Raw genomic sequence first — 144179 nt, forward strand, 5'->3', positions numbered from 1 at the left:
CGGTATCTAAAGGGTCCTAATAGCTGCTCCACTACGAATTGGGTCTTTCCGCAGCCGGTGGGTCCTACTATCAGAGCATTGCAGGGAATATGGTTCGGATCCATTATATATACGATGGACCCAGTGGACGCAGTAAGAAGGATTGCCGCCGACGCAAAAGATAAAAGAGACACCATAGAAATGCAAAGGGAGGAGATCGATCGGCTGCGGGAGCGCGTGCAGGAATTGTACGATGAAATGTGCGGTCTGAAGCGCGCGGAAAGGTTTGGTGCCTTGTTGACGATGGCCGGTTGGGCAAAAGAAAGCATTAAGGACTTTATGCGGTATCCCATATAAGGCTTAAATAACACTTAGTTATAATGAAGTGTAAGCAATGTGAAAGGGAGTTCAGCAGCAAGCAAAGATTGCAATATCACGTCGAAAGACGGGTATGCAGTAAGAAGGTAAACAACGTTACCGTTTGCGAAGACTGTGATAAGCAGTTTAGCAGCGCGCAGGCGTTGGAGTACCATCGTAATAAAAGGGTTTGTTTAAAGAATGTATGCGTGCGCTGCGACGAGAACGTTACCGACGCCTGGCACCGACATAGATGCTACGGTAATTACGATCTGCTGGGCGTAGCATGTGAGGAGCACGGTGACGTTGCCGCCCGATGTTGTCCGCAGGAAACCCAAAGGAAGTTAACGCAAAGGAAGAAAGAAATAGACGAAACGTTTATGGAGTTTGACCGCGTAGAAGGCGTAAGGTGGGAGGATAGGGAATATTGGGAGGCCAACTGTGAGCGCTGCGGCTGTCAAAGAAGTGACCAACATATTTGGCAGTGCCTCTACGACGGCCAAGGCGGCTTTAAAGAGTACTTAGATCGCTTTGATGCTTGGCATGCCAGTAACGAGGTGGCAAGGAAAGCCCGTAGAAGTTAGAAAGGGACCTAAAATAGTAAGATAGGGTTTGTGCAAAGAGTCTCAAATCCTGATCTTATTTTTTATGTTGTTTTGTTAGGGATCAACAATACCTCAACAAATCAACAAGAATAATAGGAACCCCTTTTAAAGGAGGTTGCAGGATAATGAATAAGAACCCTTTTAAAAGAAGAGCGGATCGTCACTACTTTTTTTTTCGTCAAGAGATGTAGTAAAGTACGACTCGTGCAAAGAGTCTCAAAATACGACTTTATTTTTTATGTTGTTTTGTTAGGGATCAACAACGTTTAACAAAACAACAAGAATAATAGGAACCCCTTTTAAAGGAGGTTGCGCACTAAGAACAAAAGAGGTCTATGCCTCTTTTCGTGTCCCAAAAGACGTCGATTCATATTCCTAGGTAGTAAAGTACGACTTGCGCAAAGAGTCTCAAATCCCATTCTTATTTTTCTTGTGTTTGTTAAGTATCATCAACAAAACAACAAGAAAAAATAAGGACCCCCTTCAAAGGCCTTGCAATATATGCTAGCCTACGCAGCAGCCTTCTTAGGAGGATTCCTAATCACCCTTTCAATATATGGACTGTATTACGTGCGAACTACCAGCCGACTGCATTACGCCCACTCCTCCACCGCGTAAAAAATACACTTGCCTTCATTGCGGCAAGGTATTCCTGGAAGGATCCTTTGTGGGGCATTGGTGCTCCGCGGAGCAGCGGACTTTAGCAGACGTCCTTATGAATGCAGAGGACTCTCAGGCTCCCAATTAACCACGTCAAATACCCACCTGCCATTCTTTTTACCATGACTCATAACATGGGTAACATCCTGCCCTTCGATGGCGTACCTTATCCTATCGGGCGCCCAAAGGGTGTATATTCTTTTTTTATCCTTTAAGACCAAGCGCAGGCGGTCTAAATCCTCGAAGACCACGTAATTCTTTATCTCGTAGATTTCCCCCACCTGCAAATCCCTCCAGTGCGTTTGTATAAACTTTAACTCGTTAAATTTATCCTTGTCCATATATTCTATGAAATATCTTTAAGTGTGTTGCCAAAGTCTCCGAGGTTTTAAAGACCTTACAACACCACCTGCAGGGAATTCGTAGGTGTTCAGCATACGCAGTGATCTCCCTGCAAATGACATCGTAGTCGCTGCTTATGAGCACCTTATAGCCGTTTTCTTCATACCTCTGTAAGAGTAGTTGCTGATCCTCAGATAACCTGCCGTTGCCTTTTGGGGTCTTTAGCTCTATGCAGAATCCACAGTAATGTGTATGCGCGTTCAAGATCATTAAGTCGGGTTGACCGCGTTGATATCCTTTCTGCCAGCACTTTATACGTTTGCCGTCTGAATCCTGCAGTTCACCTAGACCGGGTGCTATGAGCATTTGGGGGTAAAACGTGCGGATGTAATCAACGACTTTCTTATGTAGGTCGAATTCATTTTCTATTTTGAATACCAACTTGTTTGGACCGTCAAACCGCCTTTCATACTTACCTGTTTTCCTTAGCGCGGGTAGGACTTCTTCGAAGACCCAATCGCGAAACTTAACGGCTTGGGGTAACTTAGAGCTAAATATCAGTTCATACAAACCTGGCTCAGATATGAACACAGAATGTGGGTGCATAGAAGCGCCCTGTTTTAGGGCCCTTCCTAACTCACTCGACCTTTTCTGGTACTTTTCAGAAACGTGCTCCCTGATTGCGTTTCTCGTTTTTTCATATCCTAATGCAGCTGCCACCTCTTTTCCCTTAAAGTACAAAGTTTCGCCTTGCACTATGCATTGCAGTTTGGTGTCGTTGTTTTCGAATACGCGAAGCATTGTATATCTAAGGAATATTTTAACCTTAATATGCAACACTCTTAAGTTGATTCATTTCTACGCTCAGTTGCGCGTCAGACACGACGAAGACGTAGCAGTTTATCTTATCGCCGTCGCCCGCGGAAGCATTCTTGGTGCGCTTGATCTCCAATGTTATGCCATCCTGCGTATTTACTAGACGTAAACCCTGACCATGTAGGTCTTCGTCGTTGATGGTGCGCATGTCAATCCACAGCGCATATTTGTCCTTAAAGAATTCCTCGGGGCTAATTTGGTCGCCAAACTTGCGCATTGCCTCCCTGTACACGTCTGCGGGCTTTATTCCCTGCGAGTAGACCTTGTTTGGAACGCCGTTGATATTCACGCCGACGTTAGTAATGTTGGGGTTGTGAAAGGCCTCGGAGTCGCGCTTGCCGGCCTCGTAGGGTTTGGCAAACACCAACATCAACCCCGTGAGACTTCTTCGGGGGAGGTTAATGCTTTGGTTGATAACCTCATCCGTCTTATCCAAGAAGCTGAACGTCTTATACATCACTACGTGGTCGTAAAGGAATGCCTTGCGGGAGCTGTATTCCATGCCAGCGCTACGTGCCAGCTCTTCGCTGTACACGGTTTCGTACTGTAATTCTAGATTAGTGATAGAATAAGGATCCACGGCTCCACTGATTGCGCTGTCCATGCCTCCAATGACGTTCGTAGTGTCCGCCAAGGTTACTTCAAACTGTAACTCGGATAACTGTCTGGGGTAATACACGCCATGGTTCGTAATTACTTCAAAGTCCAAAGGGATAACGTATTTGGTACCGTACGCAGTTACTACCCTTGTTGCGTCTGCTACTGCGGTTGCTCCGCTGGAGTCAGTAGGCGCCGGGTTAGTATCGCTGCGAAGCTTACGAAGAATAACGCTTCCAATTCCCTGCTCTATCTTTCGTGCACGGTCAAAGGCCGTCAACCACAGATCCTTATACGTGGTGTACAGGTCGTACCTATTCAAATCCAAGAGGGATTCCCCGGCAAACTTGATTCTCATCTTAGAGACGAGGTTCCTACCCACGTTATTGACGGTATAGCGCTTGTCCTTGGTGCTTGGTTGTATTGCTAGGTCAAACCTTAACGCCAGGGTGCCAGGAACCAATACTAGGTTATCCGTTAGGCGGGGAACGCCCACATACAGGGTTTCTCCAGGCTTTGCGCTGCTTGGCGTAAAGGTGACCCGATGAAAGGTGCGTTCTGCCTTCAGTCCGCCAACCTGCTTAGGTAATGCGTTGGGATTTAACTTTGAGCTTATCATATATAATGGAAGTAGAAGGAACGGATTTTGACCCCCTTACCGAAGAAGGCCAAGTAGACATTAACGACGAAGAATACGAGTCTTTACTTCCTAATGACAACGTAGACGGACGAGGTCTCTTTGAGAAATTGCTGAGCAAGTATGGCGTCAGGGCCCGCGATGCTATGCGTTCCTTGAGAGATAAATTTAGGTCTAAGAACCCCCACACGCCCATTCCAGAATACTTACAAATGGAATCCCTTGGCGTGCGGTCGGACTTAATAGCGAACATCATCGAGGACCTAAGGGAGCGATACCCAAACATAAACCTGGCTCTCTTAGACTTCCAAATAGGAGACAAAGGGCAGGTTCAAGTTAGAGAATCGGGTAGGGAAAAATGGCACAACCTGTATCAAAGGAAGAATTCCCACCTGCTTAACAACCAACTTCCAAAAGGAGTCACAAATGCGCTGGGAACGCCCAACTTGACCATGCAGCGAGGCTCGACTAGGGAGGAAATGCGACTGGATTTCAATAAGATCTTTAAGGCGGCAGCTAGATTACCGGCCTTTGCAGGCGGCCATGGAACATACGAAGAATTAAGGGCGCAAGTAGGAACGCTAAGTGAGTCACTCCAAACCAAGACAGAGGAAGTTGCTACGCTGAACTCTCAAAAACAGGAATTGGAGGCCAAGATAAATAAAATACGGACCTTACCAGCACGCCTTGCCGAGCAAGCCTCTTCTGCGTATGATTTAGCGGAAGCGCATCGAGAATTGGCCGAGATTGCTACCCGAACTGAGGCAGCTAATAACGACTTAGAACGAATCGCCAGGGAGCGCGAGGACCTCTTAAGGGCAAGTGAGGATTTGGCGGCTCTTAAGGTGTCTTTCCAGAATCTAGAGCTGGAAAACGACGTCCTCGAAGAAAGTTTTAAGGAAATGGAAGACGAATTCATGAGGGGAAACAAAGCTACTCTTGAAAGTCATGCCGCCGAAGTTGCCGACTTTCGGCAGCGGATATCTAAGTTGTTAGATGAAAAGACCACTGCCGTGAAGGACTTTCAGAATGCCTTTAGCCGCTTGGCTGGTAAGGATGAGCAGCTAGTACGCATAGGAAATGAATTAGTGGAGAGTAACGCCAGGGAAAGGCGTATTATAGCACAAATGGCCGAAAAGGATCTGGAAATAAGACAACTTCAGGAGACCATCGAAGACCTGCAGGGTCGAATAGAGCGGCAGCAGGAAGTAGCTGTGGACCAAACTCGCTCCGAAGAGGAAAGGGAGGCTGCTAGGAAGGAAGTAGATACGCTTGAAATACGCCTTGCGGAATTACGGGCGCAAAAGGAGAAGTTGGAAAAAGAGCTGGGGCTTACCACCAAGGAAAAGGTAAAAAGAGCTCTGGTGAAGTATGGTATTCCGCTGGCATTTGCGGTTGCTATTTCGAGCGTAGTAGGCGTGATCTTGTCCGCGCTTAAGGCTACAGGCGCGGGCGTAAAGAAATTAGGCAATGGGCTGACGGACTTGGGAAAAAAGATGGCAGCCGGTCTTCCTGGGCTGCTGGGTAGCGTCCTTGGCCTGGCGCTTAGGGCCGGCGGAGAACTGCTAAAGTTTGTGGGGAATAACATTTGGATATTAGTCGTAGCTATTGGAGTGGTACTCCTGAAGAAGATGAAGGGTTAATCTTATCCTTGTGTATTACTGGTGGCTTATCGTCGTCGGGCGCCCGAGGCGTCCTCGACTGGGGATAAGTAAAGATAGTATTCGCGCCGCCTTGATAATGCGGAACTAGCGGCAGCACGCTCATGGTGCTAATGGGCTTATGATTCCAAGTGGCATCCGTCGGGGAATTTCTTGACGGGGCGGCATTTATCCGAAGGTAGGCAACGTCGTTGGGGAGAACTTGTAACTTCGCATATTGGCAATTGGCTATCATGTGAAAAGTTACCGGCGTTAAGTCTTCTCCGCTTCTTGGAGGGGGTTCCGACGAGAAATGAGCTGGGTTCCTATTATTATCTTTTTTTCTGTAGGGTAGTAATGGGTGGTTATCCTCATCGACAATCCTAAACCCAACATTACACGAATACCCCGTCGAAATGCTAATGGTACACATGATCAATCCCAGGCCCCCAACCTTCACCCACAGCCCGGTGTCATGCCAATGCTGTTCTAAGTAGTCCTTCTCCTCCAAAAAATGTAGAAACCAATCTTCCTTTGCGTGTGGGTTCATATATTTCAGCAAACATAGTTTGCTTCTAGAGACTAAGCACCGTAAGAGTGCTGATGGTTGCGTGGTTATAGATAGTATCTCTCTGATTTTCTATACTATTTATGCAAACGCTCCCGGTGTCATCTACGCGCATTTGCAGCTTTACCTTCCCATGGCAATCGGCGACCATGTGGAAAGTCCAAACCGATAGATTTTCGGCGCTGCCGGGGTTGGGCTCTACGGAGAAATGCGCAGGCTCCCTGTTGTTTGTCTTATTTCTCATAGGCTGCAGTACGCCATTGTCATCGCAGAAACGAAATCCTACGTTAGCATGGCTGCTCGTGCCAATGCAAATACTACAAAGGATCAATTTCTTTCCTGAGTAATTCAAATTCACGGACATACCCGTGACATCAACCCAAGATGCCTGGTTGTATTTTTTCTCGCCTGTGTAAGTCGTATAAACACAATCTACTCCAGCTACGTAGGGGTTGTTCATCGCCATATATAATAGCTCAGACCAACACCCGCGGTGGCTAAGCCGGCTTTTAGTAAGTTATGGTCGTATTCCTCGGTAACCTTCTTTACTGGTTTCTTTGGTGGCTTTTCTACATGCGCCTTCTTTGATGGTTTTTCTACGTGCTCCTTCTTTGGCTTCTCCACGAAATGGGGAATGTTCCTAAGAGTGTCAGAGTTCACGTCATTCACCCCAAACTTCATATCCTTAGTAGCTCGTTGAAGTTTGTTGTTGTAACCCACGACGGAATCGGCGTTGATGACCAAATTACTTGGCATTAACCAACAACCAGGACTCAAGGCATAATCCAGTCTAACCTTTGATTGCTGCACCGCAAGTTGATATCTTTGAACTGACTTAGAAATCTCATTCTCGATAACAGCGCTTTCGAAGAGAACGAGGAATACTTGTTGGGTTTCCTGTGACGCACCGGAGGCACTCACGATAGGGCTGCGGGTGCTAACTTGGGCGCCAAGGACGCAATAGACGAAGGCTTCAATACTTCGGTTAATCCTTGCTTGGTTCTTCAGGCCAATACCTTTCGCGGCAAAGAAAGGCGCCCATGGATATTTCTCTTTGCTTTCTATGAAGTAAATCAAGTCACCTTTTGACGCTTTACCCCCTAAGTCGGAGAATTCCCATCTGCTAGGATACCCCATACCCGGCGTTTCTATGCTGGCGCCAACATACGAAGCATAGGTGTAAGTCTCTCCTAAACCATGGGCGGCACCCTCTTTGTTGCGAAAATCAGGGTTGGTAAGCTTAAACTCATTCCTTAATCGCTCCCATGCGACTTTGTCATATTTGTTATCCTTCGGCTTAAAGATAGTGTCACTAGGAAGCGGTGCTCCTAACTCAAACAATATCCTACGAATAGTAAAAGCAACATGAAATCGCAGGAAAGGAATATGGAACATGTCCGCGGCTATACCGCATCCTTTAGTAGCAGCCCAGACAGCAAAGTTTAACTGCTGCGGCCAATACCGCATGTTGGGACCTGATAACCATTCTCTGGATTCTTTCCCTGAGGTATGTTTCATGGCAGTTTCTCTAAAGATGTCTCTGACTTTTATTTTGAAAGTCGTAGGGCCCACGGGGATTTCTAAGGAGGTAACCATCTTAGCAAAGTCATTTGCGCCACCTTTGTTATCGTAAAATGGGTAATCCTCCGTTGCCGGTAATAAATTCTCTGGAAAATTAGGCTGCCTTTCTTTATGCTCGGGTTTTGGGTTCTTTGGCTCCAAGTCCGCATTGCTGTACATTCTGGAGCCTTCATAGTAAATCCCATCAGGTCTTCTTTCAAACTTACTAGGGTCTGCATGCGGAAACATCTTCCTAAAGGCTCTCCAATTCCAGTAATCCCGGTTGTCATGATGTGGCTGCTCCTCAATATCATCCCCAAAAGCGTCGTACATTAGTATATAATGGATGTTATACCTTCAGCACCTCAGTTGTACCCAGATGTTCCCAATTATCACGCTACCACCAAGGATACAGGTCCTAACGAATTAAACGCTGAAAACTTTAGGCTCAACAAAGCAAACTTAATCCTGGCTTACTTGGAAGGGCAAGCGAAACACTACGAAGAGGTCAGGAAAAAGTATGCTAGAGCCCGAAGCATACTACATAAAATCGCGATAACTTCCGGCTCCATGTCCGTGGCGTTAACAGGCACTGGCGTTGCTACTTCGCTTACCGGGCCTGGAATAGTCGTTGGCGTTCCTTTGGCAAGCGTTGGAGCTGTCTGCGGCATTGTTTCCGCTGTTACGACAGGTATTATGAAGCAATTGTCCGGTAAGATATCCAAGCACGACACTCATATAGCCCTAGCAAGAGCAAAGGCTAACACCATCGCCGACTTGGTCTCCAAGGCTCTGCGGGACCGCCGCATAGACGACACGGAGTTTTCTTTGATCCTCGCGGAGGAAAAGAAATACGGTGAATTAAAGTCGGGTAATAAAAAAACCATCGTGAAAGATCTTTCCGAGGAATCTCGCAAAAAGATCTACCAGGAGGCAAAAGAGGAGCTCCAAAGAAAACTCGCTCAGTAGACATCTGCTTTGAAAAGAACGTAGGGGGATTTCGGCTGCACATTTCATCTTCTCGGAATCCATTCTAACAGCGGGTGGTTGGGGTCAATTTCGTGAAATATTTCGTAAATTACGTCGGGGTAATAAGGAATATCCTTATCCAGCTGACAAAACATCCACTCGGCCCTTTGTATATCTGGGACATGAGGAATACGCCTACCGGTAATTTCAGACAAAAGATAGGGAATAGCTTTGTAATATTTCCCTAGCTTTAATTTTTTCAATGTCTTTCGTAGACTTTGCGGCGAGGGCTCTTCCAAATTGTCCACGATCTCCCGCGTGTCTAAATACACCGGATGCAACCCCTGGATATAATTCATCCAGTCCCTGAAGTATTTCAACCTCTTATATGGCGTTTTCGTGCGACCTCCATTGGCGTAATACTGTTCTTTGGTAACATTTGGCACCGCATTACGAATATTCTTACCACACTCATAACACTGTGCTGACGTGTCCTCCTCTATCTGTATTTTTTTACCACAACACCAAAAAGATTCTGGCTTCGGTATGACAACTTTAGGCGTTAAACAAATCACACAGAAGTCGTTAACGAACTTCTTACACTCATGCATCGTATATCTAAAGAATATTTTACCCTCCGTTTGCGACCCCAACAGAGCAGCAGTTAGGAACCTTTCGCGCTGTCGGCCGATCGCGCAAGACCCCCTGTAGGGCGGTTAACCGACCTCCAAAACCCCACCCCCCCCTGGTGTTTTTCGACTTTCGATTTTTGGCTTTGTCGGCGCTTCGCGACTCCGCCTAACTGCTGCTTAAGGAGTCCATTAAGGACTTCATTCAATATCCCCCCTAGAATGTTAACAATTAGGTTAGATCTTTGTTAAGACACCCGGAAGCTATTTCAAAGAGTGTCTTAGAATGTTAACAATTAGGTTAGATCTTTGTTAAGGAATAACATACCTCGAAATAAAGATGTCTTAGAATGTTAACAATTAGGTTAGATCTTTGTTAAGATGTTATATAGTGGTTATTGTACTGTTATGTATAGATGGACTGCGCGGCGTGTAAAAAGAAGTTTAGCTCCAAGCAAAGACTACAATACCATGTCCGTAATGGTGTTTGCACAAAGAAATTGAGTAAAGTTTGTAAGGATTGTGGTAAGGAATTCAGTACTGTTCAAAAGATGCGACAACATCAGGACAAGCGTATTTGCATACTTTGCAAGGGCTGCAATAAGGAATTCCCTTTGGGAATGCAGCAACACTTAAAGAGAGGAGTTTGTGATCAGACCAGGCAGTGTGGTTTCTGCAATAAGATACTTAGTAGTCGACAACGTCTTCAAACGCACCGGAAAACGCATGAACTAAGTTATAAGTTCCACTTTAGGAGCTACGACTTAGAAGGCGTGGATTGCTACCAATGTGCGGATTTGATGAGTCGCTGCCCGCATAAAGAGGATTACTTAAGGAATCGCATAGATTACCATAAGAAGATAGTCCGTACTTTCCCCTCTTTTGAACGCGCCGAAGGCGTTCCGTGGACTAAAAGGGAGTATTGGAGGCAGGAGTGTGATCGCTGTGGTTGTGTCAGAGAAGAAGAACATATCTTCAACTGCTTAACAATTACTTAACCTAATTGTTAACATTCTAAGACACTCTTTGAAATAGCTTCCGGGTGTCTTAACAAAGATTTAACCTAGATGTCAACGTTATCAGACATCTTTTTCCTTTTTTTTTTTTTTGAGGTATGTTATTCCTTAACAAAGATCTAACCTAATTGTTAACATTATTGGGTGTCTTTTTTTTTGAGGTATGTTATTCCTTAACAAAGATCTAACCTAATTGTTAACATTATTGGGTGTCTTTATTTCGAGGTTCCCAGTGTCTTAACAAAGATTTAACCTAGATGTCAACGTTATCAGACATCTTTTTTTTTTGAGGTATGTTATATGCTAGCCTACGCAGCTGCCTTTCTGGGAGGCATTCTAATTACCCTTTCAATATATGGACTGTATTACTTGCGAACTACCTGCCGACTGCATTACGACTCCCAAAACACGTAAAAAATACACCTGCCTTCATTGCGACAGGGTATTCTCCGAAGGATCCTTTGTGGGGCATTGGTGCTCTGCGGAGCAGCGGACTTTAGCAGACGTCCTTACGAATGCAGAGGACTCTCAGGCTCATACTTGACTACGTCAAATACCCACCTGCCATCCTTTTTACCATGACTCATAACATGGGTAACGTCCTGCCCTTCGATGGCGTACCTTATCCTATCGGGCGCCCAAAGGGTGTATGTTCTTTTTTTATTCTTTAAGACCAAGCGCAGGCGGTCCAAGTCTTCGAAGACCACATAATTCTTTATCTCGTAGATTTCCCCTATTCCTAAATCCTTCCAGTGTGTTTGGATGAACTTTAACTCGTTAAATTTATCCTTGTCCATATATTCTATGAAATATCTTTAAGTGTGTTGCCAAAGTCTCCGAGGTTTTAAAGACCTTACAACACCACCTGCAGGGAATTCGTAGGTGTTCAGCATACGCAGTGATCTCCCTGCAGATTTCGTCGTAGTCGCTGCCTACGAGCACCTTATAGCCGTTTTCTTCATACCTCTGTAAGAGTAGTTGCTGATCTTCAGATAACCTGCCGTTGCCTTTCGGGGTCTTTAGCTCTATGCAGAAACCGCGGTAATGGGTGTGCGCATTCAAAATGAGCAGGTCGGGTTGACCGCGTTGGTAGCCCTTCTGCCAGCACTTTATGCGCTTTCCATCCGAGTCCTGCAGTTCGCCTAGACCAGGGGTTACGAGCATTTGGGGGTAAAACCTGCGGATGTAGTCCACCACCTTTTTATGTAAGTCGAACTCATTTTCTATTTTGAATACCAACTTGTTTGGACCGTCGAAGCGCTTGTCTATTGCATATTTACCCGTCTTACGCAGCGCGGGTAGGACTTCCTCAAAGACCCAATCACGAAACTCCACAGCTTTGGGTAGTTTGGAGCTAAATATCAGTTCGTACAAACCAGGTTCGGATATAAACACGGAATGTGGCTGTGCGTTAGCAAGGGAGCGGTGATTTGGAGCCCCCCTTAGCTCATCCAACCTTTTCTTGTATTTATCAGAGACGTGATCCTTAATTGCATCTCTGGGGCGCTCATAGCCCAACGCAGCTGCCACCTCCTTTGCTTTGAAGTACAAAGTTTCGCCTTGCACTATGCATTGCAGTTTGGTGTCGTTGTTTTCGAATACGCGAAGCATTGTATATCTAAGAAATATTTTAACCTTAATATGCAACGCTCTTTAGCTGATTCATTTCTACGCTCAGTTGCGCGTCAGACACCACAAAGACGTAGCAGTTTATCTTGTCGCCGTCGCCCGCGGAGGCATTTTTGGTGCGCTTGATCTCCAATGTTATGCCATCCTGGGTGTTTACCAGCCGCAAACCCTGGCCATGTAGGTCTTCGTCGTTAATGGTGCGCATGTCAATCCACAGCGCATACTTGTCCTTAAAGAATTCCTCAGGGCTAATTTGGTTGCCAAACTTACGCTTTGCCTCCCTGTACACGTCTGCGGGCTTTATCCCCTGGGAGTAAACTTTGTTGGGAACGCCGTTTATGTTGACCCCCACATTAGTAATGTTGGGGTTGTGAAAGGCTTCGGAGTCGCGCTTACCAGCCTCGTAGGGTTTGGCAAACACCAACATCAACCCCGTGAGACTTCTTCGGGGGAGGTTAATACTTTGGTTAATAACCTCATCCGTCTTATCCAGGAAGCTGAACGTCTTATACATCACTACGTGGTCGTAAAGGAATGCCTTCCCGGAGCTGTATTCCATGCCAGCGCTACGTGCCAGATCTTCGCTGTACACGGTCTCGTACTGCAGCTCTAAGTTGGTGATAGAATAAGGATCGACAGCCCCGCTAATCGCGCTGTCCATGCCTCCAATAACGTTTGTAGTGTCTGCCAAGGTTACTTCAAACTGTAACTCGGATAACTGCCTGGGGTAGTACGCGCCATGACTCGTAATCACTTCGAAATCCAAAGGGATAACGTACTTGCTACCATAGGCGGTCTTTACCCTCGTCGCGTCTGCTACTGCGGTTGCTCCGCCGGAGTCCGTAGGCGCGGGGTTGGTTTCACTGCGAAGCTTACGAATAATAACGCTTCCAATTCCCTGCTCTATCTTTTGTGCACGGTCAAAGGCTGTTAGCCACAGATCCTTATACGTGGTGTACAAATCGTACCTATTCAAATCCAAGAGGGATTCCCCTGCGAACTTGATTCTCATCTTAGAAACGAGGTTCCTACCCACGTTATTGACGGTATAGCGCTTGTCCTTGGTGCTTGGTTGTATTGCTAGGTCAAACCTTAGCGCCAGGGTGCCAGGAACCAACACTAGGTTATCCGTTAGGCGGGGTACGCCTACATACAGCGTCTCCCCGGGCTTGGCGCTAGAAGGTGTGAATGTAACCCGGTGAAAGGTGCGTTCTGCTTTCAGTCCGCCAACCTGCTTAGGTAATACGTTGGGATTTAACTTTGAGCTTATCATATATAATGGAAGTAGAAGGAACGGATTTTGATCCCCTTACCGAAGAAGGCCAAGTCGATATTAACGATGAAGAATATGAAACCCTGCTTCCTGATGACAATGTAGACCCCCGAGGCCTTTTTAATAAATTGCTGAACAAGTATGGCGTCGGGGCCCGCGATGCTATGCGTGCTTTGAGAGATAAATTTAGGTCTAAGAACCCCCACAAACCCATTCCAGAATACTTACAAATGGAATCCCTTAGCGTGCGGTCGGACTTAACGTCGGAACTCATCAATGACCTAAGAGAGCGATACCCAAGCCTAAACCTGGCTCTTTTGGACATCCAAATAGGAGACAAGGGGCAGGTTCAAGTTAGAGAATCGGGTAGGGAAAAATGGCACAACCTGTATCAAAGGAAGAATTCCCGCCTGCTTAACAACCAGCTTCCAAAAGGAGTCACAAATGCGCTGGGAGCACCCAACTTAACGATGCTAGGAACTTTGACAGAAAAGGAAACGAAAATTGCTCGAGATGCCTTTGTCAAAGGCATTTCGAAGCCTGGCTACAAAGATGCCCTCAGATCCGCAATTAAAGTACAAGAAGAGCAGCGGGTAAGACTCGAACAATTAGAGACCGTCGAAGAGGAAAAAAGCAAACAACTTAAAGAACTTCCAAAAGATAGCGACGCGACTGGAGGCTTAATGAGATACTTAGAGAAAATAAGGGCTGAAAGGGAAGCACTTAAGAATGAAATACAGGAAAATAATATAACCATCGATGACCTTACGCGACAACTCGATATGCTAACCAAAGATGAGGGTGGCATCACTAAGCTCCTTGATGATTTTAAGGAGGATAACATAGCATTACAAAATAGAATAGAAGAATTGGAAGACGAATTCATGAAACAAAGTAGGTTAACCACTGAGAGTCATGCCGCTGAAATTGCAGACTTTAGAGCTAGGTTGACTAAGCTGTTGGATGAAAAAAGCGGTGTGGTAAAAAGGTTACAGACTGCGGTAAACGAAGCGGCGGGGAAAGACGTAGAACTACAGCGCTTAGGACAAGAATTAATGGAGTCTGTTAACAGAGAAAGACAAGTAATGGTGGACAAGGCAGTGGCGGAGGAACAAATACGGCAACTTCAACAGGCCGTCGAAGACTTGGAGTACGAAATAGATCGACAGCGAGTAATAATCGAAGATCAAACGCGCCCTGAAGAAGAAAGGGAGGCAGCCCAAAAGGAAATAGAAACCCTTCAGGAAAGAGTCGCGGAATTACATGCGCAAAAGGAAAACCTGGAAAGAGAATTGGGGCTTACCACCAAGGAAAAGGTAAAAAGAGCCCTTTTGAAGTATGGTATTCCACTGGCATTCGCGGTCGCTATTTCGAGCGTAGTAGGTGTGATCTTTTCTGCGCTTAAGGCTACAGGCGCAGGCGTAAAAAAATTAGGTAATGGACTAACGGCCTTAGGAAAAAAGATGGCAGCCGGTTTGCCTGGGCTGCTGGGTTCGGTCGTTTCCTTGGCACTTAGGGCCGGCGGAGAACTATTGAAGTTCGTGGGGAATAACGTTTGGATCTTGGTAGTAGCTATTGGGGTGGTACTCTTGAAGAAGATGAAGGTTTGATCTTATCTGGGTACGTTACTGGTGGCTTATCGTCGTCGGGAATCCGAGGTGTTCTCGACTGGGGATAAGTAAAGATAGTATTCGCGCCGCCTTGATAATGCGAAACTAAAGGTATGAAAGTCATAGTACTAATGGTCTTATGACTCCAGGTAGCATCCACCGGGGAGCCAGCTGCCGGATAGGTGGTATTTATCCCAACAATACCCGAATGGGTTCTCCTTGTGTCGCTTGGACGAATTTGAAGCCTCGCATGTTGACAATTAGCTATTATGTGAAAAGTCACCGGTGTTAGGTTCTCCAAGCTCGTGGTCGTGGGCTCAAAAGTGAAGTGGGTTAAATGCCTCTTATTATTTTTTTTCCTGTAGGGTAGTAGTGGGTGGTCATTCTCATCAAGGATTCTAAACCCAACATTGCAATCATTCCATGCACTAATGTTAATAGTGCATATGATAATACCAAGACCTCCAACCTTCACCTGCAGGTTGGTATCATGCCAGCTATCGTCAGAGTACTCCTCCTCCTCTAAATAATGAAAAAACGAATCTTCCTTTACATGTGGGTTATTCATATATTTAAAGGCTAACTACCGTAAGGGCGCTAATAGTTTTGTGATTATAAACGTAATCTCTTTTATCATCTATGCTATTTATCGTAACCCTCCCCGTATCGTCTACTCTTATCTGCAGCTTTACCTTCCCATGACAATCGGCGACCATATGAAAAGTCCAAACCGATAGATTTTCAAGGCTGCTGGGGTTGGGCTCTACGGAGAAATGCGTAGGCTCCCTGTTATCATCTTTTACGCGCATAGGCTGTAATACTCCATTGTCGTCGCAGAAACGAAATCCTACGTTGGCATGACTACTTGCGCCAATGCAAATACTACAAAGGATTAACTTCTTTCCTGAGTAGTTCAAATTCACAGACATCCCCGTAACATCAACCCAAGAGCTCTGGGTGTATCTTTTCTCACCTTTGTAAGTCGTATAAACACAATCTACTCCAGCCATGTAGGGGTTGTTCATCGCCATATATAATAACTCAGACCAATGCTTGCAGCTGCTAGACCGGCTTTTAGTAAGTTATGGTCATATTCCTCAGGTATCGCAGGTAGGACCTTCTTTGATGGTTTCTTAACTGTGGGTAGCTTCGTTTCGTGTGACTTTTTTGGCTTCTCTACGAAGTGAGGAATGTTCCTAAGAGTGTCAGAGTTCACGTCGTTCACCCCAAACTTCATATCCTTAGTAGCTCGCTGCAGTTTGTTGTTGTATCCTACTACAGAACCAGTATTTATAGATAAATTACTAGGCATTAACCAACAACCCGGGGCTACTGCATAGTCCAACCTTGCCTTAGAATTTTGTATAGCTAGTTGGTAACGCTGTACGCCCTTGCTAATGTCGCCCTCCAAGATTGAACTTTCAAATAAGATCAAGGCTTCGGCTCGCGTCTCTTCTGCGGCGCCCGTATTTCCGATTATGCTGGATCGGGTGTTTACCTGAGCTCCAAGGATAGAATACACGTAAGCTTCTATGCTGCGGTTTAAACGGGCAAGGCCGGCTTTGGTTAGTCCTTTACCTTCTGGGGGTATGAAATTAAGATATTGCTTTGTTTGCTCGTCGTTGGTAATTTTGATAATCAGTGGATTAGCCCCTGCATACTTACCGCCCTCGTCTTTGAACAAAGGTCCGTCTCTAACTTCCTTAGTGGTCTTAGCGTTTGGTTCAAAGAAGGTGCTACTGTCGTGAGTTTCTTTGTGATACCCAGTGTTCCATCGTAGATTCAACGCATGAACTTCCTTATCACTTAGCTCGTGTCCACCAATCCCCCAATAAGCCCAAATATACCCCAGACCATTGTTAGCGCCGGCAGTGCATCGGAAATCCTTCCCTACAACGTCAAACTCCTTACAAAGTCTGTCATAAGCCGGCACGCTGTATTTATTATCTTTTGGATAAAACGTGGCATCTCCCGGCAGCGCAATAACACCCATTTCATGCAGTATTCTTCTAACCGTGAAGTGAAAATGAAACATAAATATTGAATTCTTCATCAAGCTTGCGCTTACACCACAGCCGCTAGTGGCACACCAAACTGCAAAGTTTAGTTGCTGCGGCCAATAACGCATGTTAGGACCACTTAACCATTCATGAGATTCCTTAGCGGTGGTATGAATAATGGGTACGTCTTTGAAGATATCCCGCACCTTTAACGGAAAGGAATGCTTGTTAGAAATCCGCATGTTCAGCGTTAGGTCCAAGCTTGGGTGTTTATCAAATGAAACTGCGGGTATCGGATAAGTACTGGTACCAAGCAATAATTCCTTTGACCAACTGGGTTCAACATGCGTTGGCGCTGGCGTTGGCTTATGCATTGGCGAATGCTTCAGTTGATCGTCTATTTGATTAACCAGCGTAGGCTTCAAATCCTCGTTGCTGTACATCCTAGAGCCGTTATAGTAAATACCATCGGGTCTTCTTTCGAACTTACTGGGGTCTGCATGTGGAAACATCTTCCTAAATGCTCTCCAATTCCAGTAATCCCGGTTGTCGTGATGTGGCTGCTCCTCAATATCATTCCCAAAAGCGTCGTACATTAGTATATATAATGGATGTTATACCATCAGCGCCTCCACTTTATCCTGAACTTCCTAAGGAACCTAACGAATTAAACGCTGAAAACTTTCGTCTGAATAAAGCGAACTTAATCCTGGCTTACTTGGAAGGGCAGACAAAACACTATGAAAAAGTTAGAAAAAAGTACGTCAGAGCCCGGAGTACGCTACATAAGATTTCGATAACTTCAGGGTCCATATCTGTTGTGTTAACGGGCTCCGGCGTTGCTACTTCGCTTACTGGACCGGGAATAATTGTTGGAGTTCCTTTGGCCAGCGTTGGGGCAGCCTGTGGTATTATTTCAGCTGTTGCTACGGGCATTATGAAACAGTTGTCAAGCAAAATATCAAAACACGACACGACAATAGCTCTGTCAAGGGCTAAAGTAAATACGATCACTGACCTTGTCTCAAAGGCTTTGCGTGATAGAAAGATAGACGACGTAGAATTCTCGCTTATTCTGGCCGAAGAGGAAAAGTACGAGAAATTAAAGTCGGACATAAGAAATAAAAAAACAGTCGTAAAAGATCTTTCCGAGGAATCTCGCAAAAAGATCTACCAAGAAGCGAAAGAAGAGCTTCAAAGAAAGCTTGCTCAGTAAACATCTGCTTCGAAAAGAGCGTGACGGGATTCTATTTACATATCGAACGTCAGTCTAGAAAATATGCAAATTAGAGTGTAAGACATAAATATAATAATTTTCACATACATAAGCGTCCAGATGTGTCTGGCGTTCGCTTGTGATCGTGGACTTTGGGGCTGGGGAGGCCTAAAGTCCCGAGTTCGAGCCTCGCTGTAGACGCATTTGGACCGGTTGCTGTGAGTGAAAAAAAGCCTCCCCCACTCACAGCAACCGTGGGGGGAGGGGTAGAAAGTGCGATTCAACCCCGCGATGGGGGGTTTCGCGATTGGAAAAGTTGGAAAAGTCAGGGGGTGTCTCGGGACGCTGTCCGGAGTTCACCCTCTGGTGGGTCGTAAGAAAGATATATGTGTATGTACTAGAGGGCCTCTGGCGCGGGATGAAATAAGCCCCGTAAGCCCAAAATGCAAAAAACCCCACTGGGGATAGCTTGGTGTTCTGCGCGATGCATTCCCCAGTGGGGTTTCTGGCAAAATAAACGCCAGTTTTGCATTTTTATTTTCTCGGAATCCATCCTAACAGGGGGTGGTTGGGGTCTATTTTGTAAAATATTTCGTAGATTACGTCAGGGTAATAAGGAATATCCTTATCCAGCCGACAAAACATCCACTCGGCTTTTGTCATATCAGAAACCTCAGGAATAGACTTACCGGTAATTTCAGACAAAAGATAGGGGATACTTTTATAATATTTCCCTAGCTTTAATTTTTTCAATGTTTTCCGTAGACTTTGCGGGGTTGGCTCTTCTAAATGGTCTATGATTTTCTTCTTTACTTCGTTGTCTAAATATGCCGGTCGTAAACCTTGGATATGACTCATCCAGTCCCTAAAGTATTTTATTCTTTTGTATGGGGTCTTCTTACGACCTCCATTGGCGTAATACTGCTCTCTGGTAGCACAAGGTACGGCATTACGAATATTCTTACCACATTCGTAACACTGTGCTGACGTGTCGTCTTCTATTTGCATTTTCTTGTCACAACACCAGAAACCCTTGGGCTTAGGTATGTTAACTTTAGGTGCTAAGCAAACTATGCAGAAGTTGTTTACGAACTCTTTACATTCATGCATCGTATATCCAACAGAATACCTTATACTTCGTTTGCAGTACCCAACAGAGCAGCAGTAAGGGACTTTTCGCGGAATTTCCGTAAATCTGCTGTACCCGCGTTCGTAATTTCCCGGGTAAAACCCGCAAATATACGGCATCAATCGCGAGTCCCCCTTACTGCTGCTTACTTTAATTGCCCCTTCGCGCGCGACTGTTTTGAGTTCACTTTTTGGAGTGACATCCATGATCAACGGTCTAAACATTTAACCCAAAATTTAGCCAACATTTGGTTGGGATTGTTTGTCATGGTTGGCTCAAAATATTTGTAGAAACGTTGGCTAAATAATTAGTCCAAAGTTGGGCCGTTTGTCAGGGCCTTCGAATCTGTATGAACTCTTGTTTAGTCTTCGCTAATTTGCGCGACCGTTTTCAGTTTACTTCTTGGAGCAAAACAATACGGATCGTTTCTTTGATAAGTTATGCGCATAAATATTTCAGTTTGAATAAGTGTTTTTAAAACTTAGAATAAAACAACTGCCCGAGGGAATAACACGTGACTAAAATGAACAGCGCCCAAAGTAATCAAATATATGACGTCACTTTTGTGTGATTATGATTGAAACCCGTGCAATGTTTGTTATTGGTACGGAGAGAAAAGAAACCAAAAGAGGTGCCACGGGTTCCTAAAAATCTAGCACTTTGAAAATATGTTGTTTTAGATTTTAAGTGTATTCATTCACGCGGTGTTATGTTTTCGTCAGGTCGTTCCCTCGAGAGTCACTCAGTCTTTTCATATAAACAACATTCTTTCTTTTGAAACACAAAGAGGCAAGCCTCAAAGAATCTAACACCTTAATATGCAAATGCTCTTATTGAGCTTCCCGCTTTTTTTATCAAGTTATTCTCTTGAGTAATACTTCTTTGTTTCTTGTTGACGGTCAGGGTGTTAAAGGAACATTGTACAGCCACTCGGCGTTTCTCGGAAGAATGTGTGATATTTCTTTTGTTTTTGGTGCACGTGTATATGAATGAGTGTGTGGAGGGAGGGGCGTGGGGTAACGGAAAGATACACTAAATAATGAACTACAACTTTTTGTCTTAAAACATCTTTATTTCATAATAAAAATTCACTTTTTAAAACTGTTTATTTTCAAATTATACCACAATTATCTTTTCAGTATTTCTTGAATATACATCAACAGCACTAAGCAGTTTTCTGTCCTTTCACAATTTCATCTTCTCGTTTACCTCTTTTCCTCACTTCTTCTTTTTTTCCAGTCCACTTTTCCCATTTCTATTCGTAGTTTAATCCTTCAATTTCTTTCTCTGTTACGTGTTGTATTGTCATTTTCTTCGTTTCTTTCATCCTCCTTCACAATTCATTTATCATATTACGAATTGTGTTCCGTCAAGCGAATTTTTCTCGGAAATAAATTCCGAGCCTAACGAGATTTGCTGAACGAAACACAAGTTACACATTTTTCCCCCTCACTTCTTCCTTGTCGTTTCACTAGTTTCACACTCTTTCCTTGAATTATTTTTCCTGCTTTTCTTTTTTCACTTTTCCCATTTCTATTCTTGTTTTAATTCTTCTGAGTTATGTTTCGTATTACCATAATTCTTCGGTTTCTTTCATCCTCCCTTCACGTTTTCATTTATCATATTACTTAACGAGTAATCAAATACTTAAAGATGTGAAATGTTTCGTCAAGCAACTTTTTCTCGGAAAAAAGATCGAGCTCAACGAAATTTACTTGAAGAAACACAATTTACATCTTTAACATTTATCCAAGCAACGAAAAACACCTTAATATTCAAATACTTGATTTTTTTTTCATTCGTTACTTTCTTTCATTTTATTCTCTTTCTTTTATTAGTTAAGTATAATTACTTATCTTAATTAATATTTCGTTCTTCTCCTATCTTTACCCTACTTTTTCCTTTGTTTCTCCCTTTCTCCTCATTCCATATTTCCTATCTTCTCCAATCATTTTGTTTTTTTTCCAGTGCCATCTTCATTTTTTCATTTATTTCAGTATGATCTACCCTTTTCCATCTTTCTATTTTCACTAACATTTACTTTTTTCACATTTAAAAATTTAATCGTTTACTTTGTCAGTGCACCATCTCTTTTTTTAATAATCTTTTTGTCGTCTCGTTCCTTCTTCCTCCTTCTACTGCCTCAGGTTTATTCTCTTTTCTTGATTATTCTGCTATTCATCAGGTCGACCACCTACAGGAATCAACAAAGAAAAAAATAACTAAAGAAAAAAAAATAAAGAAAAAATTAACTTATCTTACCAGGAATTCTAAAATTCATGAATATTTTCACAAGAACTGAACAAAAGTAAATGAAAGTAATTTGCATATGTTTTCTTAACTAACAGAGTTTGGTCAGCTTTTGCTTCAAGTTCCTCCCTAAAAATATCAGCTGTTTGAGAAAATATATCAAGCAAGTGAAAGCATGGAAGCAAGCATGCAAGCAAGCAGGGAAGTAAGCAAACAAGCAAGAAAGAAGGAAGGAAGCAAGGAAGGAAGCAGGTAAAATAGGAAGGAAGAAAGGAAGAAAAAAGAAAGGAAAGGAGGCCGTCTAATAATAATTTCTATCCTTTTTCTTCCTATTTTTCTAAGATAGATTTCTAATTCAAAGGTTCCATGCTCCTGTCAAACTCTTTGGTTGAAAGAAAATCATTGCTTGTAACATTTAAACGAACCATTGAAAGTGTTTGAACTTAACGCATTGATTCTATACTGGATGCTTAAATAAAAAAACTCTTGAAAGTACTGTAATCAATTGCAACAAACCTCTCCTGGTTTTCGACTCATTGACGTGCTTTGGACAGCTTAGTACGATATTGTCATGTAGTTACTTTCTGAAATAAAATAAGAATAATGGGGAAAATAATCTGGTTACCATGATTGATGGTTGGGTTGGTCGGTTGGTTGGTTGGTGGGTGGGTTGGTTGGTTGCTGGATGAGTGGGCGGGTTGGTTGGTAGGTTGGTTGGTAGGTTCCTAGTTAGGTCTCCCGGTGTTTTACCTTCAATGCGCTACGAGTGAAGATGCTTGTCGTGACCAACTTCTAGTCTTCAATTTTATCGACACCTGAAACAACACCTGCAAGAACTGATCTAAGTCATGGCACAACTAACTCACACATCGAATTGGAAATTAGCTTGTTAGCTTTTGCGGAGGGAGGAAAATCTGAGAAAAAAAACCCTTGAATCAAGAGCAGAGACATCTAACGAACCCTACTCACACGAGATGCCGAATTCATACTATCACTAGCTATATATTCTTTCTTCCTTTCATGCACTGGTATCAAATAAGTTAACTTAAGACGCGGTTACACGGAGAAAATTTTCTTCGCTGCAAATTGTGTCGCAAATTGCATGTAGCATTGCAGCGTGTAACCTACAACGCAATTTGAGGAATATGTTGCGAGACAAGTTGCAGCGATCGTTGCAAAAAGTAAAATTTGTTTATAGTTTTGACAACGATTGCGTTTTCGTCGCGCCGTCTAAACACTCTTGCATCTTCAGTCGCAACGCTTTTGAGAGAATGACAAGTTGCAGAGAAAATTGTTTCGTGTAATCGCTCCTTTAAAAGAGCGTTCTCTAGAAAAGCAGTCAAAGAAATTTAGAATAGAAAGATTTACTATTTTACCGGTTAAGTCATACTTCTCCCCTTCGTAATTTTAATTAAAGGCATTCTATCGAAATTGTACGATCGTCGTTTGATGAGAGAAATTTTCATTTTCAGTTGACATAGAAGCATGGCGCACCTACGGTCGTATCCGCTGCATGACTGTTTGCAAGATAGCCTAATATACTACAACTACCACAATTCTTTGCACACTTTCTTTTATCAGTTTATTACCACCAGTCGTCTTACTTTATGTAAACTCATGATCGGCACGGCTAGTGAAATTTAGAAAACTAAGGGAAAGGTTACCGGAGCTTTCGTCCTTGAATAAGGACTTCATTAGCAGTTGATACACGTGCGTGTAGACACACGTGACTCGAGGGGTTCCTCCTATACACGTGGTAGATGAGGCTGTCCAGCGTCTCCAGTATTGCGATCGGGTCCAAGCCTCCTGATACAAATGGCTTCTTTGAAGAGTTCTTACACCTCTGAAGTATTCAAACACATATATAGCACTTGTCCTGGGCACCGTATACAAGCGCAAGTCGTCGAAATACTAGATAGATAGGAAAGTTAGATACAACGCGACATTTAGTTTTCTAAAAAATCTGTCCTACTATTGTTGTGAGAAAATGAAAATCTAAAGAGACTTAAGAAGAGACGCAAAGCATTCTGCTAATGAATGCGAAGTCATCATGCAAACAGCCTCTCGTGTCGACATAGCAACATATTTAATTACTTCACATTAACCATTTATTCTTTATCAATTATTGATAAGGTTCAGTATTGGCAACTACTTTTGTAAAATCCAAAGAATACAGTAAACAAGGTACTTAATACAAGTTCACTAAGGTCTTTTCACTGGGTTTTTTTTCGGTTTGCAATGACTGACTTTAGCTTGTCGTTACTGATCATCTTTAGCAAGATACTATTCATACGAGGTAAGCCAAGTCCTCCTTTTTCTTTCTCCGTCTTTTTCTCTGTCTTTCTCCATGTTTCTGTGTGTGCCTCTTTCCCTTTCTCTTCCTCCGTCCCTGTCTTTTTCTATGGTGTCTGTCTGTCTTTCTCTTCCTTTCTCTTCCTTTCTCTTTCTCCGTCCCTGTCTTTCTCCATATGGTTTTTAATATTAAATGTTGGACAAACTGAATTAGGAGATTAACGCTGAATTGCACAACACTTTGACTTCCTATGAAGGAAGTTTCTCTCCATTTTTAATTTTCGAGCATTACTTTCAGTTTATACTATTTGTTTGCTTGATGTGAAAAATTATTTATTTGTTTAAAAAATCAACCTGATAATATAAATGTTGCAAGTTTAGAACAATGCTATCATCAAATCTCTTCCTCATTTTTCCTCCTCAGAGCTATTTTAGGGTAAAAACTGAGGTGGTTCTGTAAGAAAAACCAAAAACGACTTTGTTTTTTCATCTCATATAATTTAGAGGGAAAAAACTTTGGAATTTCCTTCTTAAATCTTCATTTTGAGTTACCGTTTAAGACCATTTAGCCAACTTAAAAGCCACTATTCTTGATCATGAATATTTTACGAGTTTCTTCGTATGAAAGAAGTGTATTATACTGAATAACTAACTATTCAATAAGGTTTTTGGGCTTTATTTACTGATTTCTCTTTTTATATCAGTCTATATAGTACCATGTATATAATGCATTTTACTGTTGAATTTTAATATTTTTGTGTCAATTTTTCCTTGCAAAAAAATCCCCAAGACCATCAAACACGGACCTTGAAATTTAATCCAAGCATTAATACAAGCAGCATTAAAAATGCTAATATCGTTTAAGTGGTTCAACAGATGTGGTTTAATTATTGATTATTAATATTGGTGCGGGCGTATTCAGTTCATACATAGCAAATTCCATAAAATTACTCGATTCTAATTGGTTGAGGAGCAACACAAATAACATTAAGTATGAAGTTGCTATGGAAAACACTTTTTTTTTTTTTGAGTGTGCCATAAAAGAAAATCCTAAATAGGTACTCGTTATGGGATCATTTTTCGACTTTTTTCGACCTCTTCATTTCAGACAGAAAGAAGGAATCTAGTCGAGGGTCATCATATTTTTACACAGCCAAAAAAGAAGGATATTTGTATATTTTCTTATTTGTATATTTACTCAAAATAAAGTTCTACCACTGGGAAGACTGAAAGAACAATAGATAGGGTAGCGATATTAATTAAAATATCCCCTTTGAAAATGAATGCTCCTTAAGTACAGACCTCTTTGTTACTCGTAAATGACTTTCGTTCAAAATCTTCATGGATGATAAGCAAGTATTGCAGTCAAGCATTGTTTCTACAAAGTGACTAAAATGAGTTGCCGAAGGACTCATTTGCATGGTTTGAAAGTAAAAACCGTTTACCAACATTTATCTACGCATTGCACAGGCTATTGGAGCGCAAATACAAGACTTCTAAGTTTGTCTTCAGTTGATATTTAGTAAATACACCACCTCCAATTTTAACTTCCATGGATTATTATTTTCCCATCTAATTCTTAAAACAGTTTATTGACTTTGGTTTCATTTATGAATTCATAGTACGTAGTTATAGTGGATATTAAATGAATCTAAATCTGTAGGCGGGCCAGGGTGGCAACAGGAAGTCGAATTTAATTAATCTATTGTTCGATCATATGGTGTTTTAGCACATCAATGTAATATGCAAACATAATGAGTAAGGACGCTAATACTTAAGAACTTTTTTTTACACGATTTTGAACTTCTTTAGAGGAGTGAGCTTTCCATAAAACTGTAAATTAATAGTGAGTCACTTTTCATTTCTAGCCTGCAAAGCAGGCGTTCTTGTGGGTTTGGGGGAAAACCGGGCTTTTGGGGGAACTTTGGAAATTTTGAACGATCGAAGATTGGAGGTCCCATTTTTCTCGCGGGCATGTAGTCAAAACAGGAACCCCAAAACCCTGATTTTTCCTTAAACCCATCAAAAGAACGCCTCCTCTGCAGGCTTTTTTATTTTCTGCATGCAAGCTATTTCATTTCCTGCATGCAAGCTATTTCATTTCCTGCATGCAAGCTATTTCATTTCCTGCATGCAAGCTATTTCATTTCCTGCATGCAAGCTATTTCATTTCCTGCATGCAAGCTTGGGGGCGGGCATTATTTTTTCAACCTTGTCTTATGCTGGGCCAGCAAAAAAGAGCTCCTACAAATCCAGGTTTATCCCCATCCCCACCCCCTCTTTACTTTATGACCAGTCCCTCATGGTATAAGAGTGTTTCCCGGCAACAGTTCTGAATGGGCAATATCATGGCATTAATTCACCAGTGAATAATTAAACAGGAAGTAAATTTACCGGAAGTAATTTAACTGGAAGTATTATTAAGTCTCCCAACACATGGGGCAGAAATAGTGCGCACAGTACAGAATTAAGTCAAATATTAACAACTATATCGTAGAAAAATAGGTATGTCATCGCACTATCATTTTTATCTTATAATACTATGAATTAATTATTTCATTTCATCAAAAAGTGAAACAACCTCAGTAGTGTTAATTAAATTGAGGGCGTGGTTAGCTAGCTTCTCCGAAAAGATAATGCTTTGGCTACCGGGGCATGCATCTTAGAACATACTGTTGTATGGTAAAAGGAGTCCTTTATTTCCATTGTAAAGCATTATAGGTGGCCAAGAATAGCAAATAAAGAATACAATTTCATGGCTTTCGTTTTACAAAGGTAACAAAAGCTCTTTGGACAACAATAGTTAGGACCCCAAAATTCCAAGATCCCAGGCTCTAAACCTTTATATATACTGAATATGTTTTGACAATGAATAGATCCCTTGCACTAAACCTCCACCTGGGTGTTAGACTATGAAAGATATCATTAATAAAAAAAGGTTTCAATCCACAATAGAAGGGAAATCTTTTGTTTTGAGCCCCAAGATGTGTGGGGTCAGTGCATGGGGTCCATAGGTGCAAAGTAAGGAAGTCTTGTAGTAGGTACCTGTGTTTTGGTGTCTCTGGCAGTTTCTCAACTCCATCTCGGTCCTTTTTTCAGTTAGTCTGGGCTCAAGAGGCTTTTCCATTCCAGTGCTTCTTGGTTGTAGGTTTTGTGGCAAAACCTCATTGTCTGTTTGTAGCGGTCAGCAGTTATCCTGCCTAGTGATGTCATATTTTCTTTCATTCACACTCGCAGGTTGCGTTATGCATCAAGGTGGTTGTCGTAACCAAGTGTACTTTCAGTCCATCCCAGACAAAGCCTTAATTGGGCATGTCATTGAAAACAAGACGGTTGAAACACCTGAGCAATGTCGTATTCAATGTTACATGGAACCAAGGTGTGTGTCCACCAACTTTGATCAAAACCCTGCCAACTCTGCCAACTGCCAGCTGAGTTCTTCTGAGGCTGAAACACACCCACGTGACTTGGTTTACAAACTGGGAATGATCTACCAAGGAACAAAGGTCAGTCAGAAAAAGCTACATAGCATTACAGCCAGACATTCTCTTTGCTAAATGATCACTGTCTTGTGCAGTAATGTTATTGGCAGACCAGACAATTCCATATTAGGGTTTTTTATTTTAATAAATAGGTTATTGGCAACTCTTTCAACCCCAGTGTATGCTTAGTCTCGAATCCAGGAGTTACTTGTTTTGTTATTCTAATTTCTGCCATTGTTTACCGAACTCAGATGAGGCTAAGCTCACATACACTGAAGTTTTAAGAGTTATCAATCACCGGTAATAAAGTGTTACAAATACCCTGGGCTAGAACCTAATATCTTACCAATAGGGTAAAAACATATGCATATAAAACATATACCAAACATATTGACGCTATGCCCTTCCAGCTCAGCTATGTTTTGGGCTCTCTTTTAGAACAACTGTCGGAATATCACGTGTCCACCAATGATGGAGTGTCATTCAGGGTATAAACCACAGGGATACCAATGCGTATATCCTGACAAGTGCTGCAAAGGTAAGCGTTGTGCATGGCTCGCTCAATGAGCGTCAGTCTAAAGACCAGAAAAACCTCTGCCTCCTTTTCTTTTAATTTACCCTTATCACGCTAGCATGACATATAAAATATTCGATTTATTGGTAAAAGGAGTTTACTATCAAATTTGTCACATTGATAATAGTAAAACTGCAAAGTTAAGTAAAGATTATCCCCCAAAATGACAAAGATATTAAGAGCGACTGTCTGTAAAAATCAAACAAAATCAGAAATATGTGGAAAGGCTCAAATTTTCGAATTCGCTCTACTTTTGGATTTTAGTAGTGCATGATGAAGGAAGAAACGCTGTGTGGTTAGTTTTGAAAAATACTTTTTTGTTTTCGAGAAATAGGGAAAAATCGGTTTGAGCTCCAGGGACGATTTTCGCTGCCAAAAGATGGCTGAAAATTGCTTACTTTCGCTTGGTCCGTGTATCAAAACTATTAATCCAAATAGCCTTCTAATACTTTCTGCCAAAAGTACAACTCTTATTTGCTCAATTAAGAGTAGTTTCATAAAAATCGAACAACTCAGAATTATTTTACACAATAAAAAGCAATGGGTACTGAGTTACAATGCTGGTCAGTGCATCTCGAAAACTGCGAGTTTCCCTATGTGCCATCCTTCCAAATCTTATGAAATTATAGTCAACAACTATTGGGAAACTACTCTTTTGAAAAATGTATTTTTTATTTTGGGGAAATAATTGTGCGCTTTTTGCGAGAGCTTTTATTTTGACTCATTAAGTATGCAGAAATCATTGTTTGGCGATTGCGTGACTAAAGACTTCTCGAAATAAATTCCCTTGAAACATCATTGTTTTTCAAATCTAGTCTATACAAATAAAAGAAAACATTAACATACTAACCTTCAACACGAAAAGGTCTTTTCCGTTGCTCCATTCATCGGAGTTATCAAGAAATTAGAATTGGCAACCGTGGCGTTGGCTTGTTTTATGCAACCGATTTCCGAAAATGCCATCTATCAGTAACTTGTCAGATTTCAATAAGAAATATACAGAACAGTATAAGGCCAGGGATCCACCTTTGGCTATTTCTTCCAAGAACTACTAGTCAGTAGCGCGTTGATAAATTGGTCTGTAATATTTAACAGATCGAGTAACTGTCATAAACTTATACCGAGACAGCATTCCAGCGTGCATATCGTGTTGTGGGACCATAGTGCACCGACCACTGTTCTTTAACGAAGGAGAAAGAAAGAAAACAGGAATTTCTCTTGCAACAAGCTGGCTTCTTAAAGAGAAATCTAGTGCAGGAACTTATCACAGGAAACAAAATTATTTAATGAAATATATCAAAACGAAGCAGTATGGCATAGTAGCTCGCACAGGTGCCTGTAGCCGGCTTCACCATAATCTATTGAGAGAACCACTTTTAAAATTGCTCACAAAAGGCTTTTAATGTTAAAATGGCATAATAATGTATATCTCGACTCTTTTTCTTGCCAAGGATAATACATAAAATTCCAAGACCACTAGGGTATGGACAGAACCGGAAGAAACTACGGTACGCTCTTTTCTCGCGCCAACTGTAACAACTAAACAACTTGCCAGTGAAGCTAGAATAACCTACTGGACTCTGTAGGAATCGAATTTAGTATACTATTCTGTATATTTCTTATTGAAATCTGACTAGTTGTTTGTAAAGAAACACGAACTGTGCATGTCGACTGGTACTGATAGATGCGGTATTTTCGGAAATCGGTTGCATAAAACAAGCCAACGCCACGGTTGCCAATTCTAATTTCTTGATAACTCCGATGAATGGAGCAACGGAAAAGACCTTTTCGTGTTGAAGGTTAGTATGTTAATGTTTTCTTTTATTTGTATAGACTAGATTTGAAAAACAATGATGTTTCAAGGGAATTTATTTCGAGAAGTCTTTAGTCACGCAATCGCCAAACAATGATTTCTGCATATTTAATGAGTCAAAATAAAAGCTCTCGCAAAAAGCGCACAATTATTTCCCCAAAATAAAAAATACATTTTTCAAAAGAGTAGTTTCCCAATAGTTGTTGACTATAATTTCATAAGATTTGGAAGGATGGCACATAGGGAAACTCGCAGTTTTCGAGATGCACTGACCAGCATTGTAACTCAGTACCCATTGCTTTTTATTGTGTAAAATAATTCTGAGTTGTTCGATTTTTATGAAACTACTCTTAATTGAGCAAATAAGAGTTGTACTTTTGGCAGAAAGTATTAGAAGGCTATTTGGATTAATAGTTTTGATACACGGACCAAGCGAAAGTAAGCAATTTTCAGCCATCTTTTGGCAGCGAAAATCGTCCCTGGAGCTCAAACCGATTTTTCCCTATTTCTCGAAAACAAAAAAGTATTTTTCAAAACTAACCACACAGCGTTTCTTCCTTCATCATACACTACTAAAATCCAAAAGTAGAGCGAATTCGAAAATTTGAGCCTTTCCGCCGTATGTTTGATTTTTACAGACAGTCGCTCTTAATTTTTAAATTTAAGAATCTTTTTGGATTTTTTGCAAATAAATGTATGTATCTACAATGTATATGCACAACTAAGCATTGACCATTGCTTTGACAACATAGCAAAACTGTAAAAAAATATCTGTTGATCAAAATGTCAAGTTTTGTTCTAATGAAATCTTCATTAAATAGCACATTTCTGTATGCATGCTCATGCCCGTTAATTAACCAATCAGAGTGCGCATTATATTGTGGCTAATGTTATAAAAACCACTATTAGGGTAGGTACTTTATCCATTGAGGAAGGGATGGGGCTTCAGAGGTGAGGGTCATCAGTAAAATAAATGAACTTTTGTGAAGGGTCATACATACCTTCAGTTTCCTTGTTGACTTAATTTATAGGATAGTCATAAATTTCTTGCTGAGTGAAGAGGAGGCTACAACCATTTTTTTAAAATTCACTGCAAACCCCAGCTGATTTGGGGCAGTGTTTTCTTAATACTAATTATACTATGGATCTCTCCAAACTGTTGGGCCACTACCAGAACCATATTGCTAACACGCCCACTAACGGACGAATATGTGGACAGCAGAAAAATGTGGGTGTGGTAGCAGCACGAATTTTTGAAGCACTGACCCAGTTTGGTGGGATCCGTAGTAATCATATTCATAAAAGCAAATCCTAATACTCACTGGTTTTCTCTCTCTACCAGTTCTAAATAAGAGAGTCTTGTACTTTCCACGCAAGTCAGTAGATGACTACATCAAGTTGAACACATTGTTCAATACCAACTTGACAGCTTTCACTCTTAGTCTGATGGCCCAATTCCAGCCCATTGAAGTACGACACGAAGTTGTACCATTCTCCCTAGCGAGTGAAACCATGTCAAACCACTTAGGCATCTTTATGGACAACAATCTTTTCTATCTATATGTTTCTAATAAAAATATGTAAGTATTCAATGAACTAAGAAAATAAATCCATTAATCCCTAACCCTAACTACTACACCTACTATAGGATATACAACTACACCCATCCAACAACACCTCCTGCTATAGGATATACAACTACAACCATCCAACAACACCTCCTGCTATAGGATATACAACTACACCCATCCAACAACACCTCCTGCTATAGGGTATACAACTACACCCATCCAACAGCACCTACTAGAGGATATCCAACTACACCTTACCGGACAACACCTCCTGCTATAGGATATACAACTACAACCATCCATCAGCACCTCCTACTAGAGGATATCCAACTACACCCATCCAACAACACCTCCTGCTATAGGATATACAACTACAACCATCCAACAACACCTCCTGCTATAGGGTATACAACTACACCCATCCAACAACACCTCCTACTATAGGATATACAACTACAACCATCCAACAACACCTCCTACTATAGGATATACAACTACACCCATTTAACAACACCTCCTCCACAACTACCACCACAATCAAATCACCCTGTCGATGCCATACATGACAACATAAAGGACTACACCTCACCCAAAAAACCTCCCCGCAAAGGATACACAACTACCACACCCTGTCATACACAACAACTAATGATCAACTACAACCCAACAAACAACACCTCCCCACATAGGATACACAACTACCACACCCTGTCATACACAACAACTAATGATCAACTACAGCCCAACAACAACTTTCCAATATAGAATACACAACTGCAATCCATCTGTAATAATAGCAAATATAGTTAACTTTATTAAGTAACGTTTATTTCCTTACATGGGTACTTCACAACTTCCCTCAAATGTTCATGGTATATTACTAATTATACAATGATATGACAGAAAAGTCCAGATTGCAATAGATGATGGCAAGTGGCATCATATTTGTGCAACATGGGAAAGCTCTTCAGGCAACTGGCAGGTTTATATTGATGGACACATGCGTGGCAAGGGAAGCAACCTAGCAGCAGGTCAAACCATTACAAATGGCATTGCAATCATTGGACAAGACCAGGATAACCTGGGCGGAAGATTCCAACAAAAACAGAGTTTTGTTGGAAACCTCACAAGCATGAGCCTCTGGGACAGAGTTCTCTCACCATATAATGGATCCCTTTCATTCCTGATCAACTATGAATGCCATCCTCAACTAGGGCAGGTACTCAGCTGGGAGGATATTTTGAAAGGGAAATGGCATGGTACTATTAAGGAAATTCAGGGGTAAAATGGTCGCTCACCACATTTTTTTAATAACAAAGGGGGTTCACTGGCTTTGTTCATTTTTCACATGGTGTGGGAAAGTAACATTTTTATAGGTCAAATCAGCAGCAGTGCTCTAAGCTCTCACCTTAGTGAGTATAGGTTAGGTCTTTCTCTTGATTTGAGGGTTTTTCTCTAGGTTCTCATTTCTCTGCAAAACCAGGCAAACGAAATTTTAATTCAATCTTTGCGTTAGTCTTGCCCCAACTTGGATCAGTCTGGAGGTTGTTTAGGGTTTGATCTGTGAGTTAGCAAATGTCCCAACATATGAGCCAAGAAGTTGTTTCAGGGTTTGGTCTGCAAAATAGCTGTGTCCTAATTTATATCAGCCCAGAGGTTGTTTAAATGTTCTGTTAGTTAGTTGTGCCCTGACTTAGATCAGCCCAGGGCCAGGTTGTTCAACGCTGGATTAGCGCTAATCCAGGATGTCTTATTAAGAGTTAACCAAGGATTAGCACTTATCAGGCTTTGAACAACTGGGCCCAGGTTTCAGGGTATTGATAATATTTGAATTTAATATTTGTTTTATTTAAGCATAGTAAGCTGTTAAGTGGCACATTTTGATAAAAAAGTAATATATTTTATCCTTCTTTCTATATCTCCTGTGCTTCGAGGGTTTTTCTCCGGGTTCTCTGGTTTTCCTCCCTCCTCAAAAATCAACTTCTAAATTCTAATTCGATCTCTGGGCTTTCACTTAATTTGGGGCCTAGCTCTGTTGTGATTGTCCCATGCTGTGATACGACAGCGAAAAGCTTTGTAGATTTTTTATTATCAAAATCTTTAAAAGATTTTCTACAATTAAAGATTTTCTTGGCCTTCTAATATATACAAGATAAAAAAAATAGGGGACACTGACTTATGAGTTTGAAAAACTGAAAAACTTGTTTATTTAATTGATAATTTCATGCAATATAATCAATTCCCCTGAATGTCCTTAAAGCCCTTTTATAAGTTAAAGTTCTGTTACCTATGTTCTTCTCTTCAAAACATGAATAAATATGACAATGAGAGGAACAACAGTCACATACTTTAATAGTAAGAAGAGTATAATCATAATTTGACATTTTTTGGGTTTGGCTGGAATGTTTGGCAGAACACCATACAGGGTTTGTATACAGTCAAACATCCTGAAATGTGGTTAGTAAGCTTTGTATCTCTTTCTGGAAACTTAAGTTAGGTTTTCAAACTTGAACTCAATCTCTTTCTCATTTTGTTATTGGCTAATCAGAAAAATTAGTCAATTACATATATTATCTGATGTGACTAACCTTAATAATTATTGTGGCACAATACGTATGGATCACATGCTATGAACACAATACACCACAATACAAAAATGGTAAATACCTTGGAGTCTTGTATTGGATTTCACCTCATTAGCAGTTCTGAGATAACCTGTGTTGAGCAATATATTTCCAGATATTTTTCATGCATCTATTCCGGTTCTTCAACCACAGGGATTGCATCTATTTCTTTGATGTGGTGTTGTACACATATAAAACAAACGCCAACAAATTGCAGCTAGGATGATTAATGCTCCGATGCATGCTGCAATCAGTTCAACCACATCTAAATCTGTGTCTTCTTCTCCTTCATTATTCATTAACAAATCATAATCCTTTTCTGTCATTACGTCAAAAACATCAGGAGACACAGTTAATCCACCCAACTGGCCAGTCTTCGTTGCATTTCTTATAATATCTATTGCTACAGTTTCTGTAGTTTTCTTTCTACTGGTGATTCTAACATACACCTGAATAATGTTATAGCTTTTAGAATACCATTTAGATTGAAGTAGCTCAGTCTTGAAGGTTTGGTTAATTGAAGACAAAACATTCAATACTGAAGTTCTTATGACCTGATCCAGGGTTTGTGATGGCTTGAATGTTTTGTCCAAAAGATGTTTTGCAAATGAAGAGTTGGTAGAACCATGAATACAAAAACGTAGAATCTTGACATAAAAACATTCTTGGCAATTGGAGAAGCAATATTTGCAGCAGTCATCTAAGCAATATCCTATTGAAATGAAAATCAAGTAGAATGTCAAATGTACTAAAGAAATAGGAAATGTGTGCATGCACTATAGGCAGTTATAATCACAGTGCAAATTGAAAAACCTATGCGCATGTTGAAATGTTTCAAGAATGTTCAATAGCCAATCAGAAGCATTATTGTCATCTTTTCGTTATCTTGCAGTAAGAAAGTCAATTCTGATTGGCCAAAGAAGAATAGAACATTCCTAGAACATCTCTTAGTGCCCACAGTTTTTTGATTTGCACTGTAAGTAGAATTAGCAGAACAAAAGAGAAGTGTTGGGAGGAGCAAAACACATAGCAGAGCACTTTTCTTTTCAAGTGTTCTGAAAATCAATTTAAGTGTTTTATAACTCCACATCAGGACTCTTGTCTTGCCTATTTTCGTAGCCTACTATAACAAATAAAATAAAGCACAGAAAGCAAGTTGTTATTCCTCTTATGAAATATATTTTAGAATAGCTGTTATTTTGGATGGGAATGGTAAATAAGGGAGTTTATCATATGACCCGTATCTGCCCGGGCACGTGCTCTTAGAAGAACCTTCGGGAAAATGGCTTGAGCAGGGCCGTACGAATCCGTATGGCCCTGTTCGAATCCGCGTGCTTTCTTTTTTTTGATTATTTTTCTTTTCGTGCTGCGCTCAGTCCGTACGGCATCACCTCGAGCCAAATATTTTCCCATACGGCCCTCCCACTCAGTCAATAAGTACATAGCATTTCCATGATATGTGCTGTCTGTAAAGCATGTATGCCAAACCAATTATTCTGAAAGTGAAATCTATGACAGTTATTTTATGATCCTAAGCAAAGACTAATTCAGAGTTCGTGCTGAGGTAACCACTTAAACTTCAAGGACTATTCAAGGAGTATACAAGGACCCAAAAATCAATTTTCAAGGAGTATGTTCAGCTAACTATGCCAAGGTTTTACACGGTGGTTGCACATGGCCGACTTTCAGATTTTCTGATCTTTCTGACTAGATCTATTTCAGAACCATGCAAGCAAAATTTCAAGGATCTTTCAAGGAGTTTTGCTAAAATCATAAAATTCAAGAGCTATTCAAGTGCCCTTGAAAAAGGGAATTAAATTCGAGGAGTTTCTGATTTTTCTCCTCAATCACAAGGCGTTTCCATAACATTGTCAGAAAACACAAAGCTATAAGGGCACGTGCCTATAGAATGTCATAGAAACGCTTTGATTGATGTCCACCAAAATCTACTTTGTCGCAACAAAAACAATCGCTAGAGGGAGCGTATGATTGAGAATGGCTGTAACCCCCTGATCTGATTTTTCTCCTAAAAAAAATATTCTCCTTGGCTGGCAAAGGGATTCTTTTGCTACAAGCTAACTACGACATGACTTACCTGGGGAAAGATGTTTTGTTACAGTTGTATTACAACCCCAAATACAAGCGGTACCATTGCCTTGTAGAGACTTGCAATCGTATTCTAAACCGCTAGAACATGAAGGGCTTGAATACACCAGTAGATGAAGATTCATATGAACAAGAAACGTCACCAAGAACTGTAAACAATGTACTGTAAGTTGTACAGGCCTTGTAAATGACATTTCCAGGCAGTATTCTGGTCTTCTAAAGTCTAATTCTATGTTGTAAAGGTTGAGTATGCATAGGATTGAAGAACAACACGAAATAATTCTCTGCAATAAAAGATAAACAATTTCATCAAACAACAAGGCAGCTTTGATGAAGTAAAAGCCTTAACATAGCTTTTGATTCAATTTGCTAATATGCAGTATATATGCCAATAAATTTGAATCCTCCTCTTGCCTTGGGACTGCTATTTTCTGATCATCGAGAAAAACACTTCTTAAACAACAATCGCCATTTTGAACTGATGATTGACTGGGTAAAGGGCTTCCTGTGGTGTATCACACAGGAACCCCACACAACTTAGTAAAATATAGTAGTAAGGTGTCAGTGACTTTCTGCTTCCCAAATCATCGTTGCATAAAATTTCAAATATATTACGTTTAAACATAACGTCCGATGACCAATAACTCTAAGTGACAATTTGTGTTCAGGTGAATTGATAATTCGTCAAGCAGCATACACAACAAATTGGAAATTAGTACTAACTGTATGTCTATTAAATCTATAGTATATCTCTGCTCAAAGTTATTAAATCGGGTATAAGATCATATATTAGACTATTTCTAATGATCTCAGTGAAAATAGGCCACATATTAGAAACACCAAAATTCAAATTTCTCCCAATCCCGGGGTCATCGAAATTTTCAATTTTGGGCTGATTTTGAACAAAAAAATTTTAGAACTAAAAACTTACTTAAAGACTCTCTTTCAGTGTTCTGAGTAATACTAGAGTGGATTACTAATAATTTCAGTGAAAAACAGGCAACATATTAGCAATTGCCAAAATTGAAATTTCTCCCCACCCCAGGGTCATCGAAAATTTCCATTTTGGGCTGATTTTGGCCAAAAACATTTTCGAACTAAAAACTTACTTAAAGACTCTCTTACAGTATTCTGACTAATACTTGAGTGGATTACTAATGATTTCAGTGAAAAACAGGCCACATATTACGAATTGTCAGAATTGAAATTTCTCCCCACCCCGGGGTCATCGAAAATTTTAATTTTGGGCTGATTTCTGCCAAAATAAAGTTTGGAACTAAAAACTTACTTAAAGACTCTCTCACAGTTTTCTGACTAATACTTGAGTGGATCACTAATGATTTCAGTGTAAAACAGTCCACATATTAGTAATTCCCAAAATTGAAATTTCTCCCCACCCCGGGGTCATCGAAAATTTCCATTTTGGGCTGTTTTTGGGAAAAAACATTTTCGAACTAAAAACTTACTAAAAGACTCTCTTACAGTATTCTAACTAATACTTGAGTGGATTACTAATGATTTCTGTGAAAAACAGGCGACATATTAGGAATTGCCAAAATTGAAATTTCTCCCCACCCCGGGGTCATCGAAAATTTCCATTTTGGGCTGTTTTTGGGAAAAAACATTTTCGAACTAAAAACTTACTAAAAGACTCTCTTACAGTATTCTAACTAATACTTGAGTGGATTACTAATGATTTCTGTGAAAAACAGGCGACATATTAGGAATTGCCAAAATTGAAATTTCTCCCCACCCCGGGGTCATTGAAAATTTCCATTTTAGGCTGATTTTGGGAAAAAACATTTTCGAACTAAAAACTTACTAAAAGACTCTCTTAATGTATTCTAACTAATACTTGAGTGGATTACTAATGATTTCTGTGAAAAACAGGCGACATATTAGGAATTGCCAAAATTGAAATTTCTCACCACCCCGGGGTCATCGAAAATTTCCATTTTGGGCTGATTTTGGGCAAAAACCTTTTCAAACTAAAAACTTACTAAAAGACGCTCTTACAGTTTTCTGGGTAATACTTGAGTGCATTACTAATGATTTCAGTGAAAAACAGGCCACATATTAGGAATTGCTATAATTGAAATTTCTCCCCACCCCGGGGTCATCGAAAATTTTAATTTTGGGCTGATTTCTGCCAAAATAAAGTTTGGAACTAAAAACTTACTTAAAGACTCTCTCACAGTTTTCTGACTAATACTTGAGTGGATCACTAATGATTTCAGTGTAAAACAGTCCACATATTAGTAATTCCCAAAATTGAAATTTCTCCCCACCCCGGGGTCATCGAAAATTTCCATTTTGGGCTGTTTTTGGGAAAAAACATTTTCGAACTAAAAACTTACTAAAAGACTCTCTTACAGTATTCTAACTAATACTTGAGTGGATTACTAATGATTTCTGTGAAAAACAGGCGACATATTAGGAATTGCCAAAATTGAAATTTCTCCCCACCCCGGGGTCATCGAAAATTTCCATTTTGGGCTGATTTTGGGCAAAAACCTTTTCAAACTAAAAACTTACTAAAAGACGCTCTTACAGTTTTCTGGGTAATACTTGAGTGCATTACTAATGATTTCAGTGAAAAACAGGCCACATATTAGGAATTGCTATAATTGAAATTTCTCCCCACCCCGGGGTCATCGAAAATTTTAATTTTGGGCTGATTTCTGCCAAAATAAAGTTTGGAACTAAAAACTTACTTAAAGACTCTCTCACAGTTTTCTGACTAATACTTGAGTGGATCACTAATGATTTCAGTGTAAAACAGTCCACATATTAGTAATTCCCAAAATTGAAATTTCTCCCCACCCCGGGGTCATCGAAAATTTCCATTTTGGGCTGTTTTTGGGAAAAAACATTTTCGAACTAAAAACTTACTAAAAGACTCTCTTACAGTATTCTAACTAATACTTGAGTGGATTACTAATGATTTCTGTGAAAAACAGGCGACATATTAGGAATTGCCAAAATTGAAATTTCTCCCCACCCCGGGGTCATCGAAAATTTCCATTTTGGGCTGTTTTTGGGAAAAAACATTTTCGAACTAAAAACTTACTAAAAGACTCTCTTACAGTATTCTAACTAATACTTGAGTGGATTACTAATGATTTCTGTGAAAAACAGGCGACATATTAGGAATTGCCAAAATTGAAATTTCTCCCCACCCCGGGGTCATTGAAAATTTCCATTTTGGGCTGTTTTTGGGAAAAAACATTTTCGAACTAAAAACTTACTAAAAGACTCTCTTACAGTATTCTAACTAATACTTGAGTGGATTACTAATGATTTCTGTGAAAAACAGGCGACATATTAGGAATTGCCAAAATTGAAATTTCTCACCACCCCGGGGTCATCGAAAATTTCCATTTTGGGCTGATTTTGGGCAAAAACATTTTCAAACTAAAAACTTACTAAAAGACGCTCTTACAGTTTTCTGGGTAATACTTGAGTGCATTACTAATGATTTCAGTGAAAAACAGGCCACATATTAGGAATTGCTATAATTGAAATTTCTCCCCACCCCGGGGTCATCGAAAATTTCCATTTTGGGCTGTTTTTGGGAAAAAACATTTTCGAACTAAAAACTTACTAAAAGACTCTCTTACAGTATTCTAACTAATACTTGAGTGGATTACTAATGATTTCTGTGAAAAACAGGCGACATATTAGGAATTGCCAAAATTGAAATTTCTCCCCACCCCGGGGTCATTGAAAATTTCCATTTTGGGCTGTTTTTGGGAAAAAACATTTTCGAACTAAAAACTTACTAAAAGACTCTCTTACAGTATTCTAACTAATACTTGAGTGGATTACTAATGATTTCTGTGAAAAACAGGCGACATATTAGGAATTGCCAAAATTGAAATTTCTCACCACCCCGGGGTCATCGAAAATTTCCATTTTGGGCTGATTTTGGGCAAAAACATTTTCAAACTAAAAACTTACTAAAAGACGCTCTTACAGTTTTCTGGGTAATACTTGAGTGCATTACTAATGATTTCAGTGAAAAACAGGCCACATATTAGGAATTGCTATAATTGAAATTTCTCCCCACCCCGGGGTCATCGAAAATTTGAATTTTGGGCTGATTTTGGCCAAAAACATTTTCGAACTAAAAACTTACTTAAAGACTCTCTTACAGTTTTCTTAATGATACTTAAGTGGATTACTAATGATTTTAGTGAAAAATAGGCCACATATTAGTAATTCCCAAAATTGAAATTTCTCCCCACCTCGGGGTCATTGAAAATTTCAATTTTGGGCTGATTTTGAACAAAAAAATTTTCGAACTAAAAACTTCCTTAAAGACTGTCTTACAGTTTTCTGAGTAATAATTGAGTGCATTACTAATGATTTCAGTGTAAAACAGGCGACATATTAGGAATTGCCAAAATTGAAATTTCTCCCCACCCCGGGGTCATCGAAAATTTCAATTTTGGGCTGATTTTGGGCAAAAACATTTTCAAACTAAAAACTTACTAAAAGACGCCCTTAAAGTTTTCTGACTAATACTTGAGTGGATCACTAATGATTTCAGTGTAAAACAGTCCACATATTAGTAATTCCCAAAATTGAAATTTCTCCCCACCCCGGGGTCATCGAAAATTTCCATTTTGGGCTGTTTTTGGGAAAAAACATTTTCGAACTAAAAACTTACTAAAAGACTCTCTTACAGTATTCTAACTAATACTTGAGTGGATTACTAATGATTTCTGTGAAAAACAGGCGACATATTAGGAATTGCCAAAATTGAAATTTCTCCCCACCCCGGGGTCATTGAAAATTTCCATTTTGGGCTGTTTTTGGGAAAAAACATTTTCGAACTAAAAACTTACTAAAAGACTCTCTTACAGTATTCTAACTAATACTTGAGTGGATTACTAATGATTTCTGTGAAAAACAGGCGACATATTAGTAATTGCCAAAATTGAAATTTCTCACCACCCCGGGGTCATCGAAAATTTCCATTTTGGGCTGATTTTGGGCAAAAACATTTTCAAACTAAAAACTTACTAAAAGACGCTCTTACAGTTTTCTGGGTAATACTTGAGTGCATTACTAATGATTTCAGTGAAAAACAGGCCACATATTAGGAATTGCTATAATTGAAATTTCTCCCCACCCCGGGGTCATCGAAAATTTCCATTTTGGGCTGTTTTTGGGAAAAAACATTTTCGAACTAAAAACTTACTAAAAGACTCTCTTACAGTATTCTAACTAATACTTGAGTGGATTACTAATGATTTCTGTGAAAAACAGGCGACATATTAGGAATTGCCAAAATTGAAATTTCTCCCCACCCCGGGGTCATTGAAAATTTCCATTTTGGGCTGTTTTTGGGAAAAAACATTTTCGAACTAAAAACTTACTAAAAGACTCTCTTACAGTATTCTAACTAATACTTGAGTGGATTACTAATGATTTCTGTGAAAAACAGGCGACATATTAGGAATTGCCAAAATTGAAATTTCTCACCACCCCGGGGTCATCGAAAATTTCCATTTTGGGCTGATTTTGGGCAAAAACATTTTCAAACTAAAAACTTACTAAAAGACGCTCTTACAGTTTTCTGGGTAATACTTGAGTGCATTACTAATGATTTCAGTGAAAAACAGGCCACATATTAGGAATTGCTATAATTGAAATTTCTCCCCACCCCGGGGTCATCGAAAATTTGAATTTTGGGCTGATTTTGGCCAAAAACATTTTCGAACTAAAAACTTACTTAAAGACTCTCTTACAGTTTTCTTAATGATACTTAAGTGGATTACTAATGATTTTAGTGAAAAATAGGCCACATATTAGTAATTCCCAAAATTGAAATTTCTCCCCACCTCGGGGTCATTGAAAATTTCAATTTTGGGCTGATTTTGAACAAAAAAATTTTCGAACTAAAAACTTCCTTAAAGACTGTCTTACAGTTTTCTGAGTAATAATTGAGTGCATTACTAATGATTTCAGTGTAAAACAGGCGACATATTAGGAATTGCCAAAATTGAAATTTCTCCCCACCCCGGGGTCATCGAAAATTTCAATTTTGGGCTGATTTTGGGCAAAAACATTTTCAAACTAAAAACTTACTAAAAGACGCCCTTAAAGTTTTCTGGGTAATACTTGAGTGCATTACTAATGATTTCAGTGAAAAACAGGCCACATATTAGGAATTGCTATAATTGAAATTTCTCCCCACCCCGGGGTCATCGAAAATTTGAATTTTGGGCTGATTTCTGCCAAAATAAAGTTTGGAACTAAAAACTTACTTAAAGACTCTCTCACAGTTTTCTGACTAATACTTGAGTGGATCACTAATGATTTCAGTGTAAAACAGTCCACATATTAGTAATTCCCAAAATTGAAATTTCTCCCCACCCCGGGGTCATCGAAAATTTCCATTTTGGGCTGTTTTTGGGAAAAAACATTTTCGAACTAAAAACTTACTAAAAGACTCTCTTACAGTATTCTAACTAATACTTGAGTGGATTACTAATGATTTCTGTGAAAAACAGGCGACATATTAGGAATTGCCAAAATTGAAATTTCTCCCCACCCCGGGGTCATCGAAAATTTCCATTTTGGGCTGTTTTTGGGAAAAAACATTTTCGAACTAAAAACTTACTAAAAGACTCTCTTACAGTATTCTAACTAATACTTGAGTGGATTACTAATGATTTCTGTGAAAAACAGGCGACATATTAGGAATTGCCAAAATTGAAATTTCTCCCCACCCCGGGGTCATCGAAAATTTCAATTTTGGGCTGATTTTGGGAAAAAACATTTTCGAACTAAAAACTTACTAAAAGACTCTCTTACAGTATTCTAACTAATACTTGAGTGGATTACTAATGATTTCTGTGAAAAACAGGCGACATATTAGGAATTGCCAAAATTGAAATTTCTCCCCACCCCGGGGTCATTGAAAATTTCCATTTTGGGCTGTTTTTGGGAAAAAACATTTTCGAACTAAAAACTTACTAAAAGACTCTCTTACAGTATTCTAACTAATACTTGAGTGGATTACTAATGATTTCTGTGAAAAACAGGCGACATATTAGGAATTGCCAAAATTGAAATTTCTCCCCACCCCGGGGTCATCGAAAATTTCCATTTTGGGCTGATTTTGGGCAAAAACATTTTCAAACTAAAAACTTACTAAAAGACGCTCTTACAGTTTTCTGGGTAATACTTGAGTGCATTACTAATGATTTCAGTGAAAAACAGGCCACATATTAGGAATTGCTATAATTGAAATTTCTCCCCACCCCGGGGTCATCGAAAATTTTAATTTTGGGCTGATTTCTGCCAAAATAAAGTTTGGAACTAAAAACTTACTTAAAGACTCTCTCACAGTTTTCTGACTAATACTTGAGTGGATCACTAATGATTTCAGTGTAAAACAGTCCACATATTAGTAATTCCCAAAATTGAAATTTCTCCCCACCCCGGGGTCATCGAAAATTTCCATTTTGGGCTGTTTTTGGGAAAAAACATTTTCGAACTAAAAACTTACTAAAAGACTCTCTTACAGTATTCTAACTAATACTTGAGTGGATTACTAATGATTTCTGTGAAAAACAGGCGACATATTAGGAATTGCCAAAATTGAAATTTCTCCCCACCCCGGGGTCATCGAAAATTTCAATTTTGGGCTGATTTTGGGAAAAAACATTTTCGAACTAAAAACTTACTAAAAGACTCTCTTACAGTATTCTAACTAATACTTGAGTGGATTACTAATGATTTCTGTGAAAAACAGGCGACATATTAGGAATTGCCAAAATTGAAATTTCTCACCACCCCGGGGTCATCGAAAATTTCCATTTTGGGCTGATTTTGGGCAAAAACATTTTCAAACTAAAAACTTACTAAAAGACGCTCTTACAGTTTTCTGGGTAATACTTGAGTGCATTACTAATGATTTCAGTGAAAAACAGGCCACATATTAGGAATTGCTATAATTGAAATTTCTCCCCACCCCGGGGTCATCGAAAATTTGAATTTTGGGCTGATTTTGGCCAAAAACATTTTCGAACTAAAAACTTACTTAAAGACTCTCTTACAGTTTTCTTAATGATACTTAAGTGGATTACTAATGATTTTAGTGAAAAATAGGCCACATATTAGTAATTCCCAAAATTGAAATTTCTCCCCACCTCGGGGTCATTGAAAATTTCAATTTTGGGCTGATTTTGGCCAAAAACATTTTCGAACTAAAAACTTCCTTAAAGACTGTCTTACAGTTTTCTGAGTAATAATTGAGTGCATTACTAATGATTTCAGTGTAAAACAGTCCACATATTAGTAATTCCTAAAATTGAAATTTCTCCCCACCCCGGGGTCATCGAAAATTTCCATTTTGGGCTGTTTTTGGGAAAAAACATTTTTGAACTAAAAACTTACTTAAAGACTCTCTTACAGTATTCTAACTAATACTTGAGTGGATTACTAATGATTTCTGTGAAAAACAGGCGACATATTAGGAATTGCCAAAATTGAAATTTCTCCCCACCCCGGGGTCATCGAAAATTTCCATTTTGGGCTGATTTTGGGCAAAAACATTTTCAAACTAAAAACTTACTAAAAGACGCTCTTAAAGTTTTCTGGGTAATACTTGAGTGCATTACTAATGATTTCAGTGAAAAACAGGCCACATATTAGGAATTGCTATAATTGAAATTTCTCCCCACCCCGGGGTCATCGAAAATTTGAATTTTGGGCTGATTTTGGCCAAAAACCTTTTCGAACTAAAAACTTACTAAAAGACACTCTTACAGTATTCTAACTAATACTTGAGTGGATTACTAATGATTTCTGTGAAAAACAGGCGACATATTAGGAATTGCCAAAATTGAAATTTCTCCCCACCCCGGGGTCATCGAAAATTTCAATTTTGGGCTGATTTTGGGCAAAAACATTTTCAAACTAAAAACTTACTAAAAGACGCCCTTAAAGTTTTCTGGGTAATACTTGAGTGCATTACTAATGATTTCAGTGAAAAACAGGCCACATATTAGGAATTGCTATAATTGAAATTTCTCCCCACCCCGGGGTCATCGAAAATTTGAATTTTGGGCTGATTTCTGCCAAAATAAAGTTTGGAACTAAAAACTTACTTAAAGACTCTCTCACAGTTTTCTGACTAATACTTGAGTGGATCACTAATGATTTCAGTGTAAAACAGTCCACATATTAGTAATTCCCAAAATTGAAATTTCTCCCCACCCCGGGGTCATCGAAAATTTCCATTTTGGGCTGTTTTTGGGAAAAAACATTTTCGAACTAAAAACTTACTAAAAGACTCTCTTACAGTATTCTAACTAATACTTGAGTGGATTACTAATGATTTCTGTGAAAAACAGGCGACATATTAGGAATTGCCAAAATTGAAATTTCTCCCCACCCCGGGGTCATCGAAAATTTCCATTTTGGGCTGTTTTTGGGAAAAAACATTTTCGAACTAAAAACTTACTAAAAGACTCTCTTACAGTATTCTAACTAATACTTGAGTGGATTACTAATGATTTCTGTGAAAAACAGGCGACATATTAGGAATTGCCAAAATTGAAATTTCTCCCCACCCCGGGGTCATCGAAAATTTCAATTTTGGGCTGATTTTGGGAAAAAACATTTTCGAACTAAAAACTTACTAAAAGACTCTCTTACAGTATTCTAACTAATACTTGAGTGGATTACTAATGATTTCTGTGAAAAACAGGCGACATATTAGGAATTGCCAAAATTGAAATTTCTCACCACCCCGGGGTCATCGAAAATTTCCATTTTGGGCTGATTTTGGGCAAAAACATTTTCAAACTAAAAACTTACTAAAAGACGCTCTTACAGTTTTCTGGGTAATACTTGAGTGCATTACTAATGATTTCAGTGAAAAACAGGCGACATATTAGGAATTGCTATAATTGAAATTTCTCCCCACCCCGGGGTCATCGAAAATTTCAATTTTGGGCTGATTTTGGCCAAAAACATTTTCGAACTAAAAACTTACTTAAAGACTCTCTTACAGTTTTCTTAATGATACTTAAGTGGATTACTAATGATTTTAGTGAAAAATAGGCCACATATTAGTAATTCCCAAAATTGAAATTTCTCCCCACCTCGGGGTCATTGAAAATTTCAATTTTGGGCTGATTTTGGCCAAAAACATTTTCGAACTAAAAACTTCCTTAAAGACTGTCTTACAGTTTTCTGAGTAATAATTGAGTGCATTACTAATGATTTCAGTGTAAAACAGTCCACATATTAGTAATTCCTAAAATTGAAATTTCTCCCCACCCCGGGGTCATCGAAAATTTCCATTTTGGGCTGTTTTTGGGAAAAAACATTTTTGAACTAAAAACTTACTTAAAGACTCTCTTACAGTATTCTAACTAATACTTGAGTGGATTACTAATGATTTCTGTGAAAAACAGGCGACATATTAGGAATTGCCAAAATTGAAATTTCTCCCCACCCCGGGGTCATCGAAAATTTCCATTTTGGGCTGATTTTGGGCAAAAACATTTTCAAACTAAAAACTTACTAAAAGACGCTCTTAAAGTTTTCTGGGTAATACTTGAGTGCATTACTAATGATTTCAGTGAAAAACAGGCCACATATTAGGAATTGCTATAATTGAAATTTCTCCCCACCCCGGGGTCATCGAAAATTTGAATTTTGGGCTGATTTTGGCCAAAAACCTTTTCGAACTAAAAACTTACTAAAAGACTCTCTTACAGTATTCTAACTAATACTTGAGTGGATTACTAATGATTTCTGTGAAAAACAGGCGACATATTAGGAATTGCCAAAATTGAAATTTCTCCCCACCCCGGGGTCATCGAAAATTTCCATTTTGGGCTGATTTTGGGCAAAAACATTTTCAAACTAAAATCTTACTAAAAGACGCTCTTACAGTTTTCTGGGTAATACTTGAGTGCATTACTAATGATTTCAGTGAAAAACAGGCCACATATTAGGAATTGCTATAATTGAAATTTCTCCCCACCCCGGGGTCATCGAAAATTTGAATTTTGGGCTGATTTTGGCCAAAAACATTTTCGAACTAAAAACTTACTTAAAGACTCTCTTACAGTTTTCTTAATGATACTTAAGTGCATTACTAATGATTTTAGTGAAAAACAGGCCACATATTAGTAATTCCCAAAATTGAAATTTCTCCCCACCTCGGGGTCATTGAAAATTTCAATTTTGGGCTGATTTTGGCCAAAAACATTTTCGAACTAAAAACTTCCTTAAAGACTGTCTTACAGTTTTCTGAGTAATAATTGAGTGCATTACTAATGATTTCAGTGTAAAACAGTCCACATATTAGTAATTCCTAAAATTGAAATTTCTCCCCACCCCGGGGTCATCGAAAATTTCCATTTTGGGCTGTTTTTGGGAAAAAACATTTTAGAACTAAAAACTTACTTAAAGACTCTCTTACAGTTTTCTAACTAATACTTGAGTGGATTACTAATGATTTCAGTGAAAAACAGCCCACATATTAGGAATTGCTATAATTGAAATTTCTCCCCACCCCGGGGTCATCGAAAATTTCAATTTTGGGCTGATTTTGGGAAAAAACATTTTCGAACTAAAAACTTACTAAAAGACTCTCTTACAGTATTCTAACTAATACTTGAGTGGATTACTAATGATTTCTGTGAAAAACAGGCGACATATTAGGAATTGCCAAAATTGAAATTTCTCCCCACCCCGGGGTCATCGAAAATTTCCATTTTGGGCTGATTTTGGGCAAAAACATTTTCAAACTAAAAACTTACTAAAAGACGCCCTTAAAGTTTTCTGGGTAATACTTGAGTGCATTACTAATGATTTCAGTGAAAAACAGGCCACATATTAGGAATTGCTATAATTGAAATTTCTCCCCACCCCGGGGTCATCGAAAATTTGAATTTTGGGCTGATTTTGGCCAAAAACCTTTTCGAACTAAAAACTTACTAAAAGACTCTCTTACAGTATTCTAACTAATACTTGAGTGGATTACTAATGATTTCTGTGAAAAACAGGCGACATATTAGGAATTGCCAAAATTGAAATTTCTCCCCACCCCGGGGTCATCGAAAATTTCCATTTTGGGCTGATTTTGGGCAAAAACATTTTCAAACTAAAATCTTACTAAAAGACGCTCTTACAGTTTTCTGGGTAATACTTGAGTGCATTACTAATGATTTCAGTGAAAAACAGGCCACATATTAGGAATTGCTATAATTGAAATTTCTCCCCACCCCGGGGTCATCGAAAATTTGAATTTTGGGCTGATTTTGGCCAAAAACATTTTCGAACTAAAAACTTACTTAAAGACTCTCTTACAGTTTTCTTAATGATACTTAAGTGGATTACTAATGATTTTACTTGAGCGCATTACTAATGATTTCAGTGAAAAACAGGCCACATATTAGTAATTCCCAAAATTGAAATTTCTCCCCACCTCGGGGTCATCGAAAATTTCAATTTTGGGCTGATTTTGGCCAAAAACATTTTCGAACTAAAAACTTCCTTAAAGACTGTCTTACAGTTTTCTGAGTAATAATTGAGTGCATTACTAATGATTTCAGTGTAAAACAGTCCACATATTAGTAATTCCTAAAATTGAAATTTCTCCCCACCCCGGGGTCATCGAAAATTTCCATTTTGGGCTGTTTTTGGGAAAAAACATTTTTGAACTAAAAACTTACTTAAAGACTCTCTTACAGTTTTCTAACTAATACTTGAGTGGATTACTAATGATTTCAGTGAAAAACAGCCCACATATTAGTAATTCCCAAAATTGAAATTTCTCCCCACCCCGGGGTCATCGAAAATTTCAATTTTGGGCTGATTTCTGCCAAAATAAAGTTTGGAACTTAAAAATTACTTAAAGACTCTCTTTGAGTTTTCTGAGTAATACTTGAGTAGATTACTAATGATTTCAGTGAAAAACAGGCCACATATTAGGAATTGCTATAATTGAAATTTCTCCCCACCCCGGGGTCATCGAAAATTTTAATTTTGGGCTCATTTTCGCCAAAAACATTTTCGAACTAAAAACTTACTTAAAGACTCTCTTACAGTTTTCTTAATGATACTTAAGTGGATTACTAATGATTTTAGTGAAAAACAGGCGACATATGAGGAATGGCCAAAATTGAAATTTCTCCCCACCCCGGGGTCATCGAAAATTTCAATTTTGGGCTGATTTTGGGAAAAAACATTTTCGAACTAAAAACTTACTAAAAGACTCTCTTACAGTATTCTAACTAATACTTGAGTGGATTACTAATGATTTCTGTGAAAAACAGGCGACATATTAGGAATTGCCAAAATTGAAATTTCTCACCACCCCGGGGTCATCGAAAATTTCCATTTTGGGCTGATTTTGGGCAAAAACATTTTCAAACTAAAAACTTACTAAAAGACGCTCTTACAGTTTTCTGTGTAATACTTGAGTGGATTACTAATGATTTCAGTGAAAAACAGGCCACATATTAGGAATTGCTATAATTGAAATTTCTCCCCACCCCGGGGTCATCGAAAATTTCAATTTTGGGCTGATTTTGGCCAAAAACATTTTCGAACTAAAAACTTACTTAAAGACTCTCTTACAGTTTTCTTAATGATACTTAAGTGGATTACTAATGATTTTAGTGAAAAATAGGCCACATATTAGTAATTCCCAAAATTGAAATTTCTCCCCACCTCGGGGTCATTGAAAATTTCAATTTTGGGCTGATTTTGGCCAAAAACATTTTCGAACTAAAAACTTCCTTAAAGACTGTCTTACAGTTTTCTGAGTAATAATTGAGTGCATTACTAATGATTTCAGTGTAAAACAGTCCACATATTAGTAATTCCTAAAATTGAAATTTCTCCCCACCCCGGGGTCATCGAAAATTTCCATTTTGGGCTGTTTTTGGGAAAAAACATTTTTGAACTAAAAACTTACTTAAAGACTCTCTTACAGTATTCTAACTAATACTTGAGTGGATTACTAATGATTTCTGTGAAAAACAGGCGACATATTAGGAATTGCCAAAATTGAAATTTCTCCCCACCCCGGGGTCATCGAAAATTTCCATTTTGGGCTGATTTTGGGCAAAAACATTTTCAAACTAAAAACTTACTAAAAGACGCTCTTAAAGTTTTCTGGGTAATACTTGAGTGCATTACTAATGATTTCAGTGAAAAACAGGCCACATATTAGGAATTGCTATAATTGAAATTTCTCCCCACCCCGGGGTCATCGAAAATTTGAATTTTGGGCTGATTTTGGCCAAAAACCTTTTCGAACTAAAAACTTACTAAAAGACTCTCTTACAGTATTCTAACTAATACTTGAGTGGATTACTAATGATTTCTGTGAAAAACAGGCGACATATTAGGAATTGCCAAAATTGAAATTTCTCCCCACCCCGGGGTCATCGAAAATTTCCATTTTGGGCTGATTTTGGGCAAAAACATTTTCAAACTAAAATCTTACTAAAAGACGCTCTTACAGTTTTCTGGGTAATACTTGAGTGCATTACTAATGATTTCAGTGAAAAACAGGCCACATATTAGGAATTGCTATAATTGAAATTTCTCCCCACCCCGGGGTCATCGAAAATTTGAATTTTGGGCTGATTTTGGCCAAAAACATTTTCGAACTAAAAACTTACTTAAAGACTCTCTTACAGTTTTCTTAATGATACTTAAGTGCATTACTAATGATTTTAGTGAAAAACAGGCCACATATTAGTAATTCCCAAAATTGAAATTTCTCCCCACCTCGGGGTCATTGAAAATTTCAATTTTGGGCTGATTTTGGCCAAAAACATTTTCGAACTAAAAACTTCCTTAAAGACTGTCTTACAGTTTTCTGAGTAATAATTGAGTGCATTACTAATGATTTCAGTGTAAAACAGTCCACATATTAGTAATTCCTAAAATTGAAATTTCTCCCCACCCCGGGGTCATCGAAAATTTCCATTTTGGGTTGTTTTTGGGAAAAAACATTTTTGAACTAAAAACTTACTTAAAGACTCTCTTACAGTTTTCTAACTAATACTTGAGTGGATTACTAATGATTTCAGTGAAAAACAGCCCACATATTAGGAATTGCTATAATTGAAATTTCTCCCCACCCCGGGGTCATCGAAAATTTCAATTTTGGGCTGATTTCTGCCAAAATAAAGTTTGGAACTTAAAAATTACTTAAAGACTCTCTTTGAGTTTTCTGAGTAATACTTGAGTAGATTACTAATGATTTCAGTGAAAAACAGGCCACATATTAGGAATTGCTATAATTGAAATTTCTCCCCACCCCGGGGTCATCGAAAATTTTAATTTTGGGCTCATTTTCGCCAAAAACATTTTCGAACTAAAAACTTACTTAAAGACTCTCTTACAGTTTTCTTAATGATACTTAAGTGGATTACTAATGATTTTAGTGAAAAACAGGCGACATATGAGGAATGGCCAAAATTGAAATTTCTCCCCACCCCGGGGTCATCGAAAATTTCAATTTTGGGCTGATTTTGGCCAAAAACATTTTCGAACTAAAAACTTACTTAAAGACTCTCTTACAGTTTTCTGGGTAATACTTGAATGGATTACTAATGATTTCAGTGAAAAACAGGCCACATATTAGGAATTGCCAAAATTGAAATTTCTCCCCACCCCGGGGTCATCGAAAATTTCCATTTTGCGCTGATTTTGGCCAAAAACATTTTCGAACTAAAAACTTACTTAAAGACTCTCTTACAGTTTTCTGGGTAATACTTGAATGGATTACTAATGATTTCAGTGTAAAACAGTCCACATATTAGTAATTCCTAAAATTGAAATTTTTCCCCACCCCGGGGTCATCGAAAATTTCAATTTTGGGCTGATTTTGGCCAAAAACATTTTCCAACTAAAAACTTACTTAAAGACTCTCTTACAGTTTTCTGACTAATACTTGAGTGGATTACTAATGATTTCAGTGTAAAACAGGCCACATATCATGAATTGTCAAAATTGAAATTTCTCCCCACCCCGGTGTCATCAAAAATTTCAATTTTGGGCTTATTTCTGCAGAAAAAAACTTTGGAACTAAAAACTTACTTAAAGACTCTCTTACAGTTTTCTGACTAATACTTGAGTGTATTACTATTGATTTCAGTGAAAAATAGGTCACATATGAGGAATTGCCAAAATTGAAATTTCTCCCCATCCCGGGGTCATCGAAAATTTCCATTTTGGGCTGATTTTGGCCAAAAACATTTTCGAACTAAAAACTTCCTTAAAGACTCTCTTACAGTATTCTGACTAATACTTGAGTGCATTACTAATGATTTCAGTGTAAAACAGTCCACATATTAGTAATTCCTAAAATTGAAATTTCTCCCCACCCCGGGGTCATCGAAAATTTCCATTTTGGGCTGTTTTTGGGAAAAAACATTTTTGAACTAAAAACTTACTTAAAGACTCTCTTACAGTATTCTAACTAATACTTGAGTGGATTACTAATGATTTCTGTGAAAAACAGGCGACATATTAGGAATTGCCAAAATTGAAATTTCTCCCCACCCCGGGGTCATCGAAAATTTCCATTTTGGGCTGATTTTGGGCAAAAACATTTTCAAACTAAAAACTTACTAAAAGACGCTCTTAAAGTTTTCTGGGTAATACTTGAGTGCATTACTAATGATTTCAGTGAAAAACAGGCCACATATTAGGAATTGCTATAATTGAAATTTCTCCCCACCCCGGGGTCATCGAAAATTTGAATTTTGGGCTGATTTTGGCCAAAAACCTTTTCGAACTAAAAACTTACTAAAAGACTCTCTTACAGTATTCTAACTAATACTTGAGTGGATTACTAATGATTTCTGTGAAAAACAGGCCACATATTAGTAATTGCCAAAATTGAAATTTCTCCCCACCCCGGGGTCATCGAAAATTTCCATTTTGGGCTGATTTTGGGCAAAAACATTTTCAAACTAAAATCTTACTAAAAGACGCTCTTACAGTTTTCTGGGTAATACTTGAGTGCATTACTAATGATTTCAGTGAAAAACAGGCCACATATTAGGAATTGCTATAATTGAAATTTCTCCCCACCCCGGGGTCATCGAAAATTTGAATTTTGGGCTGATTTTGGCCAAAAACATTTTCGAACTAAAAACTTACTTAAAGACTCTCTTACAGTTTTCTTAATGATACTTAAGTGCATTACTAATGATTTTAGTGAAAAACAGGCCACATATTAGTAATTCCCAAAATTGAAATTTCTCCCCACCTCGGGGTTATTGAAAATTTCAATTTTGGGCTGATTTTGGCCAAAAACATTTTCGAACTAAAAACTTCCTTAAAGACTGTCTTACAGTTTTCTGAGTAATAATTGAGTGCATTACTAATGATTTCAGTGTAAAACAGTCCACATATTAGTAATTCCTAAAATTGAAATTTCTCCCCACCCCGGGGTCATCGAAAATTTCCATTTTGGGTTGTTTTTGGGAAAAAACATTTTTGAACTAAAAACTTACTTAAAGACTCTCTTACAGTTTTCTAACTAATACTTGAGTGGATTACTAATGATTTCAGTGAAAAACAGCCCACATATTAGGAATTGCTATAATTGAAATTTCTCCCCACCCCGGGGTCATCGAAAATTTCAATTTTGGGCTGATTTCTGCCAAAATAAAGTTTGGAACTTAAAAATTACTTAAAGACTCTCTTTGAGTTTTCTGAGTAATACTTGAGTAGATTACTAATGATTTCAGTGAAAAACAGGCCACATATTAGGAATTGCTATAATTGAAATTTCTCCCCACCCCGGGGTCATCGAAAATTTTAATTTTGGGCTCATTTTCGCCAAAAACATTTTCGAACTAAAAACTTACTTAAAGACTCTCTTACAGTTTTCTTAATGATACTTAAGTGGATTACTAATGATTTTAGTGAAAAACAGGCGACATATGAGGAATGGCCAAAATTGAAATTTCTCCCCACCCCGGGGTCATCGAAAATTTCCATTTTGGGCTGATTTTGGCCAAAAACCTTTTCGAACTAAAAACTTACTTAAAGACTCTCTTACAGTTTTCTGGGTAATACTTGAATGGATTACTAATGATTTCAGTGAAAAACAGGCCACATATTAGGAATTGCCAAAATTGAAATTTCTCCCCACCCCGGGGTCATCGAAAATTTCAATTTTGGGCTGATTTTGGCCAAAAACATTTTCGAACTAAAAACTTACTTAAAGACTCTCTTACAGTTTTCTGGGTAATACTTGAATGGATTACTAATGATTTCAGTGTAAAACAGTCCACATATTAGTAATTCCTAAAATTGAAATTTTTCCCCACCCCGGGGTCATCGAAAATTTCAATTTTGGGCTGATTTTGGCCAAAAACATTTTCCAACTAAAAACTTACTTAAAGACTCTCTTACAGTTTTCTGACTAATACTTGAGTGGATTACTAATGATTTCAGTGTAAAACAGGCCACATATCATGAATTGTCAAAATTGAAATTTCTCCCCACCCCGGTGTCATCAAAAATTTCAATTTTGGGCTTATTTCTGCAGAAAAAAACTTTGGAACTAAAAACTTACTTAAAGACTCTCTTACAGTTTTCTGACTAATACTTGAGTGGATTACTATTGATTTCAGTGAAAAATAGGTCACATATGAGGAATTGCCAAAATTGAAATTTCTCCCCACCCCGGGGTCATCGAAAATTTCCATTTTGGGCTGATTTTGGCCAAAAACATTTTCCAACTAAAAACTTACTTAGAGACGCTCTTTCAGTTTTCTGGGTAATACTTGAATGGATTACTAATGATTTCAGTGAAAAACAGGCCACATATTAGGAATTGCCATAATTGAAATTTCTCCCCACCCCGGGGTCATCGAAAATTTGAATTTTGGGCTGATTTTGGCCAAAAACATTTTACAACTAAAAACTTACTTAGAGACGCTCTTACAGTTTTCTGACTAATACTTGAGTGGATTACTATTGATTTCAGTGAAAAATAGGTCACATATGAGGAATTGCCAAAATTGAAATTTCTCCCCATCCCGGGGTCATCGAAAATTTCCATTTTGGGCTGATTTTGGCCAAAAACATTTTCGAACTAAAAACTTACTTAAAGACGCTCCTTCAGTTTTCTGGGTAATACTTGAATGGATTACTAATGATTTCAGTGAAAAAAAGGCCACATATTAGGAATTGCCAAAATTGAAATTTCTCCCCATCCCGGGGTAATCGAAAATTTCCATTTTGGGCTGATTTTGGGCAAAAACATTTTCCAACTAAAAACTTACTTAGAGACGCTCTTTCAGTTTTCTGGGTAATACTTGAATGGATTACTAATGATTTCAGTGAAAAACAGGCCACATATTAGGAATTGCCGTAATTGAAATTTCTCCCCCACCCCGGGGTCATCGAAAATTTCAATTTTGGGCTGATTTTGGGCAAAAACATTTTCCAACTAAAAACTTACTTAGAGACGCTCTTTCAGTTTTCTGGGTAACACTTGAATGGATTACTAATGATTTCAGTGAAAAACAGGCAACACATTAGGAATTGCCAAAATTGAAATTTCTCCCCACCCCGGGGTCATCGAAAATTTCCATTTTGGGCTGATTTTGGCCAAAAAAATTTTCGAACTAAAAACTTACTTAGAGACGCTCTTTCAGTTTTCTGGGTAATACTTGAATGGATTACTAATTATTTCAGTGAAAAACAGGCCACATATTAGGAATTGCCATAATTGAAATTTCTCCCCACCCCGGGGTCATCGAAAATTTCAATTTTGGGCTGATTTTGGCCAAAAACATTTTCCAACTAAAAACTTACTTAAAGACTCTCTTACAGTTTTCTGACTAATACTTGAGTGGATTACTAATGATTTCAGTGTAAAACAGGCCACTTATCATGAATTGTCAAAATTGAAATTTCTCCCCACACCGGTGTCATCAAAAATTTCAATTTTGAGCTGATTTTTGCGAAAAAAAGTTTGGAACTAAAAACTTACTTAAAGACTCTCTTACAGTTTTCTGACTAATACTTGAGTGGATTACTAATGATTTCAGTGAAAAATAGGTCACATATGAGGAATTGCCAAAATTGAAATTTCTCCCCACCCCGGGGTCATCAAAAATTTCCATTTTGGGCTGATTTTGGCCAAAAACATTTTCGAACTAAAAACTTACTTAAAGACGCTCCTTCAGTTTTCTGGGTAACACTTGAATGGATTACTAATGATTTCAGTGAAAAACAGGCAACACATTAGGGATTGCCAAAATTGAAATTTCTCCCCACCCCGGGGTCATCGAAAATTTCAATGTTGGGCTGATTTCTGCCAAAAAAAAGTTTGGAACTAAAAACTTACTTAAAGACTCTCTTACAGTTTTCTTAATGATACTTAAGTGGATTACTAATGATTTCAGTGAAAAACAGGCAACATATTAGGAATTGCCAAAATTGAATTTCTCCCCATCCCGGGGTCATCGAAAATTTCATCTTTGGGCTGATTTTCACTGATTTTAAACATACCTCTATACTTTCTTACAGTCCTCCAATTAATAGTTGAGGGGTTCGCTAAAGAAAAAGAGGCCAGATTGGGAAATGCTTTTATACCAACAATATGAGACTGAAAACATTGGTTAATTATGCTAAACTTTCTTGCATAAGGTCATATTTTCTAGATATTGCTGCTGCTACACCAGGGCTTCATGATGCCATGCTCCACTGGACAGGTGGATTAAGTAAAACCTACCTACTATCTACTGTATTACTGGTTTTCAATCATCCCACGAGAGTGAAATAGCAAAAGATACGGCGGCCATGTTGGATGATATAACAAAAGAAACTAATGACGAACCTTTTGTTAAATTAATCCAACACGGCGGCTGTAAAAACCATCAATTAAATATTGAAATACGCTTCTCTAGTGCCTGTAGGTCAATGACCACCAGGAAGTTAGCGAAAATTAACGGAAAAGGCCCGAAAATGTTGATGAGGGCTGATAGAAATATCGTCTTACCTGTCATCTTCTGGTTCTATGTTTGAGGAGTCGTGAATGTTTCTTAAGCACATGGCTAAAACTAATTTATAGGCAGAAAGAGAGTTTAGGATATTGAGATATGTTTCATAACTCCACTAAATGGAAATCTTAACCTTTACTGGTTAAGAAAAAATACGAGAAATGTTTTACGAGCCAATAGGTACAACCTTCGAAGTGTATTTATCACAGGGAGCCCAATTTGGATTTAAATTGAAAAATTACAAATAAAATCAGGAAAAAAATTATTTTTACAACCTCTATTTAACGTTTCGTATTCGATGAGATGACAAGATTGTGCTCTCTTTAATGTAAACGAATTAAAAAAGTCGACCGAAATCTGCAGTTAAATACTTTAGTAACGAAGCCTCGATATAACGAGCGCTCTGATTGGTTAATTAGGCAGTTATATATCTAACACTGTATGTTCCTACTATACTGATTAAAATTCTGCATAGAAATAGGGCGTTGGTTAGTATTTGTTTCACGGGTTTAGTGCGTGCACTCTATATAGTGGCCGCGGAGCACCCTAAAAAGTGTGTGTGTGGGGGGGGGGGGGGGGGCAGGGGGGCAGGGGGGCAGGGGGGGTTAAGATTGGAAAATATGAGACTGGTATAAAATTCTGCATGAGTTCCCAGACGGTGCTCGGCTCCCAACCATCACAGTCAATCCACAAGAAATGTGCTGTAAAAACAACACTGACAAGGTAGAACTGATCAACTTCCTTTATTAAAATATTTAATAGACAACACGACGTTAGGCTGTCTTATAAATCGAGTTATTTACATAGCAATACTCATCTTGATTCTTTTTGTTTCGCCTTTTCTATCAGTATCGATGTAAGATCCCTCGAGTTGGGTAAGTATGTATTTGATTATCAATGCACAAAGATACAAATGCACGCATCTGCCCAATCTATCTGAATCGATTTACTGTGGACTAGGGCACCGTTAACTACGGACTAGAGGACTATGTTGGGATAGTTCCACTTCCGGGTTGAGTAGGAGCATCCGCTTCATTGTCGCTGGTGTCTTTTAATCCTTGAAGACCCTTTGGTAGACGTGTGTCCTCATTCTCACTTCCGGTTCCGGCAACGAATTCTTCATAAGTTGATTTCTCTTTGAATGGCCTGGGTCCTAATAATTCAATCATGTCTTCTCGGTTTAAGACTTCCTTCTCCAACAGACGTTTAGCAACCTGGAATACAATGAATTTGAAGCCCTTTCTTAATAATGCGTGACAAAGAAGAAGCTTTCTAAACACAATGAAATCGATTATTGGCGGGGCTCGAACTTAACCCCCTTGTCTACTAGAAAACATTTGAATTTCTGTTTCTTAATCAAAATTTGTTAGATTTTTTTCAACTAGCAAAGTCGCAATGTTCATCAGCTCAATCACAAGCTTTCATAAAAAATTTTCTCGTAAACAGCACATAATGGTAATAGCACATTTCCGAAATATGCTTCGCTGTCACGCACAAAGGTTTCAATGCGAGGCTTCGTGCATAATGCTCAGTGAAAGTAGAAAAGATTAAATTTAATTTCGCACATAGCCTCTTCTAAAACCGTTGTGTGTGACAAGCGAAGCATATCTCGGAAGTAGACTTTTTTTTCTGGTCCACTCTCTCCTAAAATCGTGCGTTCTGATTAGCCATGAAAAACCCAACCCTCTAGGGACGAGGATTTCTTTTAACACGCGATTCTATTTACATACCTGTTCTACATTATGTTTATGATCAGTCAGTAATTTTGTCGTTCTGTCATAAGCCCTGTTTATGAGTTCTCTGGCCTGTTCATCTATCAGCTGTGCTGTGGCTTCGCTGTATGGCTTGTCAAAGCTTGGTTCGCCTTCTCTTGGCAGATCGAACGATACGTTGCCTAGCTTTTCGTTCATTCCAAAAGTGACGACCTGAACAGAACAGGCATATGACAGTTAACTATAGCCCATATATAAAACGTTTGCGCTTCTCTTTTATTTACAAACCTGTGCATATGCGCTCTTGGTGACTTTACTCAAATCATCCTGAGCTCCTGTAGTTATGCGACCAAAAAATATCTGTTCTGACACGCGGCCACCAAGTGTCATACACATTTTGTCTAACAGCTGCAACAGACAGTGAATGATAGTGAATGATAAGTATGGGTTGGATAGCAGTTATTACAATAAGTTAAGTAGGGGATGGCTCAAACAAAAACTACTGGTTAAAAGGAAAGTGTGGATACAATGTAAAGGAAAGAAGGAAAATATATAATAGAACAGAAATGAAGTGAAGTTGTTTGAAGAAAGAAGAGGAGACGAGACGAGAAATGGGTGGAGTCAGGAGATGAAAGAGAGGGGGAAGAGAGGGGGAAGAGACAAGAGGGAAAAAAGAGGTAATAACAATGCAGAAAGGTAAAATAACAAAGGATGGGATTAGGTTACCTGTTCTGTAGATAATAAATATTGTTCTTTAGGCAAATATTGTGCATAACCCAATCCTTTTCCTCTAGGAATGATGGAAACCTACAAAGGAAGAAGGGATCAAATGAGAAATAGAAAATAGAAGAAAGAAGAGAAGGATAAAAAGAATTCTGCAGGCAATACCTTGAGTAGAGGATCAGCATGTTCCAAGAACCAGCCAGCTACAGCATGTCCTGCCTCATGGTATGCTACTGTTTTCTTTTCTTCTGGCTGAAGAACTTGAGTCTTCTTTTCTAAACCTTCGTTTATAACAGTAGAAATAATGCTAATATTACATGGCTTCTCATGTTCAAACTGACCACTAAAATTTGACTTGCACTGCTGTTCAGGTAAAGAAATAAAGGGATTTGAGACTGCATAAGCAGGTAGGTTCGACTCCTGCCGGGTTCTGTGTTGTATGTGAGTAGAGTTTCTGGTTGGTTCTCTCCTGTGCTTCAATGATTTTTCTCCTGGTTCTCAATTTTCCTCCCTTCACAAAAATCAACTTCTAAATTCCAATTGGATCATAGAACCAGGGCCAAAGGTTTGTTTGCCACTGGCTATTAAGTGCTAACCTTGTAAAAACAAGGATAGTAGGTAGTCAGGGAGTTAGCTGGTACGAGGGGTACTAGTATTGGGGTGCTAACAACACATGCCCTAATATCCTTCCCCTATCTTCCCCTATAGCCCATTTATAAAACAATTCTGTCAATTTTTCTACCATCAATGATCAAGCAGTCTATTAGCAAAGATGGTCAACATTACCTCCAATGACTCTCTCAATAGCCTTCTCAAAATGTGATTCTTCTACCACAGGTGACAAGTATCTTGCTGCAATAAGCGCTGCCTCATTACACACATTAGCAATATCAGCACCTTGAAAAAATAAATATGCATGTCAGCTATTTTTATAAATCCAGACATGCAGCAATCACACATGCAGCATTAGCAAAAATAGTGGTGATCATGTACTTTACTTTGAAGTGCCTATGACCCAATCTCAATATTTTCAGTATTGATTCTACATGAAGTGAATAGTCGAAATATTTTTATATGATTCGAGTGATGCATCTTGAAGATATCAAGGTTTATACAGTACTTTCAGTATGCTAATGAGCATGACATCATTATAGGCATGATTAAATATACGAAAATTTACTGGGGTAGTAAAATATCATGTATAAAACATAATTATCTTACTCAGGGTTTATAGAAAGGTTATCACAAATTTGTTTTCTCATAGTAATCAGTGTTTTGATTTAAAAATGATGACAAATAAACCCAAATGCCTACTATAAAATCACACTCATTAGCATACTGGAAGTATAAACCTTGATATCTCCAAGATGCATCACTCAAATCATATAAAAATATTTCACCATTCGACTATTCACTTCATGTAGAATCAATGCTGAAAATATAGAGTTAGGGGTCATAGGCACTTTAAATGTAGTGCCAGTAGTGGGTACATGTAGTGTGTGCATAGCAAAAGAAGTCCATTTTCAATAGATGTCTTAATGTAAGGTGTACCTGTAAATCCTGGGGTCAGTGCAGCCATTCTTCGCGCAAGTTTTTCTTCATCAACATTCTTCTTGATTGGTTTCAAGTGGACTTTGAAGATGGAGCATCTGAAAGGAAGAAAGTGTAAGGATATGTAAGAACTATAATAAAGATATTCACAGACAAGAACTATTATCAACAAGGGAATCAAATTAACACAGTAGTAAAAAGCTAGACTCCTAACAAGCATGCCACATTTGCATTGCCCTTATCTCCAGATAAAAAGAATATAATGTTAACAACATTTATAACCCATAACAGTATCACCAACAAGATCAACACTACCATCACCACCATTGTCACCAACATCATCACCACCACCATCATCATTGTCAACAATATCATCACCACCGCTACCATCATCATCGCCATTATCATCATCATCATCACCACCACCATCATCATCATGATGTCTATCAACAACACCACCATCATCATCATTATCCCCATCAACATCACCACCACCACCATCATGTTTGTCAACAACACCACCACCATTATCATCACCGCTATCATCAACATCACCACTTTCATCATCATCATCATTATCATTATCACCATCATCATCATCATCCTCATTATTATCATGAACAACATCAAATTTAGCCATGTACTTTACCTTCCCTTGATGTCTGGTGCAGACAAGTGTATCTGTCTGTCAAACCTTCCAGGTCTCAGTAAAGCAGGATCCAATACATCTGGTCTGTTTGTACCAGCTAGCACTACTACATTAGTAGTAGAACTAAAACCTACAAATAACCAAGCCAATATTGTAATAAACCATATACTCTTGATATTTCCTATCATAGGGTATCATTTATTTGTTTAATGATTGCACATTTTAAATGAATAAATAAAATACATATGATAATTACCATCCATTTCTACCAGAAGTTGATTCAGAGTGTTCTCTCTCTCGTCATGTCCACCAAACTGTCCTGTTCTTCCTCGTGCTCGTCCGACAGCATCAATTTCATCAATGAAGATGATACAAGGTGCATTCTTCCTGGCCTGTCCAAACAAGTCTCGCACTCTAGCTGGACCAACACCAACAAACATTTCCAGGAATTCTGATCCAGACACGGTTAGGAAAGGTACTTCTGCTTCTCCTGCTGTGGCTTTGGCAAGAAGTGTTTTACCAGTTCCTGGTGGCCCAGATAATATTGCACCCTGAGAATAAACAAGAAAAATAAATGGACTACAGTATCTTGCTCACAGAGCACCTGAAGTCATTGACACTGAGAAACGGGAAGCACGGGTTGCGTAGCAGTGAGAGTGCTCGCCTCTCACCAATGCGACCCGGGTGTCCCACTGAGCTCGGTGTCGTATGTGAGTAGAGTTGTTTGTCTGTTCCCTCCTGTGCTTCAAGGGTTTTCCGGGTTCCCCAGCTTTCCTCCCTCTGCAAAAATCAACTTCTAAATTCCAATTGGAATTACAGTGGATGAATAGCTACTCTGTAGAAATACCACTGTTAAATCCCATTAATTATTTTTATAGTTATTAATTATTATTAACCTCAGTCCTGTACTAAACCCTTGAAATAATAAGTAACATAGTACAATATATAATATGAGCAGCAATGAGCAGCAGTCATAACGCCCATTCAGATCTTATGTGAATACTATTGCTTAGCCAATGTCTAGGGAATTACGGTCTTTTCGCTACCTTGCACTTTCGCTACTGCACTTTTGCTACTAATAGAAGTCGATTCACTACTTAATAGAAGTCGATTCGCTACCTTGAGGTAGCACAATCCCTACTTTATCTCAAGATGCCTGTAAACCTCCTCTATAACATTTTGGATCGTTTATTATCAGTATTTCTAAGTAATTTATTATTATTTGAATGTTTTTTTGAAGAAAGAAATTTCAAAGCGTATTTGGCGTAATGGACAAGTCGGCCTCATATCCGTCTTGTAATCTGTTATATCGAACTGGTTTCTTGATTTCTCTCTTTTCTTAGAAAATTTTTTGAAGGATATTCATGTCAAGGAAGAATTTTAGTTACGAAAAAAGCAACCTAGTGGAGTTATTTTAGCTTCGTTGTAAAGTAGCGAACGGACTTATGGCGTTATGTGACAACAAACAAATAAATACCACACAACGCCTCACGCCGGGAGTCCATTGGCTACTTTACTATGAAGCTAAAAAAACTCGAAAAAAACCCCACTAGATTGCTTGCTTCGTAGCTAAAATTCTTCCTTGACATAAACCTTTTATTTTGAAGTCAAACTTTTAGTTATCAAGCAAAAGCGGGAATAAAAATAAGCCTTCATTTCTCATAGCTTTCGATTTGTTTTTTGTCACACAACGCCGAGAGTCCAATCGCTACTTTACTACGAAGCAAGCCAAAATAACTCTGAAAAAAAACTTGACTAGACTTCTTCTAAAACTAAAACTAAAACTTTTTATTTGTCAGAAAAGTTCTTCATTGAACGCAAGATTTTATTAGTCGTTAACTCGCACATAAATGAGATGTAAATATCCTCTCTTCGCTAGGTTTAGATTACTCGATCGACATCTGACCAGAAAATTTATAAGTTTCAATGCCGTAAAACCCAATTTAAATTTATCGATATAGACTCAAAATTAATATAATTATATGTAATATATATTCCTGATATTGTGATATTTAACATTTGAGATAAGGTAGCGAATCGACCTTTTAGGTAAGTAGCGAAAGTGCAAGGTAGCGAAAAGACCGAATACCTGTCTAGGAGTTTAATTTTACGTTCTATAATATTTTTAAAGTGAGTTTGACTTGGATAATCCATGTCAAAAATCCATGTCAAAGTTTAATGAAAATCAAGATGATATAGCACAGTGGATGGTCATTACCTACCTTAGGAATCTTAGCACCAAGTTCATGATATTGTTGAGGGTTCTTTAGAAAATTCACAAACTCCATGATCTCAAGCTTAGCTTCTTCACAGCCAGCAACATCCCTAGCAAAAATAAACAAATATTGTTATTCAAAAACACAGACATAGTAAGGAGTGCGTTAGCTGCAAAATGATGAAAATGAATGGAATGTACAGCATAAGTGGAAAGGAAGACTCCTACTTACTTGAAACGTATATTTACACTTGTTTCTTTGTTGAATAATTTAGCAGTAGAGCTACCAACACCAAATATACCCTAAATACATAATCATGATCCAAAAATTAACATAATTCCTCTTTATTCCATGTCAATCAAGTCAAATTCAAATATAATTTGTTTCATTGTTGTACAGTGCAACCAATGAAACACTGAATTGACAACTAAAGAAATACATGTGAAGCACTGGTGGCGTGCACTGCTAATGCGCTGCCTCTCACCAATGCAGCCCAAGTTCGAGTCCTGCTTATCTCGATGTCATATGTGAGTAGAGTTGTTTGTTGGTTCTCTCCTGTGCTTCGAGGGTTTTTCTCCAGGTTCTCCGGTTTTTCTCCCTCCTCAAAAATCAACTGCTTAATTCTTATTCGATCTTTAGGCTTTCACCTAGTTTGGAGCTTGGCTCTGTTGTGATTGTCCCACGCTGTGATACGACAGTGAAAAGCTTTGTAGATTTTTTTTTGTAGATGTGTTTAGGTGCTATTTAGTTTTTGTGCTATTTTCTGGATATATGGTTTGCAATCTATCATGTACTATAGTACATGTATTTCAATGTACAGTAGAGAAGAGTTCCAGGACAAGGCCAAGTTCTTTTCAGTTAAGACCCTCATGTATAAAAGTATCCTGATTCAATCCCTATTATAAATGGGTATAAAATGATGAAACTTATTTTCTCATTGCTAATCATCGTGTAAATTAATTGCCAACCAATAATTTATTGGAATTAAGATCCAAGATTTTAGCAAAGTAGCACTTACCCCCTGTCCCTTAGAGCCAGCAGATAACCGTCTACTAAAGTATATTAATGCTCCTATGATTAGTAAGGTTGGCGTCAGCTTGATGAGCTCCTTCCTGTAGGTCAATAGACAATGATTTATCAAGCAAAATTATTACTGTTATGTGGTATGGATGTAATGCCAATATTCACTGTGACAGTGCTGTGTTGATCCAAGAATTTTCATTAGATAAAAAGTAGTTATACACTGTATGCTATGAATGGTTCAGCAAATTAATGTACAATGATAACAGTGCGATGCAAATTATATAAAAGAAAACTTTTTAAAAAAACACAAGAACTCTGAGCTTTGCATTTGGTAGTCCTGCTCCAATCATCAGGGCCCGGTTGCACGAAGGGTGGATAGCGCTTATCCAATGGATAAGGATTTAACTGTCAGATAGCTCTATCCACCCTTTGTACAACTGGGACCAGGATAAAGAAAACTAGTAAATAAATGAGTTTGAGCTGTTTCAATGCATAAAACATAAACAATGGAATCAATATAATACTGAACACCATACAATAAAAAAGGTTTCTTAACTGGCATTTTAGTGTCATTCATCCTTCCTTATTCTGACAAAGGACTACATGTTAACATTAATAAGTATACCTTTGAGCTCAAGATATTTTTATTAATTGCTTTTTAAGAAATCTATCGTAATGTTTCCAATTCCTTAAATAACACTTACAGCCACTCTGACTCCCTGACATATGTCACTGGTACCCAATAAGATGGGTCGATATTCATCTCTTGCTGAACAGCCTCCAGATTGCGTTCAAAGTTTTCTACACTACCAATCGTGAAGGTTAAGTGACCCTAAAAAACAAAAACACAAATAATTAGATCTTATTAACCGAGTGGGAGGTCTGTACGGGATAATCTTGACCGAGGTTGGAATGTACAGACCAAGCGCAGCGAGGTCTGTACCCGACCGAGGTCAAGATTATCCCGTACAGACCGAACAAGCTCGGTTGATAAGAGTTTTATTATATGACCACTTTTCATTGAAAAGGACAAAATGTTTTCGCCGTAAGATTAATATGCGATCGGACCGGTTAATACCGGAGAACCTAGACCAGTCCGCGATACGATCTATCCAATCAGATTGCTTGATTTGCTAGTGTCCAGGCTCTAAGATTCACGGTCATATAATAATACTATAAATTAAATATCTATGAACAAAATAGGTTATCAGTAGCTTAAATAATAAAACCTATTTTTGCAAGCAGCAAGATTATACATAATGATCATGGTAGTGATGAATCGTCATCATTATTATAACAACTCATCGCCTCAGGAATCATGAATAGGATGATAATATTCTTACCTCATGGGGACTACTCTTTGTGTAAACCTTTACTTGACTTTTATTAGAAACAACAAGTTTGTCGACCTGTTTATAATCAACACAACAAGAGAATTAATTCAAAAGTTAACTCAAAAGGGAGATCATGCATGAAGCTGACCACTGAATCAGTGACACCTATGAGGCTTGAATAACACAACAATGGTAGACCATGACATAGCATTGCATGCCAACCATGCCATTATTTTAGTGACAACTTATAAAATACTATAGATCTATGGCATTACGTACCACCATTAAGAGATCTGTGTAACTCCGAAGTTAGAGTGTGACCAGAGAAATTTACTTCCAAGAAAAACTACAAAAAAGTATGGGTGGTATGCACCGCTAATCAAACTTACATCTCCTTTTTCCAGGTAATTGGTACGGAATTCCTGCCAGTTAATTTCTCTAACAGGAGTACCACTGTACATCAGAAGGTATCCGGCACCAAGAGCCAAACCAGTAGCTAGCCAAATCTGTTGTTGGTAATTCTCAAAGAAGTTCTGCCACCACTGATTATTGCCACCTGGACCTTTCCCATCTCCTGAACTACTACTTCCACCTGATTTCTTGTTAGAACTTGAATTATTATTTCCTGGAAAAGGTGCAATTTATGCAGCAATTAAAATGATACTCTTAAACCAGAATTATTTCCTGGAAAAGGTACAATTTATGCAGTGATAAAAACGATACACTTAAAACCAGAATTATTTCCTGGAAAAGGTACATTTTATGAAGTGATTAAAACAATATACTTAATCATAAAGATTAAATTTCAATAAAAATGTTAGAATAGTTTTTTCCACAGTTTTTGCCCTTGATTGAAGGCTGCTACAGAGAACCATAAGATTCATTCAGGTGATTGATACCAACCAATACCTCCATTGGCTCCTAGATTGTATGTGGTGTACTTGGTGTTATAGTCTCCAAAACAAATGTTCTGACATTGTCATTGAATTGTCATAAATTTGTAAAGTATATCAATTCTATTTATAGAAATTATACATCTTTCTGAAAGATTTTTCAAAAACAATTTTTTTACCAAGGGCCAATCAGTGAATTAGAAAAATAGTTAATTTTACAAATAAAAACAGAAATGTTTTATAAAAACATCTTACCTGATGTGTTATTTTTGGACGATTGTTTTGAAGCTCCAGGAAAATACTTCTCAAACCCTAAAGAAATAATTTACAATAATAAGAAATGAACTGTAAGTAACACTACAACATGAATGTGGATGAACCAAGAATTGATAACTGTGTCATAATATCTAAACAAAGAAAACAATTGCAAAAACAGGAAAAAAAATTTTTTTTTCAACTTTTGCTATGAAAAGTATGCTTCACGAATATCACTGTATTCCTGGCTGTTTGAGATTCCGTGTCAACTAACCCTATAAATAATGACATGATCAAACTTTTTTGTTATGCAAGGTTCCTCTTGTTATCGTTTGAAAGGTCAATCAAATCATATATAACAAAAGTCTTACAAAAGACAACAACTATTTGACATGTTGATCACCATTTATACCTTCCACACATGTTTTTTTTCGTTACCTTTTGGTGCTTGAGAGCTAAACCTCGCGAGACGGTCAAAACATAGTTGAGTGAGTGGTTTATGAGTCAGCAAAACTCTTGTACTACAAGAAAAACGACCACCCTAAAGATAACAAGATATTATATAGACAATTCTTATCTTCCTACTGCACTTTCTCTTCAGGTATACCTAATATAACGAAGGGAACCTGTAGTACATCTATGCATAAAATGAAATAATGCAATATTGAATTTATAAGTTGAAAACAAAGTTCATGTCGTATATATGTGACGAACCTGGGTGTTCAGGAGAGTTCGTATAAAGGAACTATTTAACCAAGGTTGTAGAGGCTTGGAGCAGAATCTGAACGCCATGACCGGCTCTTGTAGTACTATGCAATTTATTGTAGGGTTTTTGGTATAAAAATAGGCTAAACTACCAAGTTATAATCACATCTTTCGGGATCTTTTCTTCATCAAAGGCTTATGCAACTAAAAACCAAGATGGCTGCCACTGGTGTCTAGTCTATTAGCGATAATCTATACCACAGGGAGACCAAAGAAACAAGAATAACTAGCAATCTCTCCTCACACAAAAAAGAAATTTGAAATTACAAATCTAAAAGTGTAAAGCAGGTGTAAAGTAAGAAGATTTTTTAAAAATCTTTGGCTTTGAGATAAATGAATAATTCTAAAAAATGTCAATAATAATTGCGATTGTTAACCTTATACCACAGGGATACCATCAAACTATTTTTTTCCAAGATGGCGGGGCGAAAGATTCAATACGTGCAGCAAGAAACACCTTCGTTTATAAAGAATTTCAAGGCTCAAGTCGGCTATAAAGAGCCGGATAATGTAGAAAGTAAATTCGAAAAGCTAGAAAAGAGTTCAAATGAGGAAGAAGAAGACCGAGATGGAGAGAAACCCGTGGTTATTCTTGGTTCAAATGTTTCTGAACAAGAAGCGAATGAATTCCTGGCTAAAGAACGAGAAGAGGAAGAAGAAGAAGAAGATGAAGAAAGTGAGGAACAGGACCATGGTAAGTTAAATTGTTATTTTTCTTTGTTTACTTATTTCCTTTCTGGCCTACCCCTCCCTTTCTTACCCTTCAGTACCCCTAAACTTAACCCTCGATGTTGAAGTGTCATGTAGAATCTTTAGACAATCTTTTTATAGTGATTGCTTAGTCTTTTAATATCGTACAACTGCTTATTCTTGGCATAGACCCTAGTAAATTCATTTATACAGTCCAGTGCAAGGAGTGATGCGGGTAGGGAGAGGGAAGGAGAGGGGAGGGAGGGGGGTGGTGTTTGGGAACTGGTGGAACTAACAAATTTGCAGTTGACTTGCCCCTAAGTTGTCAGAGGAAAGCTTTGGGATTTTCCTTCTTTTATTGGATTTAAGACCAAAAAAGGAAGGGACTTTGCTTCTTATAAACAAGTGGAATAAAAATGTAAGGAATAATACATCTTTTGATTTGTTGCAGAAGCTAAAAGAAGCAGCAAGGTGGAAAATAAAGACAATAAACAAGAAGGGAAATTTGTGTTCAAAAAACCCACCAAGAGAAAATCAGAAGAATCTAGAAAAGATGATAGAAAAAAGCAAAAGGAAAAACAGAAATCGTCTAGCAAAGCAGTGAAGAATGCAAGTCTGCTTTCTTTTGGAGATGATGAAGAAGAGGAAGATTGATGACGGGATTCTGGTCATGCTCCTGCAACTCAGATGTGCTAAAAAATTCAAAATACAATTCATTGCTCAAAGCTACATTGAGATGCAAGTGCAATATGCACACTGTGAAATGAAATGAAAAAATAAGGGAATGCTATAAGCAAGTCAAAAGATACCCAAGGTATCCCATGATGCAAAGCATTAAAAGAGCCATAATGCAATTCTACCAACGATTACATAGTATAGTAAAGAGGAGCTGAAATAACCATCAGCAGGAGTGGCAGTACTGTTGCGCCTTGCTTAATGGACACACAAAAAATATAGACAACCCCTAGCTATTATCAGATGGACTTTTATATTGTCCTGGCGATATGCATTAACTCACTAAGATACCCTGTTAATATGGACACTGTAAATCCAAACTGATTAGCTAGATTGAAGAAACAATATATAGGTGTTATATTCATTATTTTATTGCTTCCAAGCCTTTGTCATTCAATTTTTGATGGTCTTGCCCTTTGTACCAGATCTTGTTTATTACTCCTAAAGTCAAATAAAAACAGGTCTTAGAACACCAATAAACCAATCATATTACTAACCACTTTTTCAAGAATGTCTTTAAATTGACTCAACAAATTCATCCTCAGAGACTTTGTTTCTCGCAAGTTCAAGAGATGAGATGAAATAGCCACAAAACTCAAGGGGCAATTTGCACTAAGGTCATATGAACCCATCGCTTGGAACCATTATTAGTTGTGTCAAAATGAACCCTCAAAATTAGAATGAATACCTCGATATTAGTAAGAATGTTTAAGAAATTCAAAATTGTCCCAAAATAGGTCAGGAAAACCCCTTCACGATCGATAGATGGTTCTCTTCTCCACGCTTTATGCTGATGCACTTCCTGTCTGTCCGTGAATTGCATGGAAATGTTAGCGCCAAAATGCGCACGTTTGTCCCCCAAATCTGGGACTTTCGTTGCCACTACGCTTTGCCACTCAGTGTTCTAAGTGCGCATATGATTGTCCTACAGATTTAATACAAATTTCCTTAGAGATATTACCTTGTCAAATAGATTGATGTAATAGTATGGTCTAATATTGGAATTCACCACGTAAGAAACGTAGCGATCATACATGTTTGTTGGCATTCTTCCATTGTATTAAAATGGTTACGACTAGAGCTGCATCCTTGATAGGTAAAACTCTGGCAAATATCTTTCTCCTTGTTAAAGTAATATTGTACCACTGGTACTTTTTGGCAGCTACTATCGTCTCTTGGATCATCGCAGACATCGTTAGCTGTCAAAGGTGGGGCTGATAACACACAGTCACCTTGGAAATAAAAAAATAGTTATCAACATATCTCTTTTTAGTATGGGCGTGTTTCCCATTTCAGACACCGTGTCATTCCCTAGAGTACCATTTCTTTGTTTAACGGTTGCGCATGAGAAGACACATGAATACGGATACGACTTAAACAAATAATTTTATTCTGAAGAGAATGCCATGTGGTTTAAAATGCAAAAACATTACGCCCAATGTAAAAAGGTCTTTAGTTACTCTGCTTCAAAGAAAATAAGAGGGTACCATTTGATGGAAAGACTCGCGTCCCGGTAAATATTCCCCGATAATCACTTCGCCTTTAGCGAATAATTGTTAAACAGTACTCGAGGTGAGGCAAAACATAGGCATTATCAATCGAGGCAAAACTTTTGTAGGCGCCAGACGCTTAAGGCGACGCAGGGCTTCTGTTTTAGCATACACTTTTTTCAACATATCGCCAATATGCAATTTAAAAGGTAGATTATTATCCAGTGTTACTCCTAGGATCTTAAGACTGTTCTAAGACTGTTTTAAGACTGTTCTACCGTAATACGCCATGAACGACGCGTTACTTTTTCGCTCCTACGAAATCATGCATCTGCTCTTTAGAGGCTTTGCACCATCACGTGAATGGCAGCCATGACAGGAGGCAGAAACAATAGACCCTTTTTGAGTTCCAAATTACCGCTGTGTTTCTTGATTACAGACTCATTTACTCAGGCTTAGCCTCGATTTTGTGAAGAATAATATTCACGTGTTCCAGTCAAGGTCCGTCAAGTTTCAAAGTGTTCGTATTGTTGAAGTTGTGCATTCTTTACTTTACCGTTGGTAAATGTGAATATCTAGACACTGATTCGAGGCTTAGCCTGAGCAAATGAGTCTGTAATCAAGAAACACAGCGGTAATTTGGAACTCGAAAAGGGTCTATTGAATCTGGTCTATGATTTACATGAGAAAGAATTCAGTTTCCCAGGGGAGAATGACTTTATTCTTGTGCCTGCTGTCATGGCTGCCATTACGTGATGGTGCAAAGCCTCTATTAGCCATTCCGTGTTTGAGGCAAAAGATGGGTCGAGTTGGCATTGCAGTGCATTGTGGGATGGTTTTAGGGGACGAAATAGCCGCCATCTTGGAAATATGTCCCTAAGACAAGCCCACAAAGAAATGTCATGTAAACTCGACCCAGTTTTTCTTCTACCTCGGCATGGTTCATAAAAGTTTGTGACAATGTAAACAGAACACTTCCCAAACAAGTCAAACACCTGCTCAAAGTATAGTCAGGGACTAGAAGAAATCCGGTCTAGCCTGTTTGATGACTAATGTACAAACCAACTGAGTAAATGACAGACCACGTGATTTCATATGATGTCACGTGATGTTTTTAGGAGTCAGTTATGGCGAGGCTTGAAATCTTGTCCCGAAATCAAAAATGAAGACACTGAGCTCGAATCTAACCATTTCATTCGTGTTTGTTTTTCATATAGGCGACTGCCTAACAAAACTTGTCGATAATACTGTCATGAATAGAGTATTACCTACGCGGAAGCAATTCTTGCAATTTTAATTTCAAACATCAGTAATGAAATTATCTACACATATAGGGATTTGAATTGAAGTTCTAAGAGCCTTAAACAATAAAACTGACATTCTGTGGAATGAGAACGATGTGTACAGAGATAACGGACTGTTGCCCCACGACCAGTACTCGAAACAAAATTATTCTGGTGTGATTTACATTAAACATAGAATGATTTTATTTAACCCGTGAAAGAAAAATGACTATTTACTTAGTACTAGTTGACAAAAAAACGAGAGAAAACAATGGGTTTAGAGTCTACTACTAACTATTATGCGTACAACCTTTTCACGGGTTAAATATACTCACTCTAGCAAGATTTTCTCACTTTTTTGTAGTATATAGATCTAACTGTATAAGAATGGAAGGGTTAAAAAGAATAAGAAAAACCTTATGTTTATAATGTTTGAATCATATATCTTAATTTTCCTACTTCTCGTGCATTTCGTTTGAGATCTTAGTAACTAAAGGAATAGGACTTGATTGTGGGAGGAATGGAGAAAACCTGTGGATAATTGACTTCGAAACTAAATACTTTAGTAGTGCTTCTCTGTGATATTTAGTACCTAAGACAAACTGTTTTATTTCTATGAAAGACACAAACCTCGTTACTAATGATCATATCTGTTTCTGAAAATTCTGGTTTCGTTCAGTGTTTTTGTTTGTGGTGTTGATGGTGGGGGTGAAGGTGCTCTTTCTTTGAAATTGGACGGAATGGAATAAAAGAGAACTCCTTTGAGTAAACTGAGGTTGCTACAGTTTGAAATGTTCTCTACTCACCTAACAGGCAGAGAATACCAAAATATATAACGACGAACCGGCTCATTTTGATCAAGTTACCCAAAAGCACAATGCATAAGCTAGGTATACCGACCAGTCTTGGAAACAGCACGGTGGAACTGTTGTACCAGTATTCGTCCAAAAGGTAGAAATCATTGATTGCCCACTTAAGTGCTCAGAGAAAATAAAGTCTCCTATTGGTTTAAAAGCGCTGTTTCTAGAGCAATTTTTCACTTGTCAGGGCATTGTTTATATTGTGCTGATGGATGTTGTTAAATGAGCGCGAGGTGTTACGCATAACGCCATCTATTCGTTCTCTATCTGTTGATTAACAAATAAAACGCCTTCGCCTGTGGAAGTAATTTAAGCGCTCGGTTTTTCAACACCGCCGACAAGTAAGTGTCCTTTTTTTATAAGTTTTTATATCGACCGAAAGATGTCGGATGACTTCTATTAGGATGCTGTAGCTATGGCGAAATAAAACGTCTCCTGGTTGAGCGGAAAAGGCGGCGGCAAATAATGATGCTTATTAGTGGAGCAAGAAACGAACAGGATGGGAAGCTGTGAAGCTCTTGAAAAAGGTTCCGGTTCCCTGTTTGAAGTGGATCGTGCACGTGCGCAGTACGAAGAACGACATCCATCCTATCTTATTTCTATTATATATCCACCCATCTATACATGCATTCCATCAATCCGTCATTCAATCAAATAATTCATGATATATCTACTTCTCCATTTCTCATTAATCTATCTATCCATTCTTCATATCCATCCATCTATCTATCTATCCACCTATAACAACGATCCGTCAATCAATCCCATCCTTTTCCATTCATCAAACTATTCATCCATTTGTTCATCATTTCTTCCGTCTTTCTCTTTATCAGTTCTATTCTCTTCCTTCATTTCCAACGAGTCACAGCTTCCTACGCAAAATCTTCACTACAGGCTGTTTTCAGATTTTCATCAAACTCGACAACCCTAGCGAATCTCATTCTCTATACATATAATATGTACGATTTCCACGTTCATTTGTAGCTGCATTACTTTCTACCAAGTACATCACACGGCTCGTTCCATTTCTATGTACTGCGCATTCAGTAACCAATGAGCCTTGATAGTTCTCCAACCCTGTGATCTAAGATTTTTGGGAGTAAGGGCCACTGCCTATTAAGATAGGACTGTACTGTATTCCACGTTTCCCCCCCCCCCCCCCCTCTCTCTCTCTCTCTTATACATACGCTTGAGATAGGGGAAAAGTATAGTTTTTCGCAAAAGACGAACAAGCATCATTTGATCTGTTAAAATTCAATAGCGAGATCTGATGGAAAACTTATCGAAACTATCTAAATCTCCAGTGAATTAACATATAAATAATGTCGATTTTTCGTAACACTATTTAGTGGCCAACAGATCAATAGCATTACTAGGAATGTCGCAACGTTGTGCCATAATGTCGATTTTTCGTAACACTATTTAGTGGCCAACAGATCAATAGCATTACTAGGAATGTCGCAACGTTGTGTCATAATGTCGATTTTTCGTAACACTATTTAATGGCCAACAGATCAATAGCATTACTAGGAATGTCGCAACGTTGTGCCAACGAGTATAAACGTCATAGGTGGTATACCGTTGTATTCGAAACAGTAATATATTCAATAAATATTTATCTGTCAGATACATGAAGTACCATCCCACTGATGTCTCTTAATCAAGTCAGAGTCTTGAGAGATGATGTCCGCGAATCTTGCTTACTAGGATTTTGGATGCATTCAAAAACATTAAAAATACGAATTCACAAAATGAAATCATGCGCACCTTTTCGGAAGCTATTATCTTGTTGTATAAACATCAAATATTGCGTTATGTACAAATGATTGTACAAAGAAAAACATATTTGCTTATGTCATTTGATAGGGCAATTAAACTAATCTACTCTAAACTGTCAAGATGTACTGTAGTTATTTCAAAAATTACTCATCGAATTAACCTGCACAATATCAGGGGTTTTTTCTGACTGAAGAGAAGCTAATTGTGATTTTAAACTCCTCACAAGTGTTTTAATCTCTGTTACTTTTCAGTGTTCTTCATAGTGAAACAAATAAACAAACGCTATTATTCTTAATTCTTAAGTTTACTATTTCCATCCTATGTCTTTCCGTTCTCTATCTTTCTGTCACAATCTAGCGACATCTTTAGATATTCGAGAAATGGGCTTTTTTACCTTCTAATTTATTTTTTTTATTCCATTCATTCTTTTCTTTTTCTTCCTTTCTTCTTCAAGGCATCCTTGAGAATCCACTATTGACATCAGTGTCCTTAACTGTGCGCAACGTCATTATTGTCTCACTTGCGTGCGTCTGCAATACATAAACAGGACACTGTAAAAATGTTTTTAGTCCAGTTCAATTATTTACGAAGTTCATGCGGAAATTTACAAGATGAGGTTCTATTTTTTTTTTCTTTTGACGTGATGTTATTGGTTAATGAGGCTGTGCGTTGTTACACTGATGTTTCTTGTGCACACAGGTTGCTGCTGGCACACTAAGGGAGGGGGAGGGAGTGTTAACGTAATGCGGAGGAATAAGTGTAAAACTGTATGAGTGTAAAACTGTACGGCATATAGAACCATCAAGGCATGAAATAGATGACGGGATTGAGGTCGAGATCTCTTTTCATCCAATGAAAATGATCAGTCATGACACGGTCATGATCATAGCACGGCACGGCACGGTACGACATAACCGAACCAGGAATTTTTCAGATTCATACCAGAGTTATGTAAAGTTATATATAACTCAAAATATTTACAACTAATGGAAACTTGGCCTCGAAAACTTTAAATTTATCTAAGTTCCCAATACTCTCATTAGATATTTATATTTCTGATTCATTACAATGAATTTTAAATAGAGGCATTCTTATGGGATTATTATTATTATTATTAATACTATTGTTATTGCTGTAAATTTGCTAGTCCCGCAGTGAACGAGCATTGACGTGCGTGTTCATCAAGAACATGCGTTGTGTGTCAATATGGTGAAAAAAGACTTGTATTAATGCTGCGTCTGAAAGACTTTTACTAGAGAGATTTTCATAAACCCGTGAAATAAGTGTTAGCGTAAGAATCATTAATACAAACCAGTACGAGTTATTACCCATCAAACAACGAAGTAATAAAATACAGTCAATAACCTTTCACTGCAATACTTAGTTGCCTCACTAATAACCACTATTACACATTATTACACTATTACAGACTACCACAGTTTGTGGTTTTTCTTTTTGTTTAAAGCGACTAGAGCAGATTTGGATAGGCGCTATATAAATATTTATTATTATCATTATTATTATTAATATGTGTTAATAGAAGTAAATAGCTAAATTTTGTTTCACGGGTTTATGAAAATCACTCTAAGATATTGAACGTTGTATTTTATGAAATATTTGTTGGATCACAACGATTGATGAGAACGATGACACTGACTAGCAGATATAGAAATAGGATTATTGAAGAAGTAAAGAGAAAGAGAGGGAGAGAGAAAAAAGAAAAACTCAATATACTTTTTCCAATTCGAGCTATAAATTCATTTGTTTTGATCCGCCCAGAGGTTTTTCCCCACAGTTCTATCTGTGTGCACTCACTTAGATCAGCCCAGAGGTTGTTTCAGGATTTGATAAAATCTAATATTTTTATTGGAAATACGTAATATAAGTTCAAGCGGAAGGTATAAACAAAGAGGAATCTTATGTTAAGTGAATTATTGAGTTATCACAGAAGAGAAATTGGAAAACTTAATTAAGAGTAAGTAAATAATCATTCCAATCTAAGCTATCTAATTAACTCCCAACCTAAGGGGATAGAAGCCAAGTCAAACTGAGAGAAAACAACATATCAATGCCTACTGGCAGTTTTCCTATTAACAACGAAAATATTGTTCCTCAAAATATATATTTTTGCTATTCATAGATAAAGAAGTACCGAATCAATGGTTCCATCGATCTGTAGGCAATAGTTTTAATTGGAATCAGATATCGAGAGAATCCAAAATGCAATCAAGGAAGCGTTGAGCGGAAAGAATGAATGATAAGGTTCTCAAAACAAATGCAGCTAAGGGACCACCATTTCGTTCATTGATCCTCCTTTATTTAATTTGAGATAAAACAAAACTTTCTGGGTCTATTTTCCTTTTTGTATACCAAGATTAGTTTTTACTTTATGTAGTACATATTGTGTTAGTCTCTATATGCACTGTATATTTAGTCTTTAATGTAAAACGCGAGTAAGATTTTTTTTAAAGAAGATGATGGATTGCCAGAAAAAACTTAAAAAAACAAAAAGAAAAAGAAAAAGAATGGTTTTAAGTATCCTGAGTATCATCAATGGATCATTATAAGGATCATTATATTCTCATAGACGTCAGGCCTGAACTAATGATCAATATTTTCACTATCCCTGCTCTCGTGAGCGCAATAACTCGTAATTACTAGAGCTCCTACTGACATTCCTTCCTGATGAAGAGATCAAATTAGAACGCAAACAGACAATCAGTTATTTTTATCACTGCATGGGTTTATTACTTATTGCTAGTCGTGGTTCTATTCCATGTGGGAGGTTAATGCGTCACTATAGGCACTGGTGGGTGGTGGGTTTAGAAGACAAATTAGATTTGATTATCTAATTATCGTATAGTATCCAAAGTTAGCCGGGTTTACGGGTTTATTACTTATTGCTAGCCGTGGTTCTATACCATGTGGGAGGTTAATGCGTCTATAAGCACGGCTGGGTTTAGACGAATAAGTAGATTTGATTATCTAATTATTGTATACTGTCCTAAGTAAGCCTCTACTGGACCTCTGCGGATTAAAAACATCGAGTGAAGGCATTTTTAGCATCATTATATATGAATGATTATATAATTTAACAGATCAATCTCAACTATCCCATTTTCTTTATCCATCCATCACAATCCCTTTCCATCCTATTCCATTCATTCATCTATCCCGAGCATCCCATCATATCTATCTACGTGCCCCACCAATCCACTCATTTATCTATCTATCCTACTTCCATCTATTCCATCCCGTATTATGACTGGCTCTCCAAACACTATAAGATCGCAAGTTCCTAAAGGAGGCAAGAACAAAAGGCCATTATGATGTACAAAATTGTTCATGGCCAAGCTCCTAAATACTTATCAGGCATCATTTTGAGACGCAAATAGGCTCGAGTGCATTCAATCTTCTTAGGTCTTTTATATATGTGACCTGAAACTACCGAAAACTTCAAATGATTTTATTTTTAACTATCTTATAAGAACACAAGAGCGACAATTTAGATTCTTCTAGATTTCTTAAAAAAGGAACTTCTTGAAATGTTTTTACTAAAGAAAAATAAATCATTTCAGCATTGACAACACTGAAAAGCAGTTTCCATCCATCCATCCATCCGTCCGTCCGTCCGTCCGTCCGTCCGTCCGTCCGTCCGTCCGTCCGTCCATCGCATACACAGGGGCGAAACTATGGAATTCTCTTCCTGAATCTTTAAAGAAAGAACGTTCCTTATCTGCTTTTAAAATTGCAAATAATATATATTTACTTCCTTCCCTTCAGTCTATCTACCTTCATATTTAAGGACGAACCAAGAAATAATATACAACAATAACAGTATATATTTGTTTCTTCTTTATATATCCAAAGTACCCCACAACAATCCAAGGACGTGTAAACCAAGGATGGCGCTACATTAAAGGTTTTAATATCCTCCATGTTGATTTGGTTATTCAGTGCGTACATGTCCTTTGGTTCATTAAACTGCCTATCATCCATCTGACTATATTCACAGTATTGATTCTACATGGGGTAAGATTTTGAATAACCCGGAAAAAAAGTATAGTTTGAATGCGGCTTCTAATTGAAGTTATGAAGGTTTTTCCATGCCATATGTGATAGGCACTCACTCCATACGATCTTTGTCTGAACTAATCATGCCAGTTAAGTAAATGTTGTGTAAATATCTAGAACTGGATTTCAACAAAGACGCCGCGAACAGCAGTAGAGATATGAAAAAAACAGAAATTCGTTAGCCACTGTGGAGAGAGTATAAACATATCTAGACTTGCGGCACGTTTTTAATCCAGAAATAATAAGGTATGCGTGGATCCGTATAAATGATTGAGTGGTGAGTTTCGTTTAGCTATTCATACAAGAGAAATGTCGAAGTTGAATGCACAGTTGTCGAGTCGAGAATCGAGTTACGGAAATGTCGCGTAACTCGAAAAATAAGGTTCAATCTGTTGGGTTCGTGTTACGTAACTCGAGTTTGATTTCAACGCTGTTTGTCATCGAGTTACTCACAGATGTCAAAGTGGGCGTGGCCCCAAGAATATGGGTGTGTCCGAGCGCGTAACTCGAAAAGTGTATAACTCGAAAATCGTAACTCGAAAATCGTAAAAAAACTCGAGTTTTTCCTTCCCTCATCTGAATTAGGGCATGGCAAACTCACAGATTGAACCCTTAATCAATCTCTGGGCTGATCTAAGGGCATGGCTAACTTACAGATCGAGGCTCTGAAAAAAGCAACCTCTGGGCTGATCAAAGTCAGGGCAAAACAAACGAATTAGCTCGAATTAGAATCAGTTAATTAAGCATTTCGAGTTTTCTTTTTCTCTCTCTCTTTCACTTTTCCGCTTCTTAATCCTATTCAAGGCATAGCTAATTTACAGATCGGATTATTGGAATTTAGGGTTGTTTGGTCTCACGCGCAGTCTTTTTCTATTAGTTTAGAACACTATATGAAAATAGTAGTGATACTTAGGTATACTATCAACAATATATATACTAAAAAAATGATTAATAGGCAAGGCTTATAAGTAGTTTCTCTTTTTTAAATTACTTAATATTAGTGTGGATGCGATTTGAATGCTCAACTGGCTCGGAAAGAGCGAACTGTAGCACGAGATCTGAAGATAAACTATCTAGAGTAGCACTGAAAAGACCATGGTCTCTTCCTATCTAGTAATTATGCGAAAACCATTTACATAACACCATGCCATGCAGCATATCATGTTTTACGAACAATACATTTTGTTATGTATACACCTATTTTAAAAATATACGTTGTTCACCAAAGGCGATAGGTTATTTCGACATGCTTGAATACAAAGAACATTGAGTGAGTTTCAACACTACTTAAGGTCCATGTCTTGCCGATCTCGGAATGACCTATCTGCGCTTTTCTCCTATCGACTTTGGAGGTGACACCCTTTTTTGAAATAAGTATTAATACAGAAAGCTGCTTTTTCTTACTTTTGCCGCCAATTTTATCATGGTAAAGCACTTAGACACTTCCATGTACTGTTCATTACTCAGTCGTACGAAATTTGTTATAAAAAGAAAAAATATACTTAGTCGTCATCATCACCATTACTATTCCTGTTATTCTTTCCTAATATAATAAAGATATTGGATCACTTATGAATAATATATAATTATTCCACTGTTAGACGCATGCCGTATTACATCTATAGCCATCCTTTTCTTGTCTCAAATATCTCTCAATATCTTCAGTTTTCCACATATCAGATCGTAGGCTAATTCATTGTACTATCTATGTTGAATACATCTTTCAGTCTTATATCTGTTTCGTATTTCAGTCATCTCTAAGGCTTATGATCGTATTAACATCTTTCCTTAGCTCGGTTAGTCCTAAGAGTGAAATCTCTTGAAATCGAAAATGAATCTTTTAACATCTTTGGATTCCGTATTAAGGATGTTCGTGGGCAAATGCGTCGTAAATGTCAAATTTCTAAAACTTTGCCAGTCAATAAAACAACATAAAACACACAAAATAGGCCCTATTTAATAGAGGTTGATCGTGCAATCCTGCGAGTAATATGACTTAGAAGTTCATCATTTCGGCACTGAATATCGTGACCTAAGTGACGAGTCATCATATTGAGCGAAAACAAACCTGAAAATAATTTCAGTGAAAACATTACAAATTATAGGGGAAGAAGGTATTAGAATGTATGTAATGTAGCTAATAATCTTTTTTTTCAAAACGGTTGTTTCTATGAGGCATAAAAACTATTAAACGCTCTGTGAGAGAAAAGCAAATCAAATTTCGAACAAAACGTGTCGCTTTTTATCATTCTCGGGGGTCGAGATATAGCAGAAAATGTCGCGTTTCGGTGTGATAAAAAATGGCAAAAAAACTGAATGATTGTACACCTTTTTAGGTAGGTAGGAAGGAAGGAAGGAAGAAAGGAAGGAAGAAAGGAAGGAAGGAAGGAAAGAAGGAAGGAAGATTTAGGCCCCTGAGATGAGGAAAAAACAAAATAGGAAAAGGAAAATGTCTTCAAAGAAAAATGTTTGGGATGTGGACGCTAGGAAGTGGGGCTTATAAAAGGATTGGCTGGGGGGTGGGGATTGGCGCTCTTCCTTCAGGGACCCTCTATATAGTTTTGGCGACTACTGACACGGTTAAGAAGAATACAAAGAGATATGATGGCGGCTACTGAAGAAATTTGTTGATATAAAAGAAAAAAAGGTAAAGACAAGCCTTAGTCTAAGTACAAAAGCTAGAGACAAGCCTTAGTCTAAGCACATTAAATGAACTATGAAGTGAGCCTCTATTAAAACATGTAACTGAGAAGAGGCAAAGAAAGTGAGAAAAATACTATAAAGTGATATCCAAAATCTACTGCAGAGTTTGAGGAAGGCTAGGCTTCTTTCAGCAACCGATTAATATTTTTTTTCTTCCTGAAGTATGGCTTGTGCAACCTGACAGAGCATAAAAGATTGTAAGATATATTGTGCATAATAGAGTTGAAAAGGTACTGTTCTATGGTGCGAAAAAAAAAAAGAGTTATGAAAATATTTAAAACCTACTGCAGAGTTTAAGAAAGGCTAGGAGTCGTCTTTCAGCAACTGATTAATAATTAACTTTGTTTTCTCAAAATGTCTGGCTTGTGCAGACTGAAAGAGTAAAAAAAAAAAAGACTGTAGGATATTTTGTACATAATAAAGTAGAGATGAAAATGCATGGCTGTATATATGGTTTGAAACCGGACTTGGTCTTCAAGTAGATGCGAATGCTTTCTTTCGTAATTGACTTTTAAACACGATGTTATCTAGTATGTAGGTATCCGACTTTCAAAAAGAACAAAGTCTTTGAACTGAATGAAATATCAAAAAAAAGGAGGGGAAAAAAGGGGAAGGAAAAAAAGCTTTCCAAAGTGTCAAATGTCTGTATCACATTTTTTTAAAGTTGTTTGGCTTTTTTCTTCAAAATGCAATCAAAAGTGTAGTCCAAATGTCGGGAGAACTACGTGTATTTTAGCAGCTGATAAATAACCTACGTAAAGTACACAGCATTAAGGATTTATCGAGTGAAAGATCAAAATTTACTTAGTATTTTTACTCACTATTAGACCCTTTGGGTGATATGGTTCTGGATTGCCTTTCAGCAGACAGATAAATAGAATACTTTGTAGTCAAAGGGCCGTTGATATTGAAGCAGTAAAATATAACATTGTCATTTTTTATTGTTATCTGTGCTTAGGAAGACCATAAAAGATGACCCAACAGTCTCTTAAAGAGTTTTACGAATGCTATCATGAGACGAATACACTGATATCTTTGCACTTGGCGACACTTTTTATATCTCATGGGAAGTGAATAGTACAAACAATGTCAACATTAATATAACAAAGCATCATTTTTTATTTTTTTTTTCAAACTTAGAAAAATTTCAGAATTTCTGAAATAATTTATAAATACTTCATATGAGGCTTTTCCAGGGGAAGAAGACATTTGTCAATTTGTTCCCCAAAAATATGATTTTTGAATAACATCTTACCACTGAAATGAAAAAATGAAACGAAAGATTATTCAACAAGTCTGAGCACTGTCTATACATAAATGTAGAATCTTCGAAAATGAATATCGCGTCACCGTTTTTGCTTGAACTCTCAAAATCTTATTTTTTAGCGAAACCGCACCGAGACAATACACTATGCAAGAGACAAAGAAGGACCAAAACCATTCTTCACTCGAGAATACATTTTTTTACTGACAATACTAAAACAATCTAAGTACAGTGAAATATTTACCACACGTACATGGCTCCGAAACGTGCAAAAGATATTGGATCACATCACTGATAGCTTCTTTTCATCACGTTTTTCTATGCACGCAGAAACCAATTAATAAATTAAATATATTTTTAGCTAATTACACTTGTATTTTTAGCCATTATTGACCATCTTTTATGTCACGAATAAGTTGGTCAGCCGCTTCCTAACGGCTGTCATTTATCTAGACGATTTCCCTTTTACTTAGGGCCAAATTAGAGAGAAAATGACTTTGTATGAAGTAAATGAATACAAAGATTCACACAGGAATTCGTACGTAATATCAGCCGTCTGACAACTGGACTAAAACATGGTTCCCACTTAACTATTTTTAATGAAAATGTCAGCAATTATATACGTCGAAGCTGTTCTTAAAATGTCTGTGTTCGCCTTCCAAAGGCTATTTCGATAGCACTTATGAAATTGTTCTTTGACTGATTCTAGCTTGCTAGAGTGCATATCATAAATCCGTAAAAAAGTGTACGAAATTGCACACATTTTGTAAGTTCAGTAAACCTAAATAGACCGTAGACCTACAAAACATCTCACTAATTTGTACAATTTCGTTAGTGTAATTTTTCACGGACATATGGTATGCACTTTGTTTATAAAGAATTCAATGAGGAAAGACTAGAATTTGATCGGCTTTCAATGCTTCCTTTATGTCAAACGTATTGAACGATAGTGGAAGCCACTTTTTACGGTATTTATTTTTCAAAAAAAACAACTAAACAAACAGTCAGAAAGATTTCTTCGTGTTTTTTTGGGGGGTCGAAATTTGTCAGTTTCTCGTTGCCTAATTTCCGTGTGTTATAGTTGTTATCGTTTGTGGAGTCGTCATATTTAGTCCGGTGGAAACTGAAGTCGTCATCAAAAAGAAAGATGCCGACTTTGTCTAGAAAGGCCTACCTACACACAGGTCTAGCTTTAAATCATTAATAAACATTATGTCTTGGTAGAACAAGTAGAATGACTCAGCAAATTTAATATCTAACTCGAGGTAGCTTTGGGCCCGTTGGTAGGGCCCACGCAGACTTGGCATTCGAAAAAAAATCCGAGGAAAAAACCCATGATTAACAGGAAAAGACACTTCATTTATATATTGAAAGGAAATGGTTTTCCCAAAAGCGAAAAAATAAATATGAACAACTCCGTGCGTGCTCGCCTTCGTAACTATAGCAACATTATGGGTTTATGAAACTTTTGGAAAATCAGTATCGGATCAAAAGAAGTGAGGAATTTGGTAACAGTTCCATTCAAGTTTCTTACTCAAACGTTGTTTTGAAATTGTTCTTACTACTAAAATACAAATATAAACGGTCTAATATTTATTCTTTTTTATTTATCATTGGATTAGTCTTTGCTTGTTTTATATTTCAAAAATATTTTTAGTTTCATTTCCTCTGGAATGAAATAATATTAAGTTGTATTTTCTACAGCCCCGAGCCACACATACATATATCTAATGAGATGCAAGATATCAAATGAGATGCAAAACTTAAAAAGTAACTTATTTGGTCTTATAATTTTCCACAAAATGTAGTGGTTAAGCAATCGTATTTAAGCATGTTTTACGTTCCGCATCTCATTTGATGCCTTGCATCTCATTAGGTATCTGTATAAATATATACTACAACCTTTCTGCAATCATATACACTTATTTCAATAAAGTTAGTCACCAAAAAACCTAGAAAGCTGAGATCACTGAGGATCATGGGAAATTTTTAATATCAAACAAGTAGAGCTTTTGATACAATTTGCAGCTTGAGGATGCTCAGAAGAGGTGAGACTGTAACTGGTAAAAGATCTAAAATCCATCAACAGTTATTAAAGCGGTTGAAACATGTAAAATGTAACTACCCATAATCCTTGTTGGTCTCAGCTTTGTAGCTTTTAAGGCGACTAACTTTATTGAAATAAGTGTATATATATATAATATATTTTAAAACTTTCATCCGGTTTTCAAACAAAGTGCTCAATGACAGTTACAGTCAGAGCAGTGTAAATAAATAAATATATATAAGGTATTCATTTATCTCTCTATTCTTCAAGGCTTTCATGAATTAAAGCAATGTCGATATTTTTCAACCGATTAGAATTGATGATACCTCTTTGCTTTTCAATTATAGTATAACATCCACGACATTTTGTCGAGTAAATCAGGAAACTCTACAATAACCTTCTTAGGGTCAAACAATCTAGAGGGTGGGCTGAAGATTACCTAAGGAATGGTTCGTGGGATTTTCTTGAAAGAGGAGTTTAGTTTATCAGCCATGTCTGACGAAGCTAACTCAAGAACAGCTTATATTTCTAACAGGAATGAATCATTCACTGGTTAGTTGGCTGAATGACAGAACATTAACTCGTAACAGCAACTTAAAGCAAGCTGAGAGCTAAACGAGATCAAATTTTTGCCGGTCGATGTGGTGGTTATAGCAACTCTGGCTAGTTTGATTTTTATAGCCTGCAAAAAGCGCCACCAACATCACGCAAATCAACTGACTGAAAAATGATCAAATTGAATTCCAAATATGCTGGATTTAGGAAAGTGGATTACAAACAGGACTGTAAGAAATCTTTGAGATTACAAACGAAAATCTAGTTTTCTAAAATCATTAGAAGTGAATAAAATTGGTTTGGAAGTAATTATAGATTTTTGACGAGTTTTTTATTCCTTGGTAAACGTTAAATAGACAGCAATTCAGAATTATGGTTCAGGACGGTTATGAAATAAATAAAATGTAATGTCATTATGAAATGAAAAAATGTGATATTACGATCAGGGCCAACACTTAAGTGCAAGTAATCAGCTGACTGCATTTTAAATTTTGATGTGAATAACTATGTTACTTAGATTTTTCTTTTTTGCAATCCCATTCAGTCCATCAATCATTTATTTACTCATCCTGTTTTGTTTCTCATTCAAAGTTACACCATCAGTATTAATGCATACTTTGATGCTAAAACAGCTGCTATAGATAACCAACTTGATAACGATTTAACTTTGACCTCCTAACTTGTTTTATTTCTTTCACAATCAATTTCTGATATCTCCCATTAATACCTCTCTTTCTTTCTTTCTTTCTTTCTTCCTTTCTTTCTTCCTTCCTTGGTTTTTCGTTTTTCTTTTCGTATCTTACCTTTGATGGAAAAGTACTCAAGAAAACCTCTTCAAACTTTTATATTTCTTCAAAACGAACGGTGTTACCCATTTTTGTTCATTCATTCATTTTTTAATGCCATTTTTTGTTAATTTGCTTTTCCCTCACACAGTGTTTAATATAGTTTTATGCCTCATAGAAAAGAATCGTTTTTTTTAAAATTATTAGCTACAAATACATTTTAATATCTTCCCCAATAATTTGTAATGTTTTCACTGAAATTATTTTTTTGTTTTCGCTCCTTGATGACTCGTCACTTAGCTCACGATAAGTGCCGAAATGATGAACTTCTAAGTCATATTACTCGCAGGATTGCACGATCAACCTCTATTAAAGGGCAACTTACCCCCCAAAATGACCCATTTTTAAGAGAAAGTACATCAATTGAGAAACACAAAAATTTAATTTTTAGAGGGGATAGAGCATCCGTGTTCCTAAAAAAATAATTTCAAAACATCGCATATATCGCTCTGGTGGCCGCCATCTTTGAGCCCGCGATAAATTACCGCATTCAGGTGTGACGTCACAACGTCAACGTGTGTTTGGATATGTAGAGTTTTTCTGTAAGCATGAGAGTTTGAAGTGGCTTTTTCGACAAAATGGTTAATTGTTGCGTGCCTGAATGCACTAACTATTCGACAAAAACAAAAGATGTTAGCTATCACAAGATTCCTAAAGATTTACAAATTCAGAAAGCTTGGATTTCTCGTCTAAGACGAGCAAATCTGCCGCCATTGAAGAATTGCTATGTATGTAGCGAGCACTTCGAGGATGGTTGCTTCGAATCCGACCTTATGGAGCAACTAACAGGCGAAAAAAGAAAAAGGAGGTTAAAGGCTGATGCAATTCCAAGTATTTTTAACTTTTCAACCATCCCTAGTAAAAGAAGAGCTACGACAGAAAACCGTATAAGACGACAACGACAAAAAGAGGTAGGTGATTTGTAGTTTGTGTTCGCACGTGCACTGCTAGATTGTCAGTGTAATATGTAAGTCTTATATATATATATTAGAGCTATTTCGTGACTGGTCTGTGACTGTGCTCAGACCAAACCAATGCATTAAATTCTTAATACTAAGTTTACCGCTGCGGGTTTAGTTATGATGAATTGCGGATGAATAAGTTATACGCTCTTTCATATGGAGTCAATGAAAGTCCTATAAACAATTAAAGCTTGAGTGTCGTCTCAACTATCGGAATCAGTGAGAACCCCAGTAACTGCCATTCATTGTTATTTGTATTTGTTCTATAAATGATTATGTTTACTTCTTTTTCCCCATAAGACATTGGATAACCTACTGACTCCAACTACACATGCACTTGATGAAATGGTTGAAGAATCTGATATGGAGGTTTCCTTCGATGAAACACCTTCCAACAAAAGGGACTTTGGAGTCCAGTGCTGTCTGGATGAAAAGCTTTCAATACGAAAAAGCACCTCAACCCAAACAGAAAATGTGGATGTTAGTATTGAGACTTCTGATGCCTGCATTCAAGTAGAAGGAAATTCAACATTTGAGCAATTGAACAGTATCCTGCATGACCATCCATACAGCTATACTGCTCCCTCTGTACCCATGAGTGTGTCACCACAAAAGTCTTGCAAGAATGATGTATCACCACAGAAATCTGCAAAGTCCTGTGGGTCTTTTCCTTTGTCAGATGAAGAAGTGAATCTTTTTTCAAGTGATGAAGAGGATGAATACATTATCTCATCACAAGAAACAAATTCTTCAACAGACAAAGAGTCTGAACCTGAGTATCACTTTGACACCTACATCAAAGAGCCAAAGTATTTGGTATTTGCAGCATGCCTAGGTGAACTGTTCAGGTTTTCTATCAACTGTGGTTCCATCGTAACTGACACCAACATTACCTGCACAGGAAGCATGGTAACGGTTAAAACCATATGTATGAAAGGTCACAACTGCTTGTGGAATTCCCAGCCTCTCATCAATCGTGCACCGGTAGGAAACCTTCTAATCTGCTCATCTATTTTGTTCACTGGTAACACTTTTACAAGAATCCAAAACTTTGCCTCATGTCTTGGGTTACGATTTATCAGTGAAAAAGTTTTTTACCAAAATCAGAATAGGTATCTATTTCCTGTAATAAATGATACCTGGGAAAGAGAAAGAAGAGCCGTTTTACAAGAACTGTCAAGTAAGCCTCTTGTATACTTGAATGGGGATGGACGGTGTGACAGCCCTGGCCATAATGCCAAGTATGGTACATACACATTTATGGACAATGACTCAGGGAAGATAGTTTCCTTCTCTGTGGTTCAGGTCACAGAAACAACATCTTCAAATGCTATGGAGAAAGAAGGTTTCATTAGGAGTCTTGGTAGTCTTGAGGATGAGGACGATATTAACATCAAGAGGATAACTACTGACAGACATACCTCAATCACTAGCACCATGGAAAAAGATTACAGCCACATCAAACACCAATATGACGTATGGCATTTGTCAAAATCTGTTGTGAAGAAACTCAACAAGAAGGCCAAGTTGAAAAAAAGTGCTGACCTTTCACATTGGATCCAGTCGGTCTCAAACCATCTGTGGTGGTGTGCAGCAACATGCAATGGTAGTGTGCAGCTGTTGAGAGAGAAGTGGGTCTCTATCTTGCATCATGTGACAAACAAGCATTCTTGGAGAGATGCAGAGATCTTCAAAAAATGTGACCATCCTCGACTAACCCGGAGAGAAGCTCGTAAAAAGTGCTAGCTAAAACCAGGATCTGCAGCTCATGTAGCCCTTGAAGAAGTGGTCCTTCAACCAAAACTGCTGAAGGACTTGGCAAAGCTCACTGACTTCTGTCACACAGGTGGGCTTGAAGTATACCACTCCATGATCCTGAAGTACTGCCCAAAGAGAGAGCACTTCTCCTACAAGGGTATGGTTGCTAGAACACAACTGGCAGCCATTGACAACAACCACAACACAGGAAGGAACCAAGCTGTGATTCAAAAGCCGGGGACGAGGATGGGAGAGGCAAGATACCGCCCATGTTTCCCAAAAATGCACAAGCGTTGGGTAGTTAAGCCTGTGTTGGAAAAGAAAAGTTATTCTTTCCTTCCTGAGCTTCAAAAGAAAGTGCTGGGATTGTGTGATGGCTCAGAAGTTGACCTCCAGGAAATTGAAGAAGTAGACCTACCAGCAAACATTGCAAGTTTGCCTGCACCAGATAAACAGGAATTGATTCAGAAACACCGGTCCAGGTTTTCAAGATAATCTAAATTAGAATTAGCCTTTGTGTACCTGCAGGTCATATGACCCTCCACTGTTTGGTCCTTCTTCCCCTCCCTCAAGTCCCAATCCCCCTCTGCTTTGCAGGCTATCTTTGGACAGTCGTGTAAAATACTGGTAAAAGATATCCCTTAATGAAAAAAGCTCCCAGATATGGAAAGGTACACGACAGACCCAAGTATAAATGCTATATACAAAATATGTAATTTTTAAAAATGACAAGGGGACCTGATGAAATGGGCAGATAAGTATGCAGTACCTTTTAGATGTTCAAATGAAAATTTTATTAAAATATTATTTCCATTTAGGTAAGAATTGACTGTAAAAAAGAGGTCTTTTCTTTACCTATCTACACTACCTTATATATGGGAGTCTCCCCCAGTATGAATATATTAAAGAAAAATATCCAATTGAATGGTGACATTTGCTTCAGCATATTTAACTTTTTTGCTGCCAGGACTCGTATAACTGCAAATTTTGCTTGGTTGGCTAGTGATCGTGTTCACTAGTGCTTTGTACACTAGGTTCACTATTCAGCTGGGTATTTTGTTTAGTGTGTTTTTAATAATAAAATATGTAAAACATTCAAAAAATGTTTGTACCAACAAAAAGCTTTTTATATAAAAAAGAAATTTATATAACACACCTTTCCGTGTACTGCATCCTAAATGAATACATGATTCTTATGCATATTGGTCTCAGCTTTTTCTAGTCTATGTTTTTGTTTTCAATTATCTTGCAATTAAATATGCCAAAAAATTGCAATTCCAGGAATTTTTCCTGATAGAAAAAAATCCACTCTGTATAGTAACTGAAGTAAGGAATAAATAAAATGTATATATTCACTCCATGCAACATTATATCAAGCTAATCATCTGCATAATGAAAACCCTCAAACTGAAAGTCCTCCTCTAGTCCAGGAGGAGGGAAGTGTGCTCTGATGCACATTACAGCACAAGAGGGCAGAACAACCTGAACTTCCTTTCCAAGAACTCCCCAGCACCATCTTGCTAGTTGTCTATATGCAATGTGTCTGTACTGCTTCTGCTCTGGGCCTTCATAAGCATCTCTGTATTGCTGTTTGTACTGAGCCCATGCGGTTCGAAGAACATACTTATTGCCACAAACAGGTAAGAATCCAGGATGTTGAGTAATGCATGGTGGTGGTTCATCAGCATCTCCATCTTCAACAACAGACTGGCATGTTGCAACTACTTTTTGGATTTCTTGGCAACAAATGCATTCAGCTATTGTATCCATAATTTGGCAGCTACCACAGGTACACCTATTAACAAATAAAACAATCCTTAGTATTTTTGAACACTATCAATGATTGTCCCAAGTGAGAGTATATACACAAATTGTGACACAACTATATCCCTGAATCTGTGTCCTACAGTATATAACTTATTGACAACCAAGCGATGTTTAATTGTGACAGTTGGTTTTGCTTTTGGTTGCAAAGGTCGTGAGGCAGATTAAAATGCATAAATATACAGTGCAAGAAAGTGGTAAACACGACTGTAAAAAATGGATACGTAGTTGAGTTTTATCGTGATAAGAAAGAAGTAAAACTTACCAATCTGAATTTGTTAGTCGATTGTTCTCTTGTTCATCGTCTTCAATAATGTCACTGTCAGATCCTTCTCTGAACTCTTCATCTGAGGAGATTTCTATTTCTGGTTCGAACTGATATGGCCGTAAAACAAACTCGTCCGTTTCTAAAAATTCTTGAGCAAAATCGTCTCTCGAGCTGTCCGAGTCTTCGGAAAAAGAATTAGACTCTGACATGCCTTTAATTGAATGACCAGGCCGTATTTCGTTCGTAAAATATTGAGTAAAACGTCTCAGAAACAGGGGAAGAAGTCAACCAAACGCTCGTAAACAACTTGACGCCGTGAACTCTTATGACGTTGTGACGTCATTACCTGTTTTTCTGAGCCCGCGATAAAAGTGCAAGATGGCGGCCACCAGAGCGATATATGCGATGTTTTGAAATTATTTTTTTAGGAACACGGATGCTCTATCCCCTCTAAAAATTGAATTTTTGTGTTTCTCATTTGATGTACTTTCTCTTAAAAATGGGTCATTTTGGGGGGTAAGTTGCCCTTTAAATAGGGCTTATTTTGTGTGTTTTATGTTGTTTTATTGACTGGCAAAGTTTTAGAAATTTGACATTTACGACGCATTTGCCCACGAACATCCTTAATACGGAATCCAAAGATGTTAAAAGATTCATTTTCGATTTCAAGAGATTTCACTCTTAGGACTGACCGCTTAGAGATGACTGAAATACGAAACAGATATAAGACTGAAAGATGTATTCATTTCACCATAGATAATACAATGAATTAGCCTACGATCTGATATGTGGAAAACTGAAGACATTGAGAGATATTTGAGATATAAACTTTCCAATTGACTTTCTTAATTCTTTTATCTTACTTTTTTTTCTTCTTTCTATCCTTTTTTTTTTTTTTTTTTTTTTTTTTTTTTTGAGTTCCCCTTTCCTCTCTTTCTGTTTTTCCGGTTTTCTTTCTTATAAAATCCAAGAAAGGTTAGAGCGTTGATGAGCATACTTTTAACGAATCACGAATAAAACGTTTAGAGTACTTAGAGTTCCGAACACACGGCTCGTTCGTTTCAAGTACAAATTTGTCAAAGTGTTGCTTTTGACGTTCTTAAAATTAGAAGCCATAAATTAGAACCGCGACTTCAATTGTATGATAAAGTTAGTTAGAAGTGAAGGGAAATAAAATGACAGGAATGACAAATAAAAATAGATTCAGAAAAAAATAGGCTCTCTTCAGTGGAAAAGATAGAGTTAAAAGTCATTTCTGGCTAATGCTTGGATATTTTAGGCCTGGAAGAGCTCGTACGTGCAACAATGCATTGTAGTCAGTTATTGATATTAATCCAATTTCTTCCAAATACACAAGAGTTGCACATATATTGATGAAGAGTGATTAGATTACTTAAACGTAGTAGGGTGAAAAGCACTAAGAGCAAAAAGAAAGTGCGAGAAGAAGGTGACGGGAAAGGAATATGAGGAAGAGAGAGAGAGCAGGAGAGATAACGTCAAGGAAGAGGATAGAAAGAAAAAAGAGCATTGAAGGAAGAAAGGAAGAATGCTGAAGAATACTTAGTGTTGGCCAAGGATTGAATGGAATTAATCAAGGTCGCGTTTACAGCTATGTTTTCCAAGTTTGTAAGCGTTTACCGTTCATGATTTAAAGATAGTGACAGCAAGCATATGACATATATAACATATGATGTATAACCGAAACCTCTATGTCTAGTCTGATTGCCCAAACCAAATTAGAGGTCATAGCACGAAATTTACTCCGAAATGTTGTTGATACGGCTGGTAAGTCTTTTCACGAGACCTTATCATACGACATATACAAATACCACAACATATAATGTAAATAAATAAATAAATAAAATGATTTTGTAACATGTGGATGATGTTGGCGCGCGCTCGATCTCATCAATCCGCTGTCATTTTGCTCTCACAAAGTGACTTTGTATAATAGAACTTAATCTAGTTTTTGTGTGTGTTTATCTGACGGAATTACTATTATATGGAATTTAGATTCATGAACGACAAAAGAAGACTTAAAAGAGTCACGTTCTTATAAGATCTAGGGTCAAGCTATTGCTACAATTGTCTCCGCGTATTTTCAAAGGACTTCCAAGTGCATCCAGATGATGATGGGAAGAACCGTCCTTTGGGCTACACTTGAAGAGTTTCATTTCACGACTACACGCGGCGGTGAAATAAAATCCAAATGGACTATAAACTGCCTAAGAGCAGGGGAGATTTATTATCAATCATGTTTAATGACACCCACTAAGGACTTAATGTGATTGAAGATACTAAAAATTCACTAAAAATTTATAACAATTAACAAAAGCCGTCAACTAATATAGTTCAAATGGATTTTTTTCTGGAAGAAGAACTGATAACTTGATAGAGGTTCGTTTATTCACACCCCAGAAGGGCAAGATATGAATAGTAACAGCACATTAACCTTCAAACCATGGAAATCCATATTAACCAACAATTTGATTCACATTGAAAAAATCAATATTTCTCCCTGTGGGGCAAAAGCTGCTCTTGCTCGTACAAGTGTCCACAATGGTTTCCTCACTTACCTTGATTGCTACACGTAGATTCTTAAAAAACAATTTTAATTTATTTTATAGGGAATTCCACCCATTCTATACATTATTATATACATTATTATTATTATTATTATTATTACATATATATTTTTTGATGTTCTATAAATATTTTACTCTATTTTACGAATTGTAAACGCATCGAGATTTTGAGATTTTATTATTATTTCCTTGCAATACCTACCCCCTTAATTATAACTAACAAATCTAAGAAGACTTTTAGACCTTAAGTTTCTGAGATAGCAAGCAAGGTGCATCTGTTGTCCATCATGTTGTACTGAAGCTAGACTACAATGCATCCTGTTTATTGAACTCAGAGAAAAGACCTTGCTTTGGGGAGAAAATGTAATGACTTCAATTTCGTAGGAAATTCTTTTCCAGAACATTCCGTACTGTACCTAACGATACGTTTATCCCTCTTATTTATGACTAACAAATCCGAGTCTAAAAAGCACTCGCTTTTGGGTGAAAATATCATGTCATTTTTGCAATAGTCTAAATGGCTCTTTTAGCTTTATCCGGTCCATAAATCAGAGTTGCCCTACCAGCGTAATATTTTAAAAACACGTTTTATTAACAATCTTTATATTAGAGTAAAGCAGATTCGATTTCTGACCAATCGCCATTGAGAATTTACGATATTAGGAGTTTAATGGAGACAATGTTTATGACGACACCACTGAATATGCTTGATAAGATCTTAGGTAGTACTTATGCGCTTAAAAGGTATATTGAGCCAGGGTGGCGAATTGGAGAAACTGGGAAATGAAGGTAGAGAAGCGATTAACGGATTATTCCTTGGATGATGCCAAGAATACAAGATACCACACAACGATCTTATTTTTGGTTTCTATCAAACAATACAGTTTTATCGCACATGCTGAAACATTACCCCTGAGCTGATTTTGAAACAAACGAATAAACCTTATTCGTGGTGTGACAATGTTTTCCCAATTGAACGTGACAAACCTCTAGGGGAATGAACAGCTATTGTTTTGAAATTCGTCGGGATAACATCGTTATTCCTTTCGTATCCTTTGGGATACTCATGAATTTCGAAGAGTAAAAACAAACTATATTGTCACTGTAGAATAGGGCAAACACGGAATACATAATTACGTTCTGAAAGTTAGACAATATTCCGTACGCCGCTCGAGAGAAAGCAGCTTTTTCCAATAGAATATTACAGGATGCAAACCGACAGAAAAAAATTGTCGTCGCTAGTCACCACCACTACAGTAGTGGCGCAGCTCAAAAGGGTCGAATTGAAAGCACGTGCTACTATATTGTAGTTCAACTAGCAGATCGTGCGGATGATTGCAAAGTTCAATACTTTTCAATCGGAAAAGGCTCTTAACTTTTAAAACATACAACCTATGTGAGGACTTTATTTACCGTATTCCAAACTAGACTTAAAGAGGAGAGTTTCGAGCACTGAGTATACTAAGGTTTTATCCAATTGGCTGCGAGAGAAATTAGCTTGTAAAATGCCAGCGTTAATGACAGCCCAAGGTCTGGTTATATCAATCCAGTTAGGACGAATTAGACCAGCTAAAAAATAAATATTAATAAGAATACTACTTTCATTAGATAATTGCTGTTTCTCAAAATAAATAATTGAGGGATGAATTTAGTTTTCTACCAAAATGAAAGCGACTCAGTAGTTGTAGGTATATTTTACATGAATCTCATTGACATTTCTTCCCATTTAACGTACAGGATCTGACACATATATCTTTCTTCCGGCAGGAAAAGATTGTTTCTTTAACTCTTAAAGAATCTTTTTCACAAAGAACAGATTTTTGACTTTTTATGTCGTCAACCGGAGAAAAAGATCAGGTACAATAGTGAAATCCATTTAAGAAAATTAAACGTTTCGTCGTTTTCATAATAAAACGTAGTATCTAGCGGTGGCAATGTCAGGGCAACATTTTTTGGGCAGCCAAATTGAAAAAAATGATATAGGATTTTTAATAAATTTTTGCTATTTTGATCAGTGGATTAAAATTTATTAAACTCTTTGTAAAAAAGAGGTTATTGCCTCCAGCTTAGAACTTATTAAATAAATAAAAATTTATTAAATGCGGTTGAAAGTTTGGTATTGCACAATTCTGGAAATGAAATTCGTCGTGGATCAGTGGAATGGCAACATCCGAGATTTAACTTATATATAATTCCTTTAACTTATATATCATTCCTCGTTCATATACCGAATTTTCACAGACAGCAAATAGCTGGAATGTTAGTCGATATTTTGATACAAAAAAATAAGCATTTGGTAACGAAACGAGAATTCTAAAACATTAAAGCGTCATATCGATATCAGAAACCGCTGACCACGAGATATTTTCTGGTCTCGGTAAAGAAATTTCATTCTAACTACTTTTATCCCAAATTTTGGCTTGCACCCGCAAATTTGTTTCATTTTTACCGGGAAAATATCATGGCGAGCCATTGTTTCCATAAACCCGCATAAGTATGCTTGCTGTCATTAACTGTATAGGCCAAGGGAGATCAGTGCTTCAAGAACAAGTCATAATATATCTCTCAGGGTTTAATATTGAGTAATTTTTCTTGCTTAGCTGGGTTATTGATATCCGGGGCAATTTACTAATAGTAATAATAATACTGACATGCATGTATTGGACAAATTATGAACCTCAAAATTGCAAGTATCTAGCTAAATTACTGAGGCAATTAGTCGTAATATCAGTTCCAAGGCCACTCAGAGATTAACATTTGACATTTGTTTTTGGGTTTGAAGGTTCACTTAGACTGCCTGTCTGAGAATCTTTGATTAATCTACAACTTACATTGCTCGATGAAGGAGGTTGCTCGTCTATTTTTTTTTTTTTTTTTTTTTTCAATTCATTTCTAGAAAAGATATTATAAAACTTTTATTGATAGCCTACATACATCAAATTGGAAAACTCTAGAGATTCCAAGGCGTGGCATTTTTCATTTAATATTGTTTTGTTAATTAACTTTTATCCGAAGAAACACTGAACTTGATTATCCAATTCATTTAGATTTTGAAAAGAGGAATGATATATGACTAGCAAAGATAGGAAGGAGTACCGACATGGTACTAGATGAAGACAAGGAGTGTAGTGAAACAACCTGTGAACAACAGCAGATGATGTTTGCGAACACATTAAAACTGGTTTCCAGTATGATGTTTTGAAAAATTCAAATGGGTGTAACCCTTTTGGGAGAAATTGTTATTGAAATAAGATGACAGATAGAAGATGTTTGTTGATTCTAAGGTCTAAAAGTGCTCTTGACGGGATGAGATAGGTCCATATGGTCAACCAAAATGACACTACACTAGCCGTTGTTAATTCCACCAAAAAAACATTACAGTATAGACCGCCTTTTTAATAGTTTATTTCACCTTTACTAGTAGAAATTTCATCAAACCAAGGAATACGAAAGAGTAAATACAGAAAGTCGATCCGTGTTTAGATCTCAAAATGGAAGCTTAATCAAATCATCGAAAGATAAGAATCAGAAAATAACGGGAAGCTGTTTCTATTTTATTTATTTATTTCTCGCAAAGAACCTTTTTAATCAAAACGTATGCTACTCCAGCCGAGTTGTCAGCAGATTTTTCAAAAGTAGTAGGCTAATTAAATGAGTTTTCATCTATATGTTGATCTAAGTATAGATAGAACACAATCTAGCTTGTCATTATTAAAGATGAATGCATTTACGAACTGATTGAGCTTTTAGAAATCATGCACTTATAACCGCTCAATGACTTCATGTTTTTCAGTGCATCAGCTGTTAATGTGGTTCTTATCAAGTCGGTTTGCTTTCAAGGCATCAGTCTTGGGTGCACTTTATTGTCAATATGAGGAGTTAGTTAGGGAAGTACATTTGGGGGTTTGAGGAGGGATTTTTGTTAAGAAGTTGAAAACGTAGCGGTCAACGGGGAAGTCACTTTGATGGAACGACCATGATGACGTTAGCTGAACGAATGTTTCAATAGTCTTAGATGTTTATGTTTTTGAATAGCTTTCCCATCGAGGCACATCTGATTCACTTGTAAATAGCACAAATTTGGTTTTTCAATGATTGTAGACGCTTTTTAAACTGTCCATCTGTAGTGTATTATTTCTGCTTTCGTCTCAGAGGACGGGGGTACTCCCTTTGTTTAAGTGGTGATCCTTTTCGAAAACGATCCCTAAGAGGCATACCCATCAAATTAATAGAGCATATCTATCTTTCTTCTGTACTTTCAAGTTTGATCAATAAAGAAAATAAGTATCAGTTGATCCTCAAAGGTTCACACACTAAGCAATATTTTCAACCCTAAAAGGTTTCCTCAAACAAACCTTTTATTGTATTTAAAATGATTTCTGGTTCTACGAAAGCACAATATATTTTAGATTTGTCTCAAGTATCATCCTATGGATGGCCCCTATTATGCTCTTGGCGGATACACATAATTAAAAGAATAATCCTTCTAAGACGAGGGGATCAATAAAAATCTGTGCTATTAGTTAGCTGCGATTACTCAGTACTGACACAGGTACCTTGAATATTGCACTATAGACGCAGGAAGGAATCTTCGATTCACCTTTTATGAAATTAAATGAATCATCCTCAGGAAGAAAACTCTGGCAGGTCATTTGGATATATATCTAGTTTTATCATTATTGCTCGTATTGGAGGCTTTCTGACCTGGAAATCAATTGTAATCTTTTTATTGTGAGATAAAAGGTGGACAAGTTCATGTCTTATGAGATAGTAATGATCTTTTGACGTTGGGGCTTTCGAGTTGGTCCTAGTAATGCATATGGCTATCTCATGAGATATGGTGGTGATAGTTGTTAATTGAATTGATTATGGTGGGTGATAATCATAGTGGAGTAGTCGATAGCCATTGTATGTGAGTTGTCTATTTGAAGTTGGGAAGATATTTGCCCGCTCATGATGTCACACGAGAGTTGATTATGGTGGGGATAATCATGCTGGAGTCGTAGTGAATATGTAGCCATTCAATGTGAGTTGTCTATTTGAAGTTGGGAAGATATTTACCAGCTCATGATGTCACATGAGAGTTGATTATAGTGGTGATAATCATGCTGGAGTCGTAGTGAATATGTAGCCATTCAATGCGAGTTGTCTATTTGAAGTTGGGAAGAGATTTGCCCGCTCATGATGTTACATGAGAGTTGATTATGGTGGTGATAACCATGCTGGAGTCGTAGTAAATATGTAGCCATTGTATGTCAGTAGAATAATTTTCCAGTTAGCAAGCGATTTGCTAGTCGATGTTACGCTGAGAGTTGTGGTGTTGTAAGATTCTAAGTCGTTGAATGGTGTCCTTAAGATTCTAAGGTTGTAAGAAAGTTGATTATGCGGTGAAATTTGGGTGTGATGGTATGAGTTAATTGCAGCTTAGCTATTTATTGTACTGAAGTATCGTAACTGTTGTACCTATCAAGGGAAGTGTTGTGGTGGCACGTATTTGGGTGTGGCTGCGATCACCTGTGGTTGCTAATATTGCTCAGGTTTAATTACATTCGGAAAAGGTGATTAAAACTATTGCAGCCAGTATGTTTGGGGATTTGGATGGTGAGTTTGGAGAAAAAAGGTTAATGAACAGACATAACTATACCTAAACTGAATTCTAGATTACTATAATAGATGATAACAGTTATGTCGGTCATGAAGAATGATAAAAGATGTCAAAGCAGTACCACATTAAACATTAAAACGAACGTGATCTGGGAAAACAATTTCAGCATATTCTAAACACTTTCGCAACACGTTTCGTACAGCAAAGAATATTGTAGAACAGTAGCACGTGCAGAAGATAAGTTTATTAGATACTGGCTCCACATTAAGAAGTGTGATACAGATTATTCACCAAAGCGGTCGGCGAGATGAAACAATACAAGAGAAGTGCTAACATACCTTACAGTATTCTTCTCCCTGTGAATCAGTTTACATGCAAATTGTCACGCCTTTTGGATTGAAGGACGGCCAAACGTACCTTCCTGTTTGCCAGCACGTACTCCGAATTTCAAGTTATTGGTAGTAATTTTAGAGAGCTTGTTGGCATCAGTCTTTTATTGCTGTAGATGTTAAAGAGAATTTTTATGTTATTTTATTTAACTTCAACTACGATAGATATGGGTTGAAGTTAATTTATATAGGCTGGGCACTCCCACAACTGCATGGCCAATTACTCTGGACCCAAACTCAACAACACTGAATTTATCTCTATCCCACAAGTATTAGAAACCCTTTATGATGTGCAGCGTTTCATTAGATATCAATCAGTCTTTGTCATTAGATTTTTCTCCATCTTCTTTCTTCAATATTTGACGAGTATATTTGGTACAAAAAGCGCAGTGAAATGCGTTGTATTGACAAAACGGTATAGGTGACAGAAAGCCATTTGACAACACACACCAAATATTTGCCTATACCCGGAGAGTATTTTTATGGTTAAAATTTGTATGCATAGCAAATGTTGGTAAAATAAATAATAAAAAATAAAAAGAATTGTGAAACTGTTTGTCTTGGTATTTCTTTTTTTTTACTAAACTAAATCGCTCGGATCGGTCTTGTCGGACACTATCTGTCTTGAACTCATGGCACGTTTTTTAACAAGTAAAGCCTTAAAGGCAAGAATAGAAAGCCTTATTTTGCTAAGCAAAAGCGTACGTCGTTTTGCCTGACTTTATCAGCCCTCTGTGTCATAATTTTCGTCCGATGTATATACAAATATGCATCTCCTCATCCGTTTGCATGTTTCCTGTCTCGGGCCCTTGATTTTGCCCTTGAAATATTCTTGTTTGTACGACTCGCTGGCTGCCTCGTTGAAAATCCGGCTACATTTTTTTGTTTTGATTAAGCCAACGCAAAATCTGCAGTAAATTCCTTATAAAATTACACTCATGAACCTATCACACGTTTGCAAAACATCTTGAGTAATGATTTCGGGAGGACTTCAGTAGGAACTCAGTGACAATGAACAAAAAATCAATATCAAGAGGGAAGAAAATAGGGACTTTAAGATTTGCAAAATCTGCGACGGCGACGTCAACCGGAAGTGTAAATAACTTCACTTTTGGGTTTCGCGTCTTCAAAGTCTGTCTTCCCTGTGGATGAGTTGACTTTAACGACAATGTTTGAAATGAAATCTCCGATGAACAGAACCCAAGAGAGAAATTATTTACACTTTCGGTTGGCGTCGCCGTCGTAGATTTTGCAAATCTTAAAGTCCCTAATGATTGTCGAAAGACGTCTTGAAATGGAAAAAAGATACTGGAGTACTAGTTAAAGAGTGTTGAGAGATTTCTCCTTCAGCAAAAGATTTAACAACAGTATTCTTTATACTATTACGAGTTATTTCTGCTGTGTTTCAGGGGCTTTCAAGTTGTTTACACTAAATTGAACCTCAGGCGAAATTAAAGCAAGTTTCCCATCCACAAACCCATAAAATAAAGTGAGTCTTGATGGACATTAAGAAAAATGAAAACTAAGTTTTCTCGTAAAGATTTAATGTAGTGGGTGTACGTTTTCTTATTGTGTTGATTGGAAATAAAATGAGAAGAAAAAAAAGATTCGAAAGTTGTTAAGTTTATTGGTCGGTTATCAAAAATAGAAGAAAGACGGACTTTCGAAAGCAGCACAAAACGAAGTAAACAAAAACTAAAATTTTTTATCACTGAGAAGAAATTTTAAATAGAGTCTCTCTCTCGTAGAATTTAGGATTCAGGAAAGATGTTATTAAGCAGATTACCAGAACTAAAATAAAAACTGATAAAAGGATATAGTTTTCAATGAAACAGTTTATTTTCGCTTTTCAAATTCGAAATCAAGTGATTTTCTTTTTGACCAGGTTACAGAGACGAAAATAGTTTTTTCCCTATTCTCCACGGGTATCGTGCAAAGTTAAAATAGGACAATGATTGTTGAAACGATCGCGTATGAAGAAGACTTGTGTTTACACAATTTATAGACACAGCCCAGTATTGTCATGTACAATGTGTTTAAAGATAAGCAGAGCAGGATAGAAAAAAGATATCTCAAGATTCACAGCAACACATTATCCAGGGATGTAGGTCGATAATATCTGCGAGATTATCAAAGATTTACAACATGATTATGGCGCACAAAAAGGAAAGAGAAGTTTCTTAGTTTATCTTAGATGTAAAATCTGAAGCAAACTCTTAGCGATACACCCGAAGAAAAAGGAAGAAAAAAAAAAGATAGAAAAAAAAAAAAAAAAAAAGAAAAAAAAAAGAAAAAAAGAAAAGAAAAGAAAAGAAAAGAAAAAAGGGTTCAGTCGTAGTATAATAAAAACTGATTAATCATAATTGAAATGTGATTAATAAGGGAGTTCCACGCGAGCTGTTCACGAATTTCAACCCGCAAAAGCTCTTAGGATCTCAAATGTCACTTCTTGCGGTAAAAATTACTTTATTCCTAAAATTTTACCCCAGGCCTAGCAATAAAGGCATTTTTGTCTTCCTCGATAATTTTGTTAGTACAAACTGCCTGCCTAAACGGTTGTGACATGGACAGAGAGATCATTCTCTCGACGACCTCGGGCTAAAAACAAAAACAAAAAAACGAGGAATCAGGATTTGAAGGATTGAGGATCGCGGATACTTTTGATTTTGGGTTATTTTGTAGATTATGAGGTAAAAATAAAAATATTTAATGATTTTTCTTCATTAACGTTCTTGAGAAAAGTTAATGTGTTATTTTTATATGACTATTCTTAAGGACGCGACCGGAATTGAATCAATTTGCTAGGAATGATGCCATGGACATGCTTTATATTATTGTTGATCAAACCATGGTGAAATGAAAAGAAACATCAGGGACCGTATATCTGTTCTAGAAAACAACAGAAACGCCGCACAAAAATATGTTAGAATAGAGAATAAATATATAACAATGTCTGTTGATCTCCTTTGCAAGACAGCCTTCCTCACTTGGTGTCATTGGCAGTAAAAATGATTTAAATTATTTAAAAGCGCATAGAAAGAACATAAATTGAATAACAAAGAAGACGGGTATTTTCGGATCCCTTTGTTGCTGTTATTATCACTAGGCTTGTTCCTAGTGGTTGTCAGTGGTCAGTGTGGAATGATTGACCACGTAGATGTGGTTTAATGATACATCATCACTGAGCTTCATTGTGAAACCCTGAATACTAATTCACTCCTTCTTCAACGCAAGCACACGCAAAAATCTTAGTAATATCCAAGTCAAATTTGCCATAATCCTCTTCCAGATCGATCTCCTTTCTTGTCGAAGCAATAGACAGAGCCAAAGGATTAACAAAATAAATTATTAACTAGGATAATCCGTGTGGGTCGGCAATCTTCGAAGAATACAAAACTGTGTTAATAAATTAATACGTTGAGAGCGAACGTCGAGACAGATGAATGTAGTTCCCTACAAGTAAACGTATCGTAAACGGCCCGTTGACTTGTTGGTTTTGTCCTTCTTTAAATTTCAGTCATCCACCTAGCCTTAGCACTAAGGAAATATCTTTAAGTCAGCTTTAAGGCCGATGTTTCGGTGGTAAAATAAGACTACACAAAACATAGCATTAGGCCTTGGATATTTTGAAATTAGGGCATGTTTCATGGGGAATTACAGTCAAAATCTCGTGAGATACCAGTCTTGCGGAGTCAATAATGCTAAACAATGCAAACATCAACTTACAACTGCAGAATTCATGTAATAAATGGATGTAAGGCAAACAAGAGTGTTGGGTTGTCAATGCTAATTTTGACTGGACCGAGAGGCAGAGACGCGCGAAATTTAATGGCATAGTCGTATCCGTTAAAACTAGAACTATCTGCCTCCAATTACCGCGCTGAAACCTAGTCAGTAAATGGAAGTTCATTTATAATCTCAAAGGAACAGCTATCTTCAGAAAATGGTGGCCGAATATAGCTAACATTTTTTCTATTAATCAAATTTTTACTTGGGCTGGAATAATCAAGCTGTGAAGTAGGTTTTTGAATATGAAATGCAAAAACAGATTGATTTATAGACATTTGCGCAGCTCTCCCGGTCATGCCAGATGTTCACTGGCTCATTCAATAAGAGCTGTGCGTCAGAGAGCATCTCTGTCATTCTTTTCGAGGCATCGTGTCGTAAACGAGAACGTGAGTACAGTTGCGTGATACCATCAATCGTGTTCAGATGTGTTGAAGTCCGTTAGTGGTTTCATAAGATTCTGAAGCTCAAACGGTTCATATTCCGACCATTAGCACTGACATTCACCAACAATATGGTCGTCAACAACACGACTTTAACTCGCTGCGAGACACACATTAAGTACGACATCGTTTCTACTATTGCTCAGGCGAGCTTTGTCATTTTTATACTCTTGCTCGACGTGTGTGGAAACTGCTTGGTTTGTGGAGCCATTCTCACCTATCGTCGTCTTCGGACTGTCACTAACTACTTTATAGTGTCGCTTGCGGTTAGCGACCTTTTAGTAGCTGGGCTCTCGATGCCCTTTCGCATTCACCACACTCTTCACTCAATGTGCTGGGATCTAGGAATATCAGTGTGCGAATTTTGGATCTTTGTCGATTTGGTGTGCTGCAGCGCAAGTATCTGTAATCTTAGCATGGTGTCAGTGGACCGTTTTCTTGCTCTCTCCCACCCTTTGACTTATCTCTCAATTATGACCAAGCGTCGAGCCTTCATAGCGATAGCCCTGGTGTGGGCTTACTCAGTTTTCATAGCAGCTCTCTCATTCACTGGACCATGGTCTCCTGATGGTTCCATGACGTCCATCCCGGCTTGCCACAAGAAAGATAAGTACTACTACACATTTGCGATCACTGTTAGCTTCTTCTTACCAATGATTATCTTAGTCATCAATTATTCCCTGGTATTCAGGGTGGCTTTAGTGCAAGCAAGAAAACTTCGCCTACTTTCTAATCACTCGAACTTCGATACCGCTGAATCCTCAGAGTTCGTTAGCCTCAACGGAGGCACCCGTCAGCAAGACCGCCAAAGCGTCGCTAGTATAGGTCGAATTGATCGCAGACAGAGGAAATCCATAGTACGTGAACTCAAGGCGACCAAAACATTGGCTATCGTGGTTGGCACATTTATCATATGTTGGGTACCATTCTTCGTTATCATGCTTATAGTTCAATTTTGCCCGGAATGTGTTTATGATAAATCTATTCTCAATGAAACAGCACAGAAAGCTATTGGGACAGTATTTGTTTATGTTTTGCCGCTATTGAACAGTGCGGTCAATCCAATAATTTATTCGAGCTTTAACACTGATTTTCGTAGGGCTTTCAGGGACATATTATTTCGTCTGTGCATGTTAAGCCGTCGCAGTGGCCGGTCAGATATTCATGTTGGAGCAAGATCGATGAACGATCTCGACCTGGACAACGCAACAATGGCTACGGTTCAAGCACTCAACATAAACACAACTAAAGATTACAAAAAACTACTTCCGAACAATGTTTACAAGAACGGTAACACACCAAAAATCGTTATCCACGAGGTGAACTCGGAAAATCAGGACGAAGAGATGGTAGCTAATGAATGACATATCAGAGAGTAAATTATTATTGTTTAAAGTAACCAAGATTATCAAGAGACCAGGCAACAGAGTTTTTGTTGTGACTAAAGTATTAAACTCGCTTTTCAATTTTCCATTCTTCTATTTCTCATCATCTTATGTTATTCCAAATGGTCTCAAATTGTGTAAGGCACGGAAGGAATAACCACCATTTTTTTGACACAACTAACTGAGTTATGATCGTTCGCTAACTGGTCCAGCAAAGTAATATCAAACGCTCCAACTCTACGGTGCGCGGTATTACAATTTGTTTGGTAAGCAGAGGAAAAATCGATATATCATGTATATTACAATCTGTGGTTGTCTTATTTAGCTTTGCTCGAGCATCGCACTGAACACCGGCATATGTAACTGTTTATTAGTCGTGAGTAACTAGATATAGTTGCTGAATAAATGTTTTGCAATATTTCAGTAATCATTCCGAACATTCAATCATCTCTTTAATAATTTTTTTCATATGTGCGCGTATGTATATATCTATACATATATACATATATACATAACCACATATACATTTCCATATACATACACAGCGTAGAATAGATGACATCCACGACTGAATAACCTACTAGTCAAAAACGTTATTATGCAAACGTTTCGGCCGCTATATCTTTACCATACTTCAGTTGGCGAGTGCCTTGGCATCAACGTTGTGTATCTGAAATATCTATTTTACACACGTGTGTATTAAATGAAGTTTCCCAGTCTGCGAGACTTTTTTAAGACCAAAGTAGTACTAAGGATTTTCCAAGTTTTTAAGTATATAAGTGAGTGATGACAAAGTTATGAGAGCATAAGCTCCCAGTGCCTCAAGGAAAAAAACAAAAAACGCATAAATTATTCCTTTACCATCAACTAAAAACTCCGAGCGTTAAGTGAGCATTTGTTTGTAGGGTCTCGTTATCGTCAGATCACTGTAGAAAGCCGTGGTCGCGACCTCTAAAAAAAAACAAGATCCCACAAATTTACTTATTGATTTCGAAAAGAGAAACAAAAAGATCTCAGGAAAATTTGTATGAAATTTATTATTTTCTTAGACGAAAACCTACTTATCGTCAGATCACTATAGAAAGCCGCGACCTTTAAAAAAGCAAGATCCCACAAATTTAATTATTGATTTCGAAAAGAGAAACAAAAAGATCTCAGAAAATTTGTTTGAAATTTATTATTCTTTTCTTAGACGAAAACCTGCTAAGTAAATAGGAAAAGGAAAGCTATTGTTTTGGTTCAGAAAAGACGGCGGATAATGGCAGTGTTCAATGTTGTCATTCAATTCAGCTCACATAATATACTGTTAAGAGCTAATTTTTTTTGAATAATCGAAACCAAGACTAGCACTAAAAAAAGAAAATTACAATGGCAAATTGGTTTTCAAACAAATATTTCTGGCAATAATATTCGTTAGTAAATATATCTATTTTGATTACTGACGTGTCTCTAGCGATTGATATAATTCATTTTATATGCGTGTGGGGAAATTTCCATTTATTTATTGAATAAGGACACATAATTATTTTATTCTATTTTGATATTAGTTTTTATTTTAGTCTTTGGGAAAAACACATGTTTAAGCTTGATTTCAAAACTGTAATGTTTGGAATTACTATTTTCAGAGTCTTTTAGTCGCTAGTGGGTTTACAATGTATTCTCGTTGGCCAACTTTGTTAACTTGACAACGGCACACTTCAAACTCTGTTCATGCCTGATTTTTTATCTATAGATAGCGGGGGGAAATGTAACGCGCCGTAAATTAATAATCAAGTAACGGCAAAAAAAAAAATTTAAAAAACGGAAAAAAATGGAATTGAAGGAAATGTGAAAAATGTAAAATTTGTAGTGCAGATAAGTCGATACGAAATTCGAGCATAGGAAAGAGAAAGTCAAACAGTACTTCGTGGCTGTTCGTTTAGTGTTATTTTAATTCGCTGTACGCCATTGTTAAGTCAAACAGAAACGACTCTACTTGACGCTCTGTTTTCATATTAAGTAAACATAAAATAGCCTTTATTTTTTGTAGAGATTCAGACAAGAAAAACAGTGCAAAAGAGCCATAGGAATAAACAGTCTGCCGGGATGACTATATCAATCTTGGTCGTCAAGTGTTCTTGTTCATCAATACGAATCTAGTAGTACTCCTACGGCAGGAAGAAACTCATACTCAGCCAGCCTATTCTGCGTCTACGAACACTTCGACCAAAATATCCAAGTCAGTTTGAACTTGACAGTTTGAATGCAAGCTGAAACAACATGGTGATGGACGCATCACTCGAGGAAATGAGACGAAACACAGACAGTTTCGCCTGAATCACCAAAGTCCAATGGGACATTTATTTACGAACACAACTGACACTTCAGGTACTTATTAGAAAAGAAAAAGATTAACGAAAAATTTCGGGTCCATGAAATTAGTGGTCACTACTTGTCAAGTCATATACTTGACATACTGGGTTACACCAGACTTTAGAACAAGCAATCATTGGATCCCAATCGTTGATATTGTTCTAGATTTCTCATACGTCTGATTATTTTTCAAAAAAAAATTTTTGTTTTTTAATCAAATTTTGTGTCAGAAAAGCAAGTATCATAAAGAAGTAAATTCTGATATTCGAGCTATAAATGAAAATCCATTGAATCCTTTAATGCGTCCAATAACCTTGAGTAAATAGACAGAATTAATAGAATTGATGAATATAACCCAACCAGTAAAAGTTTTTCGCTACCGCTTTACTAAATGATTGATAATGAAGGATAAAGAAAGACAAATTCGAACCAATCAGTTTTGTTACTTGCGATTTTTCGGGAGGGCATTTAATAAAGGTATCAGATAGAGGTGATGTAATGACAGGCGACTCATCAGAACAGAGCACGAAGAACCTCCACGCTACTGTTAGGAATAAGATCATATTGTAAATATTCCTTAACACCTGTCTTGGATGTTTTCATCGATAAACACAGGCAAACCAACTTCAACTCTTCATGATGAACTCAAGTACAGAATGAGTTAAGTCCGTAGCGAAATAACAGAGATGGATATCTTTAGGGGGAATTTCAATTAAAAACATAACATAATGAATAGCTACTGTTCGTAGATAACAAAAAAGATCGTCAGGATTTCCATATACTCATCAGAGGTGACTGAGAGTTAGCAATATCAAGAGAACAAATACAGCCGCCAAGTCAAATACAAATACCTGAATAAGCAAATTATATTTTCTTCTTAGCGAAAATGAACTTGAGATATGCATTAGGGAAGCAAATATACCATTTGCACTGGTTTGGAAAGATTGTAGATCTTGGCCTGTTGGCTGAGTGCAATGCGTGGTATGGCAGGCGGTATGAGAAAGGAATACTTCAGTTTGTGATCAACTTAAAAATCATTAGTAACGAAGGCTCTTTATTCAACAAATAAAAGAATTAGTAGTTAAAAATACGATACTGAAACTCCAAGATTTCAGTTTTCGTGTGGTAAAAACTCTCGCATCAATATTGGCTCCAGTTTTATCGCGGGGAGATTAAATCGTTTCCCGCCTTACTCGATTACGGCTTCAGGCTGATCTCATATCATATTACAGATGATATCATTAGACTACGAACAATATGGTTAATAAAGGATTTTGGTTTTAAAAATTCCTAAGTAAATGAAACGACATTCATTAACTAAAATCGTGTTATGAACCCTTTCTGTCATACAGAAAGCATGTATTAGCGACGGGCGAAACAATAGCAGTTTTTTCGTAGAGGATACATGTTTCACGGCTGAAGACTTGCAAATGAAGTACCTTCCAATATATCACGAAAACTGTGCTCGTTAAATCTTTGACGTCATGAGGTTTCTCTCTTCATTCACAAAACATGTATCAGTATATTTTGAGTTGCTCAATGCAAAAATAATCAAAAATATTAAAATATATATATTCAATATATCACGAAAACTGGGCTCATTAATTAAATCTTTGACGTCACAAGGTTTTTCTAGACAGTTCACAAAACATGTATCAGTTGCTTTTGAGTTATTGATGTAAGGAATCAGGTTTCATTCTTGGCTCTCCTGTTTTACACTCTCCACAAAACCTAACAAGCTAAATTCCAATTCGATCTCTTATGTTTTAGCCATTGATCAGCCCAGAGGATTTTTCAGAGTTCGAGGAAAAATTGGAGTTAAGCGTGATTAATTTTGGTATCGAAAATCCCAAAAAAAATCCGCCTACATCTATGGCGCGCGGAATGGTTCAAAATTGTCATTTCGATTTGGTTGAATATTTGTTGTCAATTGCGTTACTTCGCTTGAATCAGTGTACACTTATCAGTTCATTGCATTACACAAGCACGTTCCATATGTTTTTTTTGGTCAAGGCAATGCTTATAAAAATAGTCCATCACCAAAACTCGGTCAATTACAAAAACTCTGTCAATTACAAAAAACTCGGTCAATCACCAAAACTCGGTCAATTCCAAAAACTCGGTCAATTCAGCAAAAAACTCGGTCAATTCCAAAAACTCGGTCAATTCCAAAAACTCGGTCAATTCCAAAAACTCGGTCAATTCAGCAAAAAACTCGGTCAATTACAAAAACTCTGTCGATTACAAAACTCGGTCAATTCAGCAAAAAACTCTGTCGATTACAAAAACTCGGTCAATTCCAAAAACTCTGTCAATTCAGGAAAAAACTCGGTCAATTCAGCAAAAAACTCGGTCAATTACGTAACAATAAGCACGTGTCATATGTCTTTTGTCAATCATCACGCGTAAAACTCTGTCGATTCAGCAAAAAAACTTTGTCGATTCAGCAAAACCTTTTCGATTACGTAACACAGGTAAGCACAAGATATGTCTTTTTTTTGTCAATCATCACGCGTAGCATCCAAAGCTCCTCTCAATCGACGTCGGAAATACTATATGAAATACCATATTCCATTGTTTTTTTGGTCTTAGTTTGACTGTTAGTCACTAAATACACGGCCGGTCAAGTAAAAGTAAGAGTTAGTTAGCGAGAACAGAGGCATTTAGCTATATACAGACCGGGGATATATCCGGGGATATATGTATCAAGCATGAACAATACAGTACTGCTCATAATCGCATGGGGAGCTTTTAACATTTCAGGCTTTAACTTAGAAAATAATATATAATATATATACTTTCAATGAAACAACGTTCTTGAATCAACCTCAATCAATTTGTCAACTCGATTATGTGCAGTACTCAGCTCAGTCTACCTTCTCTCGAAACTTGCGAAGTTAGAAGTTGAGTCATAAACTATGGTTAAGTCATATCCCAGAGCCTTGCAAAGCCTTGTGTAGTGGGCAGAAGGGTCTTAGAGTGTATTGTTCATGCTTGATACATATATCCCCGGTCTGTATATAGCTAAATGCCTCCGTTCTCGCTAACTAACTCTTTGTTTTACTTGACCGGCCGTGTATTTAGTGACTAACAGTCAAACTAAGACCAAAAAAACAATGGAATATGGTATTTCATATAGTATTTCCGACGTCGATTGAGAGGAGCTTTGGATGCTACGCGTGATGATTGACAAAAAAAAGACATATCTTGTGCTTACCTGTGTTACGTAATCGAAAAGGTTTTGCTGAATCGACAAAGTTTTTTTGCTGAATCGACAGAGTTTTACGCGTGATGATTGACAAAAGACATATGACACGTGCTTATTGTTACGTAATTGACCGAGTTTTTTGCTGAATTGACAGAGTTTTTGGAATTGACCGAGTTTTTGTAATCGACAGAGTTTTTTGCTGAATTGACCAAGTTTTTGTAATCGACAGAGTTTTTTGCTGAATTGACCGAGTTTTTGTAATCGACAGAGGTTTTTGCTGAATTGACCGAGTTTTGTAATCGACAGAGTTTTTGGAATTGACCGAGTTTTTTGCTCAATTGACCAAGTTTTGTAATCGACAGAGTTTTTGGAATTGACCGAGTTTTTGTAATCGACAGAGTTTTTTGCTGAATTGACCGAGCTTTGGTGATTGACCGAGTTTTTTGTAATTGACAGAGTTTTTGTAATTGACCGAGTTTTGGTGATTGACTATTTTTATAAGCATTGATTGACAAAAAAAACAACAACATATGGAACGTGCTTGTGTAATGCAATGAACTAATAAGTGTACACATTCAAGCGAAGTAACGCAATTGACAAACAAATATTCAACTACATCGAAATGACAATTTTGAACCATTCCGCGCGCCATATACATCCCTCTAAATAGATAATTAATACAAGAAATCTACTTTTTGTCAATGAAATATTTATTCATCCAAAAGAAGCGGTAATTCAAAACAACCAAAAATACTGTATTGGCTAGCATCAATAACCACATGAACCATCTATCGATTATTGCTGATATATGAAAGCCGGCGCTTTCTCAAGCGTCTATTACAAAAATTGGCCTCATTTTTCAAAACCTTTCGTTTCATTACCCAAAATGTATTTTTTAAATACAACCAGCCTGCATGAGACTAAAACATTCGTAGCTCCTCCTCTAGCTATTTAACCTCCTACCGGATTTCAAATAATGACCATTCACTTAGTTTCTCTAGTTTAATTATGGATGTAGAGTCGGTCGGGGTATCGCATGTAATCTTATCCAACTATACCAACTACAAATTTCGTGTATCTTGCTAATCTTGTTCATGAACAAAATGGCGATAACGGATAATTTTTCAGGACGTAAGCTCTTAATACTTCATATTTAGGGAGATAAGGATGGAAGAGTTGACAGCTTATATTAGAGGGCTTTGTATCTGTGTTGTTTTAGGTTCCTAGGAAGACGGCTGGGGTGTTGGCCAACTATGTTGCTAATGAGAAGTAATACAAATTTCATCGAAAGACGAACGTTAAATTTGACTTTAAATTTCTGCTATAAACTTGGAATCCATCTTTTTTTTTAACATGGAATCCATCTTAGTTATGACTCGTTGGTGATTCAAGGCTATATAATATTCGACAGCGCGGTTAGGATAAAAAAAAAAAACTGAATTATATGTTTTGTGGTGTTATGGGAATGACGGGATCGAGACAAAATTCAAATTTCAAAAGATTCATTCATTCCTTCATTGATCCCGAGCAAGGTGCTACAGAGTTATTGCTTTCTTTTTTTAGGAAATTGGTTTCTCAGTATCATGCTGGCAGTAATTAAAATACAATTTCCTTAGTGAAAACACTGACGGTACCACATGCTAGCGTACGTGCTAATCCAAATAGAAACTGAGTTAGTTAAACTTGTTTAAAGAAACGACATAGTCGCAAGTGTAGTACAGTGCTACAAGAAACAGATAGTTAAATTTGCGCTTTGCAAAAATTCTATTAATAAAATAAATATCGATATATCGGGTCCATGTAATCATAGTGTACATTGTATAAGCAATACTAGGTATTTGGCTAATTTTTGGTTGCGAATTGTTATATTTAAAGAGTCTGGAAATATGCAAATTAGTCCCTATATGGATATATAGATATACTTGACTTTTGCGGAAGTTTTGCAAATCGCTATATATATATATATATATATATATATATATATATATATGTATAGACCACATTACATACTTTGTTATATATATATGTATATATACAGCCATTTGCAAAAATTATGGCCGTTTCAAATATAAATACAAGTATATCGAAAGTATATCAGACAGGGCGGGATATCTTTCTTGATATTTTTTTCAGAAAGCCCTAGTGATAGACAACTCGAAAAAAATATAATAGATATTGTCTATCACTAGGGATTTCTGAAAAAAATATCAAAGACAATAGCCCATAATTTTTGATATACTTTTGATATACTTGTATATATACATAGAAAAGGGTCAAAGTCTATGCATATGGCTGCATATAAATAGAGTTTTGCATAAGTTTTGCACAGCCTTGTTTGGTCTAATGAAAATATCTTTTATCTCTACTCGATGCCAGTTCCACTACAATGGATCTTTTATGTAATTGAGCCAAATGGATTACATGTATTCTAAATTATTTATGTTCCCTTATTCAGTTAGGCACAAAATATCAATATAATATAAATATACATTATTTATGTATGCTCATCCCAACAAAGTTAGTCACCAGAATACCTACTGAGACCGCTGAGGACCATTGGAAACATTCATATCAAACTTGTAAAGGTTTACGATACAAACTGCCGGTTGAGGATGCTTATGGAAGCAGAAAGTGGCGAAAGATAGTTATCAAGCGTTTGAAATACTTGAAGTTAATATATCTCTCATCATTCTTACCCGGTTCTAATTTTAGCTTTTCCGGTTACCATGGCGAGCTGCACGCTGAAATTTGTTTTTTCGCTGCTGTCAATCAAACCTAATCAGTCGGTACCTTACATGTTTTTGACTGGCGGCAGCGAAAAACCAATTTCATCGTGCAGCTCGCAGACACAGAGTTTACGAAAATTGCAGTAATTGATATTGAAAAAGTTGATATTTATCTATTTATAATACACTCAAAAAAATTACTGACTCGATTCTGATTGGACTAGAGGAGTGCAAATAAATCCCAAATTGTAATCTTTTGCCAGAGTCCCAATTAAGTTGCTCAATTTTGGTGAGTGCATTATAAAAAAATCGCAAAATCTACTCGTACAATTCGGAATTCATAGGCAGTTGTGGATCCAGGAATTCTCAAAGGGGGGTTCCGTTTCTTAAACTGTGTATAATTCTCTTAATAGTTATATAATTAGTAGTAATGATGTTTGTGTTGATGATGGTAGGCGGTGTTGGGTTGGTAGTGATGATGGTGATGGTGCTAGTAGAAGTAGTAGTAATGATGTTTGTGTTGATAATGGTAGGCAGTGTTGGGTTGTTGGTAGTGATGATGGTAGGTACTCGTGATGTTTTGAAAGTTCTCAAATTGGACTTGAATAAAGGCTCAACTTTCAAAATTTCACTCGTACCCATAAATTCCGAATCGTACTCAAGATCGTGCGATTTCCTATACTAATAAACCATCAATCGGTGAATACGTGTATAATCGCACGACTATATAATATATACACTTATATATCTTGTCGGTGGGTTTCAGAAATTGAAATCACTGCATTATCCTTGAGTCTTGTATTTTAACAAGATATGAAGTGCTGTTTTCATGACAATGGTACTTGAAGTAAAACATCAGCAAATATCTAGTTTTGACAGCTACTTATCACTCCTTATAATCTCTAATTACATCTGAATACAATGATGAATTTGTTTTGAAAGTGTCGTGTCTGGAATGTCCACTTCACTTTAAAAAAGACCGGAGACTTGTGGCCAAAGTTATTATGAATAAACAGTAAATAGTGGTCTGCGAGCTGCTAAGGTTTTACTTTCCAGCAGTTGAAAGACAGATTTACAAAAATAGGCTTTTTTCATTAATCAGGGCTGAATTGGTGAAGGAAAGATCTCCTTTTCACACTGCTTTTGTTCTTTAATTATGACTATTGTTCATGTATTCCCTAAGGAATCAAAAATTTTAATATGAAAGAATCTTAAAAACTATTATGGTATAGAGTCGGGGGTAAAACGTCATCTCGCTTCAGGCTTATTATCAGCAATTTTTTTTATCCGCACTTGCTAGAGAAGGAGTGTCTGCGCATGCGTATGTTACGTACCTAAGTCTGTGTTGTGTCTAAACCAGGTCAGAACACAATATATTATAACACGTGGGCGTAATGCTGTCCCATTTTTGATCACGTGTTATTCCCTATTATTCCCCTATTCTCAAGGGAATGATAAGTGGTCTGAAATGGAAGAACATTACTCCCGGGACAATAGGTCTATTTATTATCTACGAGTGGGCTGTTGAATGATAAAATCGAAAATCTAGAGAATCTACCCCATCCATTCACAGTGTTTGCATCGCTGAAGCCATTTAAGAGTTTCTCTGCACAGCTTTCTTAACGCGCATACATTTGCACGACACAACCGCTGATGTTTTACAATTGCTTTAATCAGTAAACCGCAAAAAGAAATCTCTTGAACGAGTTTTGTCTCTTTACCGCTATAAATAAATCATCTCCTGATATTTATTTTCAAGAGTACTTCTTCTAAGAGGTTGTGTGGATTAAAACAAGGTCTTTTCCTGAGCTTATTAGTCTTATATTGATTATGAAATGAAGAACGTTCTCAGTTTTTTGGTCGTAGGAGCTACTAATTGAAAATAGAAGCGAAAACATCCTGGCGAAGAAAAAAAAAATCAAATTATTTATAATGGAACATTCATCATGTACATTGTTTCTTCCGCGCTCCCTCCCGCGTAGATAACAATGAGGTAATAGAAATTGAGTCGCGATGTTATCTATTAGTATTATTGGCTAATGAGTATTACGAACAACGTAAAAAAAGCTAATGACTTTATGCTGTAAAGCGTGCAAAGGAAAGAAAAACGGAAAGTAGAGAAAACCTAAGAACTGTAAATATCGACGGCCGTAGAAAATTTCAGGTGTCGTATTGAAATATCGTGCGTAACAAACTGAGGGAGAATAAAAAATATTCACCTACTTTGAGAAAAGACAAAACGTTGTTGGTCTTAAATCTGACATAGAAATGAATTATGGCCTGTGAGCTGTGAAATTAAATATAGAGGGAGGTGATAACTGATTTCTCTTTTTATAGTTATAGTAGTTCACAGTAACTTCATATCTAAATATGCCACCACGTTTGAGAGATGACATGGGCTGGCGAACTTGTCTCAAAAGATCTTCAGATTTCAGATCTCCGACAAATGTTTTTGTTTTTGAAGTACTGATAGTTATATATTCAAAACTACGCTAAAACGAAATCGGTTGGCAAATATGCAAAGGAAAGAAGAAGCGAAACTCAAGATAATCGAAAGATTTGGGGATGCTCAAATTGATGGGGTCACACAAACAAGAATAAGAGATATATATTGTTTTATGTTTTTTCCTTTTTCATTGTTTCTTTAGTTTTATGTCAGCGCATTTCTCAAAGCGTTTCCTTGCCTTTTTCCACGACTCAGACTCGACGACGCAGAAAAAAAACTTTCACAAAGGCACAGTATTTAAAAATGCAATTTATCGAGTTGTGTTCATCACTTCCTTCCTAACCCTTGCCGATCAAACCCTCAAATCAATTATTCTGCACTGAAAATAAATAGCGTCTTTGAAGAACCTATTTAGGAATCGTCAAAGTGATTTGTTTAGGGTTTTCTGGTGTTGTCTTATCTGGGTTAAGCACAAGAAGCAGACTACTTGAAGCTACTTGAGTTGTTCACTAACATTTCCCGTATTTCCGAGGGCTTTTTTCCGAGAGCATCAACGATTCGATTATTCGACCAGGATAATTGCACGCGGTGATGTATACCTACTGAGAGGAATAAAAAGGAGAAGACGTGAAATTCTCCGCATGTTGACTTGTGTACTTTAATTCGTTTGAGTTTTTCAAACTTTCTCAATACTTCTGTTGAATTGGTTTGGCAAAGGTTCAGGGAAGAAACTTTGAACACGAATATGAAAAAGGCAGATAAACTCTAGCGGATGTTGACAAAAAACTGAAGAAGATTCAAGAATGAGAAAGAACTTCTGTTGAATTGTTTTGGCAAAGAGGTTCAGGGAAGAGACTTTGAACACGAGAATATGAAAAATGCAAAAAAAACTCTAGCGGATGTTGACAAAAAACTGAAGAAGATTCAAGAATGAGAAAGAACTTCTGTTGAATTGTTTTGGGAAGAAACAAAAAGAAAAAAAAAAAAAAGACTCTAGTGGATGTTGACAAAAAGCTGAAGAAGATTCAAGAACGTGAAAGAGCTACAAGAATAAATCCTCTCGACTTTGATTTGTCTAATCTTTTGTGTTTTTATACTTTCATAATATTAACTATGGTTTGGCAGAGAGAAACTATAACAATATTATGAAAAATGAAGAAAAACTCTTGCGGACGTGGAAAATGAGTGAAGAAGCTATTGCATGAAGAAGAAGGAAATGCTGTCACGATGAAACGTAATTTGAAGATTGGAACAAACGAATTACATACATAATAAAACAACAATACATAAACAACGTAATCTGTCGCCCGAGGCACAGGAGAATTAAGGCAATACTCTAATGAATCTTGTTTTTAAGAAATTGCAAATTAAGAAAATCATGGGTAAACAAATTGAAACGTGTAAAAGACAAAGAAGCGTCACGAAAGCCAAGAAGAAAAAAAGATCATGTGTTTATGGAAACATGTTTTTTTTTTTGGAAACTAGGCAGGCACACATCTAGTTTAGCAGGGCTAGTTTAAATAGAGTCCCGAAAAAACATAATGTATGTACCCCATCGCAAAGAAACAAACAGAATTTTGTTTTTAAACCAATTGAACTGACCAAACAAGTAAGATATAGATAGACAGAAACAAGGTAAACTGATCTGAGCTATATCAAGCAAACAAACCATTCAAACCACGCGCCATTCCCTTTAGTATTATTATTATTTTGCTTAATTGTAATCCTTTCAGCAGATCCATTAATTGATATGGATGAAACTCGTACAAAACATCAATAGTAATAATAATAATAATAATAATAATAATAATAATAATAATAATAATATGAGATAGGCTTACGGCGTTAATCAATTAAACATTGATTATATATTTGCGCTTCCGCTTAGGGCTTGTTAAGCAATTAGCCAAATCCACTGAAAAAAAAAAATGGCTTCAAAATTTGATCGAACCCTGAAACTTCTGGGATGATCAAAGTCAGGGCATGGCTAACTCACAGATTGAACCCTGAAACAACCTCTGGGCTGATCTTAGTCAGGGCATGACTAACTCACAGATCAAACCCTGAAACAACCTCTGGGTTGATCTAAGTCAGGGCACGGCTAACTCAAAGATCAAACCATGAAACAACCTCTTGGTTGATCTAAGTCAGGGCATGACTAACTCACAGATCAAACCCTGAAACAACCTCTGGGTTGATCTAAGCCAGGGCATGACTAACTCACAGATCAAACCCTGAAACAACCTCTGGAATGATCAAAGTAAGGGCACGGCTAACTCACAGATTGAACCCTGAAACAACCTCTTGGCTGATCAAAGTCAGAGCACTGCTAACTCATAGGGAGGGAGAAAAACCCTCGAATCAAGGGAGAGACCTAACAAACTCTACTCCCACGTGACTGAGCACGACCGCAAGAAGCATTGTGGAAAATTTTACAAGATCTTCCCAATGTTGATATTTGAACAAAACTTAAAGTTGTCGGGAGAGGATACAATGCTTTAAATTAGTCTGTACGTAAATTAGCTTCGATATTCTGGTTTTAATATTTCCTGACTCTTACCGTTATCTTCGATCCGAGAGATTATAAGGCTGTAAATGATCAGCTGCTATCACCGCATCGAGCCGAAAGACCGGCGCTTGACGATCGCACCGAAACCGACCCGACCTGACTCGTATTTTAGAAGATAAAATTATAAGATAAAATTGCCGAGAAGAGAATACAAAAGAAAGAACGGACGTTTCTTAATTATCTTTATGTTTGAGGTAACGTAAGTAGGGTAATCTTCCTGATCTCACAACATTCGAACTTTCCAGAATCTCAACACTATGTACGTGTACATGTTATTCAAAGTCGGTCAATTAACTGCTTCTTGGAATTCTAATTTCCGCAGCGCCAGATGCTCAAACAACCACGTCCAAGGCCTAATAACACCAAGCTTGTCTACAACAATCTCACACGAAGTGGAAGTAAACAATTCAGCACTTTGTCCAGAGATGTAAACATATACCAACATTTACATTTCTTTTTCTTTGACAAATGCACTTGAAATCGTGACAGGGCCTGAAACGCAGGATTTGAATTTAAAAGATTTTTACTTTTGCAAAGTGACAGCACTTGAAATCTCACTTCAGAGTGTTGTTATATACGATAACGTCATATTGGATTGTAATGTAAGGATAAGAGATGCGGTGCGCACTTTTGCGCACGTCTTAAGCCGGAAAAACAGAGAAACTACAAGTACTTAATGAAATAAATAAATAAAACACGACTGATCAGAACCTAGTGGATCATATACCTTCCACACAAGTCTTTGTTTCACAACTCAAATATATGAGAGACTATTTTTACAACTGTGTTATAATTTAAAAAAATTTTTTTGTTATAGTCTTAAAATAAATTTGATTCATTTGACTATTAGTGTTGGTCGATAAATCAGAAAACTAATAGCACTATTAGTATAACAGACACAGGATCAGCGATGAAAACTCTGTGATTAGGTGGGGTGGATTTTCTAGCTTTTCGATTCTGTGTCTGATATACTAATAATGAATCCCTATTAGTTTTCTGATTTATCGGTGTCACGATCTTTTATCAGCTGGTTTGGAAAAAGATTGTTCTCATGCGCAGGATCTTGTTGTAGGCCTCCCAATCGCAGCTGTGAAACATCGGGCCGAAATAAGGTAGCAGTACGCTACTCCATTTCTTGACCTTTGATGTACATCCTAATCTAGCAACTACAGCAAAAAGAACGGGTTTTTTCCCCACCAACATTCGATGCAGTATATGCCTAGCTCTCCTATAAAAGAACATTCTGGAATCTTCATCAATAATAAACAAAAGAATCTCTTGGATGCACTTATTATCGAGCTTGAATATCGTTTTTTAAAAGCCACTCGTCGATCTAGTTTCTAAGTCGGAGGAGGGGGGGGGGGGGGGGTGAATTTACAGCTACTTTAAGAAAGGTTGATGAAGGTTACTGTTGCATGCTGCATACCAAGTCCGCAATGCACTATGGGGGATGAGAATGCAATCGGCGAAAGGTCACATCAACGTGGAACTTTCCAAAACTTTGTCTGTGCGTTTTTTCGGTATATTTTCTTCTGTGCTGACATTATTTACATATGATCCACATTACATTTGAAGCTTAGTGGTATTCAACATGAAATGCAACTAAACTTACACCAACCTAAGAGAACCCTCAAAAGGCTTTAAATTTGTGATTGTAGTGTGTATTATTTGCAGTCTCTTATTTCTCGACTCATATATCTCGAGTTATACGAGCCAAACCTTCTTAGGGTTCTGACCGCCTTTGGAATCGAGTTTCGGATAAAATCCTAAAGTAGAAACTGAAACAATATATGGGTCGAAAATTAAGCTATTTAAATCTAGAATAATTGCAAAAATTCTCGATGGATTTTGAGTAATCTGACATGTTGAATTCAATATGACTGCAATGAATTATATTTAAGAAATTCTTAAGACTTTAGCTTATGTAGAGTAAACTGAAAAAGCTAGGAAGATCCCAAGTGTAGCACTTAATAAAAGGTATAAACTAAGACCACAGACCTGGGTTCTTTTTTATCCTTCTAATCCTGTGCGTGGATAATAAGATTACTACTTTAGCGCATCAAGGCACGAGTAGGTCTGGCTCAAGGGAGATCAATTAATAGACTGCTATTGTTTGTTTTGAAGATTGAATATGCTTTAAGTAGCATTAGGAGATGCCGAGCAATCATATAGAAATAGAAATAGACGATCCTTGATATTCATCAACACTTAGTATATTCTATGCTCACCACGGAAATGCTTAAATAATTGATGTTGTAAGGTAATAAGGCCTAGGGCTTGTAAAAGGAAGAGGAAGATGATGGTAATGAAATAAAACAAAGAAAAAGATATTGTGTGAGGTATATATATGTCTTCAGAGGAATCTCATAGTCGCATACTTCAGAGAACTGAAAAAAATATACATAGAATATATATACAAGATTAAGAATCAAGGGACCGAACTCTTGAAAAGAATAAAAGAACTCATATAAGAGTGCACGTGAAAGGTTTCATACGTGTGGATGGCGGCGTGCTTCGGTGTTTTTTATTGATCCCAGACGGCTGGGATGCTTAAATGGAGATGTGTATATTCAAATTTTAAACGAAACCCTGAAGCAACCTCTGGGCTGATCAAATTCAGGGCGCGGCTAGCTCTCAGATCGAATTGGAATTTTGCGTGTTTGGTTTTGCGGAGGAAGGATAACCGGAGAATCCGGATAGAGAAACCCTTAAATGAAAGGAGAGATGTAACAGACTCTACTCCGCAATCAAACCCGAAACCCCATAAATATAAGTAAAGGATAAATATGGTAATAGTAAAAAGTGTTTCTGAATCGTGTCGTGAATCGTGAAAGTGAATCGTGTCTTTTCTTTTGAGAAAAAAATCTTTCAGCTAATGCCAAAGGGGGTACTCAACCTTAGAAGTTAATTTATCGAACGAAATATCGTATTTGAATGGGCTTAAATCCAATACTGCACGAAAATTAACGATTTGTTTCGGTAACAGGCTGGGGGTATACATTAGTCAACTTGTGATTAATTAATGTGGCGGAGGGTAGTACCGGAGTGTCAATGGCCTTTACACCCTGTGACGACAATGGTGACTCCAGTTGTGACTTGTTGTGATAGGGTATGGATCCTTTTTACCTGGCTACATAGCTTTCTGTCGGAAATGTCGTGATAAGGTGTGGGCCATTCACGGGAAAACTTCTCATTCTAACTGGCGGTGTTGCATATTATTTAAGCTGTAAATCGTTATCATAAGGTGTAATCCCACTGTAATAGCCCACCAAAAACATAGCGGTAGTTACTTTAGTTATAAAGTGTTGTGGCCAGGTGTACATGCAATGTACTGATACAAGCAATAGTTAGACATAGTTGTTATAAGGTGTTAGCTCAATGCAATGCATGTCCATGAATCCCTGGGAGATTTTGTGTCTAGCTAGAAATGTTGTGAAAAGGTGTATTGGACTTGAACAGTGACTCAATAGTGAGTCATCGTCATAAGGTCTTAGTCCATCTACCCATCAAATCTTGATTTTGGCTTGTGAGCAATAGTGACTCAATTAGTTGTCATAAGGTGATAGTACACCTCACACGTCCATCACACCCTGTAGCAATAGTTACTCCAGTTGTAAATTCAGTTGTGATAAGGTGCACTGCACAAGCACCTACACAGCACCTGCGAGTTAAAGTGCCTCAATTACATTACCGTTGTCATAAGGTGTTAGTACACTTCACCCATCCATCACACCCTGTGGCAATAGTTACTCCAGTTGTGAATTCAGTTGTGATAAGGTGCAATGCACCTGCAAGTAAAAGTGCCTCAATATTATGACCGTTGTCATAAGGTGTTAGTACACTTACTCCAGTTGTAACTAGTTGAGACAAGGTAACACATTTTACCTATTATTCTAAAACCTAGGTCAATTTCACCCTACCGTCTACAATACTGCACCATATGGTATATTGATCCTCAAATGTGGCTTAATGGTGTGTAATGCACTGATCCCTTAAGTCGATGTTTTTCATTAATCCCATCAATGTACAATGATTGATGCAATCGCGCTTTTTTTGGTAGCGTTGAAGTTTAATTCAGAGCTCATCCTTATGATCCTTTCTCTGTTTCAAATCCCCTCCGGCCATGTTAAATCCTTACCCCAGACAAGAATAGTCTCATAGAATTAACGAGTCAACTATACAAGATACTTTTAATCAGGTCCGGAATTTCAAAAGAGATATTTCAAGTGATTAAATGGTTTTTATTGAAGTTTTTCTATTAGAACACTTAATCAGCCGTCTCATTAAACTATGGCAAGTTTGCTTTATGGACTAGAATAATTATAAAAAGCCCAGCTAACTGTTACAAAAAGGTTTCATCAAATTTAACTGATTTAGTACGTCTATGCTTTGCCTTAATTTGCTAGATCAAAAAAAATACCATGATTTTGGCCTTACTTTTGACGGACGTAATATTAATACAACGGCTAAATGATTCCTGTTTTGTCTAGGAAAGACAAAGCTTTTATTTTTTCATAGACGAATGTGCACTTTGAAGTCTGAAATCCTAATGTTTTTCTTTATAATCAAGGTACATGGAATATTTAAATTCTTAACCACTCAGACTTGCTGGCATTTTCTACTTTCAGAGTTTGCCAAAGCTGAAAATATGAAAAAGAACCGACTATGTCTAATGTCAAGTCTAATGACACTGACTAAGGTAATTCATTGTATCTGAACGAAATAAATTATTGTTATGGGGCGTCTCTTCGCGCTTCTATAGAGATCGGCCTTCACAAAGACTGGATTAGGCTGATAACTAAAGTAGATTATTTTAATCGCTTTGCTAATTATCTAAGAAACATTCTGAATGTTTCACGCAAGATCTAATGAAGGAAGGAAGGAAGGATGGTATTGGTGACGTTACTGGTGATTATAATGGTCAGCCCCCGAACGTGGGCGTTATCAACGGGAGGTGTTCTTATGTAAATATGGACAGGACTTTGTTTGGTTTTGAAAACCATCAATAGAACAGTGAAAATGGATCCTTCTTAAAATTGCCTTGAATGCGAGGCTTACATGAAAATACAAAATAAAGGCAACAAATTCCATTGAATAAAGTGGTTTTTTTTTTTTTGTATTTCGATGTTGTCCTAGCATCCACGATACCTTTGAGAAAGGTTCATTAATTTTCCATTATAATGTAGATCTGGACGATATGTTAAAAGACACTAAGAAGCGAATCACGATCATGAAGAAACAAGATGCTAAAAGTAGTGCTATATTTATTTAAGAACCGCGCTAGCAATATCATGTATGTTTATGGTACGTAATTAACTTTTTGGCTGGCTTCAGATCCACTCCTAATTTGAGTGTTTAGAACTATTTTACGCTTCCCGGCCAGGCGGCTCCACAGGATCTATTTCGCTTCCTGTGGTGTATTTAAGCAAGTTCACAGAAAATAAGTGTTTTCTACTTACGCAGGCGCCAAGGAGTCAGAAGTATTTTATCCTTATTTAATCTCTGCTGTACATTATTTTAAAAATATTCCTCATACACCACACATAGTATCTCGCGTTTTTCAAGATACGTAGAGAACGGATATCGACTCCCAAGACGCGTGGATCATGCGATGCTATGCGTCGCATTTCTTCTAACACTTCTCTTCTTCTTCTGCAAACACCCTCTCGTGCTTTATTGCTGCGCACAGTACGCGTGCGAGATTTCTATTTTTAATATAGTGAACGACAGTGTCCGCAAAAACGTTCTCGTCATATCGCGCTCATGGTTGTATTGTCTCTTATCCTTCCTGAAAACACACATTACTATGGCAAAGAACACACAAACACGCTCTTAGGGGATAGCAAGCCAAGGCCGTGTCGCGAACCAAACTCACGCCTTCCATTCTCATTGCACACCTTTTTGTCACATTACGCACCAAGATATCACGAGATTTCACGTTAGAACACGAATGTCACACGCACACGATTCTGAGATTTCACGTTCAAACGCGCCTGTGTCACACGCGTACGAGTCTAAGAATTCACGCACAAATACGCCTTTGTTCACATCACATTAGTGTACAGACATGCCTTGAGTGGTGTCACGCTCGCTCAATCTATTTATCATGAAGAACAGCTAAAACTCCTCAGTAATTGAGTGTGGGTGTGATTAAATATAGAAAATGTCGTTATTGCAGACAAGTGTCTGATCATTTTTACTTTGTGAATTTGGTTTCCTAGCAACGAAATCCACTGATTAACTCCGTTAAGATCCATTTAATTAAAGCCTATGCGCTTGAAATTAGTAAAACTTATATATGATATGAGTTAAATGATAATAAAAAAATAAAATAACAATACAACTTTATTTTCTGAAGGTGAAAAACAAGACTTTTAATCGAGCTTAATCGAGTTCTGAGAAGTTGAGTCCTCTTTTCTTTAAGGATCGTTGATTCTTTGCTTTAAAGACACAGGAAAATCTGGTTGCCTTGGAGACTTTTTTTATCAAAATATGCCAACAAGCTATCAGTCACAGTCTAAAGAACCAGCCTTTGGCGGTAGCGCTTTAATTATTGTTTTTCAAGAACCATAAGACCTGTCATTATAGCTGCCTTGGTTAAGTGAAATTAGAAGTGCTTGGTACCAAGCGAAAGGTGACTTAATATGGTAATTTGTTAAAAGGCATGAATAGAATAGAATAGAATAGAATAGAATAGAATAGAATAGTGGGAACCCTGGCACTTCGTGATTTTATATACATACGCTACTTGAAGTACATTGCACATGTTTGTAGAAGACCAAATTCAAATTTAACGAAACAGTTGCTGTTTGCAATTCCATCTGCTAAATATGTTAGAGATCCATGGATCAAAATTAGTCAACTTCTTAATGTTGATAAACACCAAGCTAAGAAATCTACACAAGACAGAAAAGTTCTAAAAGGACTACTACATCAGAACTTTGGCTCTGTGTAGGCTATATAGTCCCTGCTGATCAACTTATAGTTGGAAATAGCGGAATGACACTGATACTGATACTGATGACAGTTTGGAGTGCGCATATGAGATGCATAATACAGGTAGTGCGTGCGAACTCATACGTGGATTTGCCTACAAAAGTTGTGAAACATTTTTCAGGTTGTAAATAAACGAAATATTGAATGAAAACTTTCAAAATACTATTCTCAGTGTGTCCACTTATATAAAAATTAATAATGAATGAAAACTAATTGTTAATCTTCCATTATGCTCTCTCAGTGTATCCTCAAATGAAAATTAATAATGAATGAAAATTATTCATTAATCTTCAATTAGGCTATTAGCAATAATCAGCTTGACTTCATGAATAAATGAACTCGAATGTAAATTTACCAACAAAAATTTTGCAAACAATTTTGTCGTGAAACTGGGTCGATTCAGAGAGAAGTCTTGAATTAACGCAAGAAAATTAATAAAAACAAACAAACTAAAACGTATATAAGAAATATAAGGAAAAGAAACAGAAAATGTTATGTATAGCTTTTTGTATATTTGTATATTTGTATATTGTAAATTGTCACGTCTTCGTTAAAAAATAATAAAAAAAGAAAGAAAGAAAATTTTAAATTGATTATTAATTATTACTCGAAGTATTCGCTATAATCTTCACCTAGACTTTATGGAAACCTAGAAGATATTTATCTGATAAAACTAATGAACGCAGTTAGAGCAACTGGTTTTTGGGAATCTTTCAAGATGAATCAATGAATGCCTATTTTACTTAAGTTGATATTTTCAATTCAGCTTTTTCTGGACTACACATTAAATATATATCTTTTCGTCAAAGTTGTACGAATCAAGTAGACGATCGTAAACTGAAAGTAGTGAGGTTTACGATTGGAAATTGAGAAAAAAAACTCTGTAATAAAGTTTGTATCATTTATCCAAGATCCTAACGTTATGCTAAATATATAACCAGAGATAAACTAGAAAAGAAGAAGAAGACGTTTGTTGTCTATAATAGTTCATACAGGATACATATCTGTCTTATTAGTGTGAACATATAGTATAATCAAACCATCTAGCATGAGATCGACTCAAAAATCAATAGAGATATTTCCAAGAATCTCAGATAATAGGGAATTTGGCACCGAAAGATTGCGCAGTTGAGATTCTGTGCGCTGTGCTCAAGGTGCAGCCAAGACCTAACTATACTCAACATTATTGAGTTACAATATATTTGATATACAGTATAATTGCCCTTATTTCATTATGACGTCACATCAAAACAAACTATTGTTTTAACGCTAGGGATCATGGTCGCTGGAGGGGGATGGAATGACAACAACACATCTTAAATCACAATGAAATTTGGTTTATGAGCTGGTGAAGGCAAGAACAACTAAATATTACTCTAAATATCTCGATAGAAGAGAATTGAGCTTAAATTTAGCCTAAATTTCTATCATTTTAGCCGATGTAAACAAACCTTGACGTCATTATGAAATAGGGCAATTTAGAAGTATAGGTAGCTATTGGATCATCCGGGCAAGTGGTCATGGAAAATATGTCTTCTATTATATAGATATGTTGACAAATAAACACAGTAGCGCAGACTGTTGAACTGTAAAGCTTCTAGTTACAAACAGTTCTAGTTTTGTTTGTAAAAATATAACTAACTTGTTCGTATTTCTCTATTACCATATTCTAACTGCTACTCACACCAATTACTGTGGTGCGCACTTTTATTCCTGCCTTAAAAACAGTCTTTTCTCAAAATATAACAAGTATCTTATCAGGCTCTTTGATAATATGATATCTGACAGTCACACCAACTACCGTGGTGCGCAATCATGCCAGTGTCATTTTTTAAAGTGCGCCCGTCTATATTCAAATTCATATCTGACAGATAACTGTGGGCAATATACACAGGGCGCACTATAAACAGGGCGCACTATAAACAGGGCGCACTACAAACAAGGCGCACTATAAACAGGGCGCGCTACAAACAGGGCGCACTATAAACCGGTGCACTATAAACAAGGCGCACTACAAACAGGGCGCATTACAAACAGGACGCACTATAAACAGGGCGCACTATAAACAGGGCACACTATAAACAGGGCGCACTATAAACAGGGCGCACTATAAACAAGGCGCACTATAAACAGGGCGCACTATAAACAGGACGTCTGCAGATTAGCTGCTACTAGGAAATGTAAGAACTGGGTATTATTGGTCAATGGCCTTAACGAATTAAGCGAGATAAGCGATTAAAAAAAGGCAAAGGTAATATATTTTACTTCGAAACCGCGGGGAGCGATCGCCCAATTCTCCCAAGTCGGAGGCTCATATTGTAAGCGTTCTAACGTTTTCCCTCTACCCTCTCAGAATATCAGTGCTCCATATAACGATATATGAAGATACACAGAACAGAGAGAAATCAAACAGTCGTGGAGATCCTGAGGATCGAACCATGGACCTCTAGCTCTGAAGGCTTCCGCAATAACTGAGCTACGCCTGGCTCCTGTTATATATAAAATACTGTTCATGACTCAATAACAGCAAATGAAACTCAAAACAAAGATGCCTTTTATAAATATAAGTTTTCAGGAGAGCTCAAAGATAACGCTAGAAACTTTTTTTAACAAATGAAACTATCGAAATAGAACTGGGATCGCATGCAGCAACTGAAAGAACACATAACTTACCTATCGTTTTCATATATTCCACATTTCAAATATTTATACGAATCGTTAATTTAAGTCATATCATGTTTATACTGCCAAGGCGTTAAATTTCTAAGAATGTAATAGGTTAGAATTTTTAAACACGTGCCTAAAGACCTTTACGTATTGAAACCACACAACAATTTTGGGTTACCTGTGTCGTACCTGTGTCTTCAATTAGTTGATTTTCGGTCTATAACTTAAACGACTTGGGCTACCTTTAAGCTACACTCTGTATTTGAAACTTGGGTTACCTGTGTACTATAGTCTGGGCTACCTGTAAATAAAAAATAAATAAATAAAAAACGTATCCACATGTTCCAAATAGTTTTCATAAACCATCAAAAAAATGAGTTTATAGCGTTTAACACCTTTATACATTACATACCAACACTGCACACATTTATACATAGCATACCAACACTGCACACATTTATACATAACATACCATGGCCAAAACTGCACACATTTATACATAACATACCAACACTGCACACATTTATACATAACATACCAACACTGCACACATTTATACATAACATACCAACACTGCACACATTTATACATAACATACCATGGCCAACACTGCACACATTTATACATAACATACCATGGCCAGCACTGCACACATTTATACATAACATACCATGGCCAACACTGCACACATTTATACATAATATACCAACACTGCACACATTTATACATAACATACCATGGCCAACACTGCACACATTTATACATAACATACCAACACTGCACATATTTTTACATAACATACACACCCCCTGCACATAGCTATACATAGAGCAGTTTTCGAATGACTGTGAAGCTTGCGGTACGAACACGGTCGTGTCACGGCAAAGGATACGCCAGACCTATCACATTACACGAGAATTTACTCTCTATCCAATCAAATGTTTATGCATATATTTGTTTTGTTTTGTTTTGTTTTTGTTTTAACAGGGCTCTCTTTAAACTAGCTCTGCAAAATGAGACATCCCTGTATAAACATTGTTAGAATAAATAAACGAATACACGCGGAACATGGCAGGATAAAGGCGCGGACAAGGTCACGCCAAGGTCACGGCACTGCCAGACCAATCACATTGCGCGAGAATACAATCAGCCAATTAGAAATGTTCTAGATAACATCATGTTGACAGTCACAGCAAGGCACGCATACGGCACTGACTTTTTTTTTTCTTTTTTCTTTTTGAGAGACTAGTAGAGCGTCATCAGCAGTTTGCTGCTGAAAGAGGGTTTGCGTTTCTGGGTCGCCGGAAAGTCTAAGTTTTTCATTGACCAACGACATTGACTTCCGAGGACGACAGACTAGAATGTCTTCAGTCGTATTAGGAGAAATTATTTCATTATAAAAACAAGAACATTTAATTGGACTACGCGATACACTCGCACCCTCTCCTCAATTTATGAGCACTACTAAGATTCTTTTCACAACGAATTTTTATTTTACAAAACAATTATATATTCTATAGAACAATACAAATATTTAACTATTTAAATATCTTTTCTAATTGTGTTTTCATATATATAAAGATTAATAACTGATTTATTGATATTTTATTTATTAATTTATTCAATATCGATCCAATATCTCTTAATATCTGATAGTACGGTAGCTTGGAGCTTATCTTATTGTATTTAGGCATTTCATATCGTATTATAGTCTAGCTTCTGTACAAATGTCCGGTTTCGTTCATTATACCTTATATGGGGCTGTTTATACCAATGCTAGATATTAATATAGTATGCATATATACACGTAATCTATATATATAGATTGCTCACACTAAATCCGTGAAACAAATGCTATATTTTAGCACTAAATAGTGATAATTAAAAAATAGAAAACAACGGATTCTGTATGAAATAGTACTAATTAGTGCTATTTAATGTTCACGGTTTTAGTGCGTGCACTCTACAACTGATATAGCCTGCTATTTCAAAAAAATGTTGAATGCAGCACTACTGAATATTGCAGGTTTATAATTAAGCTAAAATGTAAAAAAAAAAATACATTATCTACTTACATGAAATAGAATATCTTGGATACATTATCTAATGCATGTACGTTAAACGAATTTAGATGAAAAGACAAGGAAAAAAGTTGGTGTTGACAAAAAAGCAGAATGTATACAATGAATGTACAATGTCACTACAAAACTATCGAGATTAATAACTTGAGTTAATTTAATCATGAGCAGGAGTTATCATTTCCTTGTCCCTTTGTGTGTTTAATTCTCCACAGGATAGAGCGAGTCGACCGCGTGTAGTCTCGTACTTAGGCATTTCATTTATAATTATCAACTATATATTATTAAAGATTTCATTGATAACGTGTTAACTTATCGCTTGGTAAATTATTTGGAAAATCTTTTTGTCACACAAATATGTACTGGACTAACATCGAGCTTTGTCTTAACGGATTTTGAATCCGCTAAATTTTTTCATTGTCATGGATATTGTTCCTTGGGTGTATTTTGTCAAATCTCACCGGACTGCATTGTTATTCAATGTCCAGTCTGTAACAAACAAAGTGTAGCCGAGTGATCTCTTCTGGCGTGATATTCATACAAGTCATATCCACCAAGCAGCATTCACAGACATGAAGAGACCCATGAATTTCTTACTTGTCTTTCGACTTGTCTTTCGCTTGACTTTAATATCAATGAACAGGTCACGCCATGGCAGGAAAAAAAATCGGTTCCCATCAGCTACTTCTGACAGATGTAAGAATACATTTTCGCTTTCCTGCTTTTGATTTTGCCGGTTCTTTGCTCGATGCAAAGAATGCACGCCGAAACGTCTCTGTTAATAAAAGAGTCGTCGACGAAATAAGTTTTGGCGAATGTTAAAACTTGACTCGAAAGTGTTGCTTTTTGTCACCTAAAAATACTTCTCTCGCTATAACACTTGACACGATAGTTTGAGCCATTGTTATTGTCCCAATATTCCTTGCCGTTGACTTTATATCGAATTGCAAATTCAATGTTCTGCTTATCGTTAAATAGCCAAAAATGAAGAGAGATTCTGAAGGTGAACTTATCAGAGGATTTGTCCGGTGCCGAAGACACATAATCAGACCAAATGTCCCTGTAAGTTTTCCAGTTATCTCTGGTGTATCTGACAGTGACATCTTTCTCGAAACATAAGTTTTGAACACGAATTAACCCAAGCACGGCAAACTGCGAACAGATAATATTCTCAAGGCAAACTTGATTCTTGCTCACCTTCTGTAATAGAGCTGATAAGTTTTTTTCTAAGGTAAACTGACATTTCACATGATTTACGGGCAATGGCTCCTTTTCTTTGAAGATGGAGAGCAAGTTTTCGTTGCTATTGTTCGGCGTGATGATCTTCACGGATGTAAATTCGACTCCTGATTTCGGACACGCATCTGCAAACCGAACTTTCTTCTGCAAGGGTCGGTTTCTTTCAGAATTTACGAAATACTGAACTGAGGCACTCATTTTACCATCCTAGCTCGAAGTTTCCGTAGACTGACCGAGATTATTGGTCAGCTTGAATTTATAAATGACTACACGCATGCATACTAGCACGATCGGGTGATGTTTACGAACGGTCACTGCGAGTTGCTGTATAAAATAATCTAATTCGTAGCATCTTCGTATCTAGTTCTCCAAAATACGAATCCTAGACATTTTCCAGGTAATGGAACTTAACAAGCACTCACGGACAGATGCAAGATAATTTTTTTCGTTGAAAAAAAATAATGAAAAAGTGTCGTTTCTATGTGTGCAGCAACTCGTGGTCACGCGAGAGTTGGTATCTTGCAGAAATGTAATAACATGAACAAAGACAGGTTTTGTGCAACCAAATAGAACCCCGGGATTAAATCTAACAATAAACCAACTGGATCATAACGTCTTCGGGAATGATACTTTAATAGTACGAATACTTGTTATTTTATGATAAAGAATAAAGTGCATTATTTCTTGCTAAGACTGATGTGACAACGAGTTTTCTTCCAGCCCTTGCAGCAACCAAGCAACCTGAAGGGGTGCTTATTTCTAAAAAAAAAAAAACAATTTGTCAGCTCGTAGACAATTTCAAAAGGAAATCCCAAAAATTGTCTAGGTTGGCAAGATTCGTGGGTGAAAAGTAGAATCTTTTGCAGGCATAAAAGAATTCTATGGACAATAGGGCTGTTTGATCGTCACAATATGCTAATGTCGATGTTTTCGTCATGCTTTTCCAGTGAAATTTAGATTCCTCATAAAGAATCTGAAAAGAAGCCTCAACAGTTTTTCACCAAAAAGGAATGGCGAAGGAGCTCATAATTTTCTTTGGATTCCAAAGTGGATTGAATTTCGGTACACGAATAACCTACGAACAATAGCAGTCACACCAATGAAGTTCAAAGTTCGTGTCTCAAGTAATTTTCCAGTTTGCAAATTTCGTCAATTTAATTTTTTTACATTTTCGATTCTGTAGGCTCTAAATATCATCTAAGTTCTTGAAAATGTTATTTTACAAAAGCAGACAAGCGCCTTTTTGTATTTCCTAGTTAAAAAGATGTTTAAGAATACTGAGATTCTACTACTTTAAAATGTCTAAGGCATATTGTCTGTTTAAGAACTGCTGACGAAGAAGATTATAGAAACATTTTGTGGAATGACTCTTTCTAAAAAAACATGAAAGCTACATCTCGGAAGGGATAAATTTATTTACATATTAAAAAAAAAATACTCGTGAACACTCTTCAACAGTTATTTCACTTTGCACATCAATTAGGGAATAGTACATCTCGTCTGCATTAGATTGTTCTTCACATCAATCCTATAGTTTCTTCCTTGGTTGTTGTCCCAATATTCAAGACCAGCCACTTGGTAGCAAACGGCAAATTCCAAAGAGTATTCGACTATTTCTTTCATCCAAGATATAACGAAAACAAAAACATCAATATCTTCGTCTTGGCTTGAGAATAAATATTCAGCATTTGTATGGGTGTAAGACTCCCAGTAATCCCACGAATAACGAACTGTAACTCTTTTTTCGTACGAGATGTTTTGCACCATTACGTAGCCTGAGATGCCTGTCGATGCAGCATGCAGGCAATTAAGGCTTACTGGAAGCAAACTAAGTCGTTGTGAATATATGGTCTTTACGTATTCATTGCATTTAGGGTGAAGGCGATCTGAGCTCTGTTCTATTAATGGAAGATTCGAATCGTAGTTTTGATGTAGGTATGGTGCTATGAATTTGATGGAAACCAACGACCGTCCTATGGAGTCTGCAAAGCGTACTTTCTTGTACATGGCGGGAGAGGATCTATCCATATTCAGAAACGTTAATTTATATTATCAGTTAAGCCATGTGGGCCTCCACGGCCGCTATAATACAATGAGCTCTCGCACTTGGCTTTGTAGACAAGACGGGGGGATCCATAATTTCGTGTTAAAGTTCAGGAAGCGCTCCATTGGTGCTCGGTCGCCCAATCAAATCAGATATTTTTTATCGAAACATCAAAAGCTCGAAAAATTTTGTTCAGACGAGACGCTACAAAGAATGCAATAAACGTATTATCGTTATGATTTTTATTACACTAATGAATCTACATTTCATCCAGTTTGAGCCAAGCCCTTGAGATATTGATTGTTTACTAAAAATATCAAAATCATACGCAGTAGTCTCTTTAGTCGTATTACATTCAAATCTCTCTCTGCTGAGTATATTTTCATGCAGTGGCCATTGAAAAAATTTGCAATTTCACTTCACTAGCACAAGAAAGCGAAGCTCAATGCTACCAAACGACACAGACTTGGTGTGACCGAATGGCTGTATTCAAGTGATGTTTTTAGCGTCGCGTTATTCTCAATTATTTTTAGATAAGGCTATGACTTTTAATCAAAAGTCTCTTCTTAGATTTTAGACCAGTTAGACATTTGATATTTGTCAATGTATTAGGTAACTTTCTGGAATCAGGTGATGTTTTGAGAGGTTCTTTTGCTAGGGATGAAGATTTCACCCCCCGGAAAAGGACAAATGACATGGTTTACGGTTATAGCACGTGCCGGTCATAACCCTAAGCCATTGAACAATTTTCTCCTGGTATTGACAAGAACTAAGAACTATATTCTATCATATGGAAATTTTTTCAAGGAAAAAATTCAACGTTTACTTCATTTATGATACTGAAATGACAAGTGACAAGAAGTTAAGAATCATGCACAGCCTGCAAGAACTTCTTTGAATAAAAAACGGTTCAAAATCAAATTCAAATATTTAAACAAAATATTCTCAGTGAAATACACAAAAGTATTAATTGCAGTACTGGGAGAACATGGAACTTGCTGACAAAAAAAAAAAAAAAAAAAAAAAAAAGAAAGAGAGAAAAGAAGTAAGGCTTCAAAAACTACGATACGCAAGTAAGTGTTTTTGACCACGATTGGTAGAGAAGAAGCTATGGTGTGGTTCCAAGGCTTGCAACTAAAAACACCTTAAATACGCCGCGTAGCACCTTAAGAAAAACATTCAATATTCCTTCGTCTCTTAATCCATCCAGGATATGAAGTAGATCGCTCCAACTTGTTTATTTTTTTATTAATTCCAAATATATGGGTTAGAAAATGTCTCATAAAAATGTTTCGTTAAAATCTGTCTCGTAAATGAAACACTTCTCGATAAGACGAAAAACCTATGTACGACATGTTTTAGCGGTTAGAAACACTAGTTTGTCAGTGTAACTTATTATTTAGGTAATCATTCTATTATATTTTCACAATTCCCGTTAGCTATTAATAGCTAAATGCGGGTGGGTGTTATTTAACAATTATTCGCCAAAGGCGAAGTGAATATCGAGACGCGAGTCTTCGAGCGGCGAGGTAAATATTCTCCGATATTCACTGAGGCTGAGGCAAATAATTGTTTTAGTATGAATACACAGGTGATTCTTTCGAGAGAAAAAAAGGAGAAAAAAAATTTTTTTTTCGGTAACAGCAACAAAGCGGCTTGCCACCATTTTGGATTATCGCTGGAGGTGATGAGTTTTTCGACCAATCAGCGCCCGAGATTTTCAATATTCACCTGTGTGTCTTAACTAAATGTTATAACTATGTTTTTAAAATAACTTAAAATATAAACTTGATTCTGGTCTAAAATGAACCTAGCAAATAAAAGAAAATAATAATAATAATAATAAATCCTAATTGTCACTAAAACTTCTTTACATGAATCTCTGTTCAAAACATAACAAAGATTTCGCTTCCAATTTTATCGAGTATTGCTCAAGGTAGACGCGGTTGAGTACTCGGTACTGCCTGCTGCTTTCCACGAAACCGAATCAATACTGCTGATTACCTATATTGTAGCATTCCTATGCTGTGAAAACAAACAAAGCTACTTTTACCGTTTTCAAGGAAAGTTAGGGAGAATAATATTGTATAGCTATGTTGCGTAGAACAGTAACAAGTCATCTTCTAGCTGTTGTATTCTGTTATATACCTATGTTGTGTAGAACAGTAACAAGGCATCTTCTAGCTGTTGTATTCTGTTATATACCTATGCTGTGTAGAACAGAAACAAGTCATCTTCTAGCTGTTGTATTCTGTTATATACCTATGTTGTGTAGAACAGAAACAAGTCATCTTCTAGCTGTTGTATTCTGTTATATACATATGTTGTGTAGAACAGAAACAAGTCATCTTCTAGCTGTTGTGTTCTGGCTGTTATATAACTATGTTGTGTAGAACAGAAAGTCATCTTCTAGCTGTTGTGTTCTGTTATATAACTATGTTGTGTAGAACAGAAACAAGTCATCTTCTAGCTTTTGTGTTCTGTTATATAACTATGTTGTGTAGAACAGAAACAAGTCATCTTCTAGCTGTTGTATTCTGTTATATACCTATGTTGTGTAGAACAGAAACAAGTCATCTTCTAGCTGTTGTATTCTGTTATATACATATGTTGTGTAGAACGGTAACAAGTCATCTTCTAGCTGTTGTATTCTGTTATATACCTATGTTGTGTAGAACAGAAACAAGTCATCTTCTAGCTGTTGTATTCTGTTATATACATATGTTGTGTAGAACGGTAACAAGTCATCTTCTAGCTGTTGTATTCTGTTATATACCTATGTTGTGTAGAACAGTAACAAGGCATCTTCTAGCTGTTGTATTCTGTTATATTCCTATGTTGTGTAGAACAGAAACAAGTCATCTTCTAGCTGTTGTATTCTGTTATATACCTATGTTGTAGGTGTGAGGTATCTCCTTGATAGAACATAAACAAGTCATGAACGTACCTGTCGCACTTTTTTTGTATAAAAGTTTCAAATGCTATCAATTCTCAACAAACCGGCTGATTTTCGTTTAATCCCTTTTTATCGAACTTTGATTTTCAGTAAGTTAAAACAACTTCCATATGTAACCGGCGGCAAGGCGCTCAGCTATGAATCAGATTGCAAGTGGTTTTGACAAAAGAATTTATTGAAAAATTCACACAACTTTACAATACATGAAAAAAAAACGGGAACGAGATTACAGGATATCTCTAATGAAAACAAGAAAAATATTTACAATGAGATAAAATAAATTTGTAGCTTATCTAAATAGCTAAAAATTATGAATAGAATACAGTTTTGCTAGATATAAATAGAAACGGAAATACGTAAATTACGTCACAGGTAATTTGAATATTGCATACTGATTAGCAGTGTTTACAATACGCGAGTGAAAATTACTAGGTTGCAAAGTTTAATGTACAAGTCGGTAAACCGTTTAAAATGAACTAAACCAATGGAAAAAGCAATAGGAAAAATTGACTAGAGGTTAACTATGGCTTTAGGTAAGTATTTTAACCTTTGTTTATGACAAACTAAGAATTACACGGTTTACTGAACACGCGGTCGCGACAATGACCTTGAGTGTAGAGTTTAAGTAGCGAACAAATTAAAGGTTGGAAAGAAAAAGGTCTTTTATCCCGCAGTTAAGGCTATTTATCGTAGTAAAAAGGTTAAACAAGCGAGTAAGGCGGTAGCGATCCTATAGTAAACGTTTTAAAGAGTTTAAAAGACAAGATACACTCAGCGTGATTACTAAATTACTACTGCGTGAATAACTTTGTACTAAATTACGCGCTAATGCGACTAGAATTACTACAACATGAAACGAATGCTTAACAAATATGTAGAAAATCTAAGCTATAAAATATAACGACTAGTTAACGATATGAACATAGATTTGTCCTAAATCTATCCTAGGTATAAGTGTAAAAGGCTTCAAAGATTCATACCTTTACATCGTAGAGAATTCCTTGTCTTGATATGTGCAACGTCTTCAAGAACTTTTACTACACTGATTTAAGCTTAGTTTGGGCCTATTTTTATGGAAAAACCTGCATTCTTAAGACCTTACACATCCTACGCAATATTGCACGCCCTAGGCGCAAACAGGATGTCCCAAACACGAACTTACGTAAACAAGCGCCAAACCTAGGCATGACTCACTGTAATGTAATTACGTACGGAAATTATTTCTTGCTTACGCATTTTCCACGCAAACAGTTAACTAAAGAATTACATTCCTATGTGTACACGAGGCATTCCTAATTAAAAATATAGATTTATGACTAAATAATTACTGTCCAAAATAGTGTCTTTTGACTCTGTCACACTTGCCCCTCCTTTTTGTTTGCTTCGTCCTCGAGCAAATTCAGGAACAATGATACGCAGGTGGACTCGTCAGTGCTGAAGTGCGGATCTTGGAAGATTATAGAGGTTGCTGTGTTGGCCTGCCGTTGTCCTTGTGGAACGTCGGAGTACAGGTGCAGCCAGTTCTTCCTCAGACGCATCATCACTATCATCATCATCATCAGGTTCAGCTGGTTCTGTCATTGGTTGAAAGGCGATTGTCATTCCTCCAATGTCATCTTCTTCATCTGATGATTCTGGCGATGCAGTACATGTTTGTCTAGACCTGTCAGCTTGCTTGTGTCGTCCTCGTATCTCCAGCATTGGTCTTGGACACACTTGCATTTCTCCTTGACTAACAACTTTATCTCCTCCATGTCCATCAGCTCTTTCAACGACATATGTATTGTTGTCTCTTCGTTCGACGATTTTGTACACTTGGTTGTCCCATTTATCTTGAATCTTGTTTCTTCCTCTGACTTTACGGTTGCGAAGGAGTACTCGCTCTCCAACTTGTAGTGGTTCGGCCAGTGCTCTGCTCTTCTGGTCATGGATCTTCTTTCTGATGGTAGCAGCTTCCTTCAAGTTTTGTGTCACAGTGGTATAAGCTTCTCGTAGACGAGTCTGGTGCTTGGTAATCCATTGCTGGTTGTCTACTGTCACTTGTCTGTCATCATCAGGAAGTAGAATGTCCAAAGATAGCTTTGCATCTCTACCAAACATCAGGTAGAAGGGTGAGTATCTAGTCGTTGCATGAGGCGTAGCATTATAGGCGTAACATAACTCTTTCAGGTGTTCAGGCCACCTTCTTTTCTTTTCTGCTGGTAGAGTTCTTAGAAGCTCATGTAGTGTACGGTTGAATCTTTCGCACTGCCCATTTCCTTGAGGATGATAGGGGGTTGTCCTTGACTTCTTAATTCCATACACTGCACACAACTCCTTGACTAGTTCTGCCTCAAATGACTTGCCTTGGTCAGAGTGTATTCTTTGGGGGATTCCATACACAAGGAACCATTCTTTAATCAGGGTCTTGACTACGGTTGTAGCTTTCTGATCACGGGTAGGTACAGCAATTGTAAACTTTGTGAACACATCTGTTAACACGAGGACATTTTCTCTTCCATCTGTTGCAGGCTCAAGCAAGGTAAAATCCATCGCTAGCACTTCCAATGGCCTAGTAGCTAGTAGGCTGCCCATCGGCGTCTTGACTGGAAGGTAGGATCCTTTGGCAATGACACATCTTTCACAATTTGAGATCCATTGCTTCACATCTCCTTGCATACCGGGCCACCAACATCTTTTCCTCAAGAGCTGTTCTGTCCTGTCTTGTCCTTGATGTCCACATTGATCGTGCGCACCCTTCAGTACTTGTGATTTCATTGATGTGGGGAGTAGCAGTAACCGAAGCTCACTTCCCTGTCCGACTCCTGTACGGCGGTAGAGAACTCCATGGCTTTCCTCAATCCTGTTCCAGTGACTAAGCAACTTCCTTGTATCCCTTGTCTCTTGTTGGCTTTGCCTTTTACTTGGCCGACGTCCAAGGTTTCGGTAGTGGAGGAGACGACTGATACATGGGTCCTCCTGCTGTAGTCGTTGGATCTCTGTGAGAGGTGTGGTTGGGAATGAGGTTGCTTGCTCCTCCAGCGCACTTGTCTCTGTATTGCTTATGAACGCTGCTGATACCATCAAGTGTTGACGTACTTCTTCTGGTAGGTCTGTAGTATTGGTAGAGTAGGCTAGTGTACTTCTTACTTCAACTGTGGTTGGTTCCTCATCTCGGTTGATGCGACTTAGAGCATCTGCATTCTGGTTGTGACGTCCAGGGCGGTACTTGATCGTGAAGTTGAAGTTTGCTAATTCTGCAGCCCACCTCTGCTCCACAGCTTTCAGCTTACTCTTTGACTGTAAGTATGTCAGCGGGTTGTTGTCTGTGTAGACGACAAACTTCGATCCCAGCAGGTACTCCCTGAACTTCTCACATACAGCCCACTTCAAGGCTAGTAGTTCCAGCTTCCTCGATGAGTAGTTCTCCATGTTTCGCTCTCCACCTCTCAGGCCTCGGCTGGCATAAGCGATCACTTTGACTCTTCCGCCCTGTTCTTGGGACAGCACGGCTCCCAATCCTTCGTTGGACGCATCCGTCTCTAGGATGAAGGGCTTGGTGTAGTCCGGGTATGCCAGTACTGGTGCTGAGGTTAGTAGATTCTTTAACTTGTTGAAGCTCTTGTGGCACTCTTCTGTCCACAGTACTCCAATCTGCTTCCGGGTGGTCTTGTTACTTCCTCCGCTCCCGAGCTCAGCAACTAACTTGTGCAGCGGACCTGCCACTTGAGCGAACTTGGGGACAAATCTTCTGTAGTAAGACGCGAAACCAAGGAATGATCGCACATCGCGCACTGTCTGGGTCCACCTGCGTATCATTGTTCCTGAATTTGCTCGAGGACGAAGCAAACAAAAAGGAGGGGCAAGTGTGACAGAGTCAAAAGACACTATTTTGGACAGTAATTATTTAGTCATAAATCTATATTTTTAATTAGGAATGCCTCGTGTACACATAGGAATGTAATTCTTTAGTTAACTGTTTGCGTGGAAAATGCGTAAGCAAGAAATAATTTCCGTACGTAATTACATTACAGTGAGTCATGCCTAGGTTTGGCGCTTGTTTACGTAAGTTCGTGTTTGGGACATCCTGTTTGCGCCTAGGGCGTGCAATATTGCGTAGGATGTGTAAGGTCTTAAGAATGCAGGTTTTTCCATAAAAATAGGCCCAAACTAAGCTTAAATCAGTGTAGTAAAAGTTCTTGAAGACGTTGCACATATCAAGACAAGGAATTCTCTACGATGTAAAGGTATGAATCTTTGAAGCCTTTTACACTTATACCTAGGATAGATTTAGGACAAATCTATGTTCATATCGTTAACTAGTCGTTATATTTTATAGCTTAGATTTTCTACATATTTGTTAAGCATTCGTTTCATGTTGTAGTAATTCTAGTCGCATTAGCGCGTAATTTAGTACAAAGTTATTCACGCAGTAGTAATTTAGTAATCACGCTGAGTGTATCTTGTCTTTTAAACTCTTTAAAACGTTTACTATAGGATCGCTACCGCCTTACTCGCTTGTTTAACCTTTTTACTACGATAAATAGCCTTAACTGCGGGATAAAAGACCTTTTTCTTTCCAACCTTTAATTTGTTCGCTACTTAAACTCTACACTCAAGGTCATTGTCGCGACCGCGTGTTCAGTAAACCGTGTAATTCTTAGTTTGTCATAAACAAAGGTTAAAATACTTACCTAAAGCCATAGTTAACCTCTAGTCAATTTTTCCTATTGCTTTTTCCATTGGTTTAGTTCATTTTAAACGGTTTACCGACTTGTACATTAAACTTTGCAACCTAGTAATTTTCACTCGCGTATTGTAAACACTGCTAATCAGTATGCAATATTCAAATTACCTGTGACGTAATTTACGTATTTCCGTTTCTATTTATATCTAGCAAAACTGTATTCTATTCATAATTTTTAGCTATTTAGATAAGCTACAAATTTATTTTATCTCATTGTAAATATTTTTCTTGTTTTCATTAGAGATATCCTGTAATCTCGTTCCCGTTTTTTTTTTCATGTATTGTAAAGTTGTGTGAATTTTTCAATAAATTCTTTTGTCAAAACCACTTGCAATCTGATTCATAGCTGAGCGCCTTGCCGCCGGTTACATTTTTGGTGTCAGAAGTGGGATTGCAAGAAAGTTGACATTAGTAGTTACTGATTATTTACCAACGGGAACGAGACTGAAATCATGGCAGAAGAAGCTGTGGCTGCACTCACAGAGCAATTGGCTGCACTCAAGGCACAGCTGGATGGCATGCAGGCTGAAGGAGGACCCCCTGCCCAACCTGTTCCTGCACCAGTGGTAAAAGTGACAGTGCCAAGGGAGAAGAAGCTGAGAAAGTATGCTGGTGGCAGAGACGACAAAGTGCTTGAAGACTGGATAGCGGATGCACAGAGGTCTGTGGCTGCCCAGAAGTTAACTGATCAAGAGGCGGTGGATTTCCTGTACCATAGCTTAGAAGGAGCGGCTCGAGATGAAGTTCGCCTAAGGCCTGCGGATGACTGGACAGACCCGGAGGGTTTCTTCAGGATTCTGAGAGACGTCTTCGGAGAGAAGCTCACCAAGACCCAGCTTCTCCAGAGGTTTTTCGCCAGAAAACAAGGTGACAGGGAGCCCATCCAGGACTTTGCCCATGCCCTGATGTCGATGGCGGAGCACATAACCAGAGTACACGTAGGAGCCCTGGAAAACAAGGACCAGAACCTCAGAGACACATTCGTTGAGAACTTGCGTGACAACCTGTTGCGCAGGGATCTCAAGCGCTATATCAGAGAACATCCCGAGAAGACCTTCAACGAGGTGAGGCAAGAGGCCTATCGTAGCTCGGAAGACACAGATAGAGGAGCACATCGCCATGCAGCGGCCAAGGAGGTGTTGGTGGAGAGCAACCAAGTAAATGCCATCCAAGAGCTTACAGCAGGACAGAAGGCCCTGGTGGAGAGGCTCATGCAGCAACAAAAATTGCTGGATGAGCAGCAGAAGCTGCTAACCCAACTTACCATGAAGTTAGCAAGCCCATCACCACCACGAAGTCCCCCACGTGGTCCGAGGAGATGTTACAACTGCCACGAGCTTGGACATCTTCGGCCGAACTGCCCAAAGCCCCTGAAAGACAAGGCACCAGCAGCACCACAGAAGGAGTCAAACTCCAGCTCTCCACGGCAGTGAGCCACGCCGTGGAGAGGAACTGTAGTGGCTCTAATTCTCTTTTTCAGAACGGAAAGTTTGTCGGGACAAGTCCCACAGTGGTGGCGAGGATTGGCGGAGTACCTGTGAAAAGCTTAGTGGATACGGGCTCCATGGTTACCCTCATCACCGAGTCGTTCTACAGGGAAAAGCTACAGCCAACCCTAGGAGACCTACACCCTGAAACAAGATTACTGCAGCTGCGAGGAGCTAACGGTTTGGACATCCCTTACATTGGATATATCGTCGCTACAGTAGAGATCGGAGGAGTGGTGGTCCCTGGGTGCGGCATCTTCATCACGAAGGACACAGCAGCCACTACAGTAATGCAGAGGAGGGTACCTGGCCTACTGGGAACCAACGTTCTTGGGCAGGTGCCCCAATACCAACAGATCCTGCAAGATGAAGAGAAGAAGAGTAAACGTAAAACTGGGTTCGTGAAAGTAGCCGGCTCAGACAAAGTCTGGGTCCCTGCTTTCACAGAATCTGATATCTTGGTCACAGGCCCATCATGGGGCACTGATGCTGTGATCGAACCCCTTGGTGTACCAGTAGAAGGAAACCTCACCGTGGCCAGTACTCTCGTGGATACTACCAAGACGTGTTACTATGTCAGAGTTGCCAACCAGACGGCAAAGGACATATGGCTAAAGCCGAGGACGCGGATTGGAATTGTGCGAGAGGGAGAGATGGTCAAGAGAGGAGAGCAGTTGGAGTTCCTACACGGGAATAACATGGTGACAGTGTGCTGTAACCTTAGTGCTGACCCTCAGATGCCACCCCAACGGGAAGCTGTGGGCAAAGTACGATGGCAAAGGATACAGACGCCCCCTCACGGGATTACCCTGGAACATTTCCCCGGGACGGAACTTCAGAGGGAGAAAGCTCTCCAGATGTTCGAAAGAAATGAAGAGGTGTTCGCTTCATGTAAGGAGGACCTTGGCTGTACAAAGACAACATATCATCGCATCCACACAGACGATGATGTGCCTGTCACAGAGCGTTACAGAAGGATTCCTCCAAACCAATACCAGGAGGTGCAACAGCATCTACAAGACTTGCTAGAAAAAGGAGTGATATGTCCAAGTGAGAGTAACTATGCCTCCCCAATAGTGCTTGTACGAAAGAAGTCTGGAGCCTTGAGGATGTGCGTCGACTACCGGAAGCTGAACCAGAAAACCAAGCGTGATCAGTACCCCCTACCAAGGATAGAGGAATCACTGGAGGCACTGCGTGGCGC

At 37.6% G+C, this 144179-nt stretch overlaps 6 protein-coding genes and 1 pseudogene across 9 annotated transcripts; 4 read left to right on the top strand and 3 right to left on the bottom strand.

The window, feature by feature from the left end:
* Window positions 1-27202: 27202 nt before the first annotated feature.
* Window positions 27203-32688, top strand: LOC116291032 (serum amyloid P-component-like). Its single transcript, XM_031698155.2, has 4 exons — window positions 27203-27340; window positions 27755-27854; window positions 31046-31283; window positions 32178-32688. Exons 1-4 carry the CDS (start codon window positions 27203-27205, stop codon window positions 32557-32559), a joined length of 858 nt encoding a protein of 285 aa, XP_031554015.2. The 3' UTR covers window positions 32560-32688.
* Window positions 32689-34041: 1353 nt separating this feature from the next.
* LOC116291034 (uncharacterized) lies at window positions 34042-57211 on the bottom strand. 3 transcript variants are annotated; one of them, XM_089033759.1, is made up of 4 exons: window positions 57030-57211; window positions 56540-56584; window positions 35994-36288; window positions 34042-34610 (listed from the first exon to the last, which is right to left on the bottom strand). In XM_089033759.1, exons 3-4 carry the CDS (start codon window positions 36196-36198, stop codon window positions 34042-34044), a joined length of 774 nt encoding a protein of 257 aa, XP_088889885.1. In that variant the 5' UTR covers window positions 36199-36288; window positions 56540-56584; window positions 57030-57211. The 3 variants fall into 3 exon arrangements, with proteins under 3 accessions (XP_088889885.1, XP_088889886.1, XP_031554016.2); XM_089033760.1 differs by lacking the exon at window positions 56540-56584; XM_031698156.2 differs by lacking the exons at window positions 56540-56584; window positions 57030-57211 and adding an exon at window positions 36419-36504.
* A 547-nt stretch (window positions 57212-57758) lies between these two features.
* On the bottom strand, window positions 57759-68308 carry LOC116296443 (mitochondrial inner membrane m-AAA protease component AFG3L2). 2 transcript variants are annotated; one of them, XM_089034358.1, is made up of 18 exons: window positions 68101-68308; window positions 67825-67927; window positions 67391-67443; window positions 66628-66864; window positions 66248-66313; window positions 65609-65736; window positions 64900-64993; window positions 64113-64183; window positions 63888-63990; window positions 61922-62216; window positions 61666-61795; window positions 61017-61114; window positions 60252-60362; window positions 59631-59746; window positions 59469-59549; window positions 59031-59150; window positions 58761-58955; window positions 57759-58244 (listed from the first exon to the last, which is right to left on the bottom strand). In XM_089034358.1, the coding sequence occupies exons 1-18, from the start codon at window positions 68176-68178 to the stop codon at window positions 58017-58019; spliced, it is 2307 nt and encodes a 768-aa protein (XP_088890484.1). In that variant the 5' UTR covers window positions 68179-68308; the 3' UTR covers window positions 57759-58016. The 2 variants fall into 2 exon arrangements, with proteins under 2 accessions (XP_088890484.1, XP_088890483.1); XM_089034357.1 differs by having other exon boundaries at window positions 66628-66863; window positions 67387-67443.
* Window positions 68309-68568: 260 nt separating this feature from the next.
* Window positions 68569-70075, top strand: LOC116296412 (uncharacterized). Its single transcript, XM_031704431.2, has 2 exons — window positions 68569-68845; window positions 69293-70075. The coding sequence occupies exons 1-2, from the start codon at window positions 68569-68571 to the stop codon at window positions 69493-69495; spliced, it is 480 nt and encodes a 159-aa protein (XP_031560291.1). The 3' UTR covers window positions 69496-70075.
* A 16727-nt stretch (window positions 70076-86802) lies between these two features.
* Window positions 86803-90396, top strand: LOC148909547 (uncharacterized; annotated as a pseudogene).
* LOC148909548 (uncharacterized) lies at window positions 89967-91757 on the bottom strand. Its single transcript, XM_089034274.1, has 2 exons — window positions 91286-91757; window positions 89967-90991 (listed from the first exon to the last, which is right to left on the bottom strand). Exons 1-2 carry the CDS (start codon window positions 91495-91497, stop codon window positions 90574-90576), a joined length of 630 nt encoding a protein of 209 aa, XP_088890400.1. The 5' UTR covers window positions 91498-91757; the 3' UTR covers window positions 89967-90573.
* A 12106-nt stretch (window positions 91758-103863) lies between these two features.
* Window positions 103864-105908, top strand: LOC116296410 (putative G protein-coupled receptor No18). Its single transcript, XM_031704429.2, has one exon. The coding sequence runs from the start codon at window positions 104168-104170 to the stop codon at window positions 105458-105460; it is 1293 nt and encodes a 430-aa protein (XP_031560289.1). The 5' UTR covers window positions 103864-104167; the 3' UTR covers window positions 105461-105908.
* Window positions 105909-144179: the final 38271 nt, after the last annotated feature.

The sequence above is a fragment of the Actinia tenebrosa genome, unplaced genomic scaffold (genome assembly GCF_029948245.1).
Source record: "Actinia tenebrosa isolate PJP-AT-01 unplaced genomic scaffold, QUT_ActTen_1.0 PGA_scaffold2__45_contigs__length_23673736, whole genome shotgun sequence".
Lineage (NCBI taxonomy): Eukaryota > Metazoa > Cnidaria > Anthozoa > Actiniaria > Actiniidae > Actinia > Actinia tenebrosa.

What these genes read in the sequence shown, in the direction of transcription:
- LOC116291032 (XM_031698155.2), top strand. Translation starts at nt 27,203, where the DNA reads ATGGAACCAAGGTGTGTGTCCACCAACTTTGATCAAAACCCTGCCAAC. An exon ending in TGATCTACCAAGGAACAAAG is followed by an intron (nt 27,341 to 27,754) that starts GTCAGTCAGAAA and finishes GCTCTCTTTTAG; the next exon opens with AACAACTGTCGGAATATCAC. An exon ending in TATGTTTCTAATAAAAATAT is followed by an intron (nt 31,284 to 32,177) that starts GTAAGTATTCAA and finishes ATGATATGACAG; the next exon opens with AAAAGTCCAGATTGCAATAG.
- LOC116291034 (XM_089033760.1), bottom strand. Translation starts at nt 36,198, where the DNA reads ATGTCATTTACAAGGCCTGTACAACTTACAGTACATTGTTTACAGTTC. An exon ending in AACAAAACATCTTTCCCCAG is followed by an intron (nt 34,611 to 35,993) that starts GTAAGTCATGTC and finishes TCATTTCAATAG; the next exon opens with GATATTGCTTAGATGACTGC.
- LOC116296443 (XM_089034357.1), bottom strand. Translation starts at nt 68,178, where the DNA reads ATGGCGTTCAGATTCTGCTCCAAGCCTCTACAACCTTGGTTAAATAGT. An exon ending in TAGCTCTCAAGCACCAAAAG is followed by an intron (nt 67,444 to 67,824) that starts GTAACGAAAAAA and finishes TTATTTCTTTAG; the next exon opens with GGTTTGAGAAGTATTTTCCT. An exon ending in ACTGACCCCAGGATTTACAG is followed by an intron (nt 60,363 to 61,016) that starts GTACACCTTACA and finishes TATTTTTTCAAG; the next exon opens with GTGCTGATATTGCTAATGTG.
- LOC116296412 (XM_031704431.2), top strand. Translation starts at nt 68,569, where the DNA reads ATGGCGGGGCGAAAGATTCAATACGTGCAGCAAGAAACACCTTCGTTT. An exon ending in AAGTGAGGAACAGGACCATG is followed by an intron (nt 68,846 to 69,292) that starts GTAAGTTAAATT and finishes GATTTGTTGCAG; the next exon opens with AAGCTAAAAGAAGCAGCAAG.
- LOC148909548 (XM_089034274.1), bottom strand. Translation starts at nt 91,497, where the DNA reads ATGTCAGAGTCTAATTCTTTTTCCGAAGACTCGGACAGCTCGAGAGAC. An exon ending in CGACTAACAAATTCAGATTG is followed by an intron (nt 90,992 to 91,285) that starts GTAAGTTTTACT and finishes ATTTGTTAATAG; the next exon opens with GTGTACCTGTGGTAGCTGCC.
- LOC116296410 (XM_031704429.2), top strand. Translation starts at nt 104,168, where the DNA reads ATGGTCGTCAACAACACGACTTTAACTCGCTGCGAGACACACATTAAG.